We start from the raw sequence: 144179 nt of genomic DNA, 5'->3' as shown, positions 1-144179 counted from the left end.
TCCCTTTGGACACATCTGAATGATGAGAAGTGACACAGGCCTTCAGCACTTGGGGTCGCTGGTCCCAGGATGACAGGACAGACTAGTTAGTTGCAGGCCAAGGACAGAAGACTTTGCTCTCCTGACCAATTCTGTTTCTGATTAGAGAGCTAGCTCACGGTACTGTCAACCACACATGTCACCATTGGAGATGGACGCCCCTATTCTAGTGTGCACAGTGATGAGGGGAAGAGAAAGGTGCATGGTGACACCATCTGAAGTGACAGATGGTAGTTAGATATGTGTGAAGAGACTGGCGGTGAAGACTGCCAATTAAGGGGCATGTGAGGGAAACGGGGAGTGATCTGAAAAGAGAAAAGCTATTTAGTGAGATCCCAAGAGTTGGCAAGAAAGATCTGGGAGCTGTTGCTAAGGAGAAAATAGACAAAGGCACAAGAACAATCCAACTAAATGCTGACGGGGGGCAGCTAGGCTGTGGGTAGGGCCAGCTCCTGGGACCCTGGCTTAGCAGTCAGGGAATGGCAGAGTGGTGGTTTCATGGCCCTTGTCCTCCACCTGTTAGAGGTCTTCTTCCTCTCGGTCTCACTCAGCAACCAGGAGAACTCTGCCTATGCCTCGGCGGAACCTCCTGTCTGGTGAGGTCACCATGGAGAGCCAGGCGGAGGTTGTGAGCAGGCAGGTGGCAGACTCCAGCAGATTCCACACCTCTCCCAGACTGAACCAGTGAGCTGTATTCAGAACTCACTTCATTCTTCCTTTCTTTCCTTTCTTTCCTCTTTGATTTTTTTGGGTGAGGCATCTGATTAAAGATTTAAAAAGTTTAAAAAAAAAAAGAGATTGAGGAAGTTTAGCTCTAATGTATGAGGAAATAGAATGTGACAGAGTCCACAATTCAAAGTGACACCATCACACACACCACACTGCCCACACTAACCACGCTTACCCCGCAGGCAGGCTCTCTACATGTGGTCACTTTAGTGGTGCATCCACGGAAGAAAAGAGACCCAGCAGCAGACCATGACCTTGAGTTCAAGGTGAAGGTGTCTGGCAAACCTAGGTTTCAGTGACTTAAGCAAAATCAGGAAGAAGTTCTTAAAGAAGTTTGAACCACACGGCTCTCGTTTGCTGATTGGGGCACCAAACGTGTCCACAGATGCTGCAGACATGCAGACAGATTGACCATGGGAAGCAGGGCCCAGAGCAGCACAGTGTACAAAGCCAACAGGGTGAGGAGTTTCAAGGCAGGAGTATAAGGATTCCGTAAAGGGAGGGCAGCAGGAAACTTTGACTTTCTTATGAAGTATGAAGATGACTGCTGATCAATTAATATCAAATCAGTTCTGACAGTCCAGCCACTGCTGACCTAAGAAACCAGGGATATTTGTGAAGCTCAAGGAGATGCTAAAAATGGCTTTTGCCACTAAAACGAAACGGCCAGTGGCAGCCGCATGACCAGGTGCTGGCTTACAGTAAATGAGGAGGTGTGCAGACTTTCTCCTCACTGCCATGATGCCACAAGGGCACAGAGTAGTCTTTAAAAGAACATGGCAAATGTTCAAGTCCAACCCAAATTAAAAAATGCTCCCATTAGCTCAGCTTTTAACACCCGCTGGCCCTACTAATGAAAGCCTCTTTACTATGCACAAGTTGCAGGAAATGTAACCAAGTGCTTCCTTAGAGACAAGATAACAAGTGTTCAGATTTCCTGCCATGAAACAAGGAGATGAATTAGGAAGATGAACCTAATGGTTTTTCTCACTACCGAGGACACTATGGAGCATAGGGCTCCAGACCCGCATGCAGCTCCATCACAGAAACATCCTTCCCGCACCTCACACCATGCACATCGTTAGCAAGTTGCTAAATTCTCTACCGGGTTAAAGAATACTGTAGTTCCCACCGTTCATCACAAGATGCAGGTGCAGACCCCGTTAGCTCACAGCGCTTTCAGAATTTTCAATTATCCACTCAATAGCAGCCCATCCCTGGAGCAATACAGAAAGATTTCAACATGGTGTAAGAAATCTGCCTCTCACTACAGATGGAAGCTCCAAGCCTGTAATTTAAACAACAGAAGAAAAGTGCTGCAGTTTTAAAGACACAGCAGTAACTATTTGTGAGCAACCTTTCAGTGTAAGCAGGCAGTTTCTCAGCTCAGAAATAAGGTGGTATGTTATTCTGCCTAAAATGCTCACGCCAGGTTGGGCTATACTGATGCTGGCACCCTTTATCTACCATCACCTCCCGAATGCAGGACAGCGGGAAGCAGCAGCCACCCTCGTGGCCTCCTCCATGTGTTGTCCCTAAGCTCAGCTCCTGAATCCCTGGATGAGCTGCCTGTACATAGTCATCTCTTGTGCCCACCCTCAGGTCACCAGCATCTCCCCAACTGACCAGGGATGCTGTCAGACGGTAATTATAGCTAGGATAAGGCAGTGATTCCACATCAGGCCTTCAACACAGCAACCCCTAAGATAAGTGAATAAAAGAATTAGTTGGCCACACTGAGTTTACCCTGACTTTTCTCATAAAAGCTCTGACATGCCTTTGGCCTCACCTAGTATTCACTTACTCCTATAATATTTTTTTCAAAAACAATTAGCGCGCCTGCCTAAGCCAGACCCTTGACACACAAAGGTCAGTAAGGGTCTGTCTCCTTCCAGGAGGGCTTGTAGTGGGGACACGATGTGTGCAGCTTCGGGCACCTTGGTTCCCCTACCTTCCCTGAACTGAGCTAAGCTACTGTATATGTTTCTCAAATCTGGATTTTTCTAAAAAATGGGGCAGATTGGCTCTTCTATTAATGACTAGACTGAAGGCAAACCATAAGTGGTTTTCCATTAAATTGTGACTCGAGCATTGTAGGAAGAGAAGTACAGCTTAGACAGCATCTAACATCTCAAAAGTGAAGACACATTTCTGACCAAAAACAAAAACAAACAGACAAAAAAAAATTAAAAACCAGCAGAGAAAGGGAGAGGGGAAGAGTCAGGGGTGGTGGTGAAGGGAGGACAGCCTGGGGAAGATGTGAGCCTGTGAGGTAAGCTACAGTTAATAGCCAAGGCGCTGCTCTGGCAAGTGGCATTACCTTGAACTTCCACACATCCAAGCTGTCTCCATCAACTCTGCTGCAGTGAAGGGCAACCTGGACTCTGTGTACAGTCTCTGCCTCACTAAGGCTGAGCCCTCTACCCAGGGACTCCAGGGAGGACGGCCTCCTGGGTCCATCCTTTCTCCTCTCACCTCCATCAAGCTCATTCCCCAATCCTGCCAGAGGGGAGATGCAAAGGTGGCAGCAAACTCCAGGGAAACTTCGCAAATGGAGAGGTTCGGCTGAAGCCACATAATGCCTATCAAATATGAAACTACTAAAAATCCCAAATATACTGCCTGACAATGTAAACACAATCTTTTTTATGTGTGGGATTGGTTTTGTTCAGTGAGCCTATGATATTTCAGCTCTTTGAAGTGGTAGTTGCCTCTGCCAGATTTACCCCACACTTTCCCTTCAGAGAGGCCAGTCTCTCTTGCCACACGTTTTTAATGTAATTGTGGAACATGCTGTGCCATTATGAGCTTAGCTAGACAGAGAGCCCAGCACTCAGGATTTATGGGACGACACATTTCACCCCCTTATTCTGGCACTTAATAGCTAGAGCACACAGAGCGCTCGGACTAACATCCATACCTTCTTTGCGTTGGATGATATTGTGTTGGCCATTAAACTTTCCAGATAGCTGCCAAGGCTGATCCCCTTCACAGTGATGATGGCTTCTTGTGTGAGCACAGTCCTACAGAAGAGCAAGAAGTAAAGGGCTGAGCAGCCCTGAGGGGGGAGGCTCCACCCCACCCTGACCTTGGAGTTCACCGTGTCAGTGCCAGCAGTTGACGACGTACATTTCAGGGTTCTCTGGATGGGGTGTGTACACCAACCTCTCATTCACCGACACCAAGTTTGTGAGTGTGATCTTAAAAACAGAAACAATGGCTTTATATTCTATTTCTCTAGCATTTCTTCCCAAACCATCTGCCCATACTCTTCCAACCCCAAACAGCACTAACTGGAGCCAGAACATAAGAAATATGTAGGTCCAGGAGGCACCACCACATTAAGTCCCAGGGATACTGCTTCCTGGCTGCTGCTCCTGCTGTCACCTGCCCTCTCTCCACACCCCACCCAAACCTGAGCTGGGCCTGCCTTCAAGGGACAGGTATCCCTCACTTTTTGAAAGTTCACATATGCCACTGCTTTTAGGATTGACCTACATTCATCCCCATTTTTGCTAACCAAAAGAAATCCGAAGAGGATCTTTGCTTTTATGAAAAAAACATGAAAAGCTAAAATAGCGTTCAGGGTTTGCTTTGCAGAGTCGTTCTAGGGGCAGCATGTACCCCAAGCAGTGGGAGTGGCCCTGCCAATCTCCTTCCCGGGAACTACACTCCGCCTCTCAGCCACCACAGCTGTGAACTGTGGCTGTGAGCATCTGTGCTTTATCTCCATTTACTCTGTGTACCGGTTAGCAAGGTGTATCCTAAGGTAATTGCTTCTTCTCTTTATACCCTTTAGGCTTACAAAAAGTTTCATAGGCACGCTCTACTTTCATATAATGGGAAAACCTGTTCTCTCAAACTGCCAAACCCTCAGCAGAAAAGGACAAAATATTGCTGGGTTAGCATGCAGGTAAACAAGCAAGAAGCTTCTCCCCCACCAGGGGCAGACCCTGGCTTGGGATACTGTGTCCTGGGGTTTCACAGGGCAGAGCCCTGAATCTACACAGACTAGAGAGCAAGTTGGTATAGATTTTGCCTCCTCCAGTGCTAGCCCCTTGGGCACATTTTTAATCTTTTCCATTAAAACCTATTTAAAATAACACTGTCCCACAGAATTTTCTCTGATAAAAGAAATGTCCTATAGCTGTGCTGTCCATTGTGGAAGCCACTTAACAGGTGTGCCTAATGAACACTTGAAATGTGGCTAGAGTGACAGAGGATCTTTTTATTTTACATAATCCTAATTAATTTAAACGGAAATAGCCACACGTGGTTGCCACATTGGCCAATGAAGCTCTAGAATTTTATCTTTGTTCAACCCAATTTACTCTTCTAGCAAAGAGCCAATTCCAATATAAGACCATTTTGTAAAAAAAGTTTAAGTGGTCAAAAGCAATATAATCTTCCAGCAATGATAAACTTAAAGCATTTATCTTTTGCTCATGTAATAATCTCTCACTGAACTCCTCCCCCTGGCTTCACTGTTCCGGGTAAGTGGTTAGCCCGGAAATCTCTTTCCTCCTATTGAGCGCAGAGTAATCAGAAGAGTCTTATTAGCTACAGTTATTACAGTGTGTGGAAATATTTAACAACATTAATGATTAAACTCCGATTAGCTGTTATCATTTTATGTGCAATGTTTCTATGTTAGGCACTGTATTTTATAAACCTTATTTCCTTTCATTAATCCTCATAACAATGCTATGAGATTTATTTTTAAGACAAGGAATATGAGACTCAGAAAAGGTTAATACGTAACATATGCAGTCATACAACCATATAGTGATAATTTCAGGGTATAGGTTCACATGTGTCCTACTCCAAGCCCTATTTCCTTGCCATTAGACCTTACTGCAGTATGAACCATACCTCTTTACTGACAAGTAAGCTTTCTTGAAGGACAAAGTAGAATTTTCCAAATAGAGGAGAGAGAACAGAATACATAAATTGTCAGGAATGGCTGATGGTGGGGATACCTGCCAGGCTCCCAGTGACTTGACAGCAAAAGGTCTGCCTGGGATAAGGGAAGGGGGCCACTGGCAAAAGTTGAAGATGGCACGCCAAGGACTGTAAGTAGTTCCGAACCTAATCTTCCAGCACACGGTGACACGATCCACAGAGACTTTATAAAATACACCCTGTTCCTAGCCCATGCATTCTCCCCAACATGTTCTTTGAATGTGCATTAGGCCAATATGTTTTTTGATTGAGAGAAGTGAGAGGGGAGGAAAGGAGGAAAGTCACTTTTAAAGTTGCTAAATCCGAAGAAAAATAAAACTACTGCTAAAAATCATCTCTGCTGTTGCAAATCAGGATAGCAGTTATCTTGTGGGGGGGTGGCGTGGGGGGGGGTCACATTCTGTCTCCTGATCTGTCTGCTGGTTACATAGGTGTGTTCAGTTTGTGAAATTTATCATTATGTGCATTTTTGTATACATTTATTTATTATACTGGAATAAAAAGATAAGTAAATACTACCAAATAAGTTCAGTCTTTCTAAGGAAAATAAAAAAAGATCACTTAGACATTACACACTATCACCACAAAATACCAACTCCCTTTCTCATCTTAGGCCATTGCTTACATTGGTGGAACAAAGTTCCATTTTCTTTTTCACTGGATCCACAACAGAATGTTCTTTGATGTATGTCAAAGTCCTACTGGTTCCCAAAATCTAAAAAACAAAGCAAAACTAGCATAGTGATGTGTTAAAATTTCATTTTGTAGCATGAGACAGAAAATACCATTTACTAATTCCTGTATCTACACAGCTGGGGATACAGTGATGGACAGCCCCTGTGCAGCAACTTCTGGTGCTTCTGTTCTAGCAGGTGGGACAGACATTAAACGAATGAATTCAAGTACAGTATATGACAGCAGCAAATGCTTTGGAGCATTTATTAAAATGGGGCTGGGGCAAGAGTGCAGGGAAGGCCCCTTTGCCAGTGGCACAGCCGGGACGGAAGAAGGGTGAAGGAGGGCGCCATGCCGAGGTCTGGAGTTGACAGCAGGGACAACCACGTGAGGCGGTGAGAGGGCAGCCATCTGCGAGTCAAGGAGGGGCTGGAACAGACTCTTCCCTCCCAGCCTTCAGAGGAAACCACCCTGTCAGCACCGTGCTCTCGGACTTCCAGAGAGGAAACAAAGGCTTGTGGTTAAAGCCCCCAACCCTGTGGTGTTTTATTATGGCAGCGCAAGCAAACGGATACAAGACTGGAATGATGCAGAGAGGATTCTGTGGTGGCGTGGGCTGAGGGTGGGGGACCCTTGTCACATGTCAGGACTCACGGAAATGAACAGTTCAAGGAAGTCTACTGAAGAACAAACCATCTATTGGGCTTCCCAGAAATACCAAGTGGGCACTCTAAGTGAAGGCTTTCATTTCCTGCAGATGGGTGCCAGCCAGGGCAAAGCTGGTGTAGCTAGGGCGATTGGGGGCACAATGCGGGTATAGCCACGGCCACACAGGTGTAGCCGGGTGAAGCAGGTATCAGCAGGGGTGGTGCGGGTACCAGCAGGGGCAAGCAGCTGTGGGCTCACCGCTCTCACGAGGCTGGGCAGCCCCCACTCGGTGCTGAGGAGGCGGTGGCTGTGGAGCCGGCCGTGGCAGTCCACACTGCGCTCAAGCACATCGACTGCCATGACACACGGGTTCATCGGATTCGGGTACTTCCTCATAGCAGCCTTGATGACTGTGTCCCATGGGTGGCTGGCAGGGAAATATAATCACCCAGCATAAGTAGACAATTCCTACGGTTTGTAAAGCATTCCAGAGTGGCACTGGGAGCAAGAGATGCTGTGTGCCACAGAGTGAAATGAAAATCAGTGTTTGCTGTTATTAAATGTTTTCCTTTTGGTTTTAATTAAAGGTATATTCAAACACATCTGAGGAGTCAGGCCCCAGACCCGAATCCTGGATCCTGTGATCCTTGGGGACTGACCAGGGGCAATCAGAAGGCTTTGCCACCAGGCCTCACTGGGGAGCTGGTGCAAAGACAAGGCCTTAGGCCCTGGCGGCTATGCTCACCAGGTCAGCATTCCTAGCCCAGGAGTCTCCACTCAGAGGCTTCTTCATCCCTGGGGGCCGTTGGCTGAGGCACTTTCCTTCCCTCTGGCTCAGCACTTTTCTGTCCCAGTACTTCTCCTTCTTCTGCCCTTCCTCCAGTCCATAAAGAGGCAGAAGGCTTTAGTTTGGGGCTTTTGGGCAGTGAGACAATTCTCCCCATCCCCTGCCTGTCACCCTGTGCTGTTCCATGGAGGGGATGGAACACTGGGAAGTTGGCACCATTTTTGCCTCTTGCCTACACTGTTGCAGTGAATGAAGGTTTGGGTGTGACTTCAACTTGGGCTCCTTGTCCTAACTGACCACCTCAACAGCTGGCAGCTCGACACTGTTCTCACAGAAAAACACATCTGCCTTATGCATAGCTAGAGCAGGCTATTGCTCCCAGCCACTGGTGCAATATGAAGAAGCAACTACTTTGTTTCAATTTCTAAGTGGTACATGACTTGAAGTGGCCACATATTTTTTCTGGTTATAAAAAACATGGGTTCAAATTCTGAAAAAAGAAAGGCATGGAGAAATAAAATCACCCAGAATAGCACTTTTTCAAAGATAACCAGTTTGTGCAGGAGTCCCCAAGGGTGTTCCGTGCTCTCCCTGAGGCTTCTCCTGGCTCCTTCTCTGGCCCTGAGCCCTTGAGGTGAAGAGGTGCATACTTGTATCCCTGTTTTGTTTCCTGTCATCAGAGGTCCCAAACTAGGTACTCGTTGCCTCACTACTTTCCCCAGCTCGGTGCTTGTTTAGGCTCAAAACCTCAGACACAAGTCTGGTGGGAGCCAAGTCAGGTGCCATCAGGGTGTCTTTAGGGTAAACCTTCCCCAGTAGAGCTTACTGTCCTAATTCTTCCTTCCTTCCGGATGTATGTGCTCCTAGGAAGCATCTGAGGCCCTGCAAAGATGTCTCGATGACACTATCATTTTTCCAGAGGTACACAGGCACATTTGAATAGCATGTGTAGACAGAGCCCAGACTCAAGAACTAGACACACACACACACACACACACACACAAACACACACACACGTGTGCACACATTCTTTAAAAAAAATTAAACTGCGATCACGCTCAATATATGAACTTATCATCTGCTTTTTCTATTTAACTGATGATGAACATTTGCCTACATCATGAAGCTGTTTTCAGCAATGTGATTATAAATAGCTGCACACTAGGTCATCCTGTGGATATTTACATTTAACCATTCCCCAATGGTAGGTTATTTAGATTGCTTCCAATTTTGCACTGTAAAATAAAGACAGTAGTGAAACATGTACGTACACTAGTCTCAACATACCTAGTTTTTCCTTAGGGTAAATTCCTAGAAATGGAATTACTAACTCAAATATCAAAGGTTATGAACATATTGAATGTTTTTGTCCCATATTTGATGTCCTTTCAAAATAGTATAATTTATTGACTATTAATCTACTTCATCCTCACAAAACTCTTGTCCCAGGTCAAAAAGTTAGCAACAGAGTCCAGTCTAGAACCAGGTTTCCCAGCTCCCTACCCTATGTTCTTTCCATTATATTCCAGGGCCTCTAAACTGTCAAGAGCCTGGTCTAGAATCCCTTCTCTTTAACAAAGAAATGCTTCTTCACACCATGGAATCATGTTACTAAGTTAATGTGTTCTGGCTTTAACATAAAGAGATGAAGAAGCAGAGATCTGGCTGGTCCTGTTCACTCTGTAGGATACAGAGAGTGAGCCCTTTCTTCTCTGAGGAAGAACTGTCAGGGACGTGGTCATCTTGGGAAGGAAGGAGAATCTAGAGATATGTGAAAGCAGAAAGGGTCCCAGTTACACAGGCAGGCATTCTCAATGAAATAAGCTGTGAGCCTTGTAAGTCAAGTTCCCAAGGGTTGTTCTCATAAAAACCATTAATCTAAGAATAGGCTATGCCTTTTAAAATTACTTAAAAGTACAAGTTGAGGAAGTATTTGTATTAAGCATATCTCACACAATAATGCTTCTTTTATATAGAAAACTTGCATCTTTCTAGTGATTTAAACTAAATACAACCTGATTAAAATACTCACATAATAAATAATTCCACTAATTATAAAAGGATAACCACACAAGTTAATATCGACAGAATGGAAGGAAAGGGTAAACATAGTATTTTTTAAATAACAAAGTTTGAGTACAGCAAGTCAGTATCACACAATTCTTGGTTAAAGAAAATAGTCTGACACATTCAATTGGCAAAACCTGAGAAGTCTGGCAACATCAAGTGTTGGAGAGGATGTGGGAATATGGGACGACACAAACTGCTGGTGGACATAGGCTGGCACAATCCCTGAAAGTGCAGTTTACCTAGAGATGGGGAGAAGGTGCGACCCACCTGTCAGGGTTCTCAGCTGCCTGGGTTAGGCACACAAGGAATTGCTAAAGTTTATCCCCAGGAGGAGCAGTCTATGGCTATGGTTCATGGTAGCCACAGTGGAGTGGGAACCATCCCCACGATGGGAGGCCTCTGTGCTCCACTGCAAGGCGGCTACATGGAGCACAGTGCTGGTGCCAGGAAGGTGGGAGGATTCATTCCAGTTCCCACACTATGGAGTGGGAAGGAATAACCAAGGCTTCTCTCTATGCACTGTGAGGTTGTCAGAAAACAGGAAGTGGGATGAAATTATAGGATGTCTGGGATTTGCTTAAAATAATATGGAGGAAGAAGCAGTGGGTGGGGATGCATGAAACCAGACTGGCTGCAAGAGAGCAACTGTCAACCTGGGAGAGAGCACTGAGTGCTTATTATTCTAGTCTCCACTTTTGCATACTTTTGAAATTTCCACATTAGCAAGCTAAAAAAAAAAAAAAAAGAAAGTAAAGATGAAGGTACCCACAAACAAGGCAAAGTGCTGCTGCACCCTACCCAAAGCGACTGTAGGCCCAGACCAGTGGTTCTGAGTGTGGTCCAGGGGTTTCCCAGACCCTTTCAGGAGGTCTGCAAGGCCAAAACTGTTTCACAGTCCTACTAAAACATGATTTGTCCTTTTCTCTCCATTGACATTTACACTGCAAAAACAGCAGTGGGTAATTGCTGGCCTCTCCCCACAAATGAAGGCCAGGGCCCCAAACCGCAGTCGTAGTCACTGCTCACTGCTGTGCACTCAGGAAAACCACGACAGTGTTTCTTAAGACTATCCATGATAAGGTTGGTGCAAAAGTAATTGCAGTTTTTGCAATTATTTTTAACTTTTTAATCCGCAATTACTTTTGCACCAATCTAATAGTAAAACTATTCATTTGATTACATCTGGACCTGGGTACTTTTAATACTGTGAGTCAGGGCACGTAGGAATAGCACAGAGTGTTTCTGCTGCAAACAGAATTCCACAGAGGCTGGGGAGGTGCTAGGCAGCTGTTTGGGTGGCGGGCCCAGCTGGCTGCTTCTTTCCATGTCCAACACTTCTTCTTGAAACAACTCAGGGACAAACTTTGGTTATTCAGACTGCAGTATTTGGCAGACATTTTCTCGAAAATTAATGAAGTAAGCCTAATTTCAAGGAAAACAACGTAGTATTTGTTGCCAACAATAAAATTTGAGTTGCAAGTGAAACAATAAAATTTGAGTTGCAAGTGAAAATTGGAATTTTAGAAAACTTATATTTGCTCCCATGAACTTGATGACTGCCCCATACGGTAACCTAGTGAACCCATGTATTTCAACTGACCAGTGCAAGATGCCACAAAATCACACATGGGTGAAAGACCCACTCAAATCACAGGACAGGCCAATGACTCGGGTCACTATGGTTTCAGATTTTACACTGAAACACCTTGAGAAACTAACACTTGTTTTGTTGTATAGCAAAGAATAGTCACAGTAACTTTAAAAAACTATTAAAATACTCATACCTTTTCCAACTGGGTTTTATTCACATACTATGTGAAGCTGGGTTTTATTCATATACTTCAACCAAACAACAGATTGTAAAACACTGCATGTAGAAGTAGATATGAGTATCAAACCATCTTTTATTAAGCTAGACATCATAGAAATTAGCAAAAAAAAAAACAAACCCTGAAAATACTGCCAGTCTTCTTACTAATTTGGGGGTTTGGGGGAAATACAGGGTTTTTTAAAAATAAAAAATGTTATTTATGTTATATAATGGGTTTACTGTTATTTTTAATGCATTAATAAATATTTAATATCTGTTTTAATTTCTAATATGGTAAATATTGATAGCTATAATTCATATAAACAAAAAAGTGTTTGGGGTCCCCAATATTTTCTAAGAGTATAAAGAAGTCCTGAGGCTGAAGAGTTTAAGAAATGCTGGCCAATGTGGGTCCTTGATTAAATGAACCAGAAATATATACAGAGGTGGTCACTAAAGAATGGTTTGTAATATGATTGGGAAAACGTAATGTCCTTTGAATAAGAGAAAGGATAAATTGTAACATTTATACAATGGAGTATTTATATAGCTAACATATATATATATATATATATATATATATATATATATATATATATATGCACAAAACACACTCAGATCTCAAAACCATACTGTTGAGAAGGGAAATTGTCAAAACATCTGTAGAAGATGATGTCATTGATTTCTATTTTAAAACAACAAACAATATTACATATTGTTTATGGATAAACACACAATGTAGTCAAATGGAATATACACCTTCAGAAGGATACCCTTCCATACACAATTCACAATCTTGAGAGACAGGGTACAGCACTGTGGGAAGGAAGGCTTCAACTCTTATCTGTAATGTTCAATTTCTCGCATTTATATAAAAAAAGGTGGGGGAGGGGTATTTTTCCTCTACTCCTGGCTAGGAAGCAAGCCTGCTTTGGGGCATCATCTCCTCCAAAGCCCTTACTTTCTGAGATGGACATTACCAGCTAGACACTTTTCCAGGTAGCTGTTGGAATCCATGGAGTGTATGGCCTTGAATTTCTGACAAAAATGTACTTGTATTGGCTCTGTTTTTAAAGCTTATATAGGTCTACCTGAAACCTAAGTCAATGCTGTGAAAATGAAATTTATAAACCTGTCAACTTTTAAATGCCCCTTTCTATATTTTTATATTTCAGACCTATATTTTTCATTACTATTTAGACTATCTTAAACCCTGCTAAGGTATAACATACATGCTAATTGTGATGGCTTTCCCAAAGGGTTCTCCATTTTGTATGCGTGTTTATATTGCTCTCCAGTCCCTGGGGGGTTTCTCTGGGATTGTGGACCAAGAAATCTTGATATAATCAGAAGTTTTTGTGTCTAATTTTTTCATGTTTTTCCAGAGCAAATTAATTTTGATCAAATATTCATCTGATAGCACAACGAAAATATATAAAAAGGAACAAGTATAAAAAGAAAAAGAAGTATCTATCATCCTCAAAGAAACAAAAATCAGGGATTTCAACAGACTCAGCAAGAGAAGAACTCCACAATAAGCCCAGCCAGAAAGGCGGGCTTCCCATTGTGCTGTGCCACGACACAGTACTATGTCATTTGAAACCAGGAGGCCACAAGGGCCTACCCGACATTGTCCTCAACCAGCTGCACTCCACATTTGTCAATTTTCATTATGGCCTTTTGCTTTCAACTTCAAAAATCAATGGCAGGGGATCAGTATCAAGTCCACAGCAGCTTGGAGATTGATTAGAATTCTTTTGGTGGGTAGCCACCCTCATCATTTTGGAAGGGCGTCTCATCTCTGTGAGATTCCTCAGCCCCTCACTGAGCACCTACTATGTACCAGGCACTGGCAGGGTGTCAGAGATACAAAATGGATGAAGTACTGATATAGTCCACCATACGGATGCACCTCAAAAACAATTAAGCTAAGTGAAAGAAGCCAAACACAAAAAAATGCATATCGTATGATTACATTTATATGAAATAATCCAGGAAAGACAGATCTATAGAAACAGAAAGCAATTAGCAGTTGTCTTGTGCTGAGAATGGTAATGGCGAGTGTCTGTAAATGGGCATGAGGGGTTTTTGTAGGATGACGGACATTTTCTAAAACTGGTCTGTGATGATGGCTGTACAACTCTAAATTTACTAAAAGTTAATGAATTGTACACTTTAAATGGGTGGATTTTATCAATGGTGACTTTTCACAGCTGACAACTCACTTCTGCTCGTAAACCAACATTTTACAAACTTCTAGGATAGTCCTTGTTAACTGTTCCACCAGAAAACAGCCCCACTGACCAGACATCTACCTACAGTAGGCAATGGCTTAACTTTTCCCCTCAGCATCTAGATGGTGCCAGTTATGTCCCATCCTTGGGAGAACCGAGAGAACAATCTCTGGAGTCCTTCTCACTGGGGCTTTCACTGAGTCTCTCAGGGAACCCCAGTTCAGAAAAACTGCAGGCTGTACAAAAATTAACACTAAAATTAGATCCCATCAAGTCTAAAGATTTCATTAAAAATAATTTAGAGGTTTTAATCACTTGATAAATTTTTTATCATCATTTTACATAAAAAGGCCAAAGGATGACAATTCCATTTCATGCAATTTTTAATTTTTTAAAAATTAATTTTTAATTATAGTTAACGATATTTTTTTCAAAAAAGAAATGTTTCTCTAAGTAGGGTCAGGGTATTTAAAAATCTTTATTCCTTTAAAAAATATTAAAGAATGATTTCAGAGTGTCACTGATGGATCACTTAAACCGAAAATACCATTTAGGTCACGAAGACACTTTTAGACTGCTCCCCGTTTTCCATGCTAGCTTGGAGGCCTTCCATGCCATAAGTGCATTCCATGCCACAGCCCCCCACATGGTTTCTCCATATCTGGCTTTCTCCTAAGCTTCTGGGCTGCTGTGGACCCTTCATTTAAAAAAAACGTATGTGTGATCATTTGCTCTGCATAAATCTCCACAAAAGACCGGGCCACTCTTCGGTCCTCTAATATCACTAGGACCCCGTGTCCCTTGCCCCAAATGAGAACAGGGTGTAGGCGATCTCAGGCCTGCTCCTGGGTGGGCTGAGGAGTGCGCACTGTCACGTTTCCGGGTCCCTCCCCGCCGCGTCCACCCCACCAGGGGCGCCACGCCGAGGGAGGGCGCTCTCAGCCCCAGAGGTCGGGCCCTATACAACCAGCTCAGATGCACCCGCGGCTCCGCCCTCCGTGGCCCTCAAAAAGAAAGGGCGACCCCCTCCCCCGCGCTTCAGTAATCCCACCACGGCCTCCATCAGTCAGGCGGCGCCTCCATCAAACAGCACTGCACCGTCTCTCTACCTAACGACGCCTCTAGAAGGGACAGAAAGCCTGTGCCTCTTTTTAGGAGGCCGAGGCAGGCAGTGGTCTGGGAACGGTCAGCGCCAGGCTGGCCAGGCTCTGCGAGGGCCAGGTCTGGGGTCCGGCCTTTCTTGGCCTCCCCCAGCGGCTCGGGGCCAGGAGCCGGCGCCGGCCGGGACCCCATAGTGGCCCGGAGCCCGACCTCACCCGAACACGTGTTCCGAGTTCCAGATCTTCATCGTCGCCGGCCGCCCGCCGCAGGGCGCCGACTCCTGGCTCCAGACTGAGGCGCTCCGGGCTGCTCCACCCTCGGCGCGGCGTGGGCGTGGTGAGGGCGGGACGGGGCGGAGCGTGAGCAGGGCACTCGCGGGTGCTACCAGCTGCGGGTCACCTGACCGTGCGATCTGCGCCGGCTAAAAATAGGGATGCGGGAATCTACTGTTTTGGCTGACTCAACCTGCGCTGAGGCTGGGAGGTGCGCCGACAGCACCCGCTGCAAATGAGGGGGTGGAAGTGCGGGGCGAATTCTTATAGTTCAGGTTGTCCAAGTTCTCTTGAAGCCCTTTCTGGCCAGGCGGGTTTCTACCGTTAGCAGCACAAAATACAGCCAGCCCAAAATACAGTAACTTCACAGAAGAGGAAAAACCAAAACAGTTAGAGTATTGAATAGCATTAAACCAGAATGTGGTGCACCTCAGAGGCAGTCTGCTAAAGAGACTACAAAGACAGCAAGAAATTTCACCCTTTTACAGAGCCAGGCAGGTGTAACCCATCACATCCATGTTCTCAAATGAGAGGACTTGACAGCACCATTTGTCACAGAGAGTTCATCCTAAATTATCCTGGCAATAGGAGCAACCATGTGTGTTTGCTAATGGTCTTTATCCAAAGGGGAAATAAATTTCTCATGTTGTTACCACAGAAGGTAGGTTTGCAACTTGGACCCAGGTGCTCTCTGGAAGTTAAGCTAACGTTTCAGAAATGGCTCCCAGGTCCTTGAGAAAAAACATTCCTGGGTTGTAAAACTGGCAAAGGCCCACTTAGCTTTTAAAACCTCAACAAGACAAAGAATTTACAAGTTTTCTAGAGTAAACGCTCTAAGAAGAGAAAAAGGAGGGGCTCTTTTCCTTTGCACCAGGGAAAAATCAGTTTTTTCTTTTACATTTCTATTTCTATTTACCCTGGACTACTACAAAGTTCAAGTGCAAAGAAGAGAGATGCCTGGTTCGAGAAGAAGGTGACCTTCAGCAGAATGAACAACTAGCTTGCTACTGAATCTCGCATCTAGCTTGCTACTGAATCTGGCACCTAGTGCAATACCTGGCACCAAGAGGGCATCTCAAGCCTACTTGTTCAATGAGTCAATGAAGTGGAAAGAGCACCAGCACCAGCCAGAAGACTTGCGTTAGGATCCTGGCTCCACCATCCACTCATATGGACTTTTACCACCTAGGTTTCACCTTAGTCACCTTCCCTAATTGGTTCTACTATCCCTGTTTTATAAGTGATCCAAACGGAGCTTCAAGGAGATGTGAAAGTGCCCTCCGTGACCACACTGAGGGACAGAGTTGAGGAGCCAGGTTTGCACGATTCCCCCTCACAATGTGCTTTCGTGACTCCTAGTTATAAGCAGGCTAGTTGTGGAACACTTCCTATATGCTAGGTACTGAGCTAGGTACTGTTAGATTGTGGGTTTTTTTTAAGTGTCATCATTTACAAACAGCATTTTCCACAAACATATATTGAGCATGAGGCTGAAGAAATTGGGCTTTTGGTGAGAGTGAGAAGACATTATAGGTAAGATAGTTTGTGTAACTCGCTCCAGGTCTGAGTAATGAGCTGCTGAATTTGCTCTTCTTGCCATGTGGGGAAACTAAGACCCTCACCAGTAGTGCCCTACTACAGAGACACAAAACTGAATGGTGGAGCCAGAGAACTGAGAACTGGGGTGAAATGAGGACCACCTTCAGTCCCTTTATGATCGCAGCACAGTCTCACCACTACCTGCACTTGCTTCGCCTACAAACTGACTTTACACACAGCTATGGGTTCTCATCAGCCAAGCTCAGGTGTCATCACATCTGTGCATCACTCCCGTTTCTGATTGTGTCACAGCCTGTATATTCCTCCCTCCGAGACTCAACACAATGCATTATGATCATCTGCTTGTTTCTCTGCCTCTCTCACCAGGATTAAAACTTTTTGAGGTCAGGAACTAGGTTATCATTATTCTTGGTATTTCCAGAGTCAGAAACATAGCAGGTACTCTTTAAATCAATAATTGTTGAATAAATAAATGAAAGCTATATCCCTCCCGGCTTGAAGTCCTATGCTGATCGTTCCATTTTTGGTCAAAGTCCACCCTCTCGCAGCCTCACCTCTCTGGGCTCCTCGCTCTGTTGTAGGATGTCTGGTCCAGGATCAGCAGCAGCTGCTTTGCCTCAGTGCTTATTATATGAAGTCTGACAATTAAGTTCTCGAACTCATCCTAGAAAAAGTGCTACATATCACATTGCTGAATATCACTATGGTCACCTTTCGAAGTACTCGTCTTGGGAAGCTATGCACTGACGCCAGCATCTAGTCCACCCTTCAAAGCAATTTTGGAACTCTTTTTCTGGAATGGCCATTCAGAGCTCTTGTCATATTGTACTTGATGTCCTGAATGTCATCAAAAGGTCTTCCTTTCAATATTTCCTTCATCTTTGGATAAAGAAAGAAGTCATTGGGGGCCAGATCAGGTGAGTAGGGAGAGTGTTCTAATACAGTTATTTGTTTACTGGCTAAAAACTCCCTCACAGACAGTGCCATGTGAGCTGGTGCGTTGTCATGATGCAAGAGCCATGAATTGTTGGCAAAAAGTTCAGGTTGTTTTGTGTGACTTTTTCACACGGCGTTTCCAGCACTGCCAAATTGTAAACTGGTTAACTGTTTGTCCAGTTGGTATAAATTCATAATGAATAATCCCTTTGACATCAAAGAAAGTTAGCAACATTGTTTTGACTATTGATTTGGACTGACGGAAATTTTTTTGGTCATGGAAAATTGACTTCGATTGTGCACTTTGACACTTTGTTTCAGGGTCATATTGGTACACCCATGTTTCATCACCAGTGATAACACGGTCCAAAACATCGTCTTGTGTCTCCAAAAGTTCTTGGCTAACTTTGACTCTTTGCTTTTGTTTATCAGTGAGCTCCTTCGGGACCATTTTTGCACACACCTTTCTCATGCCAAGATTTTTAGTTAAGATTTTCCTAAGTATTTTTCTATTGATGTTTATTTGGTCTGTTCTGCTTCTCACAGTCAGCCAATGACTTTGATGCACAATTCAATGAATTTTTGCAATGTTTCCATCAGTTCTGCTCGTTACTGGCCATCGTGATCTCTCTTCTTCAGTGACGCATTCTCTCCCATCAGAAAAACATTTAATCCATTTGTACACTGCCATTTTCTTCAATGCATTATGCCCATAAACTTGGACTAACATGTCCCTGATTGCACTTCGACTCTTGCCAAGTTTAACAAGAAATTTAATGTTTGTTCATTGCTCTACTTCAAGCTCAGACATTCTCACGACAGCACACAAAAATACACAACAACAATAATGAACGCCACTCAGCAAGACACTGCCACACGTCAACCTGAACACAGCTGTGAGACACTGATATACCAAGGTTATGAAATCTTACTGAGCTGTTTGTACAGTGCTGCCAATGTAAGCGCATGGTGGCAAGATCGTGAATTTAATTGTAAATGGAGGCCCCGGGGCCCAGCTCAGCCCCACCATGCAGTACCTCAGGGTGGGGGCAAGCATTGTGGTGTCAGAAGCTCTCTGGAGGACTCTGATGCTAACACAGACCCACTGTCAACTCCCAAGCCTTACTGGGCAAGGTGCTTCCTGTCTACATTCGAGTTTTGTCATCTCCAGCTAGAACACGCTCCTTCATACTTGTTCTGGGAGCGTTTTCCAGATAAAGTGACAGAATATGCAAAAGCCCAGAAGCATAAGGAGGTACAGTGCTCTTAGGAGGCTGTGAGTCATCCGTGAGGCTGAATTGTGGGGTTCCAGGGTCAAGTGGCGGGAGTTGAAGCTTGAAAGGTAGACAGAGTCATGTCAAGAAGGGCCTTATATTTCAATGAGAATTTTAGATTTTTATCTTGAAGACAATGGAGTTTTGACAGGTTCTAGTAGTTGAAATTTTTGAGGCAAAACTGTTTAAAATGCAAGCATGATCCAGGATGTAGACTTGGCTGGCCATGAGGCCTGAAGTGAGATGGAAATGAAGATGCTACATAATGTCTTCCCCAAGGGCCTTGTCTCCCCTGAGGCTGTATTAGGAGCTACCTTGACAGCATGGTGCTTTCCTTTGATTCCTTAGTCTGTATCACTAGTATGTGTGCCCATGTGCCCAGGCAGGCATCTTGGGGAGGGGTAGACATGTGCTTTACGTCTTCCTATTCCTGGTGCCTGAAACATATGTAGTGAAGGCTTAACAAATTCATTCTACTGAGTGAATGGAAAGAACCTGCTTCAACTAGCTTTTGAGAAGATAATGGGTGACAGTATGGAGAAAGGGTGCCTGGAACCCACCAGGGGTTTTTATTTGTGCTGGGATGGAGACTACCCAGGTCTAACACTAGGTAATCACTTACTAATTGTATCATTCTGAGCAAGATGCTTAACTTTGCTAAGCCCCAGACTGTAGAGTGGTTGAGTGGACCACAAATGGCTATCAATGCCTAGCATGGTGTCAGACACATAGCAACCATCCAAACCACTGATTTGGACACTGATCTAGACCCTGGCCAAGCTTCCCTCCTATCCTCCGGTCTCAAGTGACCCTCCCACTCTTCTCCTTGGTCCCTTCTCCCCAGGCACCTGCTCTACTAGTCTTCCCTTTTGTAGTTTCTATTTCCTCCACCCATTGGTCATTTTACCCCACATCCCACCCCTGATTATAAATATGGCCAAGTCTTCTCGACTTAAAAACAAACAGACAAAAAAAAACTATCTCCCCCTTGACTCTGTACCTGTCTGTGGGTCCTTAGAGGAGCCAAGGACCTGAGCTATTTCACTCACCTGTACCTCTGCTCATTCCAAATAAACCAGGTAGGTTGTTTTCCTTGCCTGGGGTTTGCAGAAAACAAAGGAGCAATCCCCAATCACCCACCACCTCAGTAAAGTAAAGATTTATTATTTTAAATAAAATATTAGATGAAACAATATTCTTGTTCCATAGCAATACTTCAGCAGAGATGGAGGTTAGCTCATGCTGTGCTGGGCAGACTCACCATGCACCCCCAGGGCAGTCACCGGACACACCTGACACTTAGTGATGCGATGCACACTCTGAGGAATAGCCAAGGCAGGCAGATGTGATCGCAGCCAGGTGACACATGGGTCTGATTCAGTGATACCCAGCAGTTTCTTTGTTGTTGTTTCAGTTTTATAGTTTCTCTAGAAACTGGAAAGATGCTAGTCAAAGAGTGACTGGCCATATTCATTGGTTAAACCAAGCACAGGGTATAAGTATCAGGCAGAGATGGGATGGTAGAGTCAGCCATTGGCTGAACCTCTCACAGCAAGGCAACTCCGGACAGGTTCTTTTCACAGCGGGTATGGTACTTAAGGAAAGATTCCCAAGGAATGGAGAATTCAGGAGCAAAAGTCATCCCTAACCATTATCTTTGGCTGAAATGCCTATTTGGCATTTCTTTGGCTTGAGAACCACAGTCATTTCTCTCATTTCAATAGCACCAACGGAAAGGGTGGATTAAGCATGCCATTCTAGAAGCTTATGGTGGTAAATGCCAAACCTGTGTGTGTGAAGCACTGAAAAGGTATCTTCCAGCTATTACATCCCCCTATAAGTACTATGCAATTATTCTCCCCACTTCTCATCTAAACCTTTCAAAGGGAGAGCCACGTATGCTCTTCCACTTATTTATTTCACAACATGATGTAATGAGCTCCTAAAACTCCTGTCAGGATCATCAGTGACCATCACATTTTCCAGCCCAGTGGGTACTGTTCAGTCCCACTCCCTCAATCCCTCTCCACTGTACTTGAACTACTGAGCACTCTCTCCTTGAAACTCTGCTCCCTTGGTTCCAATGACACTCAGTTGGTCTGTAATATACCTTCTCTGTCTCCTTTGCAGATTCCTCTTCCCTTCAGTTCTTCTCATTCTACCAAGTGAACTCACCGAGTTTCATGGTTTCCATTAACTCCCAAACCTGTATCTCTATCTCATTTCACTCCAAGCTTCAGATCCGTGTGTCTAGTTACCCACGGGCAAGTCCCTGGGTCCCCACCTCAAACTCATCATGGCCATGGCATCTTCGTCCTTAGCCACATTCTTCCAGGCATCACCCAGGCGCCCAAGCCAGGGTAATTCCTTACCCTACACCAATCAGTCATCAAGTTCTTGGAATTTACCTCTTACGGATTGTTTTAATTCATTCCTTCTGCATTGTTTTAGAGATGATACGATTTAATAACTGTAGTTGAAGGTATAGGTTTGAAGGTGAACATACCTGGGTTCCAGCCCTGGCTCCCCTTCTGCACGTAGCTTACTCTCTCCAAACGCCAGTATCATCATCTATGAAATAGGAATACTAGTAGTACCTACCCTATGGGACTTGTGAAAATTAAATGAGAACATATGTGAAGTAGTTAGTATAGTGACTGGGCAGTAACAATAAATGCCAGCCCTTATTAATGTCAGTATTGTTAGTACCATCCCCACTGACCACTGACCTAGTTCAGTCCCTCATCACCTCTCTTCTGGGTTATTCTAACTGGCTTCTATCTAGCCCCTCCAAAGGACACCACTCCCACACCCAGACAATTACTACTTGTCCTGTCCACCTGCTTTGTGTTGCACCCACTCCAAAGCTTTGTTTGATCTCCTCCTGTGTGCTCCTTACTCCTCCTTGTCCTTCTGTAATTGCTCCCGAATACCACCCTCATTGCTCTCAGTGCATTGTTTTATAATTACTGTACTTGTTTGTGTTTATGTCTCTACCACTAGATTAATGCTGATTAAAGAGGCAGATTTCTAGGCTCCACCTCTTACTTTTTGAATTGTCATCTCTGAGGTGAAACTCAGAAATAGGCAGCCCAGACAATTAGAAAGTTCCCCAAAGTTTTGGAAAGGAGGTCTGCAATAGACTATCTGAGCTCTTCAAGGATGGGGACTGAGCTTTACTCATCTTTGTGTACCCAGGATCTATCCCAGTCCCTGGCAAACAATAAGCACTTGATAATTGCTTGTTCAGTGAGTCAAGGGTGACTCTGAGGGATTTATGAACCTGGGAGCGGCTTGGCCAAGGGCTGGGTGGGGCTCCATCTGGTGTGACCATGGACAGAGCCAACAGATCCAGGAAGCCCTATTGCCTTTGGGAGCTCACTTTGCGGGGGGTGGGGGTGGGGGGTGGGGGGGGGTGTTAATTGAGAGGCTTTTCATTCAGCAGTCCTACTTTTTTTTTCTTATCTATTCAGATTCTATATATTGAGATTGTGTCAAATTTCCATTTTTACAGTAGTCTGCTGCTAAAAATAAATGTTTGAAAACTGCTGTACAAAAACAGCTTTTTAATTTAGGGAGAAAATCAATCTTCCAGCAGGTAAGAAGTTTTGAAGAACTGTTGGAGCTTTTTCTTTCCCATTTGCCATAGATATCGTTTCATTACCCCAGGACTATAACAAAAATTAGGCTCTGATGTTTCATTGATCCTCAAATACAGTGATAGTAAAGACCCGATTTATAGGCTGTTCAACCTGCCATGCTGGCAGAACGAGGTGGCAGAAGATCAGGGATTCCAATCCTGTTCCATCTAGAGATTTTCTAAGATCCTACGTATATAATATTTTTGGAATACAAGGACATGTTCTCTAACTAAATTCAGAACTGTCCTGAGCCTCAAAACAGCCAAGATATACTAGCATAATATTAAAACAGTATATCTCTGTGACCTGTTACTTTCTATGGTACATGTTCCTACATAATTAATTCTTCTTCCCAACTCCTACATACAATTCCTGAAGTAAGTCTCTTCAATACGTATCTTAAATTTTGCATCTTATTTCTGCTTCTGGGCTCTTTAATTTTCTCCATTATAGCTTATGTAGTTTTTCATTAGAAATCTAAGACACCATTTCCTTCCCAGTTTGCAAATCTCCTTTCCTTGGATGCCTTCTGGCATTGCAATAGCATACTGAAAAAATGGCTTATGACTAAGGAGTCTGGCGTCCAAACAATTTCTCGCAAGAAGACATGATTAAGAAAAATCTAGGAACTTTATGATTTGTGTACACGCTTGTGGCCAACACTTTTAGAAAAATATTTGATCACTAACAAGTAAAGTGGTGATAGGAATATTCTAAATGTTCTGCTATTGTCATTCATGAAACATGCACTGTTACACCTCGGTGTTGATATCATAATACATTCGTTTGTTCACTATCATCTAGACAATATTAATTGGACATTATGTCTTTTTAGATTCCATTACCTGAGACACATTACCAGGAACGACAGCACAAGCCATGACTGCCATTGGAAAATACCGTGTCAGGCTCACCTTATAGAAAACACGGCTTTAGGATTGTTACAGATGGACTACCAACAATTGTAACATCATTAAAACACAAAAAAATCTAGGCCAGCCTGTGAACATATTTTAAGGTTTTTTGAAACCACAGTGCTGGTTTTGTTTTAGAAATTTGTAGACCTCTCCTGCCACCTAGTGGGCAAACATATGCAGCACAGCTCTACTTGCTCTGTCTTAAGGTCCTAGCCCCCAAATATTTGCAAATTATTGTTTTAAAATAATGTTTACCAAGCAATCTCTTTTCTAGAAAATTATGCTATGAATGGATACTGGCACATGTGTATATATGCATCCATAAGAATGTTCATTGTAGCATCTAAAATAGAAATATAAGTTGGAAGCGGTCTGAACGACCTTGGTTAGAAACGTACATCTTTACCATAGAATGCGTACAATAGAGTTGATTAAAGAATGGGGATGAAACTATTCGTATTTGTTATTAACATACAAAAATATATGTTAATCAAAAAAAACTGCATAAAGTACAATTTTATTAATGCAAAAATACATTTAATATACTTGCAAATACATATAAATGTATTGCAACATACACGCACATATACAGGAAAAAACTACTTACAGAGTTATCGTTAAGCAGTGAGAATGAGAGATTGAGACTTTTCCTCTCTTGCAACTTTATACGCTTCTATACTGATAAAAAAGTATTCTGAACTTTGTATAGTAAAAGTTTTATTTTTTCTTGATTATAATACCAGTATGTATTTATTATAGGATATTTAGGAAATACAAATAAGCATCAAATTATTTTTAAAATTTTATAATTTCAGCATTGAGAGAACTAGCTTCCTTTAATATTTTTAAATTTAATATTTTATTGGAATAGGTAATATTTTCACATGGTTCCAAAAAGTTAAACAATATGAAAAGAACACACTGAGAAGTCTCAGATGATCTATGACACCCTGCCTTCTGTAAGTAACCACTTTTATTAGTTCCTTGTATAGTGTATCAGCCATCCCCCCAGCTCCTGGCAACTACTAATCACCTTTATGTCTATATGGATTTATCTATTTTGGGTATTCCATATAAATGGATTCATATAATATGTGATTCTTTGTGACTGGTTTCTTTCATTTAACATGTTTTCAAGATTCATCCATTGTTGTAGCATGTATCAGTACTTTATTCCTTTTTATGACTGAGTAATAATCCATGGTAAAGACATACCATATTCTGTTTATCCATTCATCATTTGATTAACATTTAGGTTGTTTCCACTTTGGGACTATTACAAATAATGCCACTATGAACATTTGTTACAAGTTTCTGTGTGGACATTCTAGCCATCTTAGAATGTGAAGTGAAATGTCACTCTGGCTTTGACTTTTCTTTCCCTGATGGCTAATGATGCTGAATTTTTTACTGTACTTATTGGCCATCTGTACATCATCTTCGCAGAAATGTCTATTGAGATCCTTTGCTCATTTAAAAAAATGTTTTAATGAGATAAAATTCACATACTATATAATTCATCTATTTAAAGTGTATAAATCAATGGTTTTAATTCATTTGCAACCATCACCACAATCTCAGAATATTTTCATCACCCCAAAAAGAAACCCATACCCTTATGCTATCACCCCCTAATCCCTCCCACCACCCATCAGCCTTAAGCAACAACTAATCTATTTCTGTTTTTATAGATTTGCCTATTCTGGACATTTCATATAAATGGGTTCATACACAATGTAGTATTTCGTGTCTGGCTTCTTTCACTTAGCATACTGTTAAGGCTCATCCACATTTTCCTTTTTGTTTTAGAATTAAGGCATACTTCTATCCTGTTTACTGTGGTAAAAATTCGTAACACAAAATTTGTCGATTTAATAACTTTAAGTGTACAGTTCAGTGGCATTAATTACATTCACAATTATGTACAACCATTGCCACTATTTATTTCCAGAACTTTTTCATCATCCCAAAACAAAACTCTGTAATCATTAAGCAATACCCTCCATTTTCCTTTCCCCAGCCTTCTAATAACCTCTAATTTACTTTCTGTCTCTATGAAGTTGCCTATTCTAGATATCTCATCTAAGGACAATCATACAATATTTGTCCAATTGTGCCTGGCTTATTTCACTTAGCATAATGTTTTCAAAGTTCATCCACAGTGTGACATGTATCAGGACTTTGTTACTTTTTAAAGGCTGAGTAGTAGTCCATTGTCTGTATATTACCACATTTTGTTTATCTATTCATCTGTTGATGGACACTTGAATAATGCTGCAATGAACATTGGTGGACAAGTACGAGGTCAAGTTCGGGAACTTGTTGCAACAATGTTGCTAACCTTTTTTGATATCAGAGGGATTACTCTTTTTTCCTTTTTTTTTTTTTAACAGGACTTTATTGGGGAACAGTGTGTACTTCCAGGATTTTTCCAAGTCAAGTTGTCCTTACAATTGTAGTAGTGGAGGGCGCAGCTCAGCTCCAGGCCCAGTTGCCATTGTTATTGCAAGGGGCGCAGCCCACCATCCCTCGTGGGAGTCCAACCAGCAACCTGGTGCTTGAGAGGATGCGCTCCAACCAACGGAGCCATCCGGGAACTCAGCGGCAGCTCAGCTCAAGGTGCTGTGTTCAATCTTAGTTGCAGGGGGCAGAGCCCACCATTCCTTGTGGGACTCGAGGAGTTGAACTGGCAACCTTGTGGTTGAGAGCCCACTGCCCCATGTGGGAATCTAACCAGCAGCCTTCGGCATAAGGAGCACGGAGCTCCAACTGCCTGAGCCACCGGGCCAGCCTCAGAGGGATTTTTTATGAATTTGTACCAACTGGACAAACAGCTAACCGAGTTTACTGTTTGGAAGTGCTGAAAATGCTGTGTGAAAAAGTTAGATGAAAACGACCTGAACTTTTCTCCAATGATTCATGACTTTTGCATTACGACAACGCACCAGTTCACATGGCACTGTGTCTGAGAGAGTTTTTAGCCAATAAACAAAGAACTGTATAGGAACACCCTACCCACCTAATCTGGCCCCCAATGACTTCTTTCTTTATACAAACATGAAGGAAATATTGAAAGGAAGACATTTTGATGACATTCAGGACATCAAGGTTAATACGATGACAGCTCTGATGGCCATTCCAGAAAAAGAGTTCCAAAATTGCTTTGAAGGGTGGACTAGGTGCTGGCATTGGTGCATAGCTTCACACGGGGAGTACTTCGAAGGTGACTGTAGTGATATTCAGCAATGAGGTATGTAGCACTTTTTCTAGGATGAGTTCACAAATTTAATTCTCTGACCTTGTATGAGTCCCTATTTTAACTCCTTTAGGTATATATCTAGGTGGGGAATTATTGGGATGTATGGTAATTCTGTTTAGTGTTTTGAGGAAACGCCGAACTGTTTTCCACAACAGCTGCACTATTTGACATTCCCATGAAAACCATGCAGTCTCTGTTTGCATCTGTTTATATGTTCATGTGTGTCTATATATGTATTGTAAACACAATGTGGTATTTTCTACCTCTTGATGGTACTACTAATTTGTAAAAGAGCTATGTTTAACTGATGTAAAAAACAAACAAGTGCTTTTTAAGGATTGGCTATTCTAAAATTCTCAGAAATATAGAAACTGAACAAAATGTTTTTCAAATTTACATAATCTAAAATTAATTTTTAGTAAATAAAAGTTAGTTTAAGTTTGTTGGTTTAAGTAAAACAAACATGTCTTTGAGTTATCTAAGGGTTAAAAATTCTAATTAAGATGAAAGAAAAATAATATGTTTTCAGTAAAAAGCGATATAAGGTATGGAAACATATTTTTGAAAAAAGGGAAAGTAATACTGTCTTAGAGTAAGGTTGGTTCTTTCAGAATGGGAAAAAAAGAGACAAAATCTGAAAGTAAAAAAGAAAAATAGTAGAAGGTTTGTAAAAATCTTTAAAAAGAAAATTTTGTGTGGTCAAGCTAAATAAAATTGAAGTAAATTTAATTAAGTACATAAATTTTATAAAGAGTAACCTGACACAAAATTAGTCTTTTTCTCAATCTGGAAATGGCTTTAGGGTTTTCCAGAGGGCCCTTGGAATGCCTCAAAAGATTTGTTTTCCATCTTTATAAAAGAAAAAATATTAAACTAATTATGCTTATTTGGTGTGTGTTGAAATTGCATAGAAAGCATTATCAAATAAAGAATAACATTAAGCCTTTTATATGTTATATTTGTATAAGTATATGTTATAATTGTTCCAGGAATTATGTGAAATTCCTGGAAATATGCGATGTACTGGCTTAAAATGTCTGTCATCAGAATTGAGGCACACACTAAAAGAACTGAACCTGAGTATCAGATTGTGGCACAAGTAGATGAAGTTTATTCTGTTTCTGCAAGAATGACCCCTCTCTTAAGAAAAAAGAACAATGTTGGAGGTATCACACTTCCTGACTTTAGCTTGTACTACAGGGCTACAATAATCAAAACAGCATGGTATTGGCAGAAAAACAGACACATAAACCAATGGCATAGAATTGAGAACCCAGAAATAAAACCACATAAATATAGTTAGATAATTTTTGACAAAGAAGCAAAAAACAAAAAAAAAACAAAAACAATATAGAAAAGACAGCCTCTTCAATAAATGGTGCTGGCAGAATTGGAAAGCCACGTGCAAAAGAATGAAACTGGACTGCTATCTGTCACCATGTACCAAAATTAATTCAAAATGGATCAAAGACTTAAGCATAAGACCTGAAACAATAAACTGCATAGAAGAAAACATAGGTACTAAACTTAGGGACCTTGGGTTCAAAGAGCATTTCGTGAATTTGACTCCAAAGGCAAGGGAAGTAAAGCCTAAAATAAACGAATGGGACTATATGAAACTTAAAAGCTTCTGCACAGCAAAAGAAACCATCGACAAAATAAAGAGTCCACCAACTGAATGGGAGAAGATTTTTGCAAGCAGTGCCCCCGATAAGGGTCTAATATCCAAAATATACAAGGAACTCATGAAACTCACCAATAAAAAAACAAACAACCCAATTGAAAAATGGGCAGAGGACCTGAAGAGACATTCCTCCAAAGAGGACATACAAATGGCAAATAGACATATGGAAAAAATGCTCAACATCACTAATCATCAGAGAAATGCAAATAAAAACCACAATGAGATATCACCTCACCCCAGTTAGAATGGCTATCATCAACAAGACAAATAATAACAAGTGTTGGAGAGGCTGTGGAGAAAAAGGAACCCTCACACACAGTTGGTGGGAATGCAAATTGGTGCAGCCGCTATGGAAGGCAGTGTGGAGGTTCCTCAAAAAATTACAAATAGAATTACCATATGACCCAGCAATCCCTCTCCTGGGTACCCAAAAAATCTGAAGACATTTATCCATAAAGACAAGTGTGCTCCAATGTTCATTGCAGCTTTATTTACGGTGGCCAAGACATGGAAACAACCAAAATGTCTTTCGATAGATGAATGGATAAAGAAGTTGTGGTATATATACACACTGGAATACTATTCGGTGGTAAGAAAAGATGAAATAGGACCATTTGTGACAACATGGATGGATCTTGAGATTATAATGCTAAGTGAAATAAATCAGACTGAAAAAGCAGAGAACCATATGATTTCACTGATATGTGGTATATAAACCAAAAACAACGAAAGAACAAGACAAACAAATGAGAAACAAAAACTCATAGACACAGACAATAGTTTAGTGGCTACCAGAGGGTAAGGGGGGATGGGGGTGGGAGATGAGAGTAAAGGGGATCAAATATATGGTGATGGAAGAACTGACTCTTGGTGGTGAACACACCATGGGATTTATAGATGATGTAATACAGAATTGTACACCTGAAATCTATGTAACTTTACTAACAATTGTCACCCCAATAAGCTTTAATTAAAAAAAAAAAAGACTCCTCATGGCCAGACTTTTGCTGTACTGATGGCCTTGTAACATGGCACCAGTCTGCTCCTGAATCAGAAAAATTAAGATGGGTGAACAATGGTTGTAAATTGAATAGTCAGGGCTATGGGAAAAACAGGACTGCCTCTTGGTTATTCCAGGCTCCCAAACAAACCCTGTTTTTCAGTTTCCACATTCCTTCATAAACCATAGTGCATTTAAGCTGGACTTCAGTTAACTGCCCCTTAGTATGGGTTACCAATATGTCCTTGTTGTGTGTATCTTTTCTGGATGGGTTGAAGCCTTCCCCTGCAGCAAGGCTGATGCCCTCACAAAAACAAATAACTGTTAAAAAGTGTTTCCCTCTTCAGGTATACTTTCCGAATGCTCCCTCAAGGCTATTTACACAGCCCTACCATATGCCAAACAGGACCTGTCACTGTTTTCCTTCTATAACTCTGTGAAAAGGGCTCATTACATGGATGACATAATGTTAACCTGTAAAGATTTGCAGGCCTTGCTGAACCACCTACAACAGAGAAGATGGACCATCAGTCCACAAAAGATACAAGGCCCAAGCCCGGCTGTAAATTTCCTAGGGGTCACCTGACCAGGTAAGATGCATCTTATACTGGACACAGTCATTGACAAAATACAACATTTTCCCACACCAAAAACAGTGAAAGAGTTATAAAGCTTTTTAAGCCTTTTAGGATACCGATGAGCTTTCATCCTCCATCTGGCTCAATGTTTGCATCCATTATATCAGCTCGTAAAATAAGGCTCTCATTGATGTTGGGAAAATGAGCAGCAAGCTGCATTTGAGAAAACAAAAATCCAAGAAGCGCAGGCACTGGCCTTGGGTTCCCCCCTTGTTGATGTACTCATGTCTTTGGTTGTAAATGTAAGCCACGGCAGAATTAATTGGGACCAATGACAAGGTCAACAAAGGAAAGCTGTGCTCCTTGGGTTCTGGTTCCGATTATGGAAGGATGCTGAGACCTGTTGTTCCATCACTGAACAACAGGTCTTGGGAGTGTATAAAACATTGCAACAAATAGAATCCATCACTGGTGCCCTAACGATGATAGTGCACATGGGCCTCCCAAATATGGGTTATTTGCAAGGCTCACTTCAGCCATTGCCCAAGCCTCTACTCTACAAAATGGCATGCATATTTGCAACAGCACAATGCCCTCTCCACAAGTCCTTTGGGCAATGACTTACATGCCATTTTGGGCCCAATGTATTACGAGACCACTTTAGTCGTTACTGTAAAGCCCCCAGAAATAATGCTCTTGTCAGTAGTAGAAGCCGCAATCCCTGTCCCTAAAAATACATGGTACGTGGATGGGTTTAGCAGAGGTAAGCTTTGTGTATGGATTGCAGTGGCCATACAACCCCATACAACACTGTATGTAGTTTGAAAGGGGAGTATAACAGAGTAGCCAGTGGACAGAACTAAGGGCCATGTGACTGATATGTACACATGAGCTATGGCCTATAGTCTTCTGTATAGACACTTGGGCTATACTTAAGCAATCTCATGACCTGGCTGGCACAATGGACATGAGACAGCTGGCAAGTACTAAAAAAGCCACTTTTGGGGTGGGGCACAATGGAAGAAAATTTGAAAAAAGGTTGCAGGAGCCTGACAGTCTATCATGTTTTTGCTCATCCGTCTGACTCGCCTCCTGGGAATATGAAGGCTGATGTACTAGCAAAAATCAGGACACTGACTCCCGCATAAATATCCAAACTAGCAGATTGGGTACACAAATACAGCGGGCACTGCAGAGCCCAGGCGGGATGGCAAATAACGAAGGGGACTGATTCGCCCCTCGGATATACTGATACAGTAACCAACTGTCTGGTTATGTTCTCGCTTGTGCCCATGCCGAATCCCACACATACCAGGACATATACACAAAGCAGCCATCCCTGTACAAGATTAACAGGTCTCCACTGCCTGGAGAATTCACGCTATTCTCTGAAAATCATTTCTCTTTGAAATGGTTCCTGATGGGCCCAGGCTAGATGTCAGAGTCTCAACACTTTTTTATTATTGCAATTAAGTCACTGGTTTGTTATTCTTTGCATTACTCTCCTTAGGGTTAGGGATCTGTGCTTTGGCACCCCTAGAGCTTAGAACGATGCCCAACACTGAGTAGGCGCTCAAAATATTTGATGAGTGACTCACTGAGAGAATGAATGCCAAAATGTTGAAGATGGCTTACCGCCCTGACCAGGTCTCCGACCTCAAGAGCCTACTCCCACAGCGCCTATACTGGCTGGTCTTGCCGGGGTGCCCGCCCACCTGTCGCCCTCCCCAGCCTTGCCTTAGGTCCCGCCCCGCCCACCTCCCCGCCCCGCCCACCTCCCCGCCCAACGCCCACAAGTTTCTCCCTTTGGTACCACCCACCGCCCTCTATGTTCCTCCCTTTAAGCCCTGCCTCCAGCCCCGCCCTCCATTGGCCTTCCTCCTTTCTCCCTTCGGCTCCGCCCACCGCCCTCCGCTCGCCCTCCACGCTAATCTCCTTAGGCCCCGCCTCCAACCCAGACTGAGCTAGGACGCCGCCAAACCGCAGGAGCCGCCCTGGGCCGAGGGCCCGCCTTACGGCTAACGTCAGCACGCCAGCACGCCGGGGTCGGGAAAAGCGCGCGTCGAGAGCGTGGGCTCGCCGAAGAGCGGCGGGCCCAGAGAGTAGTCTTGAGGTGTCTCCTCTCAGCGGTCCCCTGCTGGCCGAAGCCACCGGTAACTGTCCGCCTGCGGCCGCAGAGCAGCGCCTGCGCAGCGTCCCCGGCCCAAGCGGGTCGCGCGGGCGGTCATGGCGCACCGCTGCCTACTGCTTTGGGGCCGGGGCGGCTGCTGGCCCCGCGGCCTGCCTCCGGTACACCTGCCTGGCGCCGGCATGGGCCCCAACAAGCGATCCTACCTCCGGACGGTGAGTCCCGGGTACCCAGTGCCCTCTGCCCCCAACTCGACCCGCCCCGGCCCTCGAGCCCACCTCCGGGCCCGGAGAACAGGGTGTCAAGGTCACCGGCCCACGGGCGCGCTCGCGGCCAGCCTGGCGTCCCGGGCGAGTTCCTCTCGTGAATGAGGCCGCGTGCACTATCTTTCAATTCCAGGACGCCCTGTGTTTATGGTCATGTATCCCGTGGTTTCCGTAGGCACGCTTGTGGCTGGTCAAACCCTGGATATCAAGTTGGGTTTTTGAAAACATGTATCTCCAACAGAATCAGATCTTTGCGTCAGGGAACTTCAAAAGATCATCTGGGAGGGTCCTCTGACTTCATTCAGGGTGAACCTGCTTTACAGACAGGCAACTGAGACCGGAAAAGGTTAAGGAATTTATCTGTTATATATCCGGCAATGGTTGCCTTTACCTGCTTTCGTGACATTGGCAAATAGAATGTATGTGTTGTGTATGTGTTTTAAGAGTCGGCAGCATGAGCATGATATAGTAAAAGCCGAGGTTTTGGAGTTAAGCTAGTTAACCTCCCTGGGCCTCCATTTTCCCATCTGTTGAATGGAGCTATTGGTGGCATTCTGGGTTTAGCACATAGTACATACCAATAAATATTAACTATGATTAGTGATGCCTTCTTCAAAGTAGACACTGTTTTTTGTTGCATAAGAAGATTGTCCTCAAAATTAGGCTATTTCTCTGTTGCTGATAGCTAACAGATACAGGGTTCCACGCGGGTGGGCTATGGTAATACATTTTTCTGGTGATGATAATGTATTCTGACAGAACTGTGGCAATCATCTGTCTCAAGTAAAGTTTCATTTACTGAGTAGTGAATGTCAGCTATTTCCATGACAGTTTCTTGCTGTCAGTTCTTTAGAGTCCAGCCTTGCACTAGTTTACCTAGAAGTGCCAATGTAGAGACAAAAGAGCATGGTGATTAAGGCCCTGGACTCAGTTACAGGAACCTGCCACTTATTAGCCAAATGCCCTTGAGGAAATTATCTCAGCCTCTCCGCTTAAAAGAGGGTAGTGATAGTACCTGTGTTGAGGTATGAAACATCCAAACCAGTAGAGAATTTTTATAAGAGTTTATTTGAGCCAAACTGATGATAATGCTGGGAAGCAAGATCTCAAATGTTCAGGAGAATGAGTTTCGCAGTTTCTTTTATGCATTTAGAATTAAGGAGGGAACTTAAGGAAGATACATGAAGTGGAAGAAAGCAAGGCAGGGATTGGATTACAGGGTAGTTAACAAGATTATGTGGTCTTTTGAGGGTGGTTATGCTTCACAGGAGTCTGAAAAGGAGGCATTTCACAGGCGTGTTAACCTAGATGCACAAAGCAATGGACAGGGCTTGCTTAAGACAAAGATAAGCTTTTACTAAAAAAGTTATATGGCCGGGGTATGGCTAAACAACATGTCCTGTCCATTTAGGAATTTATGGTCAGATCACCCTGTGAGGTTACGTTTGGTTAGATTTATTACAGCACCCATTTTTGCTCCACACCTGCATTCATGATTTTTACTCTTTGACGCTCCCTTGTTAGTCTTGGATCATCGTATCGTCATCGCTTTCCTACTCCATACTGCCCTACACTAGCTTTTTGTTTTTTCAGTTTCTTGCATTCATTTCTTTATATTACCTTGCTCTAATTCCTCTCCTTTAGCCTTTAGTGATTGTTGGACTCAGACATATAATGAGCAGGTAGGATCTGCCTTGTGATTTTGCAGTTTTTATGGCAGGAATTGTATCTAACAGGACTTTCTTTGGATTGGCGCTGTTGTCTCTGTGAATTGTTGATGCTGAGGTATAAGGAAAATCCCTGCACTGACAGTGATAGCAGATTGATTGTGGTCCATTGACATATATTTTCCCTGGTACTGCTCTGAAGTTATGGGTGGAGACACCGGGGCATTACTGTGCTATTTGCAGGGGAGTCTCATACAACAGATTTTCCTTTAAGTTTGTGCTGCTGTTAAAGGTCAGAGACAGAAGTAACTATTTGCGCAGTGAGATTCCTGGGGAAAAGATTTTGATGTCTGATATGTCAGTACTCAGGTACTATGCGCAGAGGAATAACTGAAGATAAAGTAACTAAAAAGTGGCTCATATTGTCAAACAAATGCTAATCCTCCAAAATGAGGTGCTCTATACTTATATTTTGTGAATTGATATCTTTTATGTCCTTTGAATGTGCTGGATTAGATATTACAGGAAAAAAGTTTCATTGATGGTTCCTTTATAGAAAACAACCTCAGCGTAAAATACAGTCGCAGGAATTATTGTTAGAGATATTCTAGGTCAACAAATTTGAAAATAAGAACGTAAAGGGAGCTTATTAGTCAACAAATGTTTATGGAATACATACCATGTGCCCAGTTCTGTACTAAGGTTTAGGGTGACATAAAGACTTGCTTTATATGGGGATATAAAGAAACTTTCAGATAGCTTTCAGAATAATTGGAAATGATTATTTAAATCTAGATATTGCCATACAACTTTAAAAGTGCTTTTACATGTATTATTACGTTTGATCCTCACAATAGTATCCTTGGGAACTGGACAGGCAGAGTTGTTTTCTCCCATTATTGGTATAACTGAGGCTCCCAGTATAAAGCGATTTGTTGAAGATCATCATACAAAAAAAGTCAGATTTACAGGTTTAACAAAATTAAAAGTTCTGACCCTGTTGTACTATAGGTCCTTCAAAGCCGAGGCTAGGTCTAATTTTTCTCACTTTTGTTGTGATATCCCTGGATCCCTTAAACATGTAATTACTTCGTCTTCTGTGCTGCCTCTGTTCCTTACACTTAGAGGTTTTGTATTGTTGCACATTTTTGCCATCCTGTAATTGGTTTGTCGTCAGGACTTTCTTCCTTACGCTTCTAAGTTTCTTAGGGGTAGGAACTGGCTCTGATTCCCACTGCTTGGCAGCTCCTGCCTGGAGTAGATACTCAACAAATCAGTGTGACTTCTTGCCTTGTGCAGCTTGAATAACAGGTTGTTATAATTGACACTCATAATAGATTTGGCATTGGAAAAATTTTATTCACTTACAATACATTTTTATCCATTGTCTGTCATTATTTCTTAGACCAAATATTCCCTTCCCAGGGGTAAGGGAGGGCCTCACACAACAGAAACTCCAAATTCTCTCAGACCAGCATTGCTGTCAATCAAGAATAGTGTTAGTATTTCTGTCCTATTTTACTGTGTAGAATTTTGAATTAATTTGAAGTTAAATCAGCTCATTCTTTTTTTTAATTGACATTTGTATTCACATACCATAAAATTCATCATTTTGAAGTGTACAATTCAGTGGTTTTTAGTATCTTCACAAAGTTGTGCAATCATTACCACTGTCTAATTCCAGAACATTTTCATTACCCCAAAAAGAAGTCCTGTAAATATTTGCAGTCACTCCCCATTTATCCCCAATCATTCCTCTCGCCCAAGACAGCTACTAATCTATATTTTCTATGGATTTACCTATTTTGGACATTTCGTGTAAATGGAATCATAATATGTGACCTTTTGTGTGTCTGATTTCTTTAACTTAGCATAATCTATATGGTAGTGTTTGTCAGTGCTTCATTCCTTTTTATGGCTGAATAATACTCCATTGTATGAGGACAGCACATTTTATCTATACATAGTCAGTTGGTGGACATTTAGGTTGTTACCACTTTTTGGTTATTATGAATAATGCTACTATGAACATTCATGTACAAGGTTTTGTGTGGACATAAATTTTCAGTTTTCTTGAGTAGGAGTGGACCTGCTGGGTCGTATGGTAATTCTACATTTAACGTTTCGAGAATTCGAAACTGTACTATTTCCCATTCTCACCAGTAGTGTGCAAGGACTCCACATTCTCCACGTCCTCACCAACACTTGTTAGTGTCAGTCATTTTGATTATAGTAGCCATGCTAGTGGACGTGAAGTAGTTTTATATGGTTTTGTGATTTTTTTCATAAGACCATAAAGGAGACAATGATGGATGTTAGTGCAGATGAACTTCACTTTAAAGATTCTCATCTGTATTTAAAAGCTTGTCCTCCCAAAAAATGGTGGTTGAATTTTCACTTTGCAAAAGGATAAGATTACTTGAACTTTTTCACTGTCAAATTTGGTTATTTCCCTTCAGTGGACCTTGCCATTGACTGCTTTTAACTTGCAGCTGAAAATTTAATAAGGAGCACCCTCAGTTTGTTTACATTATACTTTCATTTACCTAGACTGTATTTATACACAACTTTTTAGCAACATGTTATTTAAAACAGAGATGTATCTGTATCGGGACTTGTATAAATAGGGTTCTCAATGGGATGACGATAATGATAGATCATGTATCTTTAGCAAATGTTACTAGTATAAGGATTATCAGTGATACAGATTTCAGACTATGTTTAAAAGCAGCATTGTCCTGTCATTTCAGGTAAACAATATTGCAGTATTATAGACCCTGAATGCTGCAAATTAAGTAAACAATACTAAAGTGTATGTATCAGCAGAGAATTGTAGTTGTGCTACAATTCTAACTTATGTGTGATTTTGAAGTACTCTTTTCTTCCAGATACGAATTTATGTCTGGTGGTTCTATTGCTGGGTGAGGTGGCACAGTGCCAGACAACCCTAGTCCTCCTAGATGGAGCTCTTTCTCTGCGAGTCTGTAATCACCTGTTGAAAGGAGAAGCATTTCATCTATTTTATATTAGGAAATAAAGCTTCTTTTCAAAATTCTTTATCTTAATATAATTCATGCTTTTATATATATGTCATGTTGCAGCTTTATCGATACGCTACAACTCAAGAAACGACTAGCAGAACTTCTCTTTTGACCGATGTAATTGCTGCTTATCAAAGATTCTGTTCTCGACCTCCAAAAGGTAAATACTTAGATGTGATCATAATATTCTTCCTTCTTGTTAAAGAGCTGTATACCACAGCAGGTCTTTACTAAGCAGGTGCATAGATCATGTTTCAGGTTTTCTCCTCATGTCTGACTGCAGTGGGGAAAATGTGTCACTTTCACATGTGGCCCTTGTATAGGTAATGAAATTGGCATGCAAATGAGATTTTTTTCTTTTACACCCCTAGTTGTGAACTGTATTATTTAGACTGATTTACTCCTATACAAGAAATGTTATACTTTTAGCTTATGCTTTTTAATGATGTATTTAGCTGCTTTAAACACAGACACACGTACACAAAACCTGATCACTTTTGGTTTGAGGGTATGCATTTTTTTCTTTTCTAACAGGATTTGAAAAATACTTTCCTAATGGAAAAAATGGGAAAAAAGCTAGTGAACCTAAAGACGTTACGGGAGAAAAAAAAGGTACCTTTTAAGAAGATTATGTTTGAACTTACTGTTTTTCTGTAACACGATGTTGGTGATAGTTTTTACTAAACACAGGAAGTGTTATCTTAAGGCATTTCTGAAACTTGTAGGTTACAAGTACATATAAAATTCCACAGACCCTATGTCTCATTTCACCTTTAATTTTCTCTTTATACTTTCTTGTCATTTCTCAGGTTGAATTAATTTAAGGTAGAGCTATTGACTGATCAGGATCATATATGCATATTAGTGAATATATTTGACACATAATTTAAACCACTGAGAAAAACTTCAGAAAGCTAATGCATGCTATTTATTTGACACATATGGTGGTATAGTGCAGTTTTTCAAATTGTTCCTCAGGGCCTTATCTTACTTTAGGGATTCAGAGAGGGTTTCTTAGAGCTGGCTGACTGGGGGTACCATGTGGGTGCCAAGCCTCCTGTCCCCCATTTCACAGGTGTAATAATAGCATTTAGCACAATGCCTAACACATACTGGCATTCAAATGGCATCCTTTCTTTTTAGGGAAATGTAAGGAAAAATGTAATAAATCCCTTGTTTTTAAATGAACTTGGATCTAGTTGGAGAGACAAATATCTGCTCAAGAATTCAAGGAATGAAAGCAAGGCCAGGGGATAAGGGAAGGGAGAAGCACTTGTGTGGGCTGATTGGAGCATTGGTGACATAGGCGACTTCTACAGTGTTGCCCAGGGACATGGTAGGTAGCCTTTTAATCTTGTTTTGGGAGCAGATTAATGATAATAGGTCCAATTTTTAAACATAACCTGTTGGGTACTTTTTGCGTATATTTTACTTTGTCCCTGAGTAGTGTGGAATATTGTCAGACCACCTTAGAAGTGTGCTTACACTGTGTTTCACAGCCTTGTTTCTTGTTCTGGGTAAGGCGTGCTCTCAGACCTTGCCTCACTTAAGACGGCGCACAAGCTCTTTGTAGGCATCATGGTGGGTGAGTGTGAGTCAGGGAGCCACAATGCCATGGATGCACTAGGGGTGACTGTGCCACAGCCTCTGCTCCTGCACAATAGAGGGGTGGCTTCACAGTGGTTCAAGGTGTTAGATGGTATTTGTGGGTCTTTAAGAGGATAGGAAAGTGGGAAGAGAAGGAAGATGTTAGTGACTGTATTAGTTTCCTGGGGCTGCCAGAACAAAGTACCACAAATGGGTGTCGTAAGCAACAGAAATGTATGTCTCACAGTTTTGGAGGCTGCAAGTCCAAAATCAATGTGTCACCAGCAGGATTGGTTCCTTATGAGGGTCATGAGAGAAGGATCTGTTCCAGGCCTTTCTCCTTGCCTTGTAGATGGCTGTCTTCTCTCTGTGTCTCTTCACATTGCCTTTTCTCTATGTATGCCTGTGTCTAAATTTCCTCTTTTTATAAAACACCAATCATTTTGGATTAGAAACCACCCATATGACCTCCTCTTAACTTGGTTATTTCCACAAATAGGATCACTGGGCTTAGGATTTTGCAGGAGGGACACAATTCAACCCATAACAGTAACTAATTTCTGATTCTTGCAAACCAATATTAGGTGGGTGAGATTTTTTGTGTTCTCTTTGCCAATTATCAGAATTATGTCTTCCCTATGGAAGAAACTGTTAACAGTGTTCACTTTATGGGCGTGGGAAAGGGGAGCACTTACTTTTTACTGTCATGTGGGAACTCAAGAATTCACTTACTTGCATTCACATCCTGCCTTTCACTTAACACTGTAACACATTATTCATCATCTGTAAATTTCATTTGTAAAATGGATATAGTAGTTTACTTACCAGGTTATGAATTTTTGTGCAGATTTTATGAGCACTGGCAAGCCTTCTTGAATGTTAACTCTTTGTGTTAGTCTCATCCTTCCTCATAGTACTTTATTTAGTAACTGATCAGTTGCCACAATGTATTTTGCAATACATGTTTTATTAACTGTATTGATGAAAGCATTGAGAGATGTCAAAACCTGCTATGCTGCTGGTTTTGTTTATGAACAGAATCGCTCTTTGTTTATGAACAGAATCAAAGTCGGCTGCTACCCCGCGTTCTTCTGGAGGAGGAGTTGGTGGTGGCGGAAAACGAGGTGGCAAGAAAGATGAATCTCACTGGTGGTCCAGGTTCCAGAAGGTTTGATTCTAAGCTGTGTGTTAATTTTGAGGATCAGGGTGACCCCCGGAGAACATAAGAGGCATTAATGGCATTGAAAGGGATTTGTGTCCAACATAACATCGATCATATTTTGACATTTCACTCTTCACAGAAACTGTCTCTTTCTTTGCCTAGGGTGACTTTCCATGGGATGACAAGGAATTCAGGATGTACTTTCTCTGGACTACTCTGTTTTGGGGTGGAGTCATGTTGTACTTCCTATTCAAGAGCTCCGGAAGAGAAATCACATGGAAGGACTTTGTCAACAACTATCTTGCCAAAGGAGTAGTAAGTATTTTATGGGATTGCTGGCTATTGTGGTTAAAAAGGTAAAATTCAGTAGACTAGACCAATAATGTGATAGTCAGCAGGTTAGTCAAGCTTGTCCATTGTAAAGTTACTATTTTCACATTGGACTTTTTTAATGCTAAAACGTACTACAACCAAAAAAACCTGTTTGTTTTGACCCAGCAGTCCCCAAATTTACAACAAAATGCTTTTGTTTTACTTTGTACGAGAACCTAATTTTGGAACCACCTCTCCCAACTCTTGCTCTGGCAGTCCTTCATCTGCTTGAATCGTTTTCTCATGTGTCCTCGGTTGCCTCTTCTCATTGTAATGTGCCAGCCTCTCCTAGCCCCTTTACATTTTTTCTGCTTTAATGTCCTGTGGGCTTGGAATTGGATGAATAAGCCACTCAGACTGTTTACATTGAGACCAGATGGGCTATAAGTAAGGGCTCGCCTAGGGCTGTTCAGGAGGTTTTGTCACTTCCTGCTGGATCTTGACCCGGTAAGACCCTATTTCAACATATTTAAGATGCTGTTGATTGTAAGACATACATTAATTTGTGTGTTACTAAGAAAAATTTAGTAAGCTTCCAGTGAAACTGAAATACCATCAGTTGTCAAATGTGTCATAGTTTCTGAGATGTTAAAATATGAACGATGTCCATGATGAAATGTAAATAAGAGAACCAGGATTAGGCCTGTAACCTTGGGGAAATTAACCTTTCCATACTATATTTTTCATCAATGACATGGATAAAATAAAGACAAAATGTTGATACTTACTGAGGTAGTATAAAGAATCTAAAATTATTTTTAAAGGTTGTACAGTAAAGTGAGGATGGAAAAAATGGAAATACAAGGTGTGATCAGACAATACGGTGAATGTTTAAATAAAAAATAATTTATCACAGTAAAAGACAGATTGCCTTTAATCCCCCTCAAAATACTCCCCCTTGCTTCGAACACACTTAGCTAGTGTTCTCGCCACTTTCTGAAGCACTTCTGGAAGTTCTCTTTTGTGAGTGTCTTTAGTTGTGCTGTTGTGGCTGCCTCGATGTCCTGAGTCGATTCAAAACGTTTACCTTTCATGGTTATTTTGACTTTGGGGAAGAGCCAGAAGTCACGTGGTTCAAGATCCAGTGAATGAGATTGATGAGGACACACCATGTTGTTTTCATTTGACAGAAATTGCCGTTCCAGAAGTGATGTGTGACATGAAGCATGGTCATGATGGAGGATGATTTACGGCACACTTTAAAACACACCTTTTCTCAACCGTAGCTCACACCCAACTGCACCGAACAAGTTGAAACTTGTCACACACTATTACCAAGGTTTGACGCATTGCTTCTCGTATAGAAGATCCCTGCCTTTCCATTCGATGGCACTCGGCAGCAGCATTCACCATATTTTGTGATCACTACAGAAAAGCTTAGTGTCACACAATGGTTCTGATATGGCAATTTCTGTCAAAAACATTACAGTGTGTCCACATCCACCTTATTGACCAGATCTAGCACCGTGCAACTTCTGGCTCTTCCCCAAAGCCAAAATGACCATGAAAGGTAAATGCTTTGAATCGACTCAGGACTTCGAGGCAGCCACGACAGTGCAACTAGAGACACTCATGAAAGAGGACTTCCAGAACTGCTTCAGAAAGTGGCAAGAACGATGAGATAAGTGTGTTCGAAGCAAGGGGGAGTATTTTGAGGGGGATTAATGGCAATGTGTCTTTTACTGTAATGAATTTGGTTTTTTATTTAAACATTCACTGTATTTGATCACAACTTGTAATTACTCAGATTTTTGGAGCAAGTGTTTTTCTCATGAAAGTGATGATATATCTACAATTCCCAGATATTGTGGGGAGCCTGCTTTCTGAGAAGTAGCTCCCATTTGTATGGAGGGGTCTGCATCTGTCCTTCCTAGGGTGGTGACAGGTTCTTGGGGAGGATTCTACATAGCTGCATCTCTTCCTGACCTGCTGGTTTTGTGGAATCAGTCTATCATTGCACCAACAGTTCTATGGTGGTAGAGTTGTTAGTTGCTCCTTTCCAGACAGACTGCCTTTGGGAACAGTTAGTCCCCTGTTTCATCTCCTCCTGGAATGACCTAGGGCACCCTCTTTCCAATTTACTCATACCTTCCAGATTTCCTGCCAAAGCAGAGTTCATGACAGTAGAAAGCAAGCTTCTCCCAAAGGGCTCATGCTCTGAAACAGCCAAAGGCCCTGGGATGAAGTTAAGAGTGTTCTTAAGAATCCGATATAGTTAGAAGGTTACAGAAAAAAAACAAGTTCTATAATAGCAAATGAGGATGTAGAACACTGGAATGTTTTGCCAGGGAGTGTGAGTGGGAGTGCGTTTGGCAGTAATACCACTGAAGATGTGTATACCCTGCAACCCAGCTTTCCTGTATCCATCGACAGGTACATAGCCCAGAGAAATTTTTGAAGATGTGCCCAAGAAGGTCTATGCATGAATGTTCATAATAGCATTGTTTGTGATAGTAAACCTTTAGAAACAGCCTAAATGTCTGTTAACAGGAGAATTTATAAATAACTTGGGTTGTGCTCTTAGAATGGACTGCTCCACAGAACTAACATGTTAACATGGATAAACCTCACAAATAAAACAATAGGAAGAAAAAGAACGTTGTAGAAGAATATATACCACATGAGACCATTTTTAAAATTTAAAAACAGGCAAAAGTGAGTGGTATGTTTAGGGTTACTTCTGTGCGTGGTAAAAGTGCCAAGACATGCTTTGGGATAGTCAGCACCGAATGCAGACAGTGACCACCTCTGGGGAGAGGGTGAGACTGGTGGCTTCAGCAATGTTTGTGATGTTTTATTTCTCAAGCCAGAGTGCGGAACATGGGACATCATTATGTTATTCATTCCTTTTCTTTGTATGTCTGAAATATATGCATTTTAAATGAGCTTAAAAGGATATCTCAAGTCTTTTCAGTAAATTTATGTTTGAATATTTAACTTTTTAAAATTGCAGGTAGACAGACTGGAAGTCGTCAATAAGCGTTTTGTTCGAGTGACTTTTACACCAGGAAAAACTCCTGTTGATGGGGTAAATGATTTTAATTGATTCGAATTAGCTGTAAACTAACTTTTCAAACTTAAAGCTGAAAAGCAAACATTCCTTCACATTGCAGTAGGTATATGCACTGTATGTACCAGAATCGGGCAGTGCAGCAGTTGTAATTTTCACCAACATAGGTGAGAATGTGCATAATTATGATATGAAGATTGGGTCAGTCGTTTTGGTTTGGTTTGGTTTTGGTAAGCATTTTGGCCACACATTTAGGAAACAGTGAGTGAAATCTCAGTTTTCAGTATTCCAATGTCATCTATAATTTTTCAAGACAGAGAACACACAGGGTTGAGGGGATTATGGGGGGAGGAGAAGAGAGGGGCAGGTGAGGTTCCCAGGTGAGTCCCAGCCCTCCCCTGGGCCTGACCCCTGGACCCATTCCTAGTCCTTGGTGTCCTGCAGTCATTGCCCTCCCCCGGGACCAGACCGTCTGTCAGGATGCTTCCCTTCTTTCCTAAGATAATTTTGTTTCACCATCTCCTAGTCATCCTGCCTGGATGGGGCAACATTTTAAGGAAAACTAGAGCTGATGGTGACCATCTTTCTGTCTGATAAATATCAGTAAATCTAAAAATATCTGTGAAGTTATGACTCTGGTATTTCAGTCATTTTTAAGAAAATCATTTTAATTTCTTCACCTTATGATGAAATATTCATTAATAACCATGCTACTTTTTTTTTTTTTCTTAGCACTCTCCCTCAGACTTTTAGTGCTGGGAATTAAATTGGCACTCCTTTCAAGAGGACAGTTTGGCAGTGTATATATATTAGCAGTTTTGAAAGTACGCACACACCGAGTAATTTTGATTCAATAATAATCCTAGGGAAATAATTAAAAATGCACGTAAAGATGTCTCTACAAGGATGTCCTCCAAAACATTGTTTATAGAGCAAAAAATTAGAAATAGATAAATGTCTACATTAGGCCCCTGGTTAACGTTAGGGCTCCTCATTTCCTGTGAGCTTTAATCTCCCTGCTGGAGCAGTGACTCTCAGTGGCCTGTACTCTACCCAGAGGGCAATTCTCACATTTAGTATTGGCAAGCACACGCATTTATGTATTGAAATTCATACCATTTTACTATAAATTTCTTTTTATTTCTTTATATTACAGTTAAGGTTTTATGTTGATTTCTTTTCAAGATTGTGCATTTACTTCAAGATAATAAAGGGGGTATTATGAAATCTTGAAAAATGGCATCCAAATTGCTGATACTGTTTTTCTCTGGGTGTTGAAGCTATAGATGCTTTTATTTTCTATATTTAGTTTGTTAGTTTTCTTTCAAGAGGAAACATGTATTGCCTGCTTTATAGACTTTATATTGAACTTTCAGAAATAGATATAAAATTTCGGTGTCCTACTGCTTATGGAGTAGCAATAGTAGTTATTGTGCTGCGCTGTATAATCACAGGATTTGGAGTCTGACAGATGGCTTCACATCAGCTCTACTTTTTACTACCTATACTGCCTAATTCTTCTAAGCCTCCGTTTCTTTATCTTTAAAATGGGAGCAATAATACTGTTTTAGGGCTTAGTGCTTAAATGAGAATTGTGAAAGTCAGTGGTGTTTTTCAAACTTCAGGGTGCATAAGAATCACCTGAAGCACAGGGACCCATCCTAGAGTGTCTTCTCTAGACTTGGTCCCCAGAATCTCCATGCTGCTGGCCCTTGCTCTACCATGCTTCTCTGATGTGAGTCATGCATTTAGCATATTGCCCAGTTGATACTAGGTACAAAGTCAGGAATTTCCAATCACATGTTAATCTGTTATTGACATGTTTTAAGGCTTGTAACCACAGGAATTTTGTAGCTTTGTCAATGAACAACTTACCAAGAATTAGTTACGTTATAAAGCTTACTCTTTGTTTCTAGATAGGTGGAGATACCAGAGTGCTTGTCACCATTCAGTAACACTGGTTGGTGGGAGGAATATGGGATGACATGTTACTCTCTTCTGTGTAAACTTCTGAATTGTCTGAGTTTTATATTATTGACTTATTGTTTTGATTAATATTTTTAAAAGTGATTGCATGTTAAAGGAGGAACAAAATCTTTTGTGCTGTAAAATGCAGCTCATACTTGCAGAATAATGGAACAAGGTCTAATATATAGTAAAACTCCATAAATGTGAGTTGTTATAATTAGTGTTTTTGTGGTTGTATAAGAGGTAGTGTATGGCGGTTACAGTCGTTCACTTGCTATGGAGCTAGACTGCTTGGGTTCCCATCCAGCCTCTTACTAGATGTGTAATCATGGGCAAGTGAAGTCACCCACAGATGGTTTTCGCATCTGTGAAATGGGGATGATAATAGTCAGGCCTGATAATCAGCCAGTAAACACTAGCACAGTATAGGGGGGGAGGGATAAAATAACCATTGCCTCAGGCCCTTCAGGTGTCACTCCCTAGGGCCTCAGTAACTAATTAGATCGAGTGAATAGAAGGATAATAGGGTAATGGTGAGGGTGCTTTCCATATGTTCAGATTTCATTATCACCCCTAGTGATACCATTGACTCCTTAGGGTAGCTCTGAAGATTGAATGAGTTAATATATATAAAGGACTTAGAAAAAATGCTGACACTTAATAAGTGCTCAATAAACTTTGGCTGTTTTACTGTGTCACATTAGCTTTTAGTTTAGGAAGAAGTAGTTGGGAAATGGAGAAGAGATAGAAGATGCATAATTATTTATGAAAAAGATTGTGTTTTCAAATAGATTTTTCATTCTTTTGAGTTTATAATTTTAGAACCACTGAGGCATATTGCTAAAGACATGCTTATGTGCCAAGGATTGTCAAGTGTTCTCACTGAGTGAAACTTAATCACTGTATCATTAAAACCAGTCTTTTATTATTGCTGGGTTTTTTAATTTGTAAATTTTCAGTATTTCTGACAAAATTCTTTAAAAGTTGAACCCTTTAGTAAATTAAACTCATTGTTTCCCCTTAATTCTTAGGATATTTTGTTTTTTTTGTTTTTATAGCAGTACGTCTGGTTTAATATTGGCAGTGTGGACACCTTTGAGCGGAATCTGGAAACTTTACAGCAGGAATTAGGCATAGAAGGGGAAAATCGGGTGCCTGTTGTCTACATTGCTGAAAGTGATGGGTAAGAAGCAGTGAAAATACATAAACATGTTGAAGACTGTTTGTTCAGTGTGGTCTAGGTGGTTCACTGTGTTCCCTCACTAGGTGGCAGGTTACACATTGGATTCTCACTCAAACAGGCCTTGCTAAGTTTGGCCTTTTTTTTTTTTTTTTTTGTAAACCATTGGTAATGTACTAGTTTTTGCTAGTAACTGATTAATTTTCTGCACATTTATATTTAATCTTGATTAAGCAGTGGTTTGGGGCATGCACTGTCTTTTAGTAGGATTTTAGTATAAAGAACCCCTTTGTGTTAAAAAATGGCATTCCCCACCTTTTAACTATCATTTACATTTATTTTTAAGCGTTTTCCAAGATTTTTAAGTAATTATTCTTCCTCTCTTGTCAGAACCGCTGCTTCCCTTAGGGGTTGTCTTTAATAAGGTCACTTACAAGTCTAAGTCTTTCAGGAAGGGTCCATTAATTCCCAGAGTCACTTGTCTTTAAGCTTACTTGGGAATTATATTGCCTTTGAGTACTTCTCCGGTACACCCTGGTAGCTCTGGCCGTTACCCCATTTGCATTAGTACGGAAGGTATGCCTTGCTATAGAGTTACCAGTTCAAGAGTGAAAATAGAAATAATTCTTAATTTTTCTGTATATGTAAAAGCAGAAAAATGGAGAGCTACTATGCTAATCGAGCTGATGGTATTGCTCAATTTCAGGGGTTTTCTTGAATCTTAGTTTGTGTGAACTTACAATCTACCTGCAGCATTTAGATCCAGATAGCTATTGAAATTGTTCCACATATGATGTATCTCTCAGCCCCTGAGGCTATCAAAGTTATTGAACTTTATAGGCGGATGCTGAAACTTTACAAAAAGTTTTGTTGCACAATTCTTTAAATTTTTATTGTCAGCGCATATTTGTTTTTCCTCCAGGAATAAACCAAAGGTAAATTTTTCATGGTTCTTGCTATCTGCTGTAGTAGCATTTAAAATACTGTAAAAGATGAAAAATTAGAAAGTAAATCCTGGGTTTTGTTTTGTTTTTGACCTAAACCATGTACAAGGTTTTGATCCAAATTTCTTAGGGTAAGTTAAACTAAACTGCGTTATATTAACCAATGTAAGTATATATCTGTACCCATAGTTGTGCTGAAATAAACTGGATTAAGACAAACAGACAAAAGGCAAAAGGCATCCCCAGGCTTTAAGTCATTACCTGACAGGTCCCTCCAGAGCAGACACAAGGTTGGAGTGCAAGCCAGTTCCCCTGTGCGTCTCAAGTCTGCACAAGCCGCACTGAATGGCCTGTGCAGTACTCATCGCCACTGTATACAGGACTTTTGAAACAGGTATGCTGTTAACAAGGATTTGATATTTGGAAGACATCTCTTCAGAATAAATTGAGGCATGCCAATAAGAGAACTGGAATTTCTACCCAGGCTAATACCAGGATCATGTTAAAAATTTTAAGTGAATAATTCTAAAGAAATTTCTTTGAAACTTGGATATAATGATAGTAAATCATAGTTAGGTCTGTACTGTGCATAAATGGGGGTTATTGGGATAAGAATAAAATATCAGAACAGGTTTTTCTTTGGTCTTATGTGCTTCTACTTCAGTGATATTGACATACTAAAATTCTCCTTGTGCCTCATGTAAAATATTAAAATATTCACGTTTTATAAAGATAGAAAATGTATGCAATTATATTCCAAGCAGTTATCAAAAAGTATATCTTGCAAAACATTAAAAAGGCCCAAGATGAAGTTGCTGTTTTGTGTGTTTCCCTTTTTAGTTCGTTCCTCCTGAGCATGTTGCCCACGGTTCTCATCATTGCTTTCTTACTGTACACCATACGAAGAGGGCCCGCTGGTATTGGTCGAACAGGCCGGGGGATGGGTGGACTCTTCAGTGTTGGAGAAACCACTGCCAAGGTCTTAAAGGATGAGATAGATGTGAAGTTCAAAGATGTGGCTGGCTGCGAGGAGGCCAAGCTAGAGATAATGGAATTTGTGAATTTCTTGAAAAACCCAAAGCAGTATCAAGACCTAGGAGCAAAAATCCCAAAGGTAAAATGAACTCTCAGAAGATAATTTTCAACTCATTAATCCAAAAATCTTTTAAATTGTTTCCTGATCTCTGAAGTTATAATTTTATGAAGTTTAAGTACTCATTATAAAGAAGCTGTTTTCCTTCTTCCTTTGAAGTCTTAACTTACTAGTCTCAACTTGAGTCATTTTTGGGTGAGTTGCTCTGTGTGAATATGTCTTGCATGTAGTATGTATATTCCCAACAAGATGTGTGTTCTCTTGGAAGCCTTCCTTGATTTGCTTTCCTTTTCCCTCCAGTCTGACTTAGACACCCCATCTCTCAGCACCTGTAGTACCCTTTGTTCATCCAGTTGTCCCTCCTCCAGCGTGTATGAATGAACCCTCTGCCTGGGCCTGGCACTGACATTCATGGCACAGGACTCTGGAGAAGAGACAGCCAGCACTAACCCTTACATTCCCTCCTCCCAGCAGACATTCTTGTGCCCACTACTGGTAATGGGCCATCCTTTGTTGATCTTTGTACTCCCAGGGCCAGCCTCAGTCATTAAGTAAATGAATCAAAAAATTTCAACTAATTGTTTTAAAATCCATTATAAAGTTTATTTTAAAGGAATCCTTTGTAAAGGGAATCATCATTTCCTTGATTTCATGTCCTACCTATATGGATAAAAAGTCATATTTTATAATTTGCTGTTAATTTATTTAAGAACCTGTTCACATCATGCTTAGGCATCTCCACAGCTTAAATAATTATAGTGTAAAGCAAACAGATTTTTTTTCTTTTTAAGTTCACCATTGGTCATTAGATTTTTATTTCATTTGTGAAATTATAAAGGGAAGAAAATAAGCAAAATATAAATTGGGCGTGTGATAGTTGTGTTTCCTATTTAAGTAAACCTCAGTTGGTTTATTAGTAGATTCCTAGCTTAAGTCACCCTTTATATACTCTTAGAAAGGTTTAAAAAGCAACAGTAAAAGTCTTATAAAATAAGGGACATATTTAAGATTTCACATTCTTACCAATATTTTAAAAACAAAATAGACTATAATCTTTTTTCTTACTCTTACTAATATAAAAGTGTTCTACCATAGTTCAAATGTTTAAGGAATATTTATTGTATATCACTAAAATTTGTAGACAGATTTATATCTAGGAATTATTTATGGATATACAATTTACTTCTCTGAAATTCTAGTTAAATATACTTTTTCTTTTTATATCTGAAGGGTGCCATTCTCACTGGTCCTCCAGGCACTGGGAAAACACTGCTAGCTAAGGCCACAGCCGGAGAAGCCAACGTCCCTTTCATCACCGTTAGTGGATCTGAGTTCTTGGAGATGTTTGTTGGTGTGGGTCCAGCTAGAGTAAGTCTTTTGTTTTATTCTGATGGTGCAGCTTCATCCTCCTTCTCTCTTCTTCCCCCCAAATGGGGATTTGGTAAAGATGGCCATGTGTCATAGAGTTCCGTGGAGTGACCCCTTACCAGTCACTGCCTTGAGCACTCTTCCAAGGCATAGCCTCAGCAAAGGCTGTGACTTGCACCCCAACTTTCCCCACCCCGATCAGGTTTGCAATTGCAGTCTATTTAATTGGGTTATCTTTTTGTTGTTGAGTTGTAAGAGTTCTTTGTATATTCTAAATACTACTAATCAGATATATGATTTGCAGATACTTTCTTCTATGGGTTGTCTTTTCACTTTCTTGATAGTGAAATGCAAAAGTTTTAAATTTTGAAGCCCAGTATGTGTTTTTGTCTTTTGTTGCTTGTGCTTTTAGTATCATAACTAAGAATCTATTGCCAAATCCAAGGTTGTGAATATTTACTCCTTTGTTTTCTTCTAAGATTTTTATAATTTCAGCTCTTTCGTTTAAATCTGTGATCCATTTTGAATATGGTGTGAGATAAGGGTTCAGTTTCACTCGTTTACATGTCTATATCCAGTTTTTCAAACACCATTTGTTGAAAAGACTGTTCTTTCCCCATTGAATGGTCTTGATACCTTTGACCATAGATTCTTGTGTTTATTTCTGCAGTCTCAATTCTACTTTATTGAGCTATATGTCTATCTTTATACCAGTACCACTGTCTTGATTACTGTTGCTTTGTAGTGAGTTTTGAAATTAGGCAGTGTAAATGTGGATTAATTTTTAAAGAAACGCTTAAATTTTTGCTCTTGTGTATTTTACCAATGTCTGAAATGTAGACTTTTTTGGAAAGCACTGTAGAAATGCAAAGTGCAATTATAATTACTTTTCCAAATATTAGGATACATCTTTCTAAACATCAGGATACAACTTACAGTCAGTAACAGTCTAGTGGTATCAGTTGATAGCATTTTTTGTCTTTCTCAGTGGCAAGTACAGTAATGATGGATCTTACCATTAGTGGCATTTTAGATTAGATAAACTATGATAGGTAGAGTTGGGGTGGATTCATATGGGTTTTGTAAGGCAGATAAGTCTTAGAAAAATAGGGGAGCATGGGGGAGTTGAGTGTTGAGATCATGGAATCTAATATGGGCCAGAAGGGAATTGAAGACCGGAGAGGAGGTATGGATGGTGGGAAAGCAGTGGGCCTAACGGGATGGAGAGCTCAGAAGTAGGTGAAGAATTGATTGTGGGAGGTACTTGAGTTGATGGGCAGGCCAGACTGGCTGGAGGGTGGGTGGTCAGAGAGTAGACTGCTTGAGGCTGGTTCTTTAGAGGGGACTGGGCAATGCTGGTCATGTCAGAGTGAAGCAAAAGGTGATTGATAGAAGAGGTGGGTCAGGGAATTGATAGACCAAGACCCACACAGATGTGGAAATCACTAAGAAAATAGTGTCTGGTGAGGGTTGTGGGTGGGGGAGTGGGGAATCAGGCCCATGGAGGTCTGGAATGCCTGCCACATGGCAGGAGCCCCAACAAGCAGGGGGAGTTCCAACAGAATTATTTTGGCAGTAGTAATGGGGTAGACCCCAACTCCAGTTGGCCTAGAGGCAAAGATAAAAAAACCTTCCAGTTGAGAGCTTTTCAATGACAGTCAAAGTTCAGTTCAGGCAAGGAAGTGAAGGACATTTTTGGGAAGAGCTTGGGGGTGGGGAGCTATTGATCACAGATCTGGAATTTAGAGGGGAGGCTGTACGGGCACATGAGTTATGTTAGGGGATGTGCTCAGAGCAGTGTTGGTATGAAAACCCCAGAAGTCCAGGCAGGGGAGGATGACCGGAGACTTGGACTTCTGGTAAGTGAAGTAAAAGGATTATGAGGCTTAGGGAGTTTGTCTGTAAATCTCTCAGTAGGGGTAGGTGATAGGGTAGGACCCTGAACTCTCTCAGCTGATGACGAGGCATGGGGATGGCTATTCCTTCTTCAACCCACCTAAACTAGTGGCCTGAGGGGAACATGCTTAGTGAGACAGAATGGGTGCAGGGGCCTCACAACTGCTTCTGTTGCAGCAGGGCTGATGACAGGGCAGCGTTGGTCACTCTGGGGTGATCGATCGCTGGGTGGACTTGGGTAGGCCATGCCTTTGCTTTCTGTGTAAAATGTTGCCTAGATCTTGTAGTGATCTCTGCTTTTTAATAATTGCCTCAGGCATGAAATGTGAACCTCAGAGTAGTTTGAACTTTTAAACTGAATATAAAGTTTACAGTGCTACTATGTTATCTTTTTGTAGGCCAAAAATATGTAGTATTAATTTGTTGATCTAAAAATGGCAGATATTGTTAGTGCTTATTATATATACAGTAATTTATGAGATCATAGAAATATTTGCTCACCTTAAATCAGTTACTCATCACTTGCCACTTCACTTCTTTGCTCCTGTAACTTTTAATATGCTACTGTACAGTGTATAACAAAAAGATTGTCGTCTTGTGAGATAGGAAACTTGACATTTATTTTTTATTAGGATAAATATTCACTTGTCAAGTGACTCTATTGTTTATATTTTTATCCAGGTCCGAGACTTGTTTGCCCTTGCAAGGAAGAATGCCCCTTGCATTCTCTTCATTGATGAAATAGATGCTGTGGGACGGAAGAGAGGACGAGGCAACTTTGGGGGACAGAGTGAGCAGGAGAATACACTCAATCAGTTGCTTGTGGAGATGGATGGTGACTATTCAAGTTTTTTATATTCTAAACTATGCTAATTATTTTATATATCACATCTAAAAGGAAAATCCTTATGCTGCTATTGAGTACCCCCCAAAAAATCATTTTTCTGAAACAAACGGCCCTTTTTAAAAGCTCTTTTATACCAGTACATATAATAGCAAAATATTCTTGCCTGGCAGCTTCCCATAATATAATAATGGTGTTAAGATGGTATTTGTACCTGGTGTTGAATAAGAGAAAAATTGGTGAAATGATTCACAGAAGAATTATAGTCTCATTCTCAAAACTGTTTATGATTGTGAAGCCTAAGGAAAAACCATGTATAACCAAGTATTAATTTGACAGATTTCGAATACTTTTTTACTGAGAGGGTAGCGATCTTTCCACGTTAGTCAGCTTTTTCTTTTATTTAGGAAAGTGAGTTGTATATATGTGCCATGTCCTTCCTGCTGTAAGATATATGGATGCTGTTGGGTGCTCAGGAAGGGGAGGCACAGTGCCGAGTATTGAGCTGGTTTATGTGACTGAGTGGCATAGTATCCAGAATCAGAAGGTAGGGTTCCTCCTCTACTCTGTGGGTGTCAGTCCACATGTAATGCCACATGTTTAAAGCAGAGATCCATACTTGGGGAAAATCAGCACCTGAGCCCATTCAGCGCTAGGGTCCTGAGGGTGAAGGCTCAATGGCCATGGCCTCAACATTTGAGAAACGGCCAATAAAACCAAGCAACTTGAGCCTGGAGGGAAGTTTGGAGGTGGAGATTGATAACCTGTCTTCAAATATGCAGAGGGTTGTCCCATGGCTCAGGGAGTATAGACACATCGTTTTTCAAATTGAATCTTGATTTTAAAACATTTTTAAAATTGACAACATAATATAAATTTCTAGTTAAATAAATTAAAAATCTTTGGTTATTTGTCTTAGAAAATTATTTTTTAAAGTTTTAAGTCATATATATGACTAGTATCATTAAGGACAAGGTGACTAGTAAGAAAACTCATTTATGTTATGTTTGTGACTTAAAAAGCATTAAATAATAAATTGAAAAAAATTTAAGTATCACTATATCTGTAGTGTTCATACATTCTTGACAGGCACACTGTTACTTTTTGCCTCATGTCGTTTAATAATGATTGCGTCTTTGTTATTACCTTTTCAGGTTTTAACACAACAACAAATGTAGTCATTTTGGCAGGCACCAATCGACCAGATATCCTAGATCCTGCACTCATGAGGCCAGGGCGCTTCGACAGGCAAATTTTTATTGGTACGATGATTTTCATTGGGTTCATTCCAGCTTTCATGAGATGTCACTGTTTCACTATGATTTTTTTTTTCCTTAAAAATAATTTCTCAAGGACCACCAGACATAAAAGGAAGAGCCTCTATTTTCAAAGTTCACCTCAGGCCACTAAAACTGGACAGTGCCTTGGAAAAGGAGAAACTGGCAAGAAAACTTGCATCCTTAACTCCAGGGTTTTCAGGTGAGTGGATTATAACCTGCTATTCTGTTTATAAATCCTTTAAATCAATGACAATTACCAGGTACCAGCTCACTTTGTTACCTTTCACCATGGGACTTCCTAAGTATATATTTTTACTTTTTTATTATGGGAAATTTCAAACATATGACAGAAATTGAGAAAATAGTGTAATGAACCACACATCACCTAGCATTAGGAACAATTCTTAATTCATGTCCAAGCTTATCAGTACCCTCACTCTCTTCCCTCTGTCTTTGGATAATTTGTGACATTCCTTGACAGCTTATTATTTTAACCATAAATGTTGCAGAAATTATTTGGGCTTTTAAAAAACAAGTCTATTGAGATAAAATTAACATATCATAAAATTCACCTTGGTGTGAAGTGTACAATTCAATGGTTTTTAGTATATTTACTAAATATAGGCTTATGCAACCTAATCACTATAATTTTTTTTTTTTTTTACTATAATTTAAAAACATTTTCATCACTCCAAAAGAATCTATCAGCAACCACTCCCTCTACTCCTAGCCCTAGGCAACTCCTCATCTACTTCCTGTCTCTATAGATTTTCCTATTCTGGCCTTTCATATAGGTGGAATTATATACCAGTGGTCTTTTGTGTCAGGCTTCTTTCACATAGCATAATGTTTTCAGAGTTCATCCATGTTGTCAGAACTTCATTCTTTTTGTTTATTTATTTTTTTTATGGCTGAATAATATTCCACTGTATGGATATATCCACTGTACGGATATACCATACAGTGGTATATTTTATCCGTTCATCAGTTGATGGACATTTGTGTTTTTTCTGTCATTTGGCTATTGTGAATAATGTTGCTGTTAACATCTATGTGTAGATTTTTGTGTAGACACGTGTTTTCATATCTTTTGGTTATATACTTAGGAGAGAAATCGCTGGATCACTTTTTGAAAAACTACCAAATTGTTTTCCACAGTGGCTGCACCATTTTACATTCCCTCCAGCAGTGTATGAGGGTTCTGGTTTTTCCACATCCTTGCCAATACTTGTTGTTATATGTCTTTTTGACTAGAGCCATGCTAGTGAGTGTGAATTAGTAGCTCAAGGTTTTGATTTGCACTGCTGTAATGACCTGTTATGTTGAACATCTTTTAATGGGCTTATTCGAAGAGTTTTTAAATGTAAAATGTGATTCTTTCTCCCCATTCCCTATCTATCTCCCTCTTCCAAACTTAAAATGAAATAAAAAGGAACATTTGAATATATGAGAATACAGTATGGTCAAAGATTGGCATCTTAAACATCCCAGGGGATCCTAACTTTTTACTTGTTTTTTGTCTTTGGAATTGATAGCATTTTAATATTTATTTATTGAGCACATATGTTGTGATGTAGCTTATTTGCATTGCCATATACTTCAGCTGAAAAGTGAATTCAAAGAGGCTTATGGATCTAGAAAGCATTTTGCAAGTTTCACAGGTTTAACTTTCATTGTTTAACTGAATGTACTAGGTTATTTTTAATGCTTATGTTTTTCATTATATTTCAGCATATTGTGTAATATCTACGTAAGTCACATTCCCAACAGAGATAAAACTAAGTTAATTAATGGGCATTTTTAAATACTATCTTAGTTTGCTGTTATATGAGCCATATTGTCTATAAAGGTAAATATTTGCTTGTAATTATCTTTACTACTAATACTTGCATCTCAAAAGGCCAGGATTGTACCGGGCTGTTACTGAATGCTAGAATACCTTAGGGTTACCATGAATCAAACTGAATTGTATTTACATAAAACCCTTATCCAGTCTACTGCTGGTTAAGAAATTGATGGTATGTGGTCGTCCATAATATGTGACTAATCAGTTTCCGTATACATATTTGGTGAATAAGCTATTTTGTATGTTCACTTTTGTAGGAGCTGATGTAGCTAATGTCTGCAATGAAGCTGCTTTGATTGCTGCGAGACATCTTTCAGATTCCATAAACCAGAAACACTTTGAACAAGCAATTGAACGAGTGATCGGTGGTAAGGCAACTGAACGTGACTCAAATCAGAAGGCTGACACAGTGGATTTGAGGCCAGGGATTTCTCTGCAAGATCTAAAGCAAAAGTACATTTCCCCAGCCCTGGGGCTCACCATGTACCTGCTATGTTGCTTTGGTGCTGTGAGCCCCCTGCCCTCCCCTGCGATCTACGTGGAGACTGATGGTGCAGGTGTTGAGTGAATCTGAGATGGCAGCTGATGCACTGCCTCACTCACACGGGCAGCAAGCAGTGAGGTTCTTCCCCTCAATTTACCAATCTCGTTTTTTGTAAATGCACGCAACTTTCCTATTTCCAAAAATTTCATCGTATGAGTTAAATGTGCTTTGTGCTGCATCACCCCACCAGCACAGTGGGACATGCACATAGCATGTTTTCCTTGCTGTGTAGAGAGCTTACAACTTAATCCTCATAAAAAGATAACTAGGAATTTAAGAACTTTGGCTTTCAAAGGAAGGAAAAGACTGCAGTTAAGAGGTGGGATTTAAACTGGGTTTAAGAGACAAATGGGATACTGTGTGAAAGTGGCATGAACAGAAGGTGGTTTGGAGGTGGCAGTGTTGTAGCCTGTGTTTCGTGGAGGGAAAGTATACCAGTAAGACTCAAGTTCCTGTGGAAAGTAAGGCAAAGTTGAAAAAAGTTATTTCAGTCTAGATTTTAGAAAGTGTGGAATGTTAAGCTCACGGACTCTTTAAATGTCCTGTGGCCAGTATTGAACTAATGTTTTTTTCCCATGCCACTGAGTCTGAAGAAGAAGGAAACATCCGGAAGCAGAGAAACTTGTAGTCATTCATGTGAGATAGCAGGCTTTAGCGTAGGTAGTCTCAGTGGTAATAGGCAAAGAAATAAAAAAGACACCCTGAAAAGCTGCAGGAAAATGGGGTGCTCTGAGGCAGCTGGTTTGGCAGAAAATGAGACGTGCCGAGTTGGAGATGGGTAAGGGTGTCCACGAGGAACTTCCTGTGAGGTGACGGAGAGGGCTCAGGGAGCAGGTGGCTCATGGGAAGAGGAGGGGCCCACATACTAAGTGTTGCCAAATGTTCACGTTTGGTACAAGAGGAGAGAAAAGGGAGTCAGCAAAGCTTTTTGTGTGCTGCAGGCCCAGAAGGTGCATCAGCGCAGCAGACAAGGAAGGCGTGCCATTAGAGACCTGGGAGGTGCGGGAGAAGGGCGATAAGGCCAAGGACGTGTTTATAAAGGAAGCGTCAGCACGATCAAATGATGTGGGGACGTGAGCGAGAATGGCCTTTGGACTTGGCAGTGAGACTGTTTTTGGTGACTTTTGACGTGATAGTTTCAATTGAGTGGAGAGTACGAAGCCAGATTAGTGGAGATTACAGTGAGAATCTAGAGCTAGGATAGCAATGTGCTCAACCTGGATTGGGTGCTAAATAACTACTGAATGAATGAGTAGACCCTTATTCTAGAAATTTGTTAATGAAAAGAAAAAAAATCTAAGATGATAGTGTTGTGGGCGGAATTAAACAAAATAAACCACTATAGAGACATGAAAACTGCGTATTTGTGGCTTTTTAGGTCGGGGAAGCTGTCAGTGCTTAGTATAAAGTGAGTGTGAAAGGGAACAGGGCAGTAGGCAGAGTAGTACGCCTTGCTCTAAGGTTGGTGGACATTTACCTGTTCACAGCTCAGCCACTTTAGACCAGCCATGGGCAGCCCTTGTTCTGTAATTATATACTGAAAGTGAAAAATTCTTGTGATAAACTATGGGGAAAATATTTAAATTTTTATTTTCTCAGTAAGCAAGAACTGCTTATCTGTGGAAAACAGGGCTTGTTAACACAGCCTCTGTAACTTCCTACCCTTGGATATACTTCTTACTGGGGTATATACTTGTCTTACGCTGTGTCATTGGAACACAGTGCTCTCTTTTTTTAGATCTTCTAGACTTCTTAATATCTTAATCATTTGAGATATTCCCTCAGATGAGTTATCTTGAACACCACAAAACTACTTTTGTCATGGTGTGATGATTTGTATTAGTACAAACTGTGTAGTTACTTTCTATATTACAAAGGTGCACAAGAGGGTCAGCACCGACCTTTATCCAGGCCAGAGAAGAATAGTGCTTGAATTGGGGGTCCTTCAGCTCTGTAGTTGACATATGGGCCCAGCACAGGTCTCCTGGAGTTTACCTTCTCTGGTCTACCCTGTGCTGCTGCTTTTTCTGGCTCCTGGAAGCCCTCGGCTGTCTGGTGAGTGTGCTGGATGCTGCAGCGTTGGCCTCACCAACTCTGAGTCGGTGCTTCCAGATATTTAGCTGAGTCCTTCCCCTGACTGTCATCTAACTTCCATTAGGAACAGAGAGTAGGCAGTCTTTTGTGTGGCAGGCATCTTTATACACCCAGTGCTTGATAATTCTGAATACCTAGACTGAGCAGTGAGTGCTTTTCAGACTTCCATGTTTTCTGTGAATTGGATATGCTTTAAGTTGAGCTAAGTGCTAAATTTAATTTTGTGTTTCTGTTTATTTCCCGAAACAATATATGTGGCTCAAAAGAGTGGAAGAGTTAGAAACATGGGCCTGGGTGTAGGGGTAGTAACTGCATTTTTGCTCTAACTGGTGTATTTTGAAGGTGATCCTTTCCTTTTATTCTGACCTTGATTGGTAATTTTTGGATTGTCAGAAGCATCTTAATCTCTAAATTACCTTTTAGATAAGGCATTATGTAGTATTGTATAATTGTCTTTTATTAGTTTCAGGTGTACAAAACATTGTAACAGTTAGACATTCATACCCCTTACAAAGTGATAAGTCCCCTCCTCCAATCTACTACCCCTCTCACATCATATATAGCTGTTACAATTCCATTGACTCTTTTCCCTATGCTGTACTCCATATCCCATGAATATATATATATATATATATATATTATATAGTTGACATTCATTATTATTCAGCTTCAGCTTCAGGTGTACACTGCAGTGGTCAGGCACCTATGCTGTCCATGAAGTGGTCTCCCTAATAAGACAAGTGTCCATCGGATACCCTACCAAATCTTTACATTATTGATTATATTCCCCAAACTATCTTTTGTATCCCCGTGGCAATCTTGTGGTTACCAATTTGTGCTTTCTAATCCTCTCACCTTCTCCCTCATCCCCACCCTGTAATTGTCTTTTTATGTCAGTGTCACTAAAGCAGTGGTTTTGGGTTTTTTGTTTTTTATTTTGTCAGGCTTAGAGAAAAAAACCCAGGTTCTGCAGCCTGAGGAGAAGAAAACTGTGGCGTATCATGAAGCAGGTCATGCAGTTGCTGGCTGGTATCTGGAACATGCAGACCCACTTCTAAAGGTAAAGCAGTTTGTGTTGAAGTAGTCAAGTTCAGATGATTGTGTGAGCAATTACTTGAGGAGAAAATTGCATTCCTGCAAAAGATAAATGGATAAGATTTTTAAATTAAAAGAAATTTAACAGAAATATCTAGTAATAATGGTGGGATGAAGTGGTTATGTAAACCCTCCCACAAATAAGTTACAAAGTTTTGGAAAGAAAACTACTCTTAGAGGAGATTGAAAAGTTTCCAAAAGCAGACCAAAGCTGGTGGAAAATTTACTCTCAAATAGTAGCATCTACAGTGGGTTAGAATTGGGTATTTGTGGCTTTCTTGCTTGAGAGTTTTCAACAGCAACTGGTGGAAAATGCTGGCCTTACTATAATGAAGTGGCAGAGGAGAACGTTCAGGATTTGAAGAATACTGGAAATTTAACTGGAAAATCCTAGAAATGAGAAACCTGCAGGGGGTGAGATCCAAATCTAAGTAGAAACCGTACATATAGCTGTCTGACCACTAAACTATGCCTGTACAACAAGATCCCAGAGAGCCTGGGAAAGTAAGCAGAGACCAAAGAGAACAGGGGTGTGCCAAGTGAGATAGTTAAATTTTCTGCTTTTTCCACTGAGTGTATTCCCCCAAACCAATGCAGCCTGGATGACAGGAAGCAGCCTAACTGACTTGCAATGTTGGGACAGCTGGAAATTGAGGGGGATCTCCTGAAGTAAGGGGACAACATTAGAGTACACACAAAACATCCTAAATAATCTTAAAAAAAAGCCACTAGACCTAATAAGTGAAGTTAGCAAGGTTGCTGAAATCAAGTTCCATACACAAGGAAGTGTGACCAAAAAAACACGGTGAATGTTTAAATTACAAAAAATTATTACAGTAAAAGACACATTACGATTAATCCCCCTCAAAATACTCCCCCTCGCTTTGAACACATCCCATTGTTCTTGCCACTTTCTGAAGCAGTTCTGGAAGTCCCCTTTCGTGTCATTAGCTGTCCTGTCATGGCTGCCTCAATGTCCTGAATCATTTTGACTTGGGGAAGAGCCAGCAGTCTCATGGTGGCAGATCTAGTGAATAAGGTGGATGAGGACACACCGTAAAGCTTTTATTTGACAGACACTGCCATATACCAGAAGTGATGTGTGACACGGAGCCTTTCCATTGTGATCACAAGATGTAAATGCTGCTGCCAAGTACCATCGAGCGGAAAGGCAGAGATCTTCTATACGGGAAGAGGTGCATCGAACCTTAGTAACAGTGTGTGACAAGTTTCAACTTGTTTGGTGTAGTCTGTCGGGTATGAGCTATGATTGAGAGAAGGTGTGTTTTAAAGTGTGCTGGGGTAAATGGTTTCATCCTCCATCATGACAATGCTCCGTGTCACACATCTTTTCTGGTATATGGCAGTGTCTGTCAAATAAAAACATTTACGTTGTGTCCTTATTTATGGATACATTATTCACTAGATCTGGCACTGTGGGACTTCTGGCTGTTCCCTGATGTCAAAATGATTAAAGACATCAAGGCACCCATGACAGCACAAATAACAACACTCACGAAAGAGGACTTCCAGAACTGCTTCAGAAAGTGGCAAGAATGATGGGATAAGTATGTTGGAAGTGAGGGGGAGTATTTTGAGGGGAATTAATGGCGATGTGTCTTTTACTGTAATAAATTTGTTTTATTTAAACATTCACCATATTGTTTGATCACACCTCGTATTTCTGTATATTAGCAATGACCAATTGCAAAATGAAATTTTAAAGATTCAATTTTATTTACAACAGCATCCAAAAATATGAAATACATAGGGATAAACTTATCAAAATCTTTGTAGGACCTGTACATTAAATTAAACAAGACGTAAATAAAAATAGAAATACTCTATGTTCATGGAATGCTATGATGTCAGTTCTCCCCAAATTGATCTGTAGTTTCAGTGTAATCGGTATCATTATTAGAGCAGACTTTTGTGTAGAAATTGATAATGCTTCTCTAAAACTTACATGGAAATGCAGATATCAGCTACGATAGCCAAAAAAATGAAGTTGAAGGAATTTTTTTCCCCCCTTTCTTCCGCCTACCCCCCAACTACTCCGGTTCAAGCCGCTGTTTCTTAGTCTAGTTGTATAGGACACAGCTCCCTGGCCCATGCTGGTATTATGAGCCTTGCGCTCCCTCCGGCTGAAGCAGTCAGTCGCCAGTTGTCGGTCGGCCGCTCACAGCAGCCCACGGCAGCTCACGGCAGCTCGCTCAGTGGCTTATGTGGGAATCGAACCAGTGACCTCAGCATTAGGAGCACAGCGCTCCAACCACCTGAGCCACGGGGCTGGCCCACTAACCGATTTGAAGACATTATATACAGCTACAGTAATGAAGGCTAATATTAGTGAAAGAACTAGATGTAGAGATCAGTGAGATGGAATAGAGTCTGGAAATAGACCTTCATGCATAATTAGTTCATTGATTTTCAACAGAGATTCCAAGGTAATTCAAGGTGGGGAGGATTGTCTTACCAACAAATGGTTCTGGCAACTCAGTGTTTATTTGAAAAAAGTAAATATTGACCCTTACATCATATGTAAAAAAAAATAATTTGAAATAGATCATAAAAGCTATAACTATAAAATTTCTAGAAGAAAACATGGGAAAAAGTTTTTTAACTTTGGGTAGCCAGAAATTTCTTAGGACACAAAAAACCATGAACCACAAAAACAGTTAATAAATGGGAGCTCATCAAAATTAAAAACTTTTTGTCTTTGAAAGACACGATTAAGAAAATGAAAGGCAAGGGCTAGCCCGGTGGCTCAGGCGGTTAGAGCTCCATGCTCCTAACTCAGAGGGCTGCTGGTTCGATTCCCACATGGGCCAGTGGGCTCTCAACCACAAGGTTGCCGGTTCGACTCCTTAAGTCCTGCAAGGGATGGTGGGCAGCACCCCCTGCAGCTAAGATTGAACACGGCACCTTGAACTGAGCTGCCGCTGAGCTCCCGGATGGCTCGGTTGGAGTGCGTCGTCTCAACCACAAGGTTGCCGGTTCGACTCCCGCAAGGGATAGTGGGTTGTGCCCCCTGCAACTAGAAACGGCAACTGGACCTGGAGCTGAGCTGCGCCCTCCACAACTAAGACTGAAAGGACAACAACTTGAAGCTGAACGGCACCCTCCACAACTAAGTTTGAAAGGACAACTTGACTTGGAAAAAAGGTCTGGAAGTACACACTGTTCCCCAATAAAGTCCTATTCTCCTTCCCCAGTAAAATAAAATAAAATAAAAAAATGAAAGGCAAGTCACACACTCTGAAAATACTTGCAGTACACTTGTGTAAAAAAGGACTTGTATCTACAATACATAAAGAACTCTTAACACTCAATAATAAGAAGACAAGCAATCCAGTAAAACTCAGTAAACTAGGCAAAAGATTTTAGCATATACTTCACAAAAGATGGTATATGAATAGACATTAAGCAATAAAAATCTCAATATCATTAGTCATCAGGGAAGTGCAAATTAAACCCTAAGGAAATACCAAATGGTTAAAATTTAAAAGCCAGTCCTAAGTTTTGGTAAGGATATGGAGCAGCTGGAACTCTCATACATTTCTGATGGAAATGTGAAATGGTATAACCATTTCGGGAAATTGTCGCAGTTTCTTAGAGATAAATGCTTCTATATGTCCAACTGATCCTACTTCTAGATATTTATGCAAGAGAAGTGGAAACAATGTTTACACAAAGACTTTTACAAACTTCATTCATAATAGCAGTAAACTGGAAACAACCCTGATATCCCTTGAGAATGAAATGGATATTTGGTATGTTTATACAATGGAGTGCTACACAGCAGTAAAAATGAATGAACTATTAATACATACAACAGTGGGGGTGAATCTCAGAAACAGTGAGAAAAACCAGACACAATGAAGCGTACTGTATGATTCCATTTATATGCAATGCTAGAAATTGTAACTAATCCATAAGGCCTGAAAGCATATCTATAGTTGCCTGGGACTAGGGATGGGGGAGAAGGTTGACTACAAAGAGGCACAAGGGAACTTTTAGGGATTGAGGAGAGTATTTTGTATCTTCATTGTGATAGGAAGTTATATTTGTCAAAACTCTTTGAACTGTATACTTTAAAAGGGTTCATTTTTTATGTATGATCTCTCAGTAAAGTGGATTTTTAAAACATTAAAGGAATTTACTCAATTGCAAAACGAGGACTAGAAGATGAAGGCTGTTGAGCATCTTGGTCTGCCTTACCCCTTCGGGTGTGGCCGTGGCCGCAGATGACAGTTAAGTAGAATTTAGCCTGCACTGTATTTGAGTTCTTAGGAGGAGTCATTACTCACCAGCAGTCCTCTAGTCAAGACTGAATAGTTTCAATTGAGTTCTGTAAAAAGACAAGAAATACTTTCTAGAACTCTAAGGTGAAGTTATCCTAAGAGAAAATATTCCACCTGAACAGTCATTCCTGCTAGATCTCATCTAGCCAAGGCTGATGGGGTTGCCCAGTTACTTTTTATACGTGAGTCTATCTGTAAATAAACGTGATCAAGTCTACATTTGGTGGTGTATCTCCAACAGTTTGTATGTGTTCTACTTGTCAGGTGTCCATCATCCCAAGGGGCAAAGGACTGGGTTACGCTCAGTATTTACCCAAAGAACAATACCTGTACACCAAGGAGCAGCTCTTGGATAGAATGTGCATGACTCTGGGTGGCCGGGTGTCAGAAGAAATCTTCTTTGGAAGAATTACAACTGGCGCTCAAGATGACTTGAGAAAAGTGACTCAAAGTGCATATGCCCAAGTAAGTATGAAACAGAGTATTTCTTCCTCATCTTACATTTGCGTGAGAAATGGTCATTCATGTGTTTGACTGGTTTAGGCTTTTTAGGCAAAGATTGTTTCTTAAAAGAAATTCCTTTTAAAGCAATCAAAACTTATGAAAAGAAATGACTCTCTTTAGGTACTCCTGTTACTCATATGTTAGCTCTTCTGGATCTATCACTTTCTCAATCCTTTTTAATGACTCATTTAAAAAAAAAAATCTCTTACTGTCCTCTTTACCTTCTGTTTCTTACAGCATTGTTTGTTGTGGTTGTTGGCTCTTATGTTCTTTATAGCTTAATCTTTATTTTTAAAATATTTTTTTTTATTTTATGTCTAACTTTTTCTTATGTTCTAGCACCTCATCTGAGTTTTCTGATTCGGATATATGTTGTCTTTAATTCTCCTGATATATATTTTCTCTAATTCTCCTTATTTCCTTTAGCCTTTTTGAAGTAGTAGGTTATAGTTTTCGTGTTTTATGGACATGTCTTACCATCCTGCTTTCCTTATCTAAGGACACATTATTCTGCTCCCTTTTTTCTCCTAAAAACTTGATAAGAGAGTTTTCTATTGCCCATTTTTACATGAAATGTGTTTTCCTGACCTCTTAGGAGGGAGGAAGATTAGGACAGCTTTTCTAGTTTTGTAGCTTTAGGATTCCCTTTTCTGTTGTTGTCATGGTTTTTAAAAAACATGGCTTCCTACTTTTTGAGTTTTCCTGGCTCTGTTCCTGCTCCCCACTTTTATCTGGGCCTTCTCTTTTCTAGTCAGTTTGGATTTTACTTCCAGAAGATTCTACTTAATGAGGGGCTTATTCTGGTGAGTTTTGGGGACTCATATGGCCCAGAGTGGGCTAGCCTCTTCATACAGCCTCCCAGACCTGTGGACTCAGGACTCAGGGAATAGGAAAATGCACATGCCCCTTCCATGTTTAGTTGTTGTCAGGTTGGCATGTCAGGTAGGAAGAGCCTAGAGGGTTTGGGGTTCTTACTCTCTTGGATCTGTCAGACGCTTCTTCTCTTCTACTTCCTTTCATGAAGAGTAATAATCATGTAGGTCTCATCGCCGTTGGGATTTGTCCCCACCTGTTTCTCACCTGATTTTGCTGTGGATGTTGTCTGTGGGCTTCCAGTCTGTATTCCTAGTTGAGGAGTTTAGAACACTGTACTATGCTGCCACCATCTGCAAAAACACCCTGTCTACTCAGCCAGCTCAAGGCTGCCATGTAGATTTTGGCAGGTTAACGAGTAGCATTACAATGAAGTGTGTGGAGTTAATGTCATTGTAAAAATTTACTGGCATTTTATAAAAATATGTTATCCTGTCAGCAAAAATGGATGTCCACCACTAATCATGTATTCTTTTTCAGATTGTTCAGTTTGGCATGAATGAAAAGGTTGGGCAAATCTCCTTTGACCTCCCACGTCAGGGTGACATGGTATTAGAGAAACCTTATAGTGAAGCCACTGCAAGACTGATAGATGACGAAGTACGAATACTTATTAATGATGCTTATAAAAGAACAGTAGCTCTTCTCACAGAAAAGAAAGCTGATGTGGAAAAGGTAGGTGCCAGTTGTACAAATGACTCTATACACAGTTTTGCAGAAAAAGATTAAAGTGATGATCGACTCTTTTGGTTGGTTGGTAGACGTCAGCCTGCCCTGTATCTGGCTAACTCTTGGGTTCCTTCCTTCATTCTGATGTGTCTGCTCTGTGTCCATGAGGTGGTGGGAATATGGTGGTGAGCAAAAGCAGGCATGATCTCAGCTCTTGTGACTCTTAGGGATATGAATGAGGAATTAATGAAGGCTATTAACAGCTACCAAATAAACAATTGAATCTGCACTCTTCCGCACCAAGTCTTTTACCAGCACAATAAATCCTCACTTAATGTCGTTGATGGTTTCTGCAACTTGAAGTGAAATGACCTATAATGAAACCAGTTTTACCATCTTGTTTAGTTGATATAAACAAGAATTAAGTTCCTATGGCCTCTCATCAGCCTTATAATGAAATGACATTATTCGAAGCCCTGCTGTACTCCTAAATATGGAGCACAATGGACTGATAGAAATTTACCATTGTTTTTTACCTCTGGAATAAACAGGTTGTGACGGATGAAAGGGCACATAAAAGAATTGGCTGAACTTTATAAGCAGGAAATCAGCACATAAAAAGTGTATTTGGCTTAATTATGAGCATCCATGGATAAATAGCTTCATGTTTTTCATTATTGTACCTTACTTGATAGCACCTGCAAAGGGACAAATTCTTTCTGAATTCAGTGGATTTCTTGCATCCAATAAACTCTTAATTATTCAGAATCCATGCAACCAAAATTAGAATTTTTTGTTCTTTGAACATTTCACACTCTAATGAGAAAACACAAATGAAAAAGCCTTATAAAGTATTGCCATAGATAAAATAATAGTCTAAGGTAGGCTATTCATCAGCAAGTCTTCAGAGAAGCCTCGGTGAGCCTTCCCTGTGCTGTGTAATTCTAAAATTCCGTGACATCTTTTCACAAAAGTACACAGTGTAAGTGAGGAGAGAGCTAGTGTCTGTGAAACACTAGAAAGTATGCAGCAGGAACTCAAAGAAAGGAAAAATCAGAGTGGCCAGAGAAGGCTTTAGATAGAAGATAGGGCTTAAATTTTACCTTGAAGCATAGTCAGGTTACAGTGAATGGGAAAGACAAGGAGAGGAGGAGCTCTCAGCATAGAGCCCCGGTGAGCAGAGAAGGTTGTGGGGAGGAGGGCAGGATTGAGCCTGCCTGCCTGCTTGCCTGGAGCAGATCATGGGGGAATCGGGGCTGCAGTATCCCAATCCTCAAAAGCGAGGTGGAAAATTTAGAAACACAGTTTTAGGAATAGACATGACTTTCAAAATGGTCTAATCCAACCCCCTTGTTTTATGGTAGAGTCTTAAAGAATCTTGAGTGGAAATGATTACAGTTCATCATTTAAAAGGAGAGTATGGCAGCAGTGTGCCAGCTCCAGTGGAACAGGAGACACTAGAACAGACACCAGCTCAGAGCTGTTGCAGGTGTGTGTTAATATTCCTGAGATGGTGCTGGTGGTGACAGATCTAAAAACCAAGAGTTACTGATTAAACTTAATGAGATTAAGTAGAGAACAAATGGGAGGAAAGCCCTCAGGATGACTCCAGGATTCCTCCTAGGGGCAGACACAGCCTGTGGCAGGGGAGGGGTCTGTCTTGACAACCAAGAGGACATAGCAGTAAGCATTTGCTAATAGAACATGGATAGGAGCTCCAGGCCAGATAGGATTTGTTGGTTACCCCCTACAGCCAATAGTTAAAAAGAAGGAAATGAGCTGTGAAAGAGGGGAGGGAGGAAGTGCTCACCCGGGGATGACTAGCTCTAGGAGGACAGAGTGTGAGTTCAGGGACCCACATGTACACCATAAATGCTCACATGGGTCCAGGGGATTTCACCCAGTTAATTTCTTCCGTATGTATAGTATGTGTACTGATTGACAGTGGTAACAAAGAAGAGTTTGTGAAGGGAAAATATATTCAACAGAGTGAGGATCTTGAAACACTGCAGAGTTCTGAAGTACTGCTTGGTCCAGCAGAAAAATTAAATCTGTTCAAGGTAATGTCGAGCCAGCCAGGAGATAGGGAGCCATCAAGAGGAGAGGTGGCTTAGCAGCCTTTGCTGCTAAGACTAGTGCCTTCCAAACTCAGGACTCAGTTTAGTCACCTGTGGGACGAGGAGTTGAACACGTTGATCTCTAAGGGCCAAGCTTTAGGAGAATAAGAATAGCTAGCATTTACTTAATATCTTATGTGTATCACATACTGTTTAAGATGTATTCTCTAAAACCCCATCCAACCTCATGAAGTCACTACATTATTTTCCCATTTTACAGATGAAGAAACTGATACATAAAGAAACAATGTTGCTTAACTTTGCTTAAGGTCATTATGCAGTTAGTTGGTAAGTGGTAGGACCAGGATTCGGACCCAGACGTCCTGTCTGCAGAACCCTTGCCATTAACTTCTAACCGTGCCTGTGCTGTCAATGTGTCTAGTCTGAATTGAGATGTAATATGAGCATAAAATGCACACTGGATTTTGAAGACTTGGTATGAAAAAAAGAATAAAATATATCAATAATATATAAAATATATTATCAGAACTTAAGTGGTTATCCACAACTGTATAAACAAGCAAATGAGAATTAAAGATGGCCTAAGAATAAATTCTAAAGCTTTTCTCCAAATCTTATGTATGCAAACAATATATTTAAAAAGATCGTTTTAATATTCTGGTTATATTTTTTCAAATGCCTTTATCTCTTAGAGATATAGACAAAAATATATGTGGATAAAATGATACGACATCTGGGATTGTCTTCAAAATAATACAGGAAATAGATCAAGCAAAAATGGCTCTAAATTAATAATTATTGAAAGTGGTTACATGGGGATTAGTTATCCATTTTTTTCTATTTTTGTATTTATTTGAAATATTCCATAATAAAGTTTTTAAAAGTGGAAAAGACAGTAGAAAATTTTTATTGTTATCTTTAAAAACATAGCATTTAACGTAAACTACCGATACGTTAAAAATTTCTAAGTAGGGAGTTACCTATTAAATCTATTTTATGAGATCAGTTTAACCCACTTTGTTTTCTGTAATGGTCAGATGCTCTAACACCGTTCCCCTGACACCATCATGCACCTCCAGACACGTAGTTGGTCAGGTATCTCCTCTCGGTGGCCTGTTAAAATGTGTAGTGTCAAATTTGTGGTTCAACCATACAAATGAATAGAATTTCAAGATACATATTTTCATATGAACCTTCCTGGCTTCATTTTATATCTTCGTGTTTGTCTTTATTATTTTCAACTAACTTTTAAAATTTCCTGCTCACCCTATTTCTATTTTTTCACCCAGCTTACCCCCAACCACTTACTTACATATGTATCCTTCCAGAATTTCTTTATGTATCCACATAAAAAGATTTTTTTCCCTTCCTTTAAAGAGTAAACATAGTATACTACAGACATTATGCATCTCATTTTTCTCATGTCTCTCTGACATGTATAAATAGAACAGAGAGATTCTTTTATTTTTTTTTAATTTTTAAATTTATTGGAGTGACAATTGTTAGTAAAATTACATAGATTTCAGGTGTACAATTCTGTATTACATCATCTATAAATCCCATGGTGTGTTCACCACCCAGAGTCAGTTCTCCTTCCATCACCATATATTTGATCCCCCTTACCCTCATCTCCCACCTCCCACCCCCCTTACCCTCTGGTAACCACTAAACTATTGTCTGTGTCTATGAGTTTCTGTTTCTCATTTGTTTGTCTTGTTCTTTTGTTGTTTTTGGTTTATATACCACATATCAGTGAAATCACATGGTTCTCTGCTTTTTCTGTCCGACTTATTTCGCTCAGCATTACACTCTCAAGGTCCATCCATGTTGCCACAAATGTTCCTATATCATCTTTTCTTACCGCCGAATAGTATTCCATTGTGCATATATACCACAACTTCTTTATCCATTCATCTATCGAAGGACATTTTGGTTGTTTCCATGTCCTGGCCACCGTAGACAAAGCTGCAGTGAACATTGGAGCACACGTGTCTTTATGTATAAATGTTTTCAGATTCTGTGGGTAGATACCCAGGAGAGGGATTGCTGGGTCATATAGTAATTCTATTCGTAATTTTTTGAGGAACCTCCAGACTGCCTTCCATAACGGCTGTACCAGTCTGCATTCCCACCAACAATGTATGAGGGTTCCTTTTTCTCCACAGCCTCTCCAACACTTGTTACTATTTGTCTTGTTGATGATAGATAGCCATTCTGACTGGGGTGAGGTGATATCTCATTGTGGTTTTGATTTGCATTTCTCTGATGATTAGTGATGTTGAGCATTTTTCATATGTCTATTTGCCATTTGTATGTCCTCTTTGGAGAAATGTCTCTTCAGATCCTCTGCCCATTTTTCAATTGGGTTGTTTTTTTTTGTTGTTGAGTTGCATGAGTTCCTTGTATATTCTGGATATTAGCGCCTTGTCGGAGGCACTGTTTGCAAAAATCTTCTCCCATTCATTTGGTGACATTTCATTGTTAGTATATAGGAAAGCAATGGACTTTTGTATGTTGATTTTGTAGCCAGCAACTTTACTGTATTCGTTGATTGTTTCTAATAGCTTTTTGGTGGAGTCCTTAGGGTTTTCTATATATAGCATCATGTCATCTGCAAAGAGTGATAATTTAACTTCTTCATTCCCAATTTGGATGCCTTTTATTTCTTTCTCTTGCCTGATTGCTCTGGCAAGGACTTCCAACACGATGTTGAAAAGCAGAGGTGATAGGGGACAGCCCTGTCGTGTTCCTGAACGTAGAGCAAAGGGCTTCAGTTTTTCACCATTAATTATGAGATTAGCAGAGGGCTTGTCATATATGGCCTTTATTATGTTAAGGTATTTTCCTTCTATACCTATTTTATTAAGTGTTTTAATCATAAATGGATGTTGTATCTTGTCAAATGCTTTTTCTGCATCAATTGATATAATCATATGATTTTTGTCCTTTATTTTGTTTATGTGATGTATCACATTGATGGATTTGCGTTGTTGAACCATCCTTGTGCCCCGGGGATGAACCCCACTTGGTCGTGATGAATAATCTTTTTAATGCATTGTTGTATTCGATTTGCTAGAATTTTATTTAGGATTTTTGCATCTGTATTCATCAGAGATATTGGTCTGTAGTTTTCTTTTTTTGTGCTGTCCTTACCAGGTTTTGGTATCAGGGTAATGTTGGTCTCATAAAATGAGTTAGGGAATACTGTCTCTTCTTCAATTTTTTGGAAGAGTTTGAGCAGGATTGGTATTAGATCCTCTTTGAAGGTTTGGTAGAATTCACTAGTGAAGCCATCTGGTCCCGGACTTTTGCTTTTGGGAAGGTTTTGGATGACTGATTCAATTTTGTTACTGGTGATCGGTCTGTTTAGATTTTCCATTTCTTCATGGTTCAGCCTTGGAAGGCTATATGTTTCTAAGAACTTGTCCATTTCTTCTAGGTTATTGAATTTGGTGGCATATAGTCCTTCATAGTATTCTTGGATGATCCTTTGTATTTCTGTGGTGTCCGTGATAACTTCCCTTTTTTCGTTTCTGATTTTGTTCATTAGTGTCTTCTCTCTTTTTATCTTAGTAAGTCTAGCCAAGGGTTTGTCAATTTTGTTAATCTTCTCAAAGAACCAGCTCTTTGTCACATTAATTTTTTCTATTGTCTTTTTGTTCTCTATTTCATTTAGTTGTGCTCTAATTTTTGTTATTTCCTTTCTTCTGCTGACCTTGGGTTTCACTTGTTCTTTTTGTAGTTCTTTAAGGTGTAACATGAGGCTATTTATTTGGGAGTTTTCTTGTTTCTTGAGATAGGCCTGTAATGAGATAAATTTCCCTCTTAAAACTGCTTTTGCTGCATCCCGAAAGTTTTGGTAGGATGCATTTTCATTGTCATTTGTTTCTGTGTATCTTTTGATCTCTCCTCTAACTTCTTCTTTGACCCAGTCCTTCTTTAAAAGTATGTTGTTTAATATCCATGTATTTGTGGTTTTTCCTGCTTTCTTTTTGCAGTTGATATCCAATTTCAAAGCCTTGTGATCAGAGAATATGCTTGGTTTGATTTCAATCTTCTTAAATTTGCTGAGGCTGATTTTATGTCCAAATATATGGTCTATCCTTGAGAATGTTCCATGTACACTAGAAAAGAATATATGTTTTAGGATGAAATGCTCTATAAATGTCAATTATGTCCATTTCATCTAATATGTCATGTAGGGCTGCTATTTCGTTATTTATTTTCTGTTTGGATGATCTATCCATAGCTGTCAATGATGTATTTAAGTCCCTAGTATAATTGTGTTTAGGTCAATTTCTCCCTTTAGTTCTGTTAGTAGTTGCTTGGTATATTTCGGTGCTCCCTGATTGGGGGCATAAATATTGATGACTATTATGTCTTCTTGTTGCATAGTCCCCTTCACCATTATGAAATGTCCATCTTTGTCTCTTGTTATCTTTTTCACCTTGAAGTCTGTTTCATCTGATATCATTATGGCTACACCTGATTTTCTCTGGGTACCATTTGCTTGGAGTGTCAATTTCCACCCTTTCACTTTGAGTCTATGCTTGTCCTTGTAGCTGAGATGTGTCTCTTGGAGACAACATATGGATGGGTTTAATTTTTTGATCCAGTCTGCTACTCTGTGCCTTTTTATTGGTGAGTTCAGTCCATTTACTTTTAGGGTGATTATTGATATGTGAGGATTTCCTGTCATCCTATCTTTAGTTTTCTGGTAAGACTGTGTCTCCATTGTTTCTTTGCCTTTTTGTTGTTGTCTATTATTTCTGTGTGGTGGTATTCTATGATGTTTCCCTCTGTTTCTTCTTTTATTTCAGTATATATTTCAGTTCTGTATTTTTTTTGAGTGGTTACCCTTAAGTTTATGTAAAAGAAAGTTTGATATTTAGAGTATTCCATTTCCTTCAGCACGCTTACTTTCTCCATTCCCATATTCCGCCTTTACTCTCCCCTTTTTTATGTTTTGGTTGCCACAAATTGTCCCTGTTGATGGTGGTCGAATAGCCTCCTTTAGTATTTCTTGTAGTACAGGTCGTGTATTAGAAAATTCTCTCAGCTTCTGTATGTCTGGAAAGGTCTTTATTCTTCCTTCATCTCTAAAGGATATCTTTGCTGGATATATTATTCTTGGCTCATAATTTCTCTCTTTCAACAGTTTGAATATTTGGTTCCACTCCCTCCTGGATTGTAGATTTCTGCTGAAAAATCTGATGATAATCTAATGGGCTTTCCTTTGTAAGTTACCATCTTCTTTTCCCTGGCTGCCTTGAGGATTCTTTCTTTGTCGTTGATTTTAGACAGCTTCAATACAATGTGCCTTGGAGAAGGCCTGCTGGGATTAAGGCAGTTAGGTGTTTTATTTGCTTCTTGGATTCGAGGGTCCAGTTCTGTCCACAAGTTTGGGAAGTTCTCATCGATGATTTGTTTGAATATATTCTCTGTTCCCTTCTCTCTTTCTTCTCCTTCTGGTATGTCCATTATTCTTATATTGCTCTTTCTGGTGGAGTCAGAAAGTTCTTATAGAGTTCTTTCATTTCTTTGAAGTCTCAAGTCTCTTTCTTCCATCTGTGTAATTTCCAGGTTTCTATCTTCGATGTCACTGATTCTTTCCTCCATCTGGTCAACTCTACTACCTAAGCTGGTTATTTCATTCTTAATTTCTTCTATTGAGTTCTTAATCTCCAGAAATTCTATTTGGTTCTTTTTTAAAATTTCAATCTCTTTTGTAAAATGCTCATGCTGTTCTTTGATTGTGTTTCTGAGTTCATTTAACTGCCTATCTGTGTTTTCTTGTATCTCGTTGAGTTTTTCAGAACTGCAATCTTGAATTCTCTGTCATTTAAGTCACATATTTCTATATCTTTAAGTGCCTTTTCTGGAGATTTTTCACTTTCTTTCTGAGCTATCTTGTTGCCTTGGTTATTCATGGCAATTACTGGTTTACTATTTCTCTTCCTAGACATCTACAGGAGTGGCTTCTGCAACAGGTTGATAGGAAGAGGTCTTTCTTTTGTTTTCCAGTACTTGTTGGTAGAATGTTTTATTTTTTCTCCAACTGCAGCTTATTTTTCTTCTCCCACACGGTAGTGCTATGTTTTCTCTGCACTATTCCAGCTTCTCACACAATGGGGGGATTCCCTGGGAGACGGGCTTCTCCTCTGTTAATAGTTCGTCTAGGTCACAGGGCGCAGTGTCCCGGTGGGCATGCGGAGAGCTTTTGATGTTCCAAAGCTGTTCAGCTCCAGATTCAGAGCCCATGTGTTTCAGCAGTTCTGTTTACTCCTGCAGGGATCTGCCCACATAGGTGGGGACAGGGGCGGGGTGAGTTGTGAGAGGTAGCCCAGAGCAATGGCGGTGACCACCACCACAGCCGGTCCTGCTTCCACAGCTCCTTCCCCTTTGCCGGAACTAGTTGGGCTGCGAATCTGTGTCTGTGGGCCACAGTTCTCAGAACAGCAAATATTCTATTCTTTTGATCTGACACTGCTACTGTTTCGCTTCTAGCACCGGGCAGGTGGGGGCGGGGCGAGCTCTGGGAGGGGAGGGAGAGGGCGGCTAGTCTCAGTGCCTAAGGTTTCCGTTCTCTGCTCGGCAGTGCGGGCTTAAACCACGGTTTTCAGCCTTTTTCCCTCAGTCTTTTCTCTGAGGTCTCTGCCGTGAGCGTTGGGTTCAGCCATGTTAATGCTGCCCCCTCAGCCCTGTGGGCCCTAAGCAGAGCCCTAGCAGTCCGAGTTCTTCCCTCTCCCGCAGCTGCGGTAGTTCCGGGAAGCAGCGAGCTCGGAGCACTGAGCTAGGTCTGCGTCCTGCGCCCGCGCGGCTCCATCTCCGCACTTCTGCCTTCCCTCCTCCCCCGCCCGTCCGCCTGCGCGATTCGCCCACCTGTAGGTGATTTCAGTAGGTAGTGGGCCTCTTCGTCTTGCCCGTCTGTTGTGCAGGGAGTCCTTTGTGGAGTTTTTGTTGTTCGATTCGTTGTAAATTCCAGGGGAGCTTTACAGAGGCTCACCTCACGCCCCCATTTTTCCTCCTCCGAGATTCTTTATTATAGGCACATAACCGTTCATTGCCTGGATGTGCCACATGTGTTTAGCCATTGATGGACATTTGTTTTTTCCAGTATTTTTCACATTTTACTCCGAAAATTTTTTTTTTTGGTGTGTGTGTGTTTGTGTATCTTTTTCAATGTTCTTAAACCCTTTTTTGGGATGAGGTTGGCTATAAATAAAAACGTTAGCTTTGAATAGACTTCGCTAAATACTGAATACTGTGTTTAATCGGAATTGTTCACATTTCAGGTTGCTCTTCTATTGTTAGAAAAAGAAGTATTGGATAAGAATGATATGGTTGAACTTTTGGGCCCCAGACCATTTGCGGAAAAATCTACCTATGAAGAATTTGTGGAAGGCACTGGCAGCTTGGATGAGGACACTTCACTTCCAGAGGGTCTTAAGGACTGGAACAAAGAAAGGGTAAAGGAAAAAGAGGAGTCCCCAGATGAGAAAATCGCCAACCAGATCCAAGGAGGGAGGCCATTTTAGCTTGTATTGTGGTTTCAGTTTGCACAGTATTTCAACTCTGGCTTTCTCAGAAGAATGAGAACACTCCTAAGTTGATCTTAACAAGCTGCTGACCAGTTGAAGTGGTGGAAAGAGGAGTACTTAATCCTCAGCCTCAGAAGTCCCAGTCTGGGTGGCAGCGTGATTCTCCCAAGGCCCCGGACTCTGGGGGAGCGGAGGTTGGTGCTCGGTGCTGCTCCCTCTCTACCATCAGTGGAGCCAGCTGGATGTGTGTCAGGGAGAGAGAATCTGTGAAAGCTTGCTAATGGGTGAGAGGTCTGTTTTTCACTTTCCATCACCCACTCTTCATTCCCATTTCCCTTCAGAGGCTGTGAAATTAAATTGGAGTCCTGATAAGCATATCTTAATTTGACTTATACTTTAAAGATTGAATGTAGATCACATGTTGCTATTTTAATGGAATGGTTTTCTACAGAGAGCTGTAACATACTTAAAAATATGAATGTATTATGTAAATACAGCTTCTTTACATCAAAAATAAAGTGTAAATACTGTACTTTTTTCCTTCTGAACACACAAAGGGTCACTGGGTATGCTTGGGATACCTTCTTTTAGAAAACAAAATGTCAGTCTTTCTGGTGCTCATCAGCTCCCACAAGAGGATGAGTGACTTCTAGATGTAACCTCTAGATGTTGATACCACGTCAGTCGGTGCAAGTTTCTGTGATAATGCCATCAGTTTTCATCCTCACTGGACTGGTTATGACCGCACGTTAGTCACACCGTCTGGGTCTGAAAGTCGATGGGTAACCATAGTGGGTCAGGCAGGCTGTCCCAAGCCATCACCTCGATTTCAGAGAAGGGCAGTGACACTAAGCTAGGAAGGCCCCTATGCACTGGATCTATTGTGACTTCCCAGGTCTTCTGAATCATAAGCTGTTACAGTAACGTAGAAAGGTGTGTGTGGTTCCAGAATGTTGCAAACCTAGATCAGATTCTTACCAAAAGGTGGCATGAGGAAGATGTACTGAGTCTTCAAATGTCGCTTTTTGGACTTGGGGGTATCAAACATTTTTGCATTTATTAATATTTTTCTAGCAGCCATCTTTAATGTTATTCCAGCTTGCCTTACATATTCTTCATGTAGTTAAGTTGTGGGAACAGTGACTTCTCCGACTTACGATACAGAATCAGGTGGCATCTGGAGCACTGGCTGATGGGGTGGGAGGTAGACCAAGCAAGCCACTCCCTCCTGTAACCACACTTCCACAGCCCAGAAATGCTGAACTTGAGCTCACCAGCTACAGAAGCAGCTGTTTCTGACTCCCCTACCTCTGCATTGCAGGAGCATGGGAGATGCTTGAGTTTCTCAGTGACCTGCAGAATTGATGGCCTCCTTTCCTCAGAGGATGCTTGTGGGAGATAGTTGAGCGAAGACTTGTTTTAAGGGTGTAGGAGGACTCACTTGACCATCAGGGTGTTTAGTGTGCTCTTCACACCAGGAGGAGACAAGACATTCTGTACTCCTTCATCCTACTGCAAGGAGAGGTGCCAGCATGTGCTGTTCTGGCAGGCCTCAGCTGAGAGGCCTCCTGGGTGGAACAAAGTGGGTTGTGTCAAATATGAGTCATGTTTGATTCAGTAAAAACAGTGACAGCAGTATGTGCGACTTGGTCAGATGATAACCCATCTCCCCCTGCATTCTATGAGACAAGCTATAATCAAGCACTGTAGCAGACCTTAGCAGGCTTCCATCTGTACAAGATAGGTCACACCTGTCCTCCATAGTACTGGAGTGTTAACTGTGTTGGGGCCTCGAGCCTGGACCATAGTAGGTGCTCACGGCACTCATCTTTTCTAAGGTCAGTCAAACCTAGCATACCGTGTTTCCCTGAAAATAAGACCTAGCCGGACCATCAGCTCTAATGCGTCTTTTGGAGCAGAAATTAATAAAAGAACTGGTCTTATTTTAATATAAGTCCAGATATAAATATTATATATGACCGGGTCTTACGTAATAGAAGACCAGGTCTTATTATTAGTTTTTGCTCCAAAAGACACATCAGAGCTGATGGTCTGCCTAGGTCTTATTTTCAGAGAAAACCAGTATTTCCAGGTTACATGGGGATGGCTAAGATTTATTTTTACTGTAGTCTCACAAAATAGTTTAGATTTCTGCAAAAATGAGATCTGTTCTCACCTCAGTTCAAGTCATCCTGCTGTGTTTAGTGATTCGCTTTCTGCGTGTCCAAGGCTAGGGCTTAGCACAAAATCAATGTAGTTACTGGATGTGAGCTGTGGCATCACAGCATGGGTGTTCTGTCATGAGGGGCGAGGTCACACTGGGGTGGCTCTAAATCTCAGTGGCTCCAAACTTCTCTCTTGCTTCTTGTCCAACAAAGTTAAGGGGGCTCTGCTCAGTAGTTACTCAGGGACTCAGATCGATGGAGATGCTGGGTCATCTGCACCCCCACTTGGGAGGCAGAGCAGAAGGCCAAGCACTAATATTTGTTTCCAGCTGGAAGTGACATGCCATTCACGTTCTCTTAGCTAAAGCAAAGTCTCACATTCACAACTAACTTTAAGGGGACAGGAAGGAGAAATAACCAGTGGTAAACAGCGGATGTCTGTCAATTACTAGTAAGACTAGCCCGGTCCTGTCCTGTGGAGTTTGACTTTATAAGACCGCTTACAGAAGTGGTTAGTTACAGGAACTGGAAAGTAGTGATTTGTTATATAGAAAACAGCCTTCACCCTCATCACTAGTGGCCTGGCCTGGCGGGTCCTGCTGGAATCCCAGTCTGAGAGCCCTTCACTCCATGCTGGGCCAGGCAGCTGGCCCGGGCTCTGGGTCTAAGTCCCTATGTAAAGAAGTTCAGCAGCTCTCGGAACCCACCCTAACTGGTGCCCCCTTACCCACCAAGAGCTTGATGGAAGCCTAAAGGTCATTTTCTGTGGCTCCTCTGGCAATCTCAGCCAAGTTGTCAAGGAAGCTGGGTGGGACCCACTAGCCCAGGACATGATGTAGGGAGGTGAAAGATTCTGTTGGAGATCTAAATGCTTGTTGCAAATGGGGACAATGGCTTTTCTTTATATGTGCACTACCTTTAGGCTCAGAAGAATTCTGGCTACCACCCTTAAAGCCTGGAATTAATTCAAGAAAAGCCTCTTTCCTCTCAGTTCTTTTAGTGTGCTGCAGGGGCAGTTTACTCAGCAAGGGACCAGAGAGACCAGAACAATCATTGTGAGAATGCAAAGTAACAAATTATCACATAAGTAGAGGCTGGAAGAGACAAAGGAAAAGTTTTAGTGTTTTATTATGAATACATTGTTTCAAAGTTCAATATTGTGTTTTGAATATCAGATAACACTGCACAGCTTCAGGTTTCATCACAAATAATGAAAAAACACTGTTTCTAACTTCCCGCTAATTCTCAGACGTGGCTGAACACTTAATAGAAGGTGAGATTTATTTATTTTTGATGGCCCATTAGTTCTTTCAAGTCCTCCAGTAGAAAATCTCCCTCATCTGATCTGATGGGGTAGGACTACCAATTCTCTGGTATTTTAATGCACTTTCTTTATTCCAGATGACTGAAAGTACAATTTGATTGCATTTGGGAGGGGCCTGCACCCATATATTTAGACAAGTGCACCATTCGGTGGCCATTAGAGTTGACACCGGAGTGAAAGAAAGAACATCTGAACTGTGTCTGAGAAAGGGACACTCCTCTATTCGTTGATCTCCTCTTCGTCGTCTTCAAAAGCTTCTTCGCCATCATTGGCTGTAGCTTCCTGATATTGCTGGTACTCGGACACCAGGTCGTTCATGTTGCTCTCGGCCTCGGTGAACTCCATCTCATCCATGCCCTCACCCGTAAACCAGTGCAGGAAGGCCTTCCGGCGGAACATGGCAGAAAACTGCTCTGAGATGCGCTTGAACAGTTCCTGGATGGCCGTGCTGTTGCCAATGAAGGTGGAGGCCATCTTGAGGCCCCGAGGAGGGATGTCGCACACAGCCACCTTGACATTGTTGGGGATCCACTCCACAAAGTAGCTGCTGTTCTTGTTCTGGATGGCCAGCATCTGCTCGTCCACCTCCTTCATGGACATGGGACCCCGGAAGACAGTGGCCACGGTCAGGTAGCGCCCATGTCTTGGATCACAGGCCGCCATCATGTTCTTAGCATCGAACATTTGCTGAGTCAGTTCTGGCACAGTGAGGGCCCGGTACTGCTGACTGCCTCTGGCAGTCAAGGGGGCAAAGCCGGGCATGAAGAAGTGGAGGCGGGGGAAAGGGACCATGTTTACTGCAAGCTTGCGGAGGTCAGCATTGAGCTGGCCTGGGAAGCGTAGCGAGGTGGTGACCCCACTCATGGTGGCCGACACTAGGTGGTTGAGGTCCCCATAGGTTGGCGTGGTGAGTTTCAGGGTGCGGAAGCAGATGTCATACAGGGCCTCGTTGTCGATGCAGTAGGTCTCATCTGTGTTCTCCACCAGCTGGTGGACTGACAGCGTGGCGTTGTAGGGCTCCACCACCGTGTCTGAGACCTTGGGGGAGGGCATCACGCTGAAGGTGTTCATGATCCTGTCGGGATACTCCTCTCGGATTTTGCTGATAAGCAGTGTGCCCATGCCCGACCCTGTTCCTCCCCCCAGGGAGTGGGTCAGCTGGAAGCCCTGCAAGCAGTCACAGTGCTCACACTCCTTCCTCACCACGTCCAGCACTGAATCCACCAGCTCTGCTCCTTCTGTGTAGTGCCCCTTTGCCCAGTTGTTCCCTGCACCGGTTTGCCCTGGAATAAGCAAAAGAGAGTAGCACGCACTTTAAATTGGGTGAGACAGGAGGGACCCGCTCATTGGCATTAATACTTTTTAAATGGTGATGGAAAAAAATGTTATGAAGCAATTAGATAATATGGTATTGGTCAAAGTCAGGGGGTGGACAAACTGGCACCCACCAACACTGCTGGTGAGCATATGAATTAGCACACCTCTAGACAAGTTAAATACCTATCAATTTTTTAAATGGACATATATTTTGACCAGGTAATTCCATTTGTATTTTTATTTTTTTATTTTTTATTTATTTAATATATTTTTTAATTTATTGGGGTGACAATTGTTAGTAAAATTACATAGATTTCAGGTGTACAATTCTGTATTACATCATCTATAACGTGTATTTTTAAATAGGTAATTCTCGCACATGGTCAAATTCAAAGGCAAAAAAATGTATACGTTAAAAAACAGTTACTTTCCCTCTCCTTTAAGCTTTCTAAATTTTGTATTATGTACAAATATTCTTTTCAAAACAGTAATATTTTTCATATTAACGGAGCCCCTCATTCATCATCCAGAATTACTGTTGCAAAATTTCCTGTGCACCAACTATTTACTTTGTACCTATAAGTAAATACACAGGAAGTGATTCGGTCTCTCAGATTGTTTCCAGTCCAGTGGTGGTAAGGAGATTAACATACCTGAAAGATTTTTGTATTCTTATCCAAGAAATTCAAATAGCTAGAAAGAGAGCTTCTAGTTAGTCTGTTTTTTGCACAATGGTGCATTTTCTCCAACCTACTTGTTTACATCTTACTTTATGGAAGAAATTTTGAGTCTGAAAGTTTGGCTGTTAAATTTAAAATCCCATTTTTCATTTCATTTCATTTCATTATAGAATTTAAGCTCTGTCAGTAGAAAAGCCATCTTTCCCGAGCAGCCTAAATAATGCAGACCTGCATGTGCATATGAATCAGTGCATGTAAAGAGAACTGGTGAGGAGGCCTGGCAGGGACTTATGCTAGTTTTTGCTTTTCTGAACACTGCACATTTTCTATCACACAGTGCTCTTCAACCATTATAGCTCTGTAGCCCTGAAAATATTTTAAAACTACATATCCCTCATACATTTTAAAAGTTGACATCTAATTTGTCTTCATAAATTCAAATAGTTGTAAATGACAAAATTTTAATTTCTAGGGTACTATAAATACTCGCTTTTAAAAACAAAACTGTTACATCATTCTGTTAAATGTATCCAATATAGTCTATATAAAATCAGAAATAAATTATAAATTGAAATTGAATGTTGTTAAATTCTTATCATCACAAGGTGTTAAAAAATGTCATTTTAGCTGTATTTTTTCAATCAGTTCATTTTCCAAAGGTGAATATTCAATATTGCCTGAATGAGACCAGGTTTGGAATCAATTTTATTCTTTGTTTTTGCGTATAAAACTGAGAAATCTTATTTACATAAATATGTAAATGAGAATGAATTGTCTTCTAACAATGCCATTCAATTATTTGATCTTCTTCAGAGTTATCAAATGGTGATCTAGCACCAAAAAGTCATCTTTCAACCAAAAATTTTGTGGAAAGCAGAATCAGAAACAACGTTTTCAATCAGTCTTTTGTTTCTGAAAGATACCAAAAGGCTTTATCAAGACTTACCAAATGCTAACTCTTTTCACTTACAGGCACTTTGTTTAACTGGCATCTTAAGATGCTTAACCACAGAGCTGGGAGGACTATGGGTGGAGTTGGGCCCTTGTTAACTCTCTAGTCCTAACTTCCTGTTAAATTTTGTAGTAACTTCTAGGGGAAGGATGCTAATAAATAGAAGAGCCATTTTGGAATTGGGGCTCTTCTTCATGTGGGCAGCCGGTTGGAGCGCCAGTTGGAAATGTGGCCTGAGATGGAAAGATTCGCACACTCCTGGGGTGACCTCGTTTCTTTTTCTTTTCCCGAATAAACCGTTCTTTTCATGGATTTTCTGGAGAGTTATTTTTTTTGCCAGTCGACAATACTTAGAAAGAGTTGGGAAAATTGAAATATTAATTCCAATGCAACTTTGACAATATATTTTTAACACACTGTTTTAAATATATTTTTGTCAAAATGTTTATGTTGCAGATTTATCTTATTCAGGTTATAAAAGCTATTGTCCATTTAATTGGCAAAGGCAGTCTTCATTATCAGCAATCCTCAAAATTGGGCTTACTGTCAGAAAAACATGACTTTATTTTTAAATTCAAATGGATAGGTTAATATGCATTTCAAGGAATATTAGGAAAACCATTGAACTAAATTATATAGTGTACTGTAAGGTAAATTATGAAAAGCAATAAAATCAAAATAAGAGATACAAAGATATATCTATTTAATAATAAACTAAAAACAAGGTACTGCTGTTTCTCATACTTTCACTGCTAATAAGGCAATGTAATATACGTATAGCTAAAATTCTGAGTTATTTAGGAAGCAGGGAAGATTATTAAAAGGCATTGTATTTGTTTAGTCAATGAGTATATCAAAGCCTGGTTTTGAAAGGAAGAATCATGTATAAAAAATAAAACAAATCCGTGAGCAAGCACGCTGATCAAACGTTCTCTCTGTTGAATGAAAGAGACCAGGATACACTCCACTGCTGATTTGATTGCATCAAGTGCACAGAAGCAAGAGGAGGTAGAGCTGCCATGGCCTGTTTGTCTTTCAACTCAGGGCCAGGACACTGCTGGCACTGTACAGACCTCTCCCTACTTAATCCTCACAGGTTAACTTGATTTTTATCTACATTCGGCTGGTGGCAACAAGTCACAACGACAGCCCGGAGACCAACTTTTCTGCTCTGTGAGCAGGTCCATACCTGATGCTGTGCACCAACGGGGAAGCTGAGGTAGGCAGCAGTGACAGCAGTGAGGCTGCCTCTTGAGACCAGTCTCATGCTATGTCAGATAAGACAAATACATGGAAGGTACTCATGCACTTTGGGGTGGGGGGGCCCTCACTGACGTCTGCTGATGGGCACCCATGGATTCTGCACTTTACCCAAGGCCCTACTCTTGGGCGAATGAGTCTTATCTCAAAGTTCTGTGAATCTTCCAGAACTGGTGTTAATGGAAGTCTGTAAAACAAGAAAAACAACCACAATCCTGTGATTCAGTAATTTTTAAATATATTGACTATTTATTAGTGACTTGTATCACATACAAAAGGATAACCTCCTTAAGTATCTAAAGTCCTACAAATCAGTAAGGAAAACAACAGCCTTTAGGAAAATGGACAAGGATATAAACAGTTCACAGGGAAAAAAATTCAAATACTTGACATGTTCTTCATAAGGGAAATGCAAATAAAAACAAGGAGATTCAATGTCTCCCTTGTGAAATCGACATAAATCAAAACGCTTGATAACACTGTGTTGGTGAGGGTTTGGTGAAAGGCCCCTTCATACACTAGAGCTGCTGAAGGCTTAAGAAGACTAGCTTCTCTGGAGAACAGTTTAGTCCCTTTGGACTCAGCAATTCTACTTCTGTAAATTTTTCTAGATGTAATCACACACATGCAAAATACCATATAGACAAATATTCCCTGAAGAGCAGCTTGTAATAGTAAAGGAAGCAACATAAATGTCTTTTAAAGAGGATGGTATCTGTTCAAAGGAATACTATCAGCCATCAACCCTGGTCCTGAGATGGAAAGATTTTCAAAATACATTGCTAAGAGGAAAAAAAACAGGGTACTAAATGGTACATGAAGTTGGCTATCATATGTGTGTCACAGATATGTATTTGCTGGGATGTGCACAGAATGTACCTGAAAGGACACACAAGAATCTGAGAATGGCTGCCTCTGGGAAGAGCCTGGGTGAGCTCTTCCCACCCAGAAGAAACTTGTACACCCCTTTGTTTGTTTTGAATCCTGGACCATGTAAATGTTTTACCTAGCTAGCTCTCAAAATGAATGTTTTTAACTTTTTAAAAAATGCATTTTGGAAATAAATTGGAGAAAATACACACTGAACTAATAACTATGCTTTTCTCTGAAGAATGGGATTATATGGAGTTCAGTTTCAACATCTTTGCTTATACCAAGTTAACTAAACATACACGTATTTTACAATAATTCAAAAGAAAATTATGAAAACATGCTCCTAAGGAAAATTTTGAAGTGTCATCAGTAAGTGGGGAATTATTAAATGACATACACACAATGGAAAGTTACTGTGATTAAATTACTGTGTCATGGGGGATGTCTGAGATGTTAACGACCTTTTCAAAAAGCTACAAAATGGTATGTGTAGCATGATCCTATTTTCCAAAAACAAAATCAACTTTGTGTGTGTGTGTGTGTGTGTGTGTGTGTGTGCACTTGTGCACATGCACTAAGGTGCATGGGTACATAGAAAAGGTCAGGCAGGACACACCTCCACCATCTACAGCACTTAATTATCCCCAGGGACTAAAATCTCAGGAGCCATCAGTGGAAGGGGTGAGAGGTTTCATAAACCTATTTATACTATATACCCGTATATTGTTTGAAAATAAAAATGTGTGGAAAGTTTAACTTTGTAATGGAAACATTAAACATGTTTAAGTATTAAATAGTGATGTTTCCAGGAGTGCAGAACTGCCGGTCTGAAACAGACCAGGGCTGGCCCCTGTGCCTGTCTTAGTCCCACCTCACTAGTGAGCTCAGCTCCACTCCTGCTGTCTTTGCTCCATATGTAAGGGTGAAATTCAGGAAATCTATAACGCAGTTAGACTTAGCTAGTTTGCAGTCTGACTCACTGCATAGCTTGCTATCTAGCCACCTGTAATTAGACTTAGTTTGTTTGCAGTTTGATCCATCCTGATATTCATCTGTTTTCTCTGTTTCTCCCCTCACTCACTGATTAACTGAAGAACTCTGTTCCCTTTCTCAAGTAAACCCATACCTCATTAATTAACAACATCCTAACCTGGGAAATAGCAATTTCTTAATCTTTAGGCACCCAGACACTGGAATCCAATTTACAACGTCTTGCAGTTTTTACTGGTGACACATTAAAGTCCCAGGCCGCTGGGGCTGAGTCCCAGTCCAGAGTCCGGAGATAACATCATCTTCAAACAGACCAGACCCCAGAATGGATGTCAGTTCTCAAACCTGCTGACTGACACCCCCTTTCCTATATAAGAAAAAGCTAACCTGAAGATAGGTGCAGCTGTCCTCTCTCAGACCCTGGACTCTGCCCAGGCGACCCACCCCGCCGCTGGTGTTTCTCTCCTTACTACCCGAGACAGCCATCACCGCTGGACACTGCCATGGGCTTTTTATCTTCCTAACTTTAATAAAACCTTTCTTCATTCTCCCAATTTACAGAAATGCTTTCACCTTTTGTGAATGACCAGGAATTAATTCTACGCCAGGAGACCATTTAGCCAGTCAAAGGCACCAATGCTAGTGGTATGGCAGGACCTATGGCTCAAAGTAAATGACGCAGAGATAATATATCTACTTAATAATAAACTGTAAGAACAGCCTCTCTATACTTGCCTCAGACCCTGAGGGCTCTGGCAACTTCAGCCCCCTCGGGTGGCCATTTCCTTCTTTTGAAGAGATTCTCTTTCTTCCCGCCCAGCGGGGTCACATAATGAAACCTGGCTGGCAGCCTTTTGAAAATGGTTATTGTCCTTCCTAGGCCCCCACAAACTGCTGTCCACCCCCTCCCCACTCAACCCAGCAGGCAGCAGCCTGGCCAGACCACAGGGGAGGCGCCGGGAACTGGAGGGAGAACAAACCAGTCACCTGGGAGAACAAACTCCGGGCCAGCCTTACAATCAGGGTTAGCCTTTTATACTTGGGGCTCAAAAAACAAAAAACAAACAAAAAAAGAACACAGTGCAATTGTCACAAAGAGACTAGCAATTATTTCATTAAAATAGAGTAGAAACTACTAACTGAAAAAAGACGAGTGGCTTTAGGCAGATCTACAGCCACAGTAAATCAAGCTCACTCTGGTCCTAAGTGTACAGAGATTCTGAACTTGACCCTTCCTCTTCCTCTAGGTCCCACCATTCACTCAGCTTCCTTAATATTTATAGCATGATCAGCCATAAAGTTTTCTCTGTTGACAAAAGGAGGAAGCTGGTGACTTCAGAAAATATTTTGCTACTGTCTCATAGCAACGGACGTTCCCAATTAAATATTTGGGGGTCATGAGTTGAACATCTTCTGTAATGCAATGTTGTGACATTAATCAGCAGCTCCACACGGTAGAACACAAGGCTGCAATTTTTAAACTTTGGCAGTCAGGCTGCAACAAATCCCCAGGGTTTTCTTCGAGTCCAACCTCTGGTTTACCTCCAGCTCACATTAGGGGGTGGATCAAGTCTTAAGGTTGTGTAAGTGCTCCCTGGCCCTCTCCTAGCCCTGAATCTGGAAGAAAAAGGTACAAGTACAGCAAGAGGATTAAAGGAAAGTTTCTTTCTGGTGTTTCATTTTCTCCTGCAAGACGCTTTTCCACTATCTTACTGTGCAGTCAGCAATTTCAAGAAAAGTTTTTTTTCTTAAAAATATATCCATGTTCAAAACTCAAAAGCAGATGATTTTCACTTTTAGAATTGTAAAAGATTTTTCAAATCTTTTTTTTTTAACTGTTTCAAACTATATTTGAAAATGGACTGACACTGGTTTATTTTACCAACTCTGAAACCATGAGATAGAAAGCCATGGGTGAGGGGGATGAACCATCTCCCATTCACAGCGAGTTCTGCCTCTTTTATTAACTGGATAATGACATAAAAACAACTGTTCAGCCAAACAATATATTTATACATTCTGGATGCACCCTCCAGTCTACATAACAAATGTGCTATTTTAGCAAAATAAGCATATTCACTTAAACAATTCACAATTCTTAATTAAACAATGTCAGTAAAAAAAATACTGTTAAATAAAGCTATTTCACATCAGTACAATCTGTTAAAAATTTTAAATATTTTTAATCAAAAATAGGGATTCATGTTCTGATAAGAAGCAAAAAAGCAAGAAGTAATTCTGGAGACAATTTAAATGCCAAATATCATATCTAATATTTTTCAAGGTTTTCAAGGACAGTAAATTAGATAATTAAATAGTTACTATAAATCTGTCTTAATTTGTTCCTCAACTTTTTGATGGCATTTATTGACACCTGGAAAGGCAAGACTAGACCTTCCTTACATGCCCAATATTCAGTTCAAATAAATTAAATCACAGGAAACTTCCACAATTGCTGAAGCTGTTGCTCTGAGAAACTAGCTTATCACAACGTCAATAGTTCGTGATGATTCAATTACAAAAAACTAGTTCACAGATTTCACTCTCTTTAAAACCTCAACAGCTTCTGTATGCACAGGAATGAGGGCTGAGGGTGAGGCCTGACTCCTGAGCAGATGTCTGGGCTGGGACAGTGAGAAAGTGAGGCAGAAAGCACACGGCGTCTGGTGTCCTACTAGAGACCTCCAGAAAGTGCATGAACAGCTGCCATAGCCTCATCATAACATTTCTTATGACAGATTTAAGGCATGTAAAAGGATACGAATATCTACTTACCTACCACCCATTTTACGAAATAAAACATACCAAAATTACACAAAGCCCAAAATAACAAATATGAGTTTGAACATCATAAGTTTAAACAACATAGAATTGGATTTTTTTTTCTATTTTATCTCAAAACGCAGTAAGGATGTGTGTGTGTGTTTCAGCAAACCAATCGTCTCTGAGGAAACAGGGTTCACTGAGTTTCATTTAATATCGTCATCAGGTTTCTTTATGTAAGTCCTGTTTATGTGTGTGTGATACTTTCTTATTTTATACTGATAATTTATACAGACAATAGCCAGATTCAGAATTGTTTTTACATTTCCTAAAGCAGTTCTTAAAGCATTGTCAATTATATTGCTCAGAGTCCCTTATAGAATAAACAGTTGGTTTACATATTTCTTGTAAAGTTTAATTTCAGGCAAAAGCAGAGCAAAAACTGCTCTCAAACACTTGTTGGTGGCATTAACTAACTGGAAAGACTATGACAAAAGTATAAAGGGTTTCAGGTATGTTCAAACTCTTTCACCCAATAATTTTACTTTTGAGAAACTATTCTGTGATCAGAGTTAGAAACAGACAAATTTATGTGAACCAAGATGTAAACATCTAAACTCTCTATTACTGTATTCTTTAGAAGAGCAAAAATTGTTAAGAAATAATTCCCCGATTATTGGCGATTGTTAAGTAAATAATTATACATTATGTGGCTATTAAAAATTATAGATTTTAGAAACTACACATTAACATGGAATATGGCTTATAGTGTAATAGTAGGAAAAAAGATAAAAGTAATAGCATTTACAACTAATAAAAATCAGAAGAAAGAAACAAAGGATGAAAATACACCTCAGTGCCAACAATTATTATACTATAATGAGCATATGGAATAATTTTTTATTCTAGTTTTTAATTTTTAATAATGTGGCTATATATTAGTTTTTGTCAAATAAAGCAAAGTAAAAATTAAAAAATACAAATAATTTAGAATGAAGGAGGATCTCCCTTTTTAAAAGAATGGATAGATCCTTGAGATGATGACAAGCATGTCCCTCACTGTACTTCCTTTTTGGAATTTAGTTGCCAGAAACTCAGGCTTAAATTAATTATCAACCACAATTGAATTAACGCTCATAGTTGACTATGTTTTAAAGTGTCATGTTTTATGACTATCTTTACTATACGAGGTTGTTTCATGTCCTTTTTAGAAGCAGGAAAGATAATATATTTTACATAAAGCTTTAACATATTTTTATATAGAAACTCACAAACTCCCATATTCACTTCTCATGTGCCTCAGGAAGGACACTTACAAAGTCAGCAGCAGCACTTGGCCTCCTGGGAGGCAAACTAAGACAGAGAAGGGACGGACTAGCTTTCCACTGAATTTCGTACCATACCCACACTTGTACATGTACTGCCTATCAAAAAGAAGTGTAGTTTTCTTAACGATGAAATGTATTAATTTTGTTTGGTAAAGTTTACTGCGACCGATTGGATTCAGCCAGCTGTTAATTCAGAAGAAACCTTAAATGACATCCTCTCCGATTCTTACCAGAAATCCATTGAACCTTCAAAGAAAGAATATGAGCACAGTTCTATGTGAAGGTATATTTTTATGGAGGTGGGCCCTTTATTCCAGTCTGCAAAGCTGAAGAAGCCCAGAGAAGGGAACTGATGATACCCCAAAGGTGGCACAGATCTGAAATTAGCCGCCAAGTTTCCCTTCTCTTGATTCCGTGTTCTTCCTTGGCTACACTAGCTCAGTAACCCAGTGAGGTGGTCCAGAAAGAGTCTACAGCTGCCACTTAGTGAGAGAAAGTGAAAGATGATGCTGATCTGTATAAAGAAAGGGGGAAGAGTTGTCCTTTTTCTCTCCTCAGCATACAGAATATTAATGTTATACCAGTCAAGTCTTTATCACAGAGTGCTGGGAGCAGTCCACTAAAGTGGCGAAGGGATGAGAGAGTTTCCGGACACCACAGGAGAGCGTGCAAAGGGGTTCAGCATTTTTACAGACCAATACTCACAAATTCTTTGATCTGAAACTGTTGAATCAAAATTCTTGATTTGCTGAACCTATTAAGTTGTTCTGTGAACAATGTTTAATACTCTTATTTCCCCAAAGGCCTTCACCAACACTAGCCGCTAACAGTTTTTAAAATACTGGCCAATCTGATAGGAGAAAAATATTTTCTTGTTTTAATTGACTCCCCTTCATTCCCAATTACTAGTAAACTTTGTCCCTAGGTATTTATAATTTTTATTGCTACTGTGAATAGAATATTTCCCATTATATTTTATAATTGATTATTGCCTTTCAGGTGATCAATTTGTCCCAGAATGCCTGGGGCTGTACCAGTTTCAGCACTGAAAATGCAGGGTTCTGGGGATGCCCCCAACCCCATCTCTGCAGTCCCAGGCAAATCAGGACAGTTGGTCACTCCGTAGCAACAATGTCTAGGTGTTTTTATCCTGCGTCTGGCTGCCGGACTGAGGTCATAAGTGCTAGTCATGGTTCAGCGGATCATCCATCTGGAAAATCCAAGAGAGTCATTCCATCTACAAACAACAATTTTGTCATTTCTCCTAAATGATTTGTGTCTTTTCTCTCTCTCTGCCCTTTGTGCACTGGCCAGCACCTTCAGAACATGGAAAAACAGAAGAGACACTGAATATCTTTTTCTTGTACCTGACTTTGTTGGGAATACTTCTAAGGTTTCACCAGTGAGTATAGATTTGGTAGATAACTCTTAAACAAAGGAAGTTTCCTTCTATTTCCAGCTTACATAGGAGGTTTTTTTTTTATCTTCTACAAATCAGGAACACATACTGAATTTTATCAAATATTTTTGGGCATCTATTAAGATGCTCTCTCTCTTAATCTATTAGCTAACTTCTTAATGTTGAACCATCTTTGCCTTCCTAGGATGTTGTTAATATTTACCAAGTATTTACTGTGTACGAGATATTCTAAATACTTACGGTTTAAATAACAGAGGTTAGTCTCAATGAAACCATCTCTACATGGTACCTTCTGAGGAAGTGGTTGGAATGTAGATTTTTGACATATTCAGTTTCTATACCATAGTCTCTTTAAGCCAGGAATCAGCCTTAAGATTATCTTATTTCCTTGTAAGAAACTGCCTTTTTCAGGTACTGAAATTGTATTTGTTGATTGATTGCGATTTCGGTTGATAAGTAATGTTTTTTTCCCCTCTAGGCACATTTCTTACTCAATAGTTGCAATGGTAATTTTTGAGAAGTAATGTAAATAAGTATGTGGTAACTAACATTAAAATACAATTGTCAGATGGAGAACTTTCAAATCTGCCACCCATCCTGTAGGCTCTACTTCAGCTCTTAAGATAGAAATGGCTATGAATGGCAATGTGTTTGCATAGTAGCTTTTCATTTTCTATCGTCAATTCCTCTAATTTGGTAGAATATGTCTATTAAGTCCCTGAGCACGGCTATTCAATAGATCTTTCAGCTATGATGGAACTGTTCTGTGTTTACACTCTCCAATAGGGTAGGCACGAGCCACATGTAACAATGGAGCAATTGCTATGTATCTAGTACAAATGAAGTGAACTAATCTTATTTAACTTGAATTAACTTAAATAGCCACATGTTGCTAGTGGCTACCACACTGGGCAGCAGGGTCTAGAAGCATCTTTGCTTGGGGCCAATTATGGTCTCTAGCTCAGCAAAAGGTAAAGAATGTAAATGTCCCCATTTGTGGACTATAAAAATATTTATAATTTAGGTTTTCTGATGTCAGAAAAGGGGTACCAGAGAGCCTAGCCCTGGTCTACACGTTGTTATCAGTTTTACCTTTCCCACTGCTTTGTGGGTTGTCATGTTTAGGAAGAGATGATACCCAAAGAACTCATAAATTTTTTGTGAATGATCATTTTGCTGAGTCACCTTTCTAACAGGTCACTGCCTGATTCTGCTACAAGGTAATCAATTCATATAACAATAAAATCTTCCAAGATTCTGTACCCTCCTGTATACTTTGAAGTAACCTTGACTCAAAACCATGGCTACAAGGTGATGGAGGCTGGTAACACTAAAGGTGCCACTTCATTTAATTTTACATAATTTTCTTTAGAAATTTGGAGAGGGACAAGTGCTATTATCATTTTTGAGGTAGAAGGAAGGGGATGATTTGCTCAATTCTGATAAAACAAAACTCATATGGCACCAGTCTTTAGAAAGAAAGCAGAACGACTGTCTATAGACAATGGAAAAGAAATATAGGTACAAACACACTGAACTTAAAAGATGAGCAACATAGGAACCAAAAATAAATGATTATTATCATATTATAATAATTTATAAGGGGAGAAAGAAGTTAATATCTAAAAAAATTTTTTTTAAATCAAGAACTATCAGTATAAACATTTCATTTAGAAACAGAGATTACTTTCCTAAAGAAAAACTCAAGACTTAACAGAGGTGCCTGTGATGAGGCTGGGAACTGTTGGTTTCCATTTTAAGGTTTTCTCTGCTGTGTGATGTTTTTAATATTGCACATAAATCAGTCTGATTTTTTTTTTTAAAAAAAAGTAAAGCAGGAGATGGAACCTACCAAAGATGAAGTTGTCAGGCCGGAAGAGCTGCCCAAAAGGCCCAGACCGCACACTGTCCATGGTGCCTGGCTCCAGGTCCACCAGAGCAGCCCTGGGCACATATTTCTGTGCTGGAAGAGAACAAAGTCCACCAACAAGGGTCACTTTCTGGTTTCTAGAGTAATGGACTCCCCCATAGCAAGTCCCACCAGCACAGCTGCCTGGAATGTTTAAAGCAGGGTTTCCTCAGAGAGGGTATCTGGCTTTCTTAGAATCACAGAATCTTAGCACTGGGAGAACATAATCTCACCCTTGAATTTTTCAGATGAGGAAACCAGCCCAGGCATGACCGGGCAGAGGAAGTTCCAGGAATAAGCAGGGTGAGAAATCAGGTCTTCTGACTTCCTGACTCCTATATTTTCCAGTTCACCCTAATACTTCTTTCCTGTTGGGCAGTTTTACTTTTTCAGTTCCATGGAAATAAACCTTATCTGTTGTGGCAAATTTCCCTGCTGCTGTGACATTCTTTCTGCTTTTTGGCACCTCCCTCATGCACACACATCCATGAACCCAAGCCACAGTCTAAGCACTTCGTTACAGGTACCATTCTGTGGGCTGTTTCCCAGGAGATACTCATTTATGAAGGAGTGCGGCTGTGCAGCATTTTCATTTGTAAGCATTCTTTTCTGCCAGTTGGGGAAGAAATTCTTCCCAGTGGGGATAGGATTAATGTGATCGCACAGGAACTGCTCTAAAACTCCTGTCCTGCTAAGCACATACCCAGATTGAAGACAGGATGTAACTAAGCTGAACCTAAAGGTTAACAGGCCATGCAAAGTATACTGGAATTTTCCTTAGTGCTATCTAGAAATGTCATCATCTTTGCTTTGCTGTTAGACCTTTTGTCATAACTGCTTAATGAATAAAACCCAATGATTTACATATCTTGCTCTTCTCAGCTCTTGTGTGGACAAGCAGCATGTGACTCCAAAAAACTGAAAGTGATTATCTCTGGGAATGTGTGTCCCGTGTGGAAGAGTAGCATCTATCATTTTCTGGCCGTTCTTTCAGTGTCTTAGTTTTTGTTGTTTTGAAGGACTTGTATTACTTTTATAATAAAAATTGTTACAGACATAATGTATACATGTAACCACAATGTTATACGTAGATATACAGGACAGGGGTGATATTATTTCCAAACTTGGATAAACCACAGCCTGGATTTTTACTAAAGCCCACCAGACAATTACCCAGAATTGTCTAGTTTCAGCTTCCCGGGAGTGTAAAGTCTTTTTGAAGGTCTGCAAAGGGCCAGAAAAGTAATTTAAGGGAATGCTTTTCAAATTTTTGGCCAAAAACCTCCACTGAGATACATCTTAAACTGGAGAGAGAGACAGAAAGAGAGAGAGAGAGAGAGAGAGAGAGAGAGAGAGAGAGAGAGAGAGAGAGAGAGAGAGAGAGAGAGAGAGAGAGACAGAGAGAGCGAGAGCGCCAGCCGGGTATCACCCACTGAAGTGATTTCACAACACCAACGGGTGGTCTGGTTCAAAAACTCAGACCTGCTTAGAATTGGGCTGTTTGAAATCAACTGACCGCGCATTTCCCGCCCCAGCGGGACAGAGGGAGGAGCCGAGCATCCTGCTATATCCCGGGTGAATTTTTACGAGAGCAAACTACCCCAGCGCGAAGGCGCACCGTAAGCACCAACGCCGGTCCAGGCGGAGAAAATCCGGGAAGACCCCAGTCCCAGAAGGGGATGGCCGGGGTCCCAGAGAGAAGTGGTCGGAGTTCGGGCAGGGTTGGCCTGGGTCCCGGGATGGGGGGGGTGGCCAGATCCGGAAGGGGGATGGACGGGTTTCGACAGGGAAGGGCGGGGTCCGGGAGGGGGATGGTCGGGGCGAGGACGTTAGGGGTCTGGGTGGGGATGGCCGGGGTCCATCGGGGAAGGGGCGGGGTCTCAGAGAGGAGGGCCTGGGTTCAAGCGGGGACCTGGTCGCACCAGGACACTCACACGATGACTCATTGTAGTAGACGTTGATTCTCTCCAGTTGCAGCGCCGAGTCACCTACGTAACCTCCGGCCGGGTCGATACCATGTTCATCGCTGATCACTTCCCAAAACTTGGAGCAGGTCGACGTGGGGAAACACAAGGTCAGAACCCAGAGCCCAGGGCGCCTCTCACCGCAACCCCGCGGCTCACCCCAGGGCTGGCGGGGCGGGGGACGTGCAGCCGCGGCTGCCGAATTCCAGGCGCGCCTGAGCCTTGGGCGGCCGCTCCCAACTGGGGTGGGGATGGTGTGTGGGTTGGGGGGTGTGGTGCAAGGGGTCCTGGGTTGTGACGCCCCCTTCTCGGCCACGCCACCCATCCAGCACTTCCCGGGTGCCGCGCAGGGCAGGACTGGGCTCCAAGGACGGAGGGGCAGAGCTGGTGCGCACTCGGGCTGGCAGCTCCGCGCGGTCCTCCAGCTCCCATGGTCCAGCCGGGACACCCCAGGCCTGCACGCTGCCCACTCGCAGGGAAACCCAATGCCTGCTCGACGCGCGCCCGACCCACCTTGGTGCCTATCTGGTTCCCGCACTGGCCCGCCTGGATGTGCACGATCTCCCTCATGGCCGGTGCCGGCTCTGCGCTGGGGGTACTCACTCTTCGGACCGCGGCGGCAACTGCGGGCCGGCGGCGAGCTTGGGGGACTGGACCCTCCGCCCTTCCTCCACCCTTTTCCCCTCCAACCCGGGCCGCCGGGACCAATGGCGGCGGGCCTCGCCCTCCCGGGCCGCGCCCTCTCCGCCCCCGCGGTCCTGTGCCTCCCCCCCCACCCCCCCGCCTCTGCTCTTCGTACCCGCCGGGCCTCCCTGCCCCGGCATCAGCGCCCCCCTTCGGCTCGCCTACCCCTGGACCATCCTCTCCGGGCCTCCTCGACTCTGCGCGGTCCCAAAAGGGAGAACAAACAGGGGACAGCTGAGGGACCTCTTGCCGGGAGAGTCAGGCTGGGAAATGAGCGGGTCCCTCGAGCACTCATCGGAGCGGGTCTGGGGGCGGAGATGGGATGAGACGATGAGGACTTTAAAAGTGGAGAGGCAGGGGAAGGACCAACAGCCTCGGCAGCTCCCCCACACCATTTTGCTGCCTCAGTTGCCGACCTGTCCCGTAGAGACTGGAGACCCCTCGGACTCGGCAATCGAGGAACTGTGGTTCCTGTTGAGCTGACGTGGGCAGGCAGGATCCCACCCGGAGCCACCCTGGGTGGGTTCCGGGGCTGCGCGGGCCTGGGAGAGTGCGCACGGTCCCCGCCGGTGCCGCGGGTTTAAACCCGGGGGATAGAAAGGCTTTGGGACAGGAAAGTGGAGCTTTTCAGGGTGACTCTGACCCCTGCCCCCGCCCCTCCCGACTTTACCGCGGTCACTCGTTCTTATGTCTTTGCCCTCCTGCCTCTCCGTCTCGAAATAACAGGTACTGTTCCATTCTGACGACTCCGAATCATTTGTAAAGGAGTTTAAAGTGAATACGTGACTGGATCGGAAAATGAACATCCCTCTGCACTGTCGTCCACGCAGTGGCTCCATCAGGAGTCAGAGATGAAAAGCGGTTTGGCCCCAAAAGGGCATAGAGGTCTGGGCTCTACGCCCGCCATTTCCTCACCTTCCCGACTTCTGAGCCCAGGGGACCCCGTTTTGCTGTTCGCAGAGACGTGTGCATGTGTGGGTGCTGTTTGAATGAGTGCAGTGCTGAAGAAGGGCAGTGTAGTTCTACAGAGCTTGTCTTCCTTGTCTCTTCTCAGTGGGCCACTGAGAGACGGGGCATCCCTGCAGGATGAACTAAGCTCTCCCTGGGGATTTGGAGACAATTCTGCTATGCAAAGCATGGCTCCACATTTCTTTTAATAATATGATGCAGCCCTGACCTGTCTTTTTTATTCCAGCCATCCCAATTCCCAGTGCTTGCTGGGGAGGTCCTTCTGGGAACCTACTACCCTCAGGCCCCGCAGCAGGTATAGAAAGCCTTCACTTGTTAGCAGCTTGCATTTAGCGCCCTCTAGGTTCTGGGCCCCCCACCCTCCCTGCTCAGTGGCCCTCTCCCTGCCTCCAGCACCACACACACACCTAGCCCTGCTGCTGCCAGCCCTCCCACAGGCATGCTTCACCACTTGGACATGTAGAACTCTCTCCAGTCCACAACCATGGGCAACTCCAGCTGGCAAGGCTCATTCTCTCAGGTACTCCTGCAGCAAATAATGTATCCCAGGTGTAAATCAAGGTTACCTCTTCTGGGCATGAATTAGGTCTTTAGGTCCTCACTTCTGGTCCATCTTCTGGGCGGTCTTGTGTGGTAGAAATGAATGACCACTGGATGGTGAGTCAGGGTGACTTGGATTTCAAGTCCAGTCTATTTCCAACTAGCTCTGTGTTGAGTCACTTAAATTCTCTGGGCTTCAGTTTACTCATCTGTGCAATGAAAGGATTATCCTAAGGGACCTGATTCTATGGCACCTTCAATGTGACTATGCATCCACCAAAGACTTTTGCATGAGTTTCCCCATGTGAACACTTCAGCTGAGGGACTCTGGAAACCTCTAACTGCATCCCCTCCCAGGTTGAATGTGCTGTAATTTGCACCAGCAGTTTCTTTTTAGATATGTAAAAACTTTGGGGAAATCCTAACAAATGTATGTGTGGTTGGAAAGAGGTGGATGGACTTTTTAAAAAAAATTTTTGGAGTTTTTCAAATGTTTCCAATTTTATTTTATTATTATTTTTAAAATTTTATTGGGGAAGGGGAACAGGACTTTATTGGGGAACAGTGTGTACTTCCAGGACTTTTTCCAAGTCAAATTGTTGTCCTTTCAATCTTAGTTGTGGAGGGCGCAGCTCAGCTCCAGGTCCAGTTGCCGTTGTTAGTTGGAGGGGGTGCAGCCCAACATCCCTCAGGGGAGTTGAACCAACAACCTCGTGGTGGGCTGCAACCAACTGAGCCATCCGGGAGCTCAGCGGCCGCTCAACTCAAGGTACCCAATCTTAGTTGCAGGGGGTGGAGCCCACCATCCCTTGTGGGACTCGAGGAGTCGAACCAGCATCCTTGTGGTTGAGAGCCCACTGGCCCATGTGGGAATAGAACCGGCAGCCTTCGGAGTAAGGAGCATGGAGCTCCAACCGCCTGAACCACCTTGTGGGCCTAAATGTTTCCAGTTTTAGAGATTAATTCTTAACCTTTGGATCCCTGCCCCTGTCGTCCTCCCACTCACCCTGCCACACTGCTTCTCTGCCTTCTTCTAGGTCCCCACATCTCTATACACAAGGTACTTCCAGGGAAGCAGGTGAGGCCACAGTCTTGCCCATGCTATGCTGTCAGACTGTGAGCCCAAGATGACCCAGCTGCCCTCCTCTGAGTACTCAGCATCCTTATTTAGACTATTGCCATTGCACAATATAATTATTGATTCCAAGTACATACACCCTTCATCCATCTACTGGTGCAGGAAGCCTGGCAGGTGGAGGGCCTATGTTTCCTGGAAGAGCCTTTTCTCAGCTCTGGTCACTCAGTCCCTGTGGAATCAAGCCACTAAGTAGCTTTGTGGTTTGCGGGAATAGCCACCTTTTCAATGCTCCTTCTTAGGTGGGAATTTGAGTCCGAGATATTTGACATGCCAGAAAGTAGGTGTCAGTGTGGCTTCAGGAACACCCTATAACCTGGATTTGATCGGGAAAGTGGATTTATTGGAGTTTCTGGTGGACTTTCCCTGTTGAGTGGCACCCCAGCCTACCGTCCACGCTATGAGGGGGAGGTAACTGAGGTGACAAAGGCTCCCTGCTGGTTTCTTTTGTACAAAACTTATGGAATCATCACAGCAACCCTCCAAGGTATTACTGCAGACGAGAAAATGGAGGATTGAAGCGGGCCCATTGCAAGTAGGGGTGAAAGGATTCCATCACCATTCTTAGGCCTGTCCCTAATATTGATGGGTCCAGTGCAAAAGAATACAAATGTCTAAAGATAGAGAAGTTAGAAATCAAGCTTACAAGAATCATAGAGAGTGTGTTCTATCCTCTTGCCTTAAAGATAGACCATCTTATCTGGAAAGTCAGGCTGCAGTGTAGAATTCTCAGATTCCCTGGGGATTTGCATCAGCAGTGGCAGTGGGGGAAGGATGGCCTCCAGCCCCAACTTTCAGCTCACCTCCCTTTGTCCCCCCCTTTTTTTTCCAGAGTCATGGCAACTTTATGGTCAGTGTGGACAGAGTGGTGAGAGGGGCCTCAGTCATGATAGAGGCACAGGAGGCAGCCACGGAGGGTACCCACGTAGCAGTCCCAGAGGGCCTGGTGCCGGAAGCCACCCAGGGAGTGGACTGATGCCGAATACTGATTCAAGAAGAGCCGCACATCATTCAATGGCCAGTGGTCAGAGCGGCAGGGCTCCACGAACTTCTCCACGAGGTCCACAAACAAGTGTCTGACTTCATCCCACACTGGGAAGAGTCCCCTGTGCACACCTGTGCTCATCCTCCTTACCCACACACGCAGCCACTCCCGGGCGTCCCCTTGGTGCACATCAGTGTCACAGCCAGCTGTGGGAGGAGAGGCCCTGGAATCAGGTTTGGAAAGGTTGGGGTGGGGAATCCTGAGGTCCTGGGTGCTGAAGTTGTGATGTGGGCCCTGAGGGGGCACCTCCCAGTGGCTCTGTGTCTAGGTATGAGGGCAGTAATGGAGCTCCAAGTCCATGGCCTTGGTGCTCTCCGTAAGTCCATGGTCCACGCTCTCTAGTCTGCTTGCTTCCCACCTCCTCCAGCCCCTCATCTTCTCTTGTGCCTTTGATCATATTTTACTTCTCCCCAGAATGCTCTCTTCTGTTTCCTCCACAGTTGCCCATCTGGAGTGAGGATTCTGAGGTCGCTACCCCGGTCTGCTTAGGAGATGGAAACCAAGTGCTCACCACTCTTCGCCCCTTTCTCTGTTGCCATGATAGAAGAGTTAGGGTCCCATTCTCTCCCCTCCAAATGTTGAGAAGCTCCTGAGGAAAGGCCCTGAGGGGCCAGGTCAGGCTCTGTAACTGGACTGGTGATGGCCACCACTGATCTTATTTTCAACTAAAACCCCAGATTTTGACAAATGCAATGACTTTGGACCATTGTGCTCTTCTTTTTTTTTAAATTTGATCATACTTTTATGTGATCTGACTCTTGGTGGATAGAGGATGGGTTCTTCAAAAGGGAGTAGCCATTCCAACCTGTCAGCTGTGCAGAGGGAGGCAGATGCTAGGACAGAAAATGGGGATTGTGCCGTGCTGTGAGAAGGGTAGGTAATTATTCCTCTCTCTAGGTATTTCCACCTGGACTCCAAGGACTGTGATAAACTTGTGACTCTCCAGTTGCCTGGGGTGAGCAGGCTCTGGCCACACAGCCACAACCAGTGAAGGAGGAGTCGCTATAGCTCCAAGTTAACTCTTGGGTTAAGCTCCTCTGCCACCTGGCACCTTCAACATAGCATTGTCAATTTTTCTCTCTGGAAGTTCTGCAAAGGGGAGCTAAGGTCCTACTCATCTGGCAAGTGGCACCCAGAACCAATGTCAGTGGTGCCTGCATGTAACTTCAACTATTCATATGAGTTCAACTCTATATGAGTTGAAGTGGCTCAGGCCGTTCCATCTGAGGGGTCCTGTTACAAACGGATGAACCAATTATAAAGGCATCCTGCAGACTTGTTAAATACCAGCCTGTGTTTGGTGCAGGCTAGGTAAGTACCGTATTTTGACGTGTACGATGTACACACACGTTTTTGGCCCAAACTTTCAGGGGAAAAAATCTTTCATTTTAATTTTTTAATTCGAATTTGTATTTGATTACATTTAGGTACTTGTTTTTTGTATTGTAAAAGAATTTTAGCATGTATTTTTTTTAACATATTGTGGTACAAGAAATGTTATGTAGCAAATAATTACAAAACACAAGAACAGATACAAGGTGCAAGAAATTTTACATATTGGTAACAAATTTACGATATTTGCACATCATAGAAAATCAAGAACTCTTCATCCTTGCAAGTTCAAGTTCATCATAAGTTCAACAAAACTGAATATCGTATTCCAGGGTATTATTTTGCATACAGATATCATTATTGATTTCTAGAATTACACTTTTAACTCATTAGCATGAATAAAAGAATTAAAAACATTTATATAGATATGGAATTAGTACTACCCATGTATAATGAGCATCCTTATTGTTCCCTCACAAATTTGGGCAAAATACAGTATATTTTCTTGGGTTCTAATTCTTTTGAAAAATGATATTTCATATATAGTATTTTTCTTTTAAGATTTTATTGGGGAAGGGGAACAGGACTTCACTGGGGAACAGCGTGCACCTCCAGGCCTTCTTTCCAAGTCAAGTTGTTGTCCTTTCAGTCTTAGTTGTGGAGGGCGCAGCTCAGCTCCAGGTCCAGCTGCCGTTTTCTAGTTGCAGGGGGCGCTGCCCACCATCCCTTGCGGGACTAGAGGAACTGAACTGGCAACCCTGCGGTTGAGAGCCCACCAGCCCATGCGGGAATCGAACCAGCAGCCCTCAGAGCTAGGAGCATGGAGCTCCAACCGCCTGAACCACCGGGCCGGCCTCCATATAAAATATTTTTTTAAATATTGGCCAGCCAGAGCACCATATTCATGGGCCAAGTGGATATGAGAGGAACACTTATTCCCGAGGGCCCTGAGAGTGTCTTCAGTGTGGCTGTGATGTAGCACCGTGCAAGGCACTCTGGGAAACAGGCCTGCCTCCGTCCCTCACATGTGTTAGAATGGGCCAGCGTTTACTTCTCTGTGCCTCCCACCTCTTTTCTGTAACACTGATATCAGAAAGTACCTAATGTCTGGTGGTTTTTATGTGAATTAGACAAAATAGCCCAAACTGCTGGCATGCTGTGAACTTGCCATTTCTACAGCCAGGTGGCAGCACAGTGATCACAGAGACAGAAGGGGACTTTCCAGGGCTCTCCCTAACTTCTTCAGGGCCTGGGGTACGTGTACTGGAGGCCCACCTCGTTTGTAACTTTATTTAAAAGTTATTGTGCAGCAAACAAGTGTTGGTGAAGATGTGGAGAAAAGGGAACCCTCGTGCACTGTTGGTCGGATCGCAAATTGGAATCTAAAGAATACAATAGATGAGCAAAGAAAACAGACATAGACTCAGATACAGAGAACAAACTGATGACTGCAAGATGGGAGGGAGTTGGGGATGAGTAAGAAAGGTGAAGGGATTAGGAAGTACAAATTGGTAGTCACAAAATAGTCATAGTATGGGGAATATAATCAATGTTGTAAAGACTATGTTGGATGTCAAATGGATTCAGGACTTATTGGGGGAGTATATAAATGCCTAACCACTGTGCTATACATCTGAAACTAATATAAAATAATATTGAATGTTAACTATAATTTATATATATGTATATATATATAGTCACAGGATGTAAAGTACAGTCAATGGTATTATAATAGCTATGTACGATGTCAGATGGGTAGTAGTCTTGGTAGGGTTATCATTTTGTGAAGGGTGTAAATGTCTAATCATTACATTGTCTGGTACACCTGAAACTAATTAAAAAAAAAGTTATTGTGTAGTATTTATAATATGGTCTAGTTCCCCACTTTGACATATATGTATGAATCTTTATGACACTCCGAAAGGCCAGGTTTGAATTTAGAATTTTCTGACGCGATGCTCCAAATTCTCTGCTGGGACATGTGCAGATACGGCTACAGAGCGGATGAACCATGCAAACAGCACACTCAGTGAAAGAAGTCAGACATAAAGACCACATAGTGTATGATTCCATTTATGCAAAGTGTCCAGGTAGGACAGAAAGTGGATTAGTGGTCGTTGGGCCTGGGGAGAATGAGGAGTGGGAAGTGACGGCTAAGGAGGGAGGGGTTCCCTTGGGTGTGATGAAAATGTTCTAAAATGGGTTGAGAGGATGGATGCCCAGCTTCGTGAACATAGTAAAAACCTTTGAATTGAAGACTTTAAATGGGTGAATTGTATGTTAGGTGAATTATATCTCAATAAAACTCAAAAAACCTTTCTGGGGGACGTGAAGCTGTGGTGCCCTGAAGGTAACTGGAGCAACAATAAAACCCAAACCCAGTTCAACCATTGACTAGATTAACAAACTTTTACACTAATATTTTGACAAGAGATGAGGCACGCCCATTCGAGGCACAAATATTATTTATCTCAGTCTCCACAGTTCTCTATAAAATGATACAAAAAGTCAAGGAAAATCCCCAACACATTATTAAGAGATAAAGCAGAACCAGACCCAGGTATGGCCCAGATGTTAGATAAGGGCTTTAAAGTAACTATGATACTATGTTAAAGATTTAGTGAAAAAGATGAACAACATACATGAAAAGATGGGGAATTTCATCCAAGAGAGAAGCTAGGAAAAACAAGGGACGAATTTTAGGAAGAGGACTGTGGAAGCAAAGTGGAGTGGAGGGGGTCATGGGGGAGATGAAGGACATTATTGCAGGGGGCAGTACGATGGGGGCTTGACCCACTGTAGGAGCATTCTTATTTGGGGAGGGTGTTGGTAATTACTTTGAGTTACTGTCATGATGATTATACGAGAAGTATGGTATAAACTACAGCAATATATTTAAAAATAGAACTATAAGATCATAATTCAGGTACTTCCATTCCAGTAGCTGCTTGAAGGCACCTGTCCGAAGACACCACACTCTGACACACAGCCCTTCCACCAGGTGGCTGGGCTGAGCATCTTGGCAAGACCCGCCTTATCCGTGGGCAGAGCGGTGCCGCTGGCTATTGGATAGTTCACAGTGAACTCCCTCGTTCTGAACAGTCTTCCTGCTCCACTTCTCTGCTTTCCAGATTCCCAGAAAAACACCCTCTCTGGGCAAGAAGCACCTGGCTGGCAAGAAGGTCCCCTCTAACTTATGGAGTGTCCTGAAAGATGCCCTTATGAGCCCACAGGCCAAGAGGTTTTTCATTATTCCCATTTTTAAAAAAGGGTAGGAATTGACATCAAATTATACTGCAAAGCTATAGTAATCAAAACAGCATGGTACTGGCATAAAAACAGACACAGATCAATGGAACAGAATAAGGAGACCAGAAATATATCCATTCCTATATGGTCATTTAATCTATAACAGAAGAAGCAAGAATTTACATTGGGGTAAAGACAGTTTATTTAATAAATGGTGCTGGGAAAGCTGTACAGACACATGCAACAAAATAAAACTGAACCACCTCCTTATGCCACATATGAGAACAAATTCAAAATGGATGAAAGACTTAAATGTAAGACCCGAAATCATAATACTACTAGAAGAAAATATAGGGAGTAAATTTGCAGACATTACCCTGAGTAATATTTTTACTGATATATCCTCTCAGGCAAGGGAAGTAAAAGAAAAAATAAACATATGGTATTACATCAAACTAAAAAGTTTTTTTCACAGCAAAGGAAACCATCAATAAAACAAAAAGGCAGCCTACTGAATGGGAGAAGATATTTGGCAATAACACATCTGATAATGGGTTAATATCCAAAATTTATATATAAAAAAAACCTCACTCAACTCAAGTCCAAAAAAACAAACAACCCAATTGAAAAATGGGCAGAGGACATGAAGAGACATTTTTATTTTTTTATTTTTTATTAAATTTATTGGGGTGACAATTGTTAGTAAAATTACATAGATTTCAGGTGTACAATTCTGTATTACATCATCTATAAATCCCATTCTAAAGAGGACATACAGATGGCAAACAGACATATGAAGAAATGCTCAACCTCACTAACTAATCAGAGAAATGCAAATAAAAACCACAATGAGATACCACCTCACCCCAGTCAAGATGGCTATCATCAATAAATCAACAAACAACAAGTGCTGGCGAGGATGTGGAGAAAAGGGAACCCTTGTGCACTATTGGTGGGATTGCAGATTGGTGCAGCCACTATGGAAATCAGTATGGAGGTATCTCAAAAAACTGGAAATGGAGCTACTTTATGACCCAGCAATTCCACTCCTAGGTATCTATCCAGAGAAATCCAAGACTAATTTGAAAAAAATATATGCACCCCTATGTTTATTGCAGCACTATACACAATAGCCAAGACTTGGAAACAACCGAAAAGTGCATCAGTAGATGACTGGATTAAGAAACTGTGGTATGTTTATACAATGGAGTATTACTCGGCCATAAAGAAGAATGAAATCTTACCATTTGAACGATATGGATGGACTTAGAGAACATTATGTTAAGTGAAATAAGTCAGTTGGAGAAAGACAAATACCATATCATCTCACTTATATGTGGAATCTAAAGAACTGAATAAATGAGCAAAGTAAACAGAAATAGTCTCAGAGATATAGAGGAGAAACTGATGGTTGCTAGATGGGAGCGGGGTGGGGATGAGAGAGAAAGCACAAATTGATAACTACAATATTGCCATGGGGATATGAAAGACAGTTTGGGGAATATAATCAATAATGTTTTAAAGATTTTGTAGGGTGTCAGATGGGAACATGTCTTATTAGGGAGACCACTTCATGGATGGTGTAGCTGCCTGGCCACTGCAGTGTACACCTGAGGCTGAAGCTGAATAATATTGTATGTGAACTATAATTTAAAATATATATATAGTCGCATGAAATGGAGTTCAGCATAGGGAATGGAATCAATGGAATTATAACAGGTATATATGTATCAGAGTAGCAAGAAATTGCGGGGGGGGTTATCACTTTGTGAGGGGTGAAATGTCTAACTAGTACATTATTTTGTACACCTGAAACTAATAAAAAAAAAGAAAAAGAAAAAAAGGGTAGGAGTCACCTCTGTGTTTGCTTTAAGATGCACAGCCTCCCTTTCAGAAATGGGTGGAGATGGCGCAGAGGGAGCAGGACCAGCGGCATCTCTGAGGGCTCCTCTCCCCTGACAGCGGATCAGGTTGGGAGGCAAAGGCCAGGTCGCTGGAGGTGTGGGTGGTGCCTCTCCCTCAGGTTTCCCTACTACCGCTTATTTTGGTCTCTCTGTAAATCTAATTACAGACAAGCTGGAAACCTTTCAGAAAGAAAGAGTTCAGGATAACCCACTAAAATTGTTCAGGATTTAAAAACTGACATACGAGGAGAAGTGAAAGAACCGTTAGTGAGACACCATACCCAATGCTAGTGTGAACCCTAATTGGATCCCAATTTTTAAAATATCTCTGACTGGCATTTTGAAGACAATTAGAGAAATTAAATGATATCTAATTGATGTTATTTTTTAAAGAGTGATAATATTACAGTTATGTAGGAGATACACACTGAAATGTCATAGTGTGTGCAGCTTGTTTTTAAAGGCTTCATTAAAAAGGATGTGTGTGTATGTACGAAGAGAGAGATAGCAAATGTGGCAAAATGTCACCATAGGTGAATCTGGATGAAGGGTATAGGTCTTTGCTTTATTACTGTATTATTCTTTCTACTTCCTATGTTTGAAAACTTCTAAAATCAAATGGTGATGGCGGGAATAAACAGTGAATTGATTTAGCCCAGTGAGTGGAGGACACAGGCAGCCTGGCAACAGCCTCCAGTTTCTGTAGGTAAGAAGCCAAGAGCATGGTGATGGGCTTTCTCCCTTCACTGTGGACAAAGAAGAGACAGATGAGTCAGAGTGCCATGCAACTGAGGAACAGTGGCTCGAAGAGAGCAGGAGACCTTCTGGGAAGGGCTTTCAAAGGCTGAGGTCTCTGAAAACAGTGTACAGTCTCTTGTTATAAGTCAAGTGTGAAGAGGGAGGAAGGTGGGAATCATTATTCGTTCTTGAACTCTGAGGTGCCCTCATGATGTTTGCTGGGCAATTGGGGGCACAGTCTTTGGATCTAATTCAATGCTACCAACACTAACTGAACCTCTGTGGTGTGAAGGCTCCATGCTGATTTGGGAGACTAAGCTGCTACACTACCTAACTGTAGGTAGAGGAATAACCAGAGGGCCAAAGAACTGAGGAGACTGGGCTCAACTCTTGCATGCAACCCCCACCCAACCCTGTCTGAATTTCCATGTTTGGGTTCATTTGGACAATGGTGATGGTCAGGTGACGGGGCACACTTACCCCTGCTCCCCCTCTGGATGCTTAGTGTAGGGTTGGGAACAAAAATAAAGATCCTATTTTATATACCTTTCATAGACAAGAGTCCAGGCAGGTTTGGAATGTGTGATTAGAAAAGTGTTTGTTTTCATGAATTTGCTAAATCCTGGGAGCGCCAGAGGAAGGCCCATGCGGAGGGTGGCTGCCTCCAGCCTGTATTGTTCCACTCAGGAAATGAATTGGAAAGTTAACTGTGACTCTTAACCCGGCATCCTGGAAGTTCCAGGTTTAGATAAAATCAGTTTCCTCATCAGCCAGTAAGACCAGATGACGTTTAAATTCCTAGCAGCTCTCACACATCCTGTGACCAATCAACACCTGTCCTAACTTAAAGAAAAACCTAAAAATTCAACCTGATTGTCCCATTTCCTGTATTTCTAAGAAAGTAGTGAGCATATATCTGTGAAATACACAAAGAATAAACATTCATGTGTTAAACAAAAAATTTAACTTTCACAGCTGAAAGTCTTTTTAAAAGAAAGGGTTTATTAGGCTACTCTAGCAAAAAAGAAGACAGTCATGGGGCTTGGAGCCTAAACCACCAGTAGCCTGACTAGGTAGGAAAGACAGACATGCCTGGCCTCCCTGAGTTTGCAAGTGTTTCTACACATCAAGTAGCGGGAGAAAGATGTAAGCAGTTCTGAACGAATTTACATTAGCTATAGACAAAGGGAATAGGAGAAGGTGAAGTGGGGCTAGTTCTGGGATAGGCCAGTAAAGTCCCACAGTTGAGTCTGTAAAGCTCATGTAAACAAGAAGGGGGGCTCCTGGGGTTCGACTGCACCTGGCTATTCTCTCTTTTTAGATAATCTCAGAAATAGCCACATGGAAGTTAATTCAATAATCCCAGCATACACTAAGGTGTGTGATGCAATGCAGTTAAATGATTAGCCCCTTTTTGTCTCTTCCTTCCACCCTCTGGCCTGCTGTAATTTAATTTGGTCATCTCAGAATTTTCTCCTTGTCACCTGCATAGAGCTGAGTGTAGTAAATCAAAGTTATAACAAATATGACCTGACATCTGTCTGATCATAACAGAATTGTCACTGTGCTGTATAGAAATGAGGCAAAAATGGACAGCACGTCTGCTACATAACTGTAATCAAATAGCATTTTCCAGCCCAAACTAATTCTTTGTTATTTTCCCAGTCATGGAGTCAGCTCCAACACTGGTCATATTCTCCGATATTGTGCACAGTGTAAGGGTCTTGAGCATGTTCTAGAGGAAAGGGCTCTAAATGAGGTCACAGAGCCCTAAGAGCTAGTACTCAGTGAACCCCTAAAAAGCTGTGTGACCTCAGAGTCTCAGTTTCTTCCTCTGCAACACCAGGGGGTTGAGTAGACCAGATGTGAGCTCCAGCCCAAAGGTCCACAGCTTCCCCAGCAGCCGCCTGGCCATACTTGTGGGAACTTCCACCTCCACCTTCCTTCACCCTGGGCCATTACCTTGAGCACACACAGTAGGGTGTGTGGGGCTGAGGGCTGAGGCGGCAGCAATCAGCCAGGAACTGGGAGGAATGGAGAGATGTGCTGGGATGGGAACGGATGGTGTGGGGGCAGAGCCCCAGAAAGTATTTTCCAGGCTCTCAGCCTCACATAAACAGGTGCTGGCTCAGGTAGTAAATGGCCAACTGTGATTGCATGGCCATCAGCTGTGGCTAGTTGGCCGTCAGCTGTAACCAGTGAGCCATTGGCCACAATTTAACTGCTGTGGCTACGCTAGCAGAGAGAGAGAAGAGAGAAGAATGGGGGCTAGCAAGAAGATGGTGGCTGGGCTGGCAAGTGTGGATGGCGGTTTGTGGACAGTGTGGATCCAGCCTCCAGTGAGAGTATAGTGCCGCCAGAGAGAATATAGTGGTATGACTCCCCTACCTATGGCTCCGTGGGTGTTCCTTTTTGGCCTCACCATATCCTGCGTTCTTGTATGGGGAGCGGGAGCAGAGACCCAGCAGGGTCTCCCGCACGACAGATGGGGTGGGTGGGAAGGCCCAGAGGAGGGGCCACCTAGTGAGAACGGTGTCATGCAAGGTGGTATGCGGGTCTCTGGTCCCGCTCCCCACATAAGAACGCAGGACATGATGAGGCCAAAAAGGAACACACAAGGAGCCATAGATAGGGGAGTCATACCACTATATTCTCGCTGGTGGCTGGGTTGGAGACACAGGAAGCAGGAGCCACACTATCCACAACCTGCCGTCCGCTTCTCTGCCAACCAACCCCACTTGCTAGCTGCAATCCGCGCTTGCTAGCTCAGCCACCATCTTCTTGCTAGCCCCCATTTGCTGCTAGCATAGCCACAGCAGTTCTATTAGTGGCCAATGGCTCACTGGTTACAGCTGACGGCCCACTAGCCACAGCTGATGACCATATAATCACAGCTGATGGCCATTTACTACCTGAGCCAGCACCTTTCCACGTGAAGCTGAGAGCCTGGAAACTGCACTCCTGGCTCTGTCCCCACAAACAGGCTCTGGAAAATCCCCACCAGGTGACTTAGGGTGGAGGGAAGGGGAAGTATGGAAAGGAGCCTTCACCTTCAGATTTTAAAAACCAGCTGAAGCAGGGCAAATTTTAGGACTAGCCTTGGGCAGTTATATTTTAAAAAATAGTTTTTATATTATTTTTGCATTAAAATCTAATATATGAGTTTTGCAAGATAAAAAGTTCTGGAGATCTGTTGCACAATAATGTGAATATACTGAACACCATTGAATTGTACACTTAATGGTGCTTTTTATATTATGTAATTTTTAACCACAGTTTTTAAAAAGGGGTGGGGGAGTAATAGACAAGCTTCACAGAAGTTGGCAAAGACTGAAAAGTAACAAAAGACAAAATCCAACCCCCCAAACACCATTAATTAATCAACTAATTAATATTTGACATTTCCTGCCAGCCTTTTTTTTTTTTTTTTTTTTTTTTAATTTTTATTGTGGAACAGTGTGTTTCTCTAGGGTCCATCAGCTCCAAGTCATTGTCCTTCAACCTAGTTGTGGAGGGCGCAGCTCACTGGCTCATGTGGGAATCAAACCGGCAACCCTGTTGATCAGAGCTTGTGCTCTAACCAACTGAACCATCTGGCCACCCCCATCCTGCCAGTCTTTTATTCTACAACTAATTTTCTTAAACTTAATTAGGTTCATGTTGCATGTATGCTTTAAAACCCTGAACTTTGTAAACATAACTTTTTCATGTTATGGTGCTTCATAAAAAACCATTTTTAATGGCTGCCCACCATTTTCTAGTGTATTCTATTTATTCCCTTATATTGGCCATTTGGGTTATTTCCTATTTTCCACTGTCATCGATAATGCTTCAGCCATAAAATATTATGTATTTGAATTTAGAATTGAAGATTGGTTCCTAGAAGTGGAATTACTGGGTCAAATGATATGATTAAAAAGATTTTGATACATATTGTCAGTCCTCTTTCTAGAAAAGGAACAGAATATCAGTGCACAGAGAGTTCAGCCCAGCTGGGGGATGAGAATCACTTAGAGAGAAAGGCAGTCTTCACACCTGGAATTCTTTGAAAGGGAGAAACAAAACCTTTGTCCCTCTCTTAGAGAGGAAAGCTTTACAGGCACAACTGACAAGGGGTGTGAATTCTGGTTTGTGTGGATGCAGGTATAGGACTCTGCTCTGATTAGAGGGAAAGGGATTAGAGAGGTGGAAGTGGCCCCTGGGAGACCCAGAATGTCACTGAGGAAGGGACGGACACTCCCACAAGCTCTGGCCAGAGTCTGCCCTGTGGCACTGCACTGGTGTGATAGAAACTCACTAATACTTCTCTATGTCCAGCAGGGCCACTTTAGCTAAATCCTTCTAACAAGGGCCATCCCTGTCAGTTTCATTTGCAAAGTGTTCTCTGTTCCTTTCTATGTGGTTTCTGCAGTGTCCTCTCCTTGGGATGTTAAAGCACATAATTCTACTGCTAATAGAAGTAGCTGGATTAGTGCCTCTTGGAGCTCTGAGGTCAGACAGGGTGGGCTTAATTTCAGCTCTGCCACATGAGGTAATTGGGGATAGAGCATCAACCTTGCAGAGTTGTTGAGCAGATTGTGTATTGGGTGTGTAGAATCTTTTCTTTTCATGTCTGGCACAGAGCAACGCTCAACGTATTTGGCTCAGTGTGTGTATGTGGGGACAGAGCCCCAGAGAGTAGTTTACAGGCTCTCGGCCTCACGTGGAGGGGTGTTGGCTCAGCTGTGGCTGGTTGGCCATCGGCTGTGGCCGGTTGGCTGATTGGCCGCTAATATAACTGCTGCGGCTACGGAGGAGAGCCGAGGAGAGCCGAGGATTGCCGAGGAGAGTGGAGGAGAGTGGAGGAGAGTCGTCGGTCGGTTGGCAGAAAAATGGACAGTAGGTCGCACGTCCAGTGAACCCAGCCTCCAGTGAGACCATAGTGGTATGACTCCCCTACCTATGGCTCCGTGGGTGTTCCTTTTTGGCCTCACCATATCCTGCATTCTTGTGTGGGGAGTGGGAGTTGAGACCCCACAGGCCGGCCCTCCCGACTGTGTACCACACAAACATACCTTAGTCCCAGAGTTGTAGAAGACAACCTTGTTTTGTTGAGGCCATTGGATTATAAAAAACTAGGGCTACATGAATAAGCTAGAAACCAATCTAAGTGATAATGTGATTTGAAAGGTAGTTGTTTGTGTGATAGAGAAATTTTCTGGTCCCAGACTCCAACTGGACATGACATCACCATGCAGGTGTGTCAAAATTGAACTTATCATCTGCCCCTATATATCTGCACCAACCACATTATCATGCACTCACTAAGCATCTCCCATGATTGTTCAGATATGACACATTTAGGAATCCTACCTACCTCCTGAACTAGATTATAAATTCCTAAGGTTAAAGACTACACTTCCTGTGCATTGTCTATAATGCTCAGCACATTACTTGCTATGCAAATGCACCTAGTAAATGATTGTGAATGAAGAAAATAGAATGGCAGCAAATTTGCAATTCAGAAGGACTTTCCTATTCTGAAAGGAGGACTCAGAATATTATGATGGGAAATGAAGAAAAATTTCATAATGCCTCTGTAAATGAAAGGTTTCTACCAGCGTTTTCTCAGAGTTAGGTATAAATTCAGATGGTGGGGTTTTTATTTTTTGTTTGTTTGTTTTTATTATTATTTAAATTTTTTTTATAAATTACGGTTGACATTCAACATTATATTTGTTTCAGGGATACAGCAAAGTAGTTACTATTTATATAACTTACAAAGTGATCCCCCCTCCGTAAGTCTAGTACCCAACTGTTACTATACATATACGTAATTATTGCAATATTATTGACTATATTCCCTATACTATGCTTTACATCCCCATGATTATTTTGTAACTGCCAATTTGTACCTTCACTTTTGCACCCAGTCCCCCAACCTCTAACCTCCCTCCCATCAGATGGCATTTTTTAAATAGTCAGAATGGTTCACAACTGATTATGATCAACCAGTTATTTGCTTGAATTCCTTTCCTAGTCATTCCCTGCTGGTTTAGTTAGACTAGTGTTGTATCTAGCCATAATCTTGAATGTTCCGTTACAGGGGCAGACGTGCATGGTGGGAAGGCCGTGTAGCAGGTCCAGCCCTGCCTTCCCTTTGAGCAGCCTGCAGATTCCCTTCTCTGAGGCTCTGGGGTCAGTGGGTGCTCTCTCTGCCTAATAGGATTGCTCGGAAAGCAACTGAGATAATGTAGGTAAAGATGCCTGCAAACTGCAAACTGCCAAATCAAAGTAATGCAAAGTTCTTATTGTTTCTTCCCTACAGTAAAACTATGGCTATTTGGAGAGTTGAACTCAGTTCAAGCTGAGAGCCCCCCCCCCCCCTCCCCTCCCAGCTGTCTCAGCTGTTCTCAGGAATTCTGTGCCAGCCACTCCCTCAGCTCACAGCTGGCTCAGTGATTCAGAGAACATCTCTCCCCACCCGCCCTGACAGCTCATTCTCCAATTCTTTCACTCTCCCCTGCTAAAGTATATTTGTGACTAGCTCCCAAATATATGCCACATGGCTCACTCATCTAATCAGGGAGAAACAAGCAATCGGTGCCAAGTGTCTACAGTGTTCCAGGAAGAGAGCCGCTGTTTTCTTCCATGCATCTCATTTAATGATTGTCCTTTCCACAGCAGGTATTATTCATACTTTTACACATAAGGAAACCAAGCCTGAGAGAGGCCAAGTAACTCGTCCTGGCCATACATTCAGACTCTAGCTTCTTCTTCTTCTTAAAAATTTTGTTGTATTGTGATCTACTCTGTTAACATGTGATCTACCCTCTTAACAAAGCTGTATTATTGTTGACTATTGGTACAATGTACAGCAGATCTCTGGAACTTATCCATTTTACTCAACTGAAACTTTATGCCTGCTGATTAGTAACTCTCCATTGCCTAGACCCAAGCTTCTTAAACAAGAACCAGGTCCCTGGAGCCCTGAGGCTGTATTTATACTGGCACAGTGCAACAGAACCTCTGAGCTGCAATAGAATTGATTGGGAATGGATGAAACAGGAAGAACGATTTTGTCCAATGCTCATTCTAGGGAGAGCTGGCAGGGTCACAAGAATTTCCTTGTCAGGTGAGATTTTCTCCCTGGCTCTGTCCTTCCTATGTATCCTCACAGGCAAAAGCCTGCATTCACCCACTGTAGGGACTCACTGAGCAGCTGGCCTCTGCTCCAAGGCTCCAACAGAAGCCACGCTTTCTCCACCCTCTCACCTAGCTTCCGCTCAACACAACAGCTGGAGAGGTGGCACCTCAAGGGCTCCCCAACTATTTTTATGTGGCCATCTGCCCTCCAGACCAGGCCTGGCATGCAGCAATAGGCCTAAGGAATGCCACAGCAGGTGGGTGACGCCCAGACAGCTGAGAACACGCAGCCCTACCCCTGGCTGTTCTAGGGACACTGGAAATGTGGCATAAGGATACCAAAAGGAAAAAGAAAGCATTTTACACATCATAGCTTGGAGTGATGTGTTCGCTCTTGATTTCTTTTCTATTTCTAGAATGAGCTGAGGCCAGCTCCTCCCTGCCATTACCAGGGTCTGGGTGGCAGTCTCAGGCGGAGAACACAGTGTGCCTGCCAGTCAGATGCTTTGCCTAGCTGCTGACCTCAGTCCATCTGAGGAGAGAGCATAGTAAATGCTCTGCCAAGGAACTACGCCTTGGGCTTCAGCTTGTAATAATAAGACCTGGGGTGTCCCTGCTGCTGCTTAGACTGAAAGCTATGCTTGGCGCTGTCAGGCAGCTGGGCCTTGGTAGGGCTGTCGTCAGATTTGTGGTTAGAGGATAGGCTTGCTTCATTCCCAGTGCCCTGGGAGGGAGGAAGCATTAAAAAAAAAAAAAAAATCAATCACTGGAAACCCCTTTACATTAGAGAAAATTTTAAACGTACATTAATTAGAGACTAGAATAATGAAACCCCATGTATTCATCACTCAGCTTCCTGTAGAAGCATTTTCTTTTTCTTTCTTTTTTTTTTCAATTTTTGTTGGGGACTATTGGGGAACAATGTGTTTTTCCAGGACCCATCAGCTCCAAGTCAAGTCGTTGTTTTCAATCTAGTTGTGGAAGGCGCAGCTCACTGGCCCATGTGGGAATCAGACCAGTGACCTTGGTGTCTTTGGTTGTGGAGGGCACAGCTCACTGGCCCATGTGGGAGTCGAACCAGCAACCTTGGTGTTATGAACACTGTGCTGTAACTAACTGAGCCACCCGGCTGCCCCTAGAAGCATTTTCTTAAACGAGTGTTAACAGTGTATTTATTTCCTAATAAAAGAAAAGGGTTTGTTTGTGTCAGATTTATAGTAAATGTTTTAATTTGTCCTCTTCAAGAAAAAATGAGAAAGTAAATGGGTCAGATGTTTTGAATATAAGATATTGATTTTCTGTCACATCTTTCTTTTCTCTTAGGTAAAGGATGTTAACTTCCTAAGCATTGATGGGTGCCTGCTACATGCCAAACTCCCTTCCAGGCTCCATGATTGGATCTACTGGAACAGCATCCACCAGCTCTTGGAGTCCAAGAAGTGGTAGGTTGAGGCATCTAAAGCCCTGGGCTGGCACTGGTGGGACTTTGAGAAAAGCACTTAAATTCTGGATTCTAGGCTTCCTCATGGGAAGAGTAATCATGATAGTGTTGATCTTAACTGTATTGTTATAAAAATCAAATACAACTATCATCAAACCATAGATGTATTTTGTAATGATAAAAATATTCAAAAAATTTAAAGGAGTTATTTGGAACATGCCTGAACCAACAACAGTGGCCAAAAATTCTTTTGTGAACCCCGAACACTGCCTTCCTTCTAGATGGAGAGTTTGGAAAACTGAACCTGCAGCAAGGGTTCTGGATGGAAAGGACAGCTGGCCGGTTAGATACTCTTGGGTTTAGTTAGGAAGTGGGACTCTCCCTCTCACTCCTCCTGCCACTCAAGGTGCTGCAGGCGCTGCCATAGCGACCCATCTCAGACCCAACGGGTGTGTGGGGAGCAGTCATGGCAGCCCTTCTAATGACTGTGAGCATCTCATTTCCTGGGTGAAACCCTTTTCTGCTTGAACTGTGTAGATGACTGTTCTACCTAATGTGAACACTGCCTGAAACGGGTGACTTAGAGAATGAAAGAAGAGATGAAGTCACAGGGCAGCTGCCAGGGCCAAAGGGGCCTTGGTCCAGCTGGGCCTTCACTTTTGCCTGTTTCTACTTGTTTTAGTCTCTATGAGTGTGTCTCTTAGGCTTTTTGTGTGTCAGGAGGCATGGATGCTGCTTAGACCGGCCTTGGCCACGTGGCACACAGGCAGTTTTATGTTTGGTAGTTCCACCCAAACCTTGTAGAGATGAGTACCAGCTGTTCCTTGAAGAAGACCATTAGTCTCAGCTGAAGAACGGGAAGGGGTGTTTTGCAGAGAGAAGACACAGGAAGAAACTCATAACCAGGACAACTAAGACAGGCACTGGACTCTGGCAACTGGAGGCTAAGTTTGCTGTTGCTGAATGATCCTGCACAACCACCCATGCCAAAATACAATGGTTTAAAAGACAGACATTTCTTTTCTAGCTCTTCTGGCTGCTGCCCTGCTGGTGGCTCTGCTGGGGGCTGCAGGCCATCTGGGTACAGCTCCAGGCTGCAGGGCAGGTTCAGACCTGCTCCACATGTCTCACTTTGGGGTCCTGCTGAAAGGGCAGCAATTACCTGGACATGTTCTTGTCATGATCATGAAAGTGCCAGATGCCAGGCCAGGCATGCACATGGAAGACACGGCTCAGGTCCTATCCAGGATGGAGAAAAACAACCCAGTCTCCCCAGGAGCTTAAGAGATGAGTCTACTCTCAGAATGGCAGGGAGGAAAACTCCTCATATTGGATGAATTGAGTTAACCTGAGTTTATGCTTTTCTTTTTCCATTAAATTTATTGGGCTAACAATGGTTAGTAAAATTACATAGGTTTCAGGTGTACAATTCTGTAATACATCATCTATATATCGCATTGTATGTCCACCATCCAGAGTCATTTCTCCTTCCATCACCATATATTTGACCCCTCTACCCGCTTCTACTATCCCTCCTCCCCCCTTACCCTCTGGTAACCACTCAACTATTGTCTGTGTCTATGAGTTTTTGTTTCTTTGTCTGTCTTGTTTCTTTGTTGCTTTCAGTTTTATATCGCACATGTCAATGAAGTAATATAGTTCTTGATTTTTTCTGTCTGACTTATTTAACTTAACATTATACTCTCAAGATCCGTCCATGATGTCACAAATGGCACTATTTTATCTTTTTCTTATGACAGAATAGTATTCCATTGTGTATATATACCACGTCTTCTTTATCCAGTCATCTACTGAAGGACACTTTGGTTGTTTCCATGTCTTGGCCACTGTAAATAAAGCTGCAATGAACATTGGAACATATATATCTTTGCGGATAAATGTTTTCAGATTTTTTGGGTACATACCCAGGAGAGGAATTGCTGGATCATATGGTAATTCTATTCTTAATTTTTTGAGGAACCTCCAGACTGCCTTCCATAACGGCTGCACCAATCTGCATTCCCACCAACAGTGTATGAGGGTTCCTTTTCTCCGCAGCTGCTCCAACACTTGTTCTTATTTGTCTTGTTGATGATAGCCATTCTGACTGGGGAGAGGTGATAGCTCATTGTGGTTTTTATTTGCATTTCTCTGATGATTAGTGATGTTGAGCATTTTTTCATATGTCTATTGGCCATCTGTATGTCCTCTTTGGAGAAATGTCTATTGAGGTCCTCTGCCCATTTTTAAATAGGATTGTTCGTCTTTTTGTTGTTAAGTTGTATGAGTTCTTTATATATTTTGGACATTAGTTCCTTAATGGAGGAGTTGTTTGCAAATCTCTTCTCCCATTTGGTTGATGGTTTCTTCTGCTGTGCAGAAGCTTTTTAGTTTAATATAGTACCATTCATTTATTTTTATTTTACTTCCCTTGCCTTTGAAGTCAAATTCATAAAATCCTCTTTGAACCCAAGGTCTATAAGTTTAGTACCTATGTTTTCTTCTATGCAGTTTATTGTTTCAGGTTTTATGTTTAGGTTTTTGATCCATTTTGAATTAATTTTGGTACATGGTGACAGAGAGCAGTTTAGTTTCAGTCTTTTGTACATGGCTTTTCAATTCTGCCAGCACCATTTATTGAACAGACTTTCTTTTCTCCATTATATGGTTTTGGCTCCTTCATCAAAAATTATCTGTTCATATTTATGTGGGTTTTTTTCCGGGTTTTAAATTCTATTCCATTGGTCTGTGTATCTGTTTTTCTACCAGTACCATGCTGTTTTGATTATTGTTGCCCTGTAGTACAAGCTAAAGTCAGGGAGTGTGATAACTCCAGCATTGTTCTTTTTTCTTAGGATTGCTTTGGCTATTCAGGGTCTTTTGTGGATCCATAGAAATCTGATGTTTTTTGTTCTATTTCTGTAAAAAATATCATTGAGATTTTTGATGGGGATTGCAATAAATCTGTATATTGCTTTGGGAAATATGGCCATTTTAACTGTGTTGATTCTTCCAATCCATGAATACGGAATATTTTTCTATTTCTTTGTGTCTTCATTTTTTTTTTTTTTTTTTTTTTTTTTTTTTTTTTTAAGGAGGGCACAGCTCACAGGGATTGAACTGGCAACCTTGTATTAGTAGCACCATGCTCTAACCAACTGAGCTAACTGGCCATCCCTGTGTCTTTGATTTTTTTAAAAAAAGTCTTATAGTTTTCAGTGTATAGTTCTTTCATATCCTCTGTTAAGTTTATTCCTAGGTATTTTATTCTTTTTGTTGAAATTGCAAAAGGAATTGTTTTTTTCATTTCTCTTTCTGAAATTTCATTGTTAGTATATAGGAATGCAATGGACTTCTGTATGCTGATTCTGTAGCCGGTGACTTTACTGTATTTGTTTATTGTTTCTAATAACTTTTTGGTGGAATCTTTAGGGTTTTCCAAATAAAGAATCATGTCATTAGCAAAAAGTGACAATTTAACTTTTTCATTCCCAATTTGGATACCTTTTCTTTCCTAATTGCTCTGGTTAGGACTTCCAATACTATGCTGAATAGCAGAGGTGATAGGGGACAACCTTGTCTTGTTCCTGAACATGGAGCGAAAGCCTTCAGTTTGTCACCATTAATTATGATATTAGCTGAGGGTTTGTCATATATAGCCTTTATTATGTTAAGTATTTTCCTTCTATACCCATTTAAATAAGTGCTTTAATTATAAATGGATGCTGTATCTTGTCAAATGCTTTTTCTGCATCTACTGATATAATCACATGATTTCTATCTTTAATTTTGTTTATGTGTTGTATAACATTTATTGATTTGTGTATGTTGAACCATCTTTGTGCCACTGGGATGAACGCCACTTGATCATGATATATAATCTTCTGCATGCATTGTTGTATTTGATTTGCTAGAATTTTGTTTAGGATTTTTGCATCTATATTCATCAAAGATATTGGTTTGTAATTTCTGTTTTTTGTGCTTTCCTTACCAAGAGTTTGAGGAGGACAGGTGTTAAATCCTCTTTGCATGTTTGGTAGAATTCACAAGTGAAACTATCTGGTCCTTGATTTTTGCTTTGGGGAAGGTTTTGGATGACAGATTCAATTTCCTTACTGTTGATTGGTCTATTTAGACTTTTCAGTTCTTCGTGATTCAGTCTAGGAAGGCTATATGTTTCTAAGAACTTGACCATTTCTTATAGGTTATTGAATTTTGTAGCATATAGTCCTTCATAGTATTCTTATATGATCCTTTGTATTTCTGTGGCATTTGTGGTAACTTCTCTTTCATTTCTGATTTTGTCTTTTAGTGTCTTTTCTCTTTTTATCTTAGTGAGTCTAGCCAAAGATTTGTCAATTTTGTTAATCTTTTTAAACAACCAGCTCTTTGTTGCATTAATTTTTTCTATTGTCTTTCTGTTCTCTATTTCATTTAGTTCTGCTCTGATTTTTATTATTTCCTTCTTTCTGCTGACTTTGGGTTTCATTTGTTCTTCTTTTTCTAGTTCTTCACGGTGTAATGTGAGGTTATATATCGGGGATTTTTCTTGTTTGTTGAGATAGGCCTGTAATGATATAAATTTCCCTCTTAGTACTGCTTTTGCTGCATCCCAATGATTTTGATATGATGTATTTTTATTTTAATTTGTTTCTATGTATCTTTTGATCTCTCCTCTTATTTGTTCTTTGACCCAGATGTTTTTTAAAAGTGTGTTGTTTAAACTCCACATATTTGTGGTTTTTCCTGCTTTCTTTTTGGAGTTGATATCCAATTTCAAAGCCTTGTGATCAGAGAATATGCTTGGTATGTTTTCAATCTTCTTAAATTTGCTGAGGCTAGTTTTGTTTCCCAACATATCATCTATCCTTGAGAATGTTCCATGTACACTAGAAAAGAATGTATAGTCTGATGTTCTAGGATGAAGGGCTCTGTAAATGTCGATTATGTCTATTTGGTCTAATGTGTCATTCAGGGCTGATATTTCCTTATTGATTTTCTGTTTGGATGATCTATCCACAGTTGTCAATGATGTATGTAGGTCCCCTACTATAATTGTGCTCTTGTCAGTTTCTCCCTTTAGTTCTGTTAGTAGTTGCTATGTTGTGGCGAGCCAGCCGCCACGAGTCGAACGGTTCCTGAAAAGGGGAGTGGGAATGAAAAAAGACACTCACACAAATGATGATGTGATCGATCGGACTCCAGTGATGCTGAAGCCGCTAAGTTTATTCTGTCCCCAGAATTTATACATTCTGTGGACGTGCAGTTTAACAAGCACAAAAAATGCATTACCTCATTAACAGTAAATCTTTAACTTTAAACACAGAAACTACAAAATAACTAAAACTCCCAAAAGCAATTATCCTTATCAATTGCCTTGAATAGCCATCAGCCTTCTATGTCCGGGAACTGGCCACTCCCACCACATTCCTGAGCAGCTTGCAAGCACTCTCCAGGTGCAGGCAGAGATAATTGCCTCAGGGGGAGGAAATAGGTTAAGCATAAACCGAGCCATTCTGTTAAGGCTCAGAGTTAGCTGTAACCATGGCTCCCCACATCATGTGTATTTCAGTGCTCCATGATTGGGGGCATATATATTAACGTGTTATGTTTTCTTTTTGTATTGTCCCCTTTATCGTTATAAAATGGCCATCTTTGTCTCTTGTTGCCTTTTTTATTCTGAAACCTGTTTCATCTGATGAAAGTATGGCTACACCCACTTTTCTCTGGATATCATTTACTTGGAGTATCTATTTCCACCCTTTCACTTTGAGTCTATATTTGTCCTTGTAGTGAGGGGCATCTCTTGGAAGCAGCTTACTTTATGATCCAATCTGCTACTCTGTGCCTTTTTATTGGTGTGTTCAGTCTATTAACATTTAAGGTGATTATTGATACATGAGGATTTCCTATATTCATTTTATCTTTTGTTTTCTGGTATCTCCATTGTTTCTTTGCTTTTTTTTTCTGACTGTTATTTTAGTGTGGTGATATTCTATGATTTTTTCCCTGTGTTTCTTCTTCTTTTCTTTTTTCTTTTTTATTTTTTTGAGCTTTAATGTTTTCTTTTTTTTTTTTTTTACTAAATTTATTGGGGTGACAATTGTTAGTAAAATTACATAGATTTCAGGTGTACGATTCTGTATTACATCATCTATAAATCCCATTGTGTGTTCATCACCCAGAGTCAGTTCTCCTTCCATCACCATATATTCGATCCCCCTTACCCTCATCTCCCACCCCCCACCCCCACCCCCTTACCCTCTGGCAACCACTAAACTATTGTCTGTGTCTATGAGTTTCTGTTTCTCATTTGTTTGTCTTGTTCTTTTGTTGTTTTGGTTTATATACCACATATCAGTGAAATCACATGGTTCTCTGCTTTTTCAGTCTGACTTATTTCGCTCAGCATTACACTCTCAAGATCCATCCATGTTGTCACAAATGTTCCTATATCATCTTTTCTTACCACCGAATAGTATTCCATTGTGTATATATACCACAACTTCCTCATCCATTCATCTATCGAAGGACATTTTGGTTGTTTCCATGTCTTGGCCACCATAAACAAAGCTGCAATGAACATTGGAGCACACGTGTCTTTATGTATAAATGTTTTCAGATTTTTTGGGTAGATACCCAGGAGAGGGATTGCTGGGTCATATGGCAATTCTATTCGTAATTTTTTGAGGAACCTCCACAGTGCCTTCCATAGCGGCTGCACCAATTTGCATTCCCACCAACTATGTATGAGGGTTCCTTTTTCTCCACAGCCTCTCCAACATTTGTTACTATTTGTCTTGTTGATGATAGCCATTCTGACTGGGGTGAGGTGATATCTCATTGTGGTTTTGATTTGCATTTCTCTGATGATTAGTGATGTTGAGCATTTTTTCATATGTCTATTTGCCATTTGTATGTCCTCTTTGGAGAAATGTCTCTTCAAGTCCTCTGCCCATTTTTCAATTGGGTTGTTTGTTTTTTTGTTGTTGAGTTGCATGAGTTCCTTGTATATTCTGGATACTAGCCCCTTATCGGAGGCACTGTTTGCAAAAATCTTCTCCCATTCAGTTGGTGGCCTCTTTATTTTGTCAATGGTTTCTTTTGCTGTGCAGAAGCTTTTAAGTTTCATATAGTCCCATTCGTTTATTTTAGCTTTTACTTCCATTGCCTTTGGAGTCAAGTTCATAAAATGCTCTTTGAACCCAAGGTCCATAAGTTTAGTACCTATGTTTTCTTCTATGCAGTTTATTGTGTCAGGTCTTATGCTTAAGTCTTTGATCCATTTTGAATTAACTTTGGTACATGGTGACAAATAGCAGTCCAGTTTCATTCTTTTGCACGTGGCTATCCAATTCTCCCAGCACCATTTATTGAAGAGGCTGTCTTTGCTCCATTGTATGTTTTAGCTTCTTTGTCAAAAATTATCTGTCCATATTTATGTGGTTTTATTTCTGGGTTCTCAATTCTATTCCATTGGTCTATGTGTCTGTTTTTCTGCCAATACCATGCTGTTTTGATTATTGTAGCCCTGTAGTACAAGCCAAAGTCAGGAAGTGTGATACCTCCATTATATGTTCTTTTTCTTAAGATTGCTTTGGCTATTCGGGGTCTTTTGTGGTTCCAAACAAATCTGATGAATATTTGTTCTATTTCTTTAAAATATGCCATTGGGATTTTGATGGGGATTGCATTGAATCTATATATTGCTTTGGGTAATATGGCCATTTTAACTATGTTGATTCTTCCAATACATGAGAACAGAATGTCTTTCCATTTCTTTGTGTCTTCTTCAATTTCTTTCAAAAAAGTCTTATAGTTTTCAGCATATAGGTCTTTCACATCCTTGGTTAAGTTTATTCCTAGGTATTTTATTCCTTTTGCTGCAAATGCAAAAGGAATTTTTTTTTGTATTTCTTTTTCTGAGATTTCATTTTTAGTACATAGGAAAGCGATGGACTTTTGTGCGTTGATTTTGTAGCCAGCAACTTTACTGTATTTGTTGATTGTTTCTAATAGCTTTTTGGTGGAGTCTTTAGGGTTTTCTATATATAGCATCATGTCATCTGCAAAGAGTGATAATTTAACTTCTTCATTCCCAATTTGGATGCCTTTTATTTTTTTTTCTTGCCTGATTGCTCTGGCAAGGACTTCCAACACTATGTTGGAAAGCAGAGGTGATAGGGGACATCCCTGTCGTGTTCCTGAACGTAGAGCAAAGGGCTTCAGTTTTTCTCCATTAATTATGAGATTAGCAGAGGGCTTGTCATATATGGCCTTTATTATGTTAAGGTATTTTCCTTCTATACCCATTTTATTAAGTGTTTTAATCATAAATGGATGTTGTATCTTGTCAAATGCTTTTTCTGCATCAATTGATATAATCATATGATTTTTGTCCTTTATTTTGTTTATGTGATGTATCACATTGATGGATTTGCGTATGTTGAACCATCCTTGTGCCCCGGGGATGAACCCCACTTGGTCGTGATGAATAATCTTTTTAATGCATTGTTGTATTCGATTTGCTAGAATTTTATTTAGGATTTTTGCATCGGTATTCATCAGAGATATTGGTCTGTAGTTTTCTTTTTTTGTGCTGTCCTTACCAGGTTTTGGTATCAGGGTAATGTTGGCCTCATAAAATGAGTTAGGGAGTACTGTCTCTTCTTCAATTTTTGGAAGAGTTTGTGCAGAATTGGTATTAGATCCTCTTTGAAGGTTTGGTAGAATTCACTAGTGAAGCCATCTGGTCCCGGACTTTTGCTTTTGGGAAGGTTTTGGATGACTGATTCAATTTCGTTACTGGTGATCGGTCTGTTTAGATTTTCCAGTTCTTCATGGTTCAACCTTGGAAGGCTATATGTTTCTAAGAACTTGTCCATTTCTTCTAGGTTGTTGAATTTGGTGGCATATAGTCCTTCATAGTATTCTTGGATGGTCCTTTGTATTTCTGTGGTGGGCGTGATAACTTCCCTTTTACGATTCTGATTTTGTTAATCAGTGTCTTCTCTCTTTTATCTTAGTAAGTCTAGCCAAGGGTTTGTCAATTTTGTTAATCTTTTCAAAGAACCAGCTCTTTGTCACATTAATTTTTTCTATTGTCTTTTTGTTCTCTATTTCATTTAGTTCTGCTCTAATTTTTGTTATTTCCTTTCTTCTGCTGACCTTGGGTTTTACTTGTTCTTCTTTTTCTAGTTCTTTAAGGTGTAACATGAGGTTATTTATTTGGGAGTTTTCTTGTTTCTTGAGATAGGCCTGTAATGAGATAAATTTCCCTCTTAAAACTGCTTTCGCTGCATCCCAAAAATTTTGGTAGGATGTATTTTCATTGTCATTTGTTTCTATGTATCTTTTGATCTCTCCTCTAACTTCTTCTTTGCCCCATTCGTTCTTTAAAAGTATGTTGTTTAATCTCCATGTATTTGTGTTTTTTCCCCGCTTTCTTTTTACAGTTGATATCCAATTTCAAAGCCTTGTGATCAGAGAATATGCATGGTATGATTTCAATCTTTTTAAATTTGTTGAGACTGATTTTATGTCCAAATATATGGTCTATCCTTGAGAATGTTCCATGTACACTAGAAAAGAATGTATAGTCTGATGTTTTAGGATGAAGTGCTCTATAAATGTCAATTATGTCCATTTCATCTAATGTGTCATTTAGGGCTACTATTTCGTTGTTTATTTTCTGTTTGGATGATCTATCCATAGCTGTCAATGATGTATTTAAGTCCCCTAGTATAATTGTGTTTTGGTCAATTTCTCCCTTTAGTTCTGTTAGTAGTTGCTTGGTGTATTTCGGTGCTCCCTGATTGGGGGCATAAATATTGATGACTGTTATGTCTTCTTGTTGTACAGTCCGCTTCACCATTATGAAATGTCCATCTTTGTCTCTTGTTATCTTTTTCACCTTGAAGTCTGTTTCATCTGATATCATTATGGCTACACCTGATTTTCTCTGGGTACCATTTGCTTGGAGTGTCAATTTCCACCCTTTCACTTTGAGTCTATGCTTGTCCTTGTAGCTGAGATGTGTCTCTTGGAGACAGCATATGGTTGGGTTTAGTTTTTGATCCAATCTGCTACTCTGTGCCTTTTTATTGGTGAGTTCAGTCCATTTACATTTAGGGTGATTATTGATATGTGAGGATTTCCTGTCATTCTATCTTTAGTTTTCTGGTAAGGCTGTGTCTCCATTGTTTCTTTGCCTTTTTGTTGTTGTCTATTATTTCTGTGTGGTGGTATTCTATGATGTTTCCCTCTGTTTCTTCTTTTATTTCAGTATATATTTCAGTTCTGGATTTTTTTGAGTGGTTACCCTTAAGTTTATGTAAAAGAAAGTTTGATATTTAGAGTATTCCATTATCTTCAGCACGCTTACTTTCTCCATTCCCATATTCCGGTTCAGGCCTTTACTCTCCCCCTTTTTGAGTTTTGGTTGCCACAAATTGTCCCTGTTGATGGTGGTCGAATAGCCTCCTTTAGTATTTCTTGTAGTGCAGGTTGTGTATTAGAAAATTCCCTCAGCTTCTGTATGTCTGGAAAGGTCTTTATTCCTCCTTCATATCTAAAGGATATCTTTGCTGGATATATTATTCTTGGCTCATGATTTCTCTCTTTCAATAGTTTGAATATTTGGTTCCACTCCCTCCTGGCTTGTAGAGTTTCTGCTGAAAAATCTGATGATAATCTAATGGGCTTTCCTTTGTAAGTTACCGTCTTCTTTTCCCTGGCTGCCTTGAGGATTCTTTCTTTGTCGTTGATTTTAGACAGCTTCAATACAATGTGCCTTGGAGAAGGCCTGTTGGGATTGAGGTAACTAGGTGTTCTATTTGCTTCTTGGATTCGAGGGTCCAGTTCTGTCCACAAATTTGGGAAGTTCTCATCGACAATTTGTTTGAATATATTCTCTGTTCCCTTCTCTCTTTCTTCTCCTTCTGGTATGCCCATTATTCTTATATTGCTCTTTCTGATGGAGTGAGAAAGTTCTTGTAGAGTTCTTTCATTTCTTGGAAGTCTCAAGTCTCTTTCCTCTTCTATCTGTGTCATTTCCAGGTTTCTATCTTTGATGTCACTGATTCTTTCCTCCATCTGGTCAACTCTACTACCTAAGCTGGTTATTTCATTCTTAATTTCTTCTATTGAGTTCTTAATCTCCAGAAATTCTATTTGGTTCTTTTTTAAAATTTCAATCTCTTTCGTAAAATGCTCATGCTGTTCTTTGATTGAGTTTCTGAGTTCATTTAACTGCCTATCTGTGTTTTCTTGTATCTCGTTGAGTTTTTGCAGAACTGCAATCTTGAATTCTCTGTCATTTAAGTCACATATTTCTGTATCTTTAAGTGCCTTTTCTGGAGATTTTTCACTTTCTTTCTGAACTATCTTGTTGCCTTGGTTATTCATGGTGATTACTGGTTTAGTATTTCTCTTCCTAGACATCTACAGGAGTGACTTCTGCAACAAGTTGATAGGAAGAGGTCTTTCTTTTGTTTTCCAGTACTTGTTGGTAGAATGTTTTACTTTTTCTCCGACTGCAGGCTTTTTTTTCCCTCTCTCACAAGGTAGTGCTATGTTTTCTCTGCACTATTCCAACTTCTCACACACTGGGGGGATTCCCTGGGAGACGGGCTTCTCCTCTGTTAATAGTTCGTCTAGGTCACAGGGCGCAGTGTCCCGGTGGGTATGCGGAGAGCTTTTGATGTTCCAAAGCTCTTCCAGCTCCTGATTCAGAGCCCGTATGTTTCAGCAGTTCTGTTTACTCCTGCAGGGATCTGCCCAGATAGGTGGGGTCAGGGGCGGGGTGAGCTGTGAGAGGTGGCCCAGAGCAAAGGCGGCGATCACCACCACAGCCGGTCCTGCTTCCACAGCTCTCTCCCCTTTGCCGGAACTAGTTGGGCTGTGAATTTGTGTCTGTGGGCCACAGTTCTCAAATATAGCAAATTTTCTGTTGTTTTGATCTGACACTGCTACTGTTTCGCTTCTAGCACCGGGCAGGTGGGGGCGGGGTGAGCTCTGGGAGGGGAGGGAGGGGGCGGCTAGTCTCAGTGCCTAAGGCTCCGTTCTCTGCTTGGCAGTGCGGGCTTAAACCACTGTTTTCAGCCTTTTTCCCTCAGTCTTTTCTCTGAGGTCTCTGCCGTGAGCGTTGGGTTCAGCCGTGTTATATGCTGTCCCCTCAGCCCTTTGGAGCCCTGGCGGAGCCCTAGCAGTCCGATCTCCCGCAGCTGCGGTGGTTCCGGGAAGCAGCGAGCTCGGAGCTCTGAGCTAGATCTGCGTCCTGCGCCCGCGGGGCTCTGTCTCTGCGCACTTCTCCCTTTCCTCCTCCCCCCACTCGCGCGAATCTCCCACCTGTAGGTGATTTCAGTCGGTAGTGGGCCTCTTCGTCTTGCCTGTCTGCTGTGCAGGGAGTCCTTTGTGGAGTTTTTGTTGTTCGATTCTTTGTAAATTCCAGGGGAGCTTTACAGAGGCTCACCTCACGCCGCCATTTTTCCCAGAAATCTCCTTCTTCTTTTCTTTTATGTTATATATCTCAGTTCTGGATGGTTTATTTTTTTAGTGGTTACCATTAAGTTTATGTAAAAGAAAGTTTCGTATATACAGTAGTCCTTTTTCTTCAGTGTGCTTATCTCCATTTCTCTTGACAGGTTCAAACCTTTATGCTCTCCCCTTTTATGTTTTTGTTGTCACAAGTTATCTCTACCTATGCTGTGAGTTGATTTCTGAGTTGCAGTAGCAAGTTTTCTTTTTCTTCTTTTTCCCTTGAAAATTTTTTTTCTTCTTTATCCTTTAAGTTATGTTTAAGTGTATAGTGCCCCTATTTTGTGTAGGTGTTGCCATTTTCTGCTTCTGTCTCTGTCTGTTTGTAATAGTATCCTAGTTTTGTATTCTTTTGATTTTTTTTATTTCAGTTCAAATAGGCTCTTTTAGTATTTCTTGTAATGCAGGTCATGTGTTAGAAAATTCCCTCAACTTCTGTATGTCTGGAAAGGTCTTTATTCCTCTTCATGTCTAAAGGATATCTTTGCTGGATATTCTTGGCTCTCTCTTTTCATAGTTTGAATATTTGATTCCACTCCCTCCTGGCTTGTAGAGTTCCTACTGAAAAATTTGATGATAATCTAATGGGCTTTCCTTTGTAGGTTACCGTCTTCTTTTCCCTAGCTGACTTGAGGATTCTTTCTTTGTCATTAATTTTTGACAGCTTCGATACAATGTGCCTTGGAGAAGATCTTTTGGGATTGTGGTCATTACGTGTTTTATTTCCTTCTTGGATTCAAGGAACCAGTTCTTTCCATAAGTTAGGAAAGTTCTCATCAACTGTTTGTTTGAAAATGCACTTTGTTCCCTTCTCCCTTTCTCTCCTTCTGGTATACCCATTATTCTTCTGTTGCTCTTTCTGATGGAGTCAGAAAGTTCTTGTAGAGTTCTTTAATTTCTTTAACTCTCAAGTCTCTCTCTTCTTCCATCTGTGTCATTTCCAGATTTCTATCTTCGATATCACTAATTTTTTTCCTCCATCTGGTCAGCTCTACTACTTAAGCTGGCTATTTCATTCTTCATTTCCTTTACTGAGTTCTTTATCTCCAGAATTTCTATTTTTTTTTTTTTTAAACTTCTATCTCTTTGGTAAAATGTTCATTTTGTCCTTTGATTGTGTTTTTGAGTTCATTAAAGTGCCTATCTGTGTTTTCTCGCATTTCATTGAGTTTTCTCAGAACTGCAATCTTGAATTCTCTGTCATTTAAGTCACCTATTTCCATGTCTTTAACTTTATTTTCTGGAGAGTTTTGATTTTCTTTCTGAGCTGCCTTGTTACCTTGGTTATTCATGGCAATTAATGAATTATTATTTCTCTTCCTGGGCATCTATGGGAGTGGGTTCTGCAGCAGGTTGATATAAAGAGGTCTGTCTTTTGCTTTCCAGGAGGTATTGCTGAAATGTTTTATTTTCTCTCCCCCTGCATCCTTTCATTTTCTCTCACACTTATTTTCTCTTGCACTGTTCCGGCTTCTCTTGCAGTTGGTGTGTTTCCTAGAAAGTGGGCTTCTCCTCTGTGAGCAGGTTACCTGGGTTTCAGGGCACTGCCTCCATGGGAGGACGTGGAGGACTATAGAGTTCTCAGTTTCTGAGATCCCAGTGCTGCCCCTGCAGACCAGTGCAGGGCCTGTGTGTCTCAGCAGCTCTGGTTGCCCCTGAAGGAATCCGCCCAGAAATGTGGAGGCAGGGTGGGTTATGAGAGACAGCTGGTGCATTTGTGACTCTGAGCAATGGCAGAGTCTTGTCCCTAGTTTTTTCCCTTTCACCGGAATTAGTTGTGTTGTGAGTCTGTGGCTCTGGGAACTTTGCTCCAGTTCTCAGGGGTATAGATATTCTGTTCTTTAATCTGACACTGCTACCATTTCTTCTGGAACCTGCTTCTAACACTGGGAGGGTGAGGCAGGGCTAGCTCTGGGGGGAGGAGTCGGCAGCCAGTCTCCATGTCTTTGTTTTGTTTTCTGCCTGGCAGTGAGTGCTTAAACCACAGTTCTCACCCTTCTGTATTTGGTATTTGCTCTGAGGTCTCTGCTGCAAGTGCTGGGTTCAGCCATATTGTATGCTGATTCCTCCGGCTGGTCTGTGGGCCACAGGGGGTGTAACTGCAGCCTGAATTCTTCCCTCTCCCTGTGACTGCAGTGAACTCCAGACTTCTTCCTGTGGCCCTGAAGCCCACATCTCTGCACTTCCCCCTTCCCTGCTCCCTCACTCACCCGATTTGCCCAACTTCAGGTGATTCTCGATGTGCGGGTCTCTCAAGTGTTCCTATGTGATGCACAGGGAATCCTTTGTTGAATTATAGCTGTTCAATTTGCTGTAAATCCAGGGGAGATTTCAAGAAGCACTCCTCACACTGCCATTTCTTGAGTTTTTGCTTTTACAAACTATTTTTCTTATGTTTGTGACCTGCTTTAGATATTTTTATTATTGTTTTTGTTGCTTTTTGCAGCTATCAGGAACTACATATATTTCTGCCCTCATTTAATAAAACCTTACTGTTTGTGTTTCTGTCACTATTTTCAGCCTTTTAACATGTTTTAACATCTATTACTCTATTCAATCCTTATAACTTTACAGGTGGGAAGAAAATTTTTCATTAAACCCATTTTACAGATAAGGAAATTAAATCTCAGAGATAGTCAATAACTCCCCCAAAGTCACACAGCTAGCAAAATTGCAGAACTGGAACTAACACTAACTAACTAGGTGTCATTTGAGTCTTCCAGAAAAATCTATGTCTGGAAAACACAGGGTAATATTTTTAAAAATGTGAAGAATGAGTACAGTAATAAGTTAATCAATCAATAAAAATACAAAATGATATCTTTTTATTCCTAGCTAAACAAAACTATATATTATAAAACTGCTAATCAAGTGATAAGATTTGTAGCATAATTTGTTTATCAAATCATTTTTGTAATTTATAATTTTTTTTCTTTCTTTTTTTTAGGAAATGTTGATGTAATCTAGCTAACTGATGCTATTGTCTGAGTCATGATCTGACACAGCAAATGTTCCAAAGTCTACCAATGACACTGGTAGACATTTGGTAATGTATGGAGAACTGCTCTTAATACTAATGATATTGCTCTTGGTCTTCATTAGCTCTACAAAACTAACTGCAATTCCATTCAAAAGATTTCTAGATTTTCTAATACTGCCTGAGATTTTATTCAATATCTCTGTTATTCACCAAGTCATGAAAACACTTAATGGGATGCTATATTTAATTAGTTGGCTTAATCGTGTTCATTTTCAGGTCATGGAACTTCATATGTATTATTTGGCAAAGTTTTGTGATTCAGTAACTTGAAATATTATAAAACATTATTATATTTTTCATATTTGTCATCAAACCACAAATGCATTTTAATGTAATTGATTAAACACATTCAATTTAAAAAATGTTTTCTCTTGGAGTTGAAGTTTTATAGTGTTTATCTCCAAATTATGTTTGTATACCTCCATTTACACAGTGTCTTCTGCTTCTAGCTCATAGTCTATTTTATTTTATGTATTTGATCAATTTTATAATTTATGGAATTAAATTGTCATCTTTAATAAACTAAAGGAAATATTAGTACCTACCTCTATTAGATCATAATTTCTAATTTTCAGATCTCTAAAATTTTTTTCTTTCCCAGAATTTTAAGGATGTTTATTACAGTGAATATAGAAAGCGTGATACAATTGTCACACCACTTTTTCAGCTCTCATCCCACAGACTGCCCATGAGGCCCAACTAGCCTTCTTACTTTAGTTCTCAGCTTGCCAGGCATATTAGTTACTTCTCGAGAATACTTGTGTGCTATCTGACAGTAAATAAAAAGTTTATTGGGGGCAAGATCTTAGGTGTTCCAGATTTACAGTTTGTTTCATTATCCAGAAGTAATTTAAATAAAGTGATTTTTGACAGTGACTTAGACATCTGGAAATTTTACAAAACTCTGGCTGACTGGATTTTTTCCTAAACATTATACTGGTTTTCTGTACAAAATCTAATGGAATTTTCAACTAAATGTTTTTTTATTGAAGCCGTTCTTTTTTGAACACTAAAAATAAAGCTGCTGTATTATATATCAGATGTTTTTCCAGCTTCATGGAATTAAAAACAAAACAAAACATAAAACTGTCTTCAACCAAGGATGTGAATCTTGCATTTTACATAAAAGATAAAAACACTTTTATGTAAAATTTTATGTGAAACATTTGAAGCTTTCTTTATAATGATTCAGCTTTTACTGCCTTGATTTTTAAGTTTTCAAAAAGTTTTCCCATCATAATATATATTTAAAGAAGCAGAACCATTAATCAAAATTGAATTTCCAGCTCATGAAAACCAAGTCAAGAAAACACTTCATTGGGGTATTATGTTCCAAATGAATGTTTTCTTGAAATTCTATAAAATATCTTCTGTCTGATAGTGTTTGACTTTAGAACACTTTTTATTATTGAAAACATTAAACATATACAAAAGTAGAGAAAATAGCATAATTAACCCTCATGTACCCATCACACAGCTTCAATAATTATCAATTCATGAGTAACCTTGCTTCATCTGTATTCTCATCTACTTTCCACCCCACTGCAACGTGTCTTGAAGTGTTCCCAGATATCATTTATTTTTTCTGTAAATATTTCAGTTGGTAGATCTAAAAGGTAGGGAGTCTTTTTGGAAACGTAAAGGTGACTGGGATGATGGACCTACCATTGCCATTGACTTTTCAGGATTTAATGAGATAAATGACCCAAAGTGTGTTGGATTCATGCTTCAAGAAGCAGATAGGTCATTCTAGGAGAGAATCCAAGAGTAGATAAACACTGTGCATGCTTACTCCCATGTCCACATTAAGATTATAACTAAATTATAGAACACTCAACCTGGAAAACCATCTGAAGTCTAGCTGAACAGAAGTCCTATAACTAAGAATATAAATAAGAAGCCACATGGAAACTGGTGTGAGGCGTGGAGACGGTAAAGAGGCTGGCCCCTGTGTATGACCATTAAGAATCAGGAGGGCTATCTCGGCTGTGGAGGCTCCCCCCCCAGAGGAGTGAGGGACCCTGGCCTCACACCAGGATCCCCAGCCTGGAGTAACAGTGCTGGGAAGAGGAGCGCCCATAACATCTGGCTGTGAAAAACAGTGGGGATTCTGACTGTCCGCATGAGATGGAAGGCTGTGGAAAACCCAGACTTCCTCTTAAAGGTCCTGCGCACAGACTCACTCACTCACAGATACTCACCATGGGCTCCGGCAGAGGGACAGTTACTTAGGAGGAGTCAGAGACTTACGGGGAGAGGATTGAGTTGTGTAGCTTCAGGAAAAGGCCTGGATATACAGTCACCATTTTTCCTTCATAGAAGTCTCCTCCTGTGCAGCTTGCAGCCAGGTGCCATTTTTCCTGTGTTGAGCCCTCCCCCACAGGGCCAAATCTGAATCTGCATTGGCCTGGTGAACTCCACTCATTCTGCCCTACCTGGTGACTCCCTGGAACCCTGCCCAACCCAACTTGTGCAGTGCTGGAGGCACATTCTTGACCCGCAGCTAGCCCCACCCATGTTGCACTCTTTCTTGGACAATTCTCAGGAGTCTGTGGATCTCAGGAAGGTAGGGGCTGGCCTTGGTGTGCCCTGAGACTTTGCTGAGTATCTCCAGGCAACAAACTAGAATCTACATTAACCACTCATTCCACCCGGGTGACTCCCTGAGACATCGCCTTACCTAACTTACATATGACTCAAGCCTCTATCAGTGGCTGAGCCTTACAGGAGCTGGCAGGTGGCAGCAGGACTCGGGGTACCCTGGGCATTTTGTGGAGCTAACCTAGGCCTGGTACTGGTGGCAGCCATCCTCAGTTCATAACATGGCTTCTGCCAATTGCTGCCAGGTCTAGCAGAGGGAATGACCAACTGCAGATCACTTTGTAGCTCTTATTGCATAGTCCCCAGCTAGTCACAGGCAGTGGATGACCTCGGCCTGCACTGGAGACCCTCCCAAGAGGCCCCAGAACCAACATACCTGGAGATCAGCTTCAGATCACAGCAGAGCATGACCCAAGTAGTCCCACAAGTGGCATACCCAAAGGGTGATCTCAGCAGGCACCAGAGCCCACTGGGGTGAATTCTGCTCCATGGGGTAAGCCCTCCACCAACATCAGCCCATAAGCTGTGGACATGGCCAAACCCCACAGCCAGCCAGCCTGAGGGTAATCCACCAACTGATGTGCCAATAATAATCAAGACTCAACTATGACAGGGGGGCATACACAACCTACACGAGGGACACTCCAGAAACACCCAGTGCAGGTGACCAGGTAGACTGTGCCATTGGGCCCCATAGGGTACTTACTACATAAGGCCATCCAGCAAGACTGGGAGACATAACAGAGCTACCTAATACATAGAAACAAATACAGAGAGGCTGTTAAAATGAAGAAACAAAGAAATATGTTCCAAATGAAAGAATAGGAGAAAACTCCAGAAAAATAACTAAATGAAAGAACTAAATGGAGGCAAGCAACCTATCAGATATAGAGTTCAAAACAATAGTTATAAAGATGCTCAACAAACTTAGGGGAAGAATAGATGAACTCAGTGAGAACTTCAACAAAGAGATAGTAAGCATTAAAAAGGACATAAAATTCATAAAAAAGAACCAGTCAGAAATAAAGAGTACAATTACTGAAATGAATAATACACTAGAAGGAATCAACAGTAGGTTAGATGAAGCAGAGAATCAAATCAGAGATTTGGAAGCAAGGTAGGAGAAAATATCCAATCAGAACAGCAAAAATAAAAAAGAATTTTAAAAAATGAGGATAATTTAAGAGACCTCTAGGATAACATCAAGTGTAACAACATTCGCATCATAGGGGTACCAGAAGGAGAAGAGAGAAAGCAAGAGATTGAGAACCTATTTGAAGAAATAATGACTGAAAACTTCCCTAACCTGGTGAAGGAAATAGATATATAAGTCCAAGAAATGCAGAGAGTCCCAAACAAGGTGAACCCAAACAGAACCACACCTAGACACATTATAATTAAAATGGCAAAGGTTAAAGAAAAAGAGAGAATCCTAAAAGCAACTCAAAAAAGGAAACTAGTTACTCACAAGGGACCTGCCGTATGACTATCAGCTGCTTTCTCAACAGAAACTTTGCAGGCCAGAAGGGAATGGCAAGAAATATTCAAAGTGATGAAATGTGAGAACTTACAACCAATGCTATTTTACCCAGCAGGGCTATCATTTAGAATTGAAGGACAGATAAAGAGCTTCCCAGACAAGAAAAAGTTAAAGGAGTTCATCATCACCAAATCAGCATTACAAGAAATGTTAAAAGGACTTCTTTAAGAAGAATAAGGGGGGGAGGAAACGAGTATAAATATGAATAATAAAATGGCAATAATTATGTATCTATCAATAATCACTTTAAATGTAAATGGATTAAATGTTCCAATCAAAACACATAGGGTAGCTGAATGGATAAGAAAACTAGGCCCTTATATGTATTGTCTATAGGAACCCACCTAATACTGAAAGATACACACATACTGAAAGTAAGGGGATGGAAAAACGTATTTCATGTGAATGGAAATGAAAAAGATCTGAAGTAGCAATATTTATATCAGATAGATTTTAAAATAGACTTTAAAACAAAGGCTATAAGAGAAAAAGAGGGACATTACATAATGATATGGGGGTAAATTCGACGAGAGGATATAACCTTCATAAACATTTATGCACCCAACATAGGAGCACCTAAATATATAAAGCAAATATTGACTGACATAAAGATAGAAATTGACAGTAGTACAATGATAGCAGGGACTTTAACAACTCATTGACACCAATGGACAGATCTTCCAGGCAGAAAATCAACAAGGAAACAGTGGCCTTAAATGACACACTAGACCAGATTGATTTAATTGATATTTTTGAAGCATTTCACCCCCAAACAGCACAATATACATTCTTTTCAAGTGCACATGGAACATTTTCCAAGATAGACCACGTGTTAGGCCACAAAACAAGTCTCAATAAATTTAAGAAGACTAAAATTATATTAAGCGTCTTCTCTGACCACAGTGGTATGAAACTAGAAATCAAGTACAAGAAAAAAAAAAAACACCCCGAAAAGCACACAAACACATGAAGGCTAAATAAAACGCTACTAAATAATGAATGGGTTAACAATGAGGACAAGGAATAAATCAAAAGATACCTTGAGACAAATGAAGTTGAAACACAATGACCCAAAATCTATGGGACACAGCAAAAGCAGTACTCAGAGGGAACTTCATAGCAATACAGGCCTACCTCAAGAAATAAGAAAAATCTGAAATAAGCAATCTAACCTTACACTTAAAGGAACTAGGAAAAACAACAACAACAGCAAACAAAGCCCAAAATGAGTAGAAGGAAAGACATAACAAAGATCAGAGTGGAAATTAACAAAATAGCATCTAAGAAAACAATACAAAAGATCTAGGAAACCAAGAGCTGGTTCTTTGAAAAGATAAATAAAATTGGTAAACCTTTAAATTGCCTCATCAAAAAATAAAAAGAAAGAACCCTAATAAATAAAACCAGAAATGAAAGGGGAGAAGTGACAACTGACACCACAGAAATACAAAGGATTATGAGAAAATATTACAAACAATTATAATGCTAACAAATTGGACAATCTGGAAGATATGGATAAGTTCCTAGAAACATACAATATTCCAAGACTGAATCAAGAAGAAACAGAAAATCTGAACTGATTAATTACTACTAAAGAAATTGAATCAGTAATAAAAACAAAACAAAACAAAACAAAACCTCAACAAACAAAAGTCGTGGACCAGATGGCCTCACAGGTGAATTTTACCAAACATTCAAAGAATTAACACCTGTCTTTCTCAAACTATTCCAGAAATTTCAAGATGAAGCAAAGCTCCCAAACACATTTTATGAGGCCACCATTACCTTGGTTCCAAAAACATTACAAAAAAAGAAAATTATAGGCCAATATCCCTGATGAACATAGATTAAAAATCCTCAACAAAATATTAGCAAATCAAATTCAGCAATACATAAAAAAGATCATACACCATGATCAAGTGGGATTTACTTCTGGGATACAAAGTTGTTCAATATCTGCAAATCAATTAACATGATATACCACATAAACTGTGACGGGCCAGCCGCCACGAGTCGATCAGTACCTGAATGGGGGAGTGGGAATGAAATAAAAGACACACACAAATGCTAATGCGGCCGGTCTTCAGTCATTCTGAAGCCCTGAGTTTATTATCTCTAACCAATATATACAATTTGAGTACGTGCAGTTAAACGAAGAAGATATGCATTATCTCAGTGAAAGTAAATCTTTCCAGCTTCAACCTTACTTTGACATAGAAGATACAAGGTCACTGAAACTCACAAAAGTAAATATTTCAAGGAGACAGAATCTACTATTTGTCTAGAAAGCCCTTAGTTTTCTGTGTCTGGGAACTGGCCGTTTCCACCACATTCCTCAGCAGCCGTTAGGCGCTTTTCAGATAAGGCAGAGACAATGTTATGGGGGCAGAAACCGAGCCAGTCTGCAAGGTTCAGGGTTGCAAGAAACCATGGCTCCCCACATCTCCCCCTTTTTTATTTTATAAAAGCAAAGTCCATCCAGCCAGGATGGCGAGGTGACGGTGCCTGACTTAGGCATCCCAGGACGCCTGCCTCAACTTACCCGTCATTGGTACTCATATTTTATTAATACAAGCCCTGTCTTAGGTGTTGAAGCGGCTCCCAAGTATTTGCCCGTCGTTGACTAACCTGCATGGGGGAGAAAGACTTAAGGCTTCGCCTTGAGCTCAAGCTGATGGATGTCAGCTCGTAAGTCTAACATCCTGCTGATGAAACATCTGATGAGGATGGGGAGTAGGCACAGAACCAAGCAGACACAGATGCCCAATGTAAGAAATATTATAACAGAATGGGTAATATAAGGCATAGAGGGCAAAACACTCCTAAGAACATCAACAAACTCAGAGGCAGCCTGAGCTGCATCAAATTTTAAGGGTTCAGCTTCTCTCATACTTTGAACTTTATCATGAAGCTGAAGCATATCTAAAGACAAATTAGCATTATGCCAAATTCCTTGAAGATGTAAACGAACCCGATTCCAATCATATTGACTACTATTATACTTTTTAGAAGTGACACATATCCAATGATATTCTGAATGACATTCTAAATGAGATTTAACTTTCATAATCTCCCATATACTGAACTGTATCATAAAGGGCATTCACTTTTTGCTCTAATTTCTCATCAATAGCTTCTTGGGTCCCTAAAGCCAAAGTAACATTTTTTGAAAGAGTATTAACATAATGAGCATTTTGAATAGTCTGAGAAAGAGCCACAGCTGCTGTAGCAGCAGTTGCAATAATAGTAACCAAAGCCATAATTCCTGTAATTAGAAGTCCAATAAACCGCTTTTGCCTACTCAAAGCATACTCAATTTCTTTGAAAATCTGCAAACTTCTTTCAGCATACCAAGGTCCAGAAATATTAACAGGAAGCATAACAAAAGATGGTTGTTTAAGTATCATAACATGAGTTCCTGATGGTACCCAAGAAATACAATTTGCTAAAGAACAATTGCTACAAGATACATTAAATTGATTTCCTACAAAGTGTACATTAACATTTCCAATCAACAGCGCATAAGGAGAAGGAACACAAGCAGATACATTAACAGTCTCAGTAACAATAGTCCAATCCCTAGTTCCGTCTTCCAAAATCCTCATGGGCAGAGAGAGCCTGGTTTCAACCTTATCCATTGCTCCCATAAGCCTCCATAGTGAATTTTGCTGATACTGCGTATCAGAAGTCCAAAGTCCAGAAGTCAGTTCTCTGGTCCATCCTGACCGGTTACTTCTTGACCAGTCAATGATATATCTGTTTGTCCCGGGGATGTCATAACGAACAGGATCATTGCCAGGACAGTCTCTCCATGGGACAGTCTCAATATTCAATTTCAATCTTTTATTGCAAGATGGACGCGATGGAGGGACGGGCAGATTTATCTTGCGTCCTCCAGACCAATCGCCTAGCATGTTAAGACGAATAGTCCATCCAACTAAAGAGTCATTAATGTGCATAGTGACAGGAGAACTGCGCAAGCACCCAGATGTAGACCTATTTTTTGCAATACAAATAGGCAAACCTATTCCTATACCATTATAAGTGAACTTCTTCTCCAAATGCTGTTTCATGTGTCCATCAGAGGGCAGTCCTAAGACATGGGTGTCATTAACATAGACTGGAATCTCCGGACCGTCCCACACTGCTGGAGGATTGGTGGATCAGGTACATACGCCCATCACTTCAGGCTGCCTTCTGCATTGCTGAAGACTATCAGCCTCATCAGTAGGTAGAGGGTCCACATGTCGCACCAATCGTTCTGGCAGCCACCGAGGGCCTTCTGCATCCTGTGGAAAAATACATACATGTCCTCGTCCCCATATGAGGACTGGATCTGGGCCTTGCCAAGAGCCCGTAAGTGGATCTTTCCATTTGACTAAAGCCTGAGGGGCAGTAGAAGGATGCCAAAAACGTTCTGCAGCACTTTTACCATGGGCATCCAAGGTCAAGAAATTTTGAATAAAGAGAGAATGAGACAGATAATTATGAGGCGTCAGGGGATATAACTCTCCTTTTTTTATTTTATGCAAATTAACTTTCAATGTACCATGAGTGCGCTCAACAATCCCTTGTCCTTGGGGATTGTAAGGAATGCCAGTAACATGATTGATCGAAAATTGCTGGCAAAATAGAAAAAATTTTTTGCTGGTATAACCTGAGCCATTATCTGTTTTAAGCAATGTCTGATTACATGTGCCGTTGCTTCTCCGGTCTGAGCCGTGGCCACAACGAATCCGGAGAAGGTATCAATAGAGACATGAACATATTTTAACTTTCCAAATTCAGGTATATGAGTCACATCCATTTGCCATAAGTCATTAGGACGCAGGCCTCGAGGGTTGACTCCATAATGAGGCACAGGTTGGAGATGTGAACAATCCGGACACTGTTTTACTATCTGACGTGCTGCTTCTCTGGTTATTTTATACTGCAGTCTCAAGCTCTGGCTATTTTGATGATGGAGACTATGAGCCTTTTGTGCCTTTTCTATTTGAGTCAAGGCAATGAGCTGAGTAGCAGAGTCTGCAATTTGATTTCCTGAGGCTAAAGGACCTGGAAGATTAGAATGAGCTCTAATATGGCCAATGTAAAATTTCTTACAGCGTAACTGAATGGCCTGTTGTATCTGAAGAAACAGGTCCTGAATAACAGGATTACTGGTGCTAATAAAAGGTACCGTTTCTAAATTCCTGATGGCACGAACCACATAATGGCTGTCAGAGAATAAATTAAAAGACTGAGAAGCAAAGTCAAGCAATACCATATGAACTGCTCGAAGCTCAACTATCTGAGCTGAGGCAGGAGGTGTCTGTACTCTTTTAATGACTTTTTCATCGAGCGCATAAACAGCTACACCATTGCTAGATCCATCAGTAAAAATATTAGGTACAGCAGGAAGAGGAGTATGTGACACTATTGAAGGAAAAATTGGATCATGATGTTGAAAAAATTGAAGCAATTTATGCTTGGGATAATGATTATCCAAAGTTCCCACAAAATGAGCCAATGCAATAGGAAAACTGTTTGTAAACTGCATCAGGCCTTGAATTTGTGTTTTTGTAAAAGGGATAATAATAAAATCTGGCTCTTTTCCATAATATTTTCGAGCTTCTAGGCGGCTCTCCTGAATTAAACTGGCCACAAATTCATAATAAGGAGTAAGATTCTTTTGTGCAGCCACATGGAGGTGTATCCATCTAAGTGGCCCTTCTTGCCACAACACTGCTGTGGGTGTATGCTTGGTGTCCAGAACATACACATATAGAGGTTTAGAATAATCTAAAAAGGAAACATGCTGTTGCTGAATGGCTTTCTCAACCTTAGAAAGAGCCTTCCTTGCAGGCTCAGTAAGAGACCTGGAGGAGGTTGGATCAGAATCTCCTTTTAAAATTTCAAACAGTGGTTTAAGATCTCCAGTAGTTAATCCCAAAGAAGGACGTAGCCAATTAATATTTCCCAACAGCTTTTGAAAATCATTAAGAGATTTAAGATGATCTTTCCTAAGCTCTATTTTCTGGGGAGTGAAATACTGAGCAAATAAGTGCCATCCCAAGTAAGAATAAGGCTCACTTCTTTGCACTCAGGTGCAATAATAAGACCTGAGGCTAGAAGGTTCTTTTCATATCTGCAAAGCAAGCTAACAACATTCCTTCTTTTTACAAGCCAATAAGATGTCATCCATATAATGAATGATATACACAGAAGGAAACTGTTTTCTGGTGTTATCAATTGCTTTACTAACAAACTTCTGACACAAGGTAGGGCTATTGGCCATACCCTGGGGAAGGACTCTCCATTGATACCTTCTTACAGGTTCCTGGAAGTTTGGACTAGGAATGCTAAAGGCAAATCTCTTACAATCTTGGGGATGGAGTGGTATATTATAAAAGCAGTCTTTCAAATCTAGCACTATTTTATAAGTATCCTTTGGAATAGCAGAAGGATGAGGTAACCCTGGCTGGAGAGCACCCATAACTTCCATAGTTTCATTTACTTTTCTCAAATCTTGCAATAATCTCCATTTGGGTGACGTAGATTCAATTACATGGCCTTTATCAAGCTGCTCCTGTACTAGCGCTTGAGCGGCTAATATTTTTTCTTGAGTAAGGGGCCATTGATCTATCCACACAGGCGTATCAGATTTCCAAGTTATTGCTTCTGCAGTTTTTTGGTGGAGTACAGGTAAATCTATGACCCCTGGGGAAAATATCCCAGACCTGTTCTTTGTAAATTAGGGTTAGGCGAAATAGGTTCCTGACGTCCCTGTCCCTTAATGCCTAAGCCTTGTCCTGGGAGAAGCCCTTGATCAAACATTTGCTGAGTTACTTGAGTGCTTGGGCTATAAAGATAGACTCCCATATTACTCATAATATCTTCCCCACAAATTAACAGGCAGGCCGGGAATAATATATGGCTGGAAAGTCCCTTGATGTCCGTCCTCATCCTGCCATGACAACAAATTACTGCTTTGCTTAGGGGAATGAGATTGTCCTATGCCCTGCAAATCTGTAATAGTGTTTTGCATCGGCCAGTTAGATGGCCAGTGTTGTGCAGATATGCAGGAGACATCAGCGCCAGTATCCAAAAGTCCCTGAAAACCTTTTCCATTAATTTTAAGCTGCAAAACAGGTCGATCTCTTTTTATTTCCTGAACCCAATAAACATCAGAGGAACCGAATCCTCGGTCTCCACGTTCCTGATTTTGCCTATTTTTTCTTATTTTTACACGAGGCAAAATAATTAGCTGAGCTATGCGAGTTCCAGCAGGTATGACTGAAACATTCAAGGGTGAATGAGTCATGATTTTAATTTCTCCGGTAAAATCCTCATCAATAACTCCCGGGAAAACCTGAATCCCTTTCATAGTGGCACTGCTTCTTCCTAATAATAAACCTACAGTTTCTGGTGGTAGTGGCCCAAAGATTCCTGTGGGCAATGCTTGCATTCCCATCTCGGGAGTTAGTACAATGTTGGTGGTGGAACACAGGTCCAATCCTGCGCTACCTGAGGTGGCCTGAAATAAATCTGTGATGTATTTCCTCTCAGAGGCTCGTTCCCTCTTTGTCCCTGCATCTGCGCTGGGATCTGCAGTGCCCCATAGCATTGTTGATTCGGGGCCTGGGGCTGGCCCTCACCCAGTTTCCTGGATGGGCTTTCCATCTTTATCTGTCTTGGATCTGCATTCATTGGCCCAATGTTTTCCTCTCCTGCATTTAGGACACACATCTGGAGGCTTTCTCACAGGAGCAGCCGAGTTCTCAGATTCCCCTTTATGAGGGCATTGAGCAGCTCGATGTCCCTTTTTGCCACAAGTAAAACAAGCTCCAGAGCGACTTCCTGCATTAAATCTTGCTTGTTGATACAGTATTTCTTTCATAGGCTTTCCCTGAATAGCAGCCGCTATGGCTATGCCCTGTGTAAAAGAGGAACCTACATCAGAGCACAAGCGAATATAATCAGATAAGGTTCCCTTTTTTCTGAATGGTCTAATAACAGCTTGACATGCAGAATTAGCATTCTCATAGGCAAGCTGTGTTATAAAGGACTGAGTGGCCATTGATGACCCAAAAATCCGCCCTGCAGCTGTACAGAGGCGAGATACAAAATCTTGAAAGGGCTCATCGGGTCCTTGCCTTATCTGAGAAACATGATCCTCGGAAGTATCTGGCAGCATACGCCAGGCATCTTTTGCTGCAGCAGTGGTCTGAACATAAGCTCCTGCCACAAAGTCCATCTGATTCCTTAATTCAGCATATATTCCTTCTCCTGCTAACATGTCAAAAGTGATGGGAATTTGTCCTGAGGCATTCTGATTAGCTTTCTTCTTGCAATTTTCATAAAACTCGGATTTCCACAAAAGATAATCGCCCCCGGAAAGGCAAGCATGAGCAATATGCTTCCAATCCTCTGGAGGAGTAGCTTCATTAGACAAAGCATCCAGAATTGCTAAGGTGAAAGGGGCAATAGGGCCGTACTGTACACAAGCCTCTTTTAACTCTTTTAATTGTTTCCATTGAATTGGCCTCCATTCTCTAAACCTATTTCCTTCCTGGTCAATCCTGTCAAAAAGAGGATATACTCCAAATTGTTCTGTGGATTCCCCCTGCTTGTGAGCTTCCTCACAAGCCATTTGAAGAGGGGAACGCACATTAGAGTCTGATCCTGGCTTAACATAATTCGGCGGAGGCTTAGTAGGCATGTCCCAAACTGGGGGCTGCAACGGAGGACCCCACATACAGAGCTCCTCAGGAGGTGGTGCAAAAGGAATAACTCTGGGGGGATCTTTGCCCCGAGGATTCCATTGTTCTCTAAAAGGAATCTGGGGACCCCGAGGACAATTTCCTTTGTCCACAGCAACTTTAAGTTCAATCAACTGTCCCTGAATCATCTTTATCTGATCTGCAAGAGAAAGTGTAGTGCCTGCAGGTTGTCTGCCTTCTTGAGCCATAGCCACCAAAGGAGGGTATATGTTCCTATTATGTTTGGCTGCTTCATCCTCTAAGTCTTCCTGATCCTGAGAGTCTAAATCTTCCCAGTCCTCGACCGGAGGTTCATAATAAATAGGCTCTGTATCTTTAAAAAATTCTTCTGTGGGTTTGGCTTCCTCCCCCTTTTCTCTCTCTGCCAGAGAAGCGGCAGATGAAAGAATTTCTTCATTGCCAGCTTGTTTTACTTTCTCTAGCTTACAGCTCTTACGCCTGAGATCTAAACAATCTCTAATCAAGGTCCACAACCCGAATGTTTCTACAGGGATCTGCTGAGGTCCGTGGGCAGCATAATAATCTTGTAACTGCTCTCCCCTTTCTCCCCAAGTTTCCAGACTGACAGTGCCTTCTTCTGGAAACCATGGACAAACTTCTTTTACAAATTCTAAAACTTATCTAACTGTTCTCTGCTCACCCGACTGCCACGGGCGGCAAGCAATTTCTTAAGTCCTCTAACATACAGGTCCTTGCTGCTAGCGTGACCCATCCTTCACCCTAACTCGGCCCTTCTTTCAAACAAAGAAAACACTCTGATGCCCGTCTGGCCGTGCCCCTCGCGGTCCCAAATCTGTCTTGGCTAAGGCGCTACAGGTAGACAGAAGTCCAGTCGCCGTTATGCCGTATGACAGAACCGGAATCGCAGATTAGGGCCCAATCAAGCTCCGTAACACGAAGTCGTGGAGCTATCACTCACTCACACACTCATTCGACCGAGGGGTATTGTGCCTTACTCACCACGCATCCACTGATAAGCTCTGAGCTGGGCCCTTGCCACGTGGTGTTCCTCACTGTTACCCCCGTATTCAGGTCCCTGTTCGGGCGCCAAGTGTGACGGGC

General features: G+C 41.2%; 3 protein-coding genes and 1 long non-coding RNA gene across 14 annotated transcripts in view; 2 read left to right on the top strand and 2 right to left on the bottom strand.

Moving 5' to 3' along the window:
* PRELID3A (PRELI domain containing 3A) overlaps positions 1-17808 on the bottom strand; it is a 27445-nt gene extending 9637 nt beyond the window's left edge. For 2 of the 10 annotated variants that reach the window (XR_012498803.1, XM_074340402.1), the window contains exons 1-5: positions 15271-15417; positions 7312-7480; positions 6356-6445; positions 3898-3968; positions 3689-3791 (exon numbers count right to left, since the gene is read on the bottom strand). Coding sequence is in view for 8 of the 10 variants with exons in the window: in XM_074340402.1 (XP_074196503.1) it covers positions 3689-3791; positions 3898-3968; positions 6356-6445; positions 7312-7480; positions 15271-15302 (465 nt within the window). In the remaining 2 variants the exon portion in view is untranslated. Of the gene's footprint in view, positions 800-1873; positions 2057-3688; positions 3792-3897; positions 3969-6355; positions 6446-7311; positions 7481-7798; positions 7931-15270; positions 15419-17441 lie in introns of those variants that run through there. The other 8 variants (XM_019711369.2, XM_074340401.1, XR_002135818.2 and 5 more) reach the window with 8 other exon arrangements.
* A 14389-nt stretch (positions 17809-32197) lies between these two features.
* Positions 32198-76062, top strand: AFG3L2 (AFG3 like matrix AAA peptidase subunit 2). Of its 2 annotated transcripts, none has more exons than XM_074340395.1 (17): positions 32198-32519; positions 37339-37438; positions 37813-37890; positions 39927-40033; positions 40190-40342; positions 43353-43427; positions 46439-46560; positions 48342-48615; positions 49825-49962; positions 52540-52693; positions 53857-53964; positions 54056-54181; positions 56086-56196; positions 59411-59526; positions 64130-64330; positions 65723-65917; positions 75285-76062. In XM_074340395.1, the coding sequence occupies exons 1-17, from the start codon at positions 32403-32405 to the stop codon at positions 75525-75527; spliced, it is 2418 nt and encodes an 805-aa protein (XP_074196496.1). In that variant the 5' UTR covers positions 32198-32402; the 3' UTR covers positions 75528-76062. The 2 variants fall into 2 exon arrangements, with proteins under 2 accessions (XP_074196496.1, XP_019566919.2); XM_019711360.2 differs by having other exon boundaries at positions 32199-32519; positions 46436-46560.
* A 2744-nt stretch (positions 76063-78806) lies between these two features.
* TUBB6 (tubulin beta 6 class V) lies at positions 78807-95361 on the bottom strand. Its single transcript, XM_019711362.2, has 4 exons — positions 94989-95361; positions 94446-94554; positions 92455-92565; positions 78807-80302 (listed from the first exon to the last, which is right to left on the bottom strand). Exons 1-4 carry the CDS (start codon positions 95043-95045, stop codon positions 79239-79241), a joined length of 1341 nt encoding a protein of 446 aa, XP_019566921.1. The 5' UTR covers positions 95046-95361; the 3' UTR covers positions 78807-79238.
* LOC109434442 (uncharacterized) lies at positions 94093-100696 on the top strand. The gene is made up of 4 exons (XR_012498802.1): positions 94093-94215; positions 94483-94585; positions 98636-98875; positions 99289-100696. It is a non-coding gene; the product is annotated as an uncharacterized LOC109434442 (long non-coding RNA).
* Positions 100697-144179: the final 43483 nt, after the last annotated feature.

The sequence above is a fragment of the Rhinolophus sinicus genome, linkage group LG09 (genome assembly GCF_036562045.2).
Source record: "Rhinolophus sinicus isolate RSC01 linkage group LG09, ASM3656204v1, whole genome shotgun sequence".
Taxonomy (NCBI): Eukaryota; Metazoa; Chordata; class Mammalia; order Chiroptera; family Rhinolophidae; genus Rhinolophus; species Rhinolophus sinicus.
Note: the sequence above shows the minus strand (reverse complement) of the source record. Positions and strands in the feature narration are given on the sequence as shown.

Bases quoted from the DNA above. Each gene is read 5' to 3' on its own strand.
- AFG3L2 (XM_019711360.2), top strand. From the start codon at position 32,403: ATGGCGCACCGCTGCCTACTGCTTTGGGGCCGGGGCGGCTGCTGGCCC. The intron at 37,891-39,926 runs GTACCTTTTAAG...GTTTATGAACAG, and splicing joins CGTTACGGGAGAAAAAAAAG to AATCAAAGTCGGCTGCTACC. The intron at 54,182-56,085 runs GTGAGTGGATTA...TCACTTTTGTAG, and splicing joins CTTAACTCCAGGGTTTTCAG to GAGCTGATGTAGCTAATGTC.
- TUBB6 (XM_019711362.2), bottom strand. From the start codon at position 95,045: ATGAGGGAGATCGTGCACATCCAGGCGGGCCAGTGCGGGAACCAGATA. The intron at 94,555-94,988 runs GTGGGTCGGGCG...ACCTGCTCCAAG, and splicing joins GGAACCAGATAGGCACCAAG to TTTTGGGAAGTGATCAGCGA. The intron at 92,566-94,445 runs GTGAGTGTCCTG...GTTCTCTTCCAG, and splicing joins CTACTACAATGAGTCATCGT to CACAGAAATATGTGCCCAGG.